Genomic DNA, 132,885 nt, shown 5'->3' with positions numbered 1-132,885 from the left:
TAAACCCAACTAAATCTGAAGCACTTGAGATAAACCACTTCAAGGAGAGTGACCACTCCTACCAAAAACACTTCCCCTTTGTGTGGGGGAAAAAAGAACTGAATTATCTGGGGGTCAAAATCACTACATCAACCGAAACGCTATACCAAGCGAACTTTATAGCACTGTTAAACGAGGTAAAAGCTGAATTGAGTAGAATTCATCTGGGTCAACTATCCTGGGCGGGAAGAATCAACATATATAAAATGGTTATACTGCCGAAAATAACTTATAAAATGCAAATGATACCAATAACACTCCCACATACATACCTCAGAAGGCTACACTTAATGTTTTCAAAATTTATTTGGAGGGGAAAGTCACCTAGATTAAAATTCTCACAATTGATTAATACTAAAGGTAAAGGGGGATGGGGAGCACCAGATATAAGGAAATATTACGAAGCTATCGCTATAGCCAGAGTGACTGAATGGGTCAAAAACATAGAAAAACAATGGGTAGTAATAGAAAATAAAATTAGTGACACTAAACTGGATAAGATTATATGGATTTCGCCTCAACAGAGAAAGTACAGCACTGAAACGCATGCAATCACTAAACACGCACTTAAGATATGGGACACCCTTCACAGAAAGGAACACTGGGAGTATAACTCACCCTTAATGCCACTTAAAGATTTAGAACAGTTTGCACCAGGGAAAGAGGAATGGTTTGGTAAATGGTTACTAGAAGAAAATATACAACTAAAAGACATAATGCATAGGGGTCGAATATGCTCATTCCAAGAGATGCAGGACAAAAGAGATATGTTAGTCATTAACCCCTATGGGGGGGATGGGTAAAAGGGAAGCATTAGCTATCGTTGGGATAATTATGTATCCTCTTTTGTTTTGTAATATACTAAATTGGAGTACCAAGCAAATGTAAAGCCACGATGATGTGACGATAAGATGGGAAAGAAATTTGAATTTTAATATTTGAAAAATCTTTTCCCGGGAGAAACCTTCAAGCTGAAGTGGCAAAAGAAAAAAAAAAAAAAAAAAAAAAAAAAACACTGAACTCCAGGCAGACATCTAAATACACAGATTATTTACCTGTGACAACCCCCTCAGAAATTACATACATGACACACGGGTCAGTCACAGATTATATACATGACACACGGGTCAGTCACAGATTACATACATGACACGCGAGACGGTCAGAGATTACATACATGACACACGACGGTCAGAGATTACATACATGACACACGGGACGGTCAGAGATTACATACATGACACACGACTGTCAGAGATTACATACATGACACACGACTGTCAGAGATTACATACATGACACACGGGACGTCAGAGATTACATACATGGCGGTCATAGATTACATACATGACACACGACGGTCATAGATTACATACATGACACACGGGACGGTCAGAGATTACATACATGACACACGGGACGGTCAGAGATTACATACATGACACACGGGACAGTCACGGATTACATACATGACACACGGGACAGTCAGAGATTACATACATGACACACGGGACGGTCAGAGATTACATACATGACACATGGGACGGTCAGAGATTATATACATGACACACGGGACGGTCAGAGATTACGTACATGACACACGGGACGGTCAGAGATTACGTACATGACACACGGGACAGTCACAGATTACATACATGACACGGGACGGTCACAGATTACATACATGACACACGGGACGGTCAGACACAAAAGATTACGACTTCAAAAAACCCCACTGTGCCTCTTACTAAATACCTCAGACTGTCTACGTTCCAAAAGGGGGGTCATTCAGGGGGTATTTGTACTGTCCTGGCATTTCTGGTCCTCAAGAAATGAGATTGGCCGTCGGTACATCAGGATTGATCCATTCTCAGATAGATATCCCATAGCTTGTGGACTCTCTAACTTTCCTACAGACTAAATAATATACACTGATTTGGGTTATATTCACCAAAGAAATTTAGCAGAATACATTTTGGCCTAAAAATTATGAAGAATTATTATTTATTTGTTCCGTTTCATAACAGAAACAAAGAAAAATGTGTTTTTCAATATTTTCGGTCTTTTTTTGTTTATATAATAAACAAACAAAAAAAAAACCCAGTGGTGATTAAATGCCACCAAAAGCTCTATTTGTATGAAAAAAAAAATTATAAAAATTAAATTTTGAGTACATGACCGCGCAATTGTCATTCAAACCGTGATAGCACTGAAAGCTGAAAATTGGCCTGGGCAGGAAAGGGGTGAAAGTGTCCGGTATTGAAGAGGTTAATGAAAAGAAAAACAGTAAAAATGGATCCCCTGCAGCTGACCGACCCCCCCCCCCCCCCCCCCCCCCAGAAACAATAGACCCCCTCCCCCAGAAACAACAGACCCCCAGCAAGAACAGAATTCCAGAAACAATAGATCCCCCCACCAGCAACAATATACCACCCCTCCAGAAACAATAGACCACCCCCCAGAAACAATAGACCACCCCCCCAGAAACAATAGACCACCCCCCCAGAAACAATAGACCACCCCCCCAGAAACAATAGACCCCCAGCAACAACAGAACTCCAGCAACAATAGAGCCCCCCACCAGCAACAATAGATCTCCCAGGAGCCAGCGTCAGTAGACCCCTCCCTCAACAGTAGATCCCTCCGAGCAACAATAGAGCCCCCCACCAGCAATAAGCCCCCCCCCCACTAGAACCAATAGGTCTCCCAGGAGCCAGCATCAGTAGACCCCTCCCGTAACAGTAGATCCCTCCCAGCAACAATAGAGCCCCCACCAGCAATAAGCCCCCCACCAGAACCAATAGTTCTCCCAGGAGCCAGCGTCAGTAGACCCCTCCCTCATCAGTAGACCCCTCACTCATCAGTAGATCCCCCTCAGCAATAATTGAACCCCCAGCAACATAAGACCCTCCCAGCAACAACAGTTTCCCCCCAACAATAAACCCCCCACCCCCCTCGGGATAATAGATCCCCCAGCAGCCAGCATCAATAGACCCTCCAGCACCCCATGGAATTACATACATTCAGCGCCGGAGGTGCCAGAACTGCGCTTCCCTGTATTAACACTGAATAAAGCCCTGTGCTTCGGGTGGTGTGAAGCCTGCCATCTGGGAAGAGGCGGGGCCCCGATGGCACCATTATTACATTTTATAGACATAGAAAACGATCTTCTCACTCTGCTTCCTCAGCAAACCATAAATGAGGTTTCTGCTGACCGTCCATTCACCAACCCATCTTTAGACACACACATTGTACTACTCCCCGAACCACACCAAGATATGATGCATTGCAATATTTAGCCACCTATTTCACGCATTAACCAGTTCCCGACCGCCCCATACCAGTTTTACTGCTACAGGGCAGCCGCGCTACGCAAGATCACGTACATGTACGCGATCTGTGTTCCCGAGCCGGGGGACGCGTGTGCCCGCCAGCCAGGGGTGCTGTGATTGGCTCCAGCACCGATCAGTCTTCAGGTCCAGGCCAATCATTTTTGCCCTGGACCTGCTGATCGGTTCTGACAAATCACACAACAGCATGTGCCTGCGCTTATAAAACACAGGCACAGGAAATGACAGCCTCTTCTCTCCTGGAGCCCTTTACAGTTCCAGAGGTAGAAGAGATGGCATCAGACAGTGAGTAACAGCAGCACACTGGACGGGTTGCGGCCAGTGGGAGCAGAAAATGTCCTGGCGTCAGTGGGAGTAAACAATGCCCCATCATTGGTATTAGGAGGGAGTAATAGTCCCTCATCTTTAGTATTAGGGGGAGTAAACAATGCCCCATCATTGGTATTAGGAGGGAGTAATAGTGCCCCATCTTTGGCATTAGGGGGAGTAAACAATGCCCCGTCATTAGTATTAGGGGGAGTAATAGTGCCCCATCTTTGGCATTAGAGGGAGTAAACAATGCCCCGTCATTGGTAATAGGGGGAGTAATAGTGCCCCATTTTTGGCATTAGAGGGAGTAAACAATGCCCCATCATTAGTATTAGGGGGAGTAATAGTGCCCCATCATTGGTATTAGGGGGAGTAAACAATGCCCCGTCATTAGTATTAGGGGGAGTAATAGTGCCCCATCTTTGGCATTAGAGGGAGTAAACAATGCCCCGTCATTGGTAATAGGGGGAGTAATAGTGCCCCATCTTTGGCATTAGAGGGAGTAAACAATGCCCCATCATTAGTATTAGGGGGAGTAATAGTGCCCCATCTTTGGCATTAGGGGGAGTAAACAATGCCCCGTCATTAGTATTAGGGGGAGTAATAGTGCCCCATCTTTGGCATTAGAGGGAGTAAACAATGCCCCGTCATTGGTAATAGGGGGAGTAATAGTGCCCCATCTTTGGTATTAGGGGGAGTAAACAATGCCCCATCATTAGTATTAGGGGGAGTAATAGTGCCCCATCATTGGTATTAGGGGGAGTAAACAATGCCCCGTCATTGGTATTAGGGGGATTAATAGTGCCCAGGGCCGATCCTAGGGTCACAGACGCCTGGGTGCAGAAATATTTCTAGCGCCCCCACGTGGGCATGGTCATCTTACCAACTCCTCCCTTTTACAAATGTTACTATGGCAACGACTATGGCAAACACAGAGATGCTCCCCTAAGAAGTCTTCATTACCCTGGGATCCTCCGATGATCTTTTAACAAGAAAATACAGGAAGAGGGTACACTAATGAGACCTGGAGGGGAGTCTCTCTGATGCACACAGAGAGGGCTTCTGTTAGAGTATCTGTTAGAAAGAGCCCCCAGACATAGTACAGGAGATGGTCAGAGACTGGAGATATAATACAGGAGATGGTCAGAGACTGCAGACATAATACAGGAGATGGTCAGAGACTGCAGACATAATACAGGAGATGGTCAGAGACTGCAGACATAGTACAGGAGATGGTCAGAGACTGGAGATATAATACAGGAGATGGTCAGAGACTGCAGACATAGTACAGGAGATGGTCAGAGACTGCAGACATACTACAGGAGATGGTCAGAGACTGCAGACATACTACAGGAGATGGTCAGAGACTGCAGACATACTACAGGAGATGGTCAGAGACTGCAGACATACTACAGGAGATGGTCAGAGACTGCAGACATACTACAGGAGATGGTCAGAGACTGCAGACATGTTACAAGAGATGGTCAGAGACTGCAGACATGATACAAGAGATGGTCAGAGACTGCAGACATGATACAAGAGATGGTCAGAGACTGCAGACATGATACAAGAGATGGTCAGAGACTGCAGACATGATACAAGAGATGGTCAGAGACTGCAGTTTCTATGGACGTTAGTAGATAATGGCCGATCGGCCCTCTCACCTGACCCAGCGATACAGCAACGGTTCCTCTGATCAGAAGTCAGCTCACTCTGAATTGTTCGTGGCGACTCTGCTGGGTAGAGCCCAGATCTGTATTATGGCAATGACTCCATTCCTTTCTCCGCCAGGGATGGCACTAGGCTGTGTGGATTTCCCTCTTGTGGTGCAGGGCAGCGGGGTTCTCTCTCTAATGGTGTTCCCTCAGCACTGTCCTCTCTCTCTGAAGTCCTGGGTGCACTTCCCTGAAAGCTTTCCCGGGCTCCTGGCTCTCTCTCTCTCCCATTCATCTGAGCATGCTGTGTGGGCTGCAGTTTCCGTGTTACAGTGGGGCTGCCAGTCCTCGGGACTACATGTCCCACAATCTTCTTCTTTGCTCCTTTTCTTTTTCTTCCCTGGCCGATATGAAGGCGGGGGAAGAAACATAGTGCGCCACTCACTAGTACAGCAGCTTGCACGAGGCGGAGCGGGAGAGGGGAAATAAGAGCCCGCGGCTGCAGTGGCGTCACTAGAGTTGGTGTCACCCGGTGCGGTAAAACTTGGTGTCACCCCCCCTCTACCAACTATAGTCGCCCCTCAGTACAGACCCCCCTCCACTAAGTATAGACCCCCCTCCGTCAGTGCAGACCCCCCACTAAGTATAAACCCCTCCCTCAGTACAGACCCCCCATCAGTATAGACCCACCCAGGACAAACCACCCCCCCTCCATTAGTACAGACCCCCAGAACAAACCACCCCCCTCCATTAGTACAGACCCCCAGGACAAACCACCCCCCCTCCATTAGTACAGACCCCCCAGGACAAACCACCCCCCCTCCATTAGTACAGACCCCCCCAGGACAAACCACCCCCCTACATTAGTACAGACCCCCCCAGGACAAACCACCCCCCTACATTAGTACAGACCCCCCCAGACAAACCACCCCCCACATTAGTACAGACCCCCCAAAACAAAACAACCCCCTCCATTAGTACGGACCCCCCCAGGACAAACCACCCCCCCTCCATTAGTACAGACCCCTAGAACAAACCACCCTCCATTAGTACAGACCCCCGGACAAATCACCCCCCCCTACATTAGTACAGACCCCCGGACAAATCACCCCCCCTACATTAGTACAGACCCCCAGAACAAACCACCCCCCTCCAATAGTACAGACCCCCCAGGACAAACCACCCCCCTCCATTAGTACAGACCCCCAGGACAAACCACACCCCCATTAGTACAGACCCCCAGAACAAACCACCCCCCTCCATTAGTACAGACCCCCAGGACAAACCACCCCCCCTCCATTAGTACAGACCCCCCCAGGACAAACCACCCCCCTACATTAGTACAGACCCCCCCAGACAAACCACCCCCCCTACATTAGTACAGACCCCCCCAGAACAAACCACCCCCCTCCATTAGTACAGACCCCCCCAGAACAAACCACCCCCCTCCATTAGTACAGACCCCCCCCAGGACAAACCACCCCCCTTCATTAGTACAGACCCAGCAGAACAAACCACCCCCTCCATTAGTACAACCCCCCAGGACAAACCCCCCTCCATTAGTACAGACCTCCCCAGGACAAACCACCCCCCTCCATTAGTACAGACCCCCGGACAAATCACCCCCCCTACATTAGTACAGACCCCCCAGACAAAACCACCCCCCTCTATTAGTACAGACCTCCCCAGGACAAACCACCCCCCTCCATTAGTACAGACCTCCCCAGGACAAACCACCCCCCTCCATTAGTACAGACCCCCAGGACAAACCACCTCCGTCCATTAGTACAGAACCCCCGAGGACAAACCACCCCCCCTCCATTAGTACAGACCCCCCCAGGACAAACCACCCCCCCTACATTAGTACAGACCCCCCCAGAACAAACCACCCCCCTGCATTAGTACAGACCCCCCCAGAACAAACCACCCCCCTCCATTAGTACAGACCCCCTTAGGACAAACCACCCCCCCCTCCATTAGTACAGACCCCCAGAACAAACCACCCCCTCCATTAGTACAGACCCCCCGGACAAATCACCCCCCCTACATTAGTACAGACCCCCCAGAACAAACCACCCCCTCCATTAGTACAGACCCCCCAATACAAACCACCCCCTCCATTAGTACAGACACCCCCCAGGACAAACCACCCCCCCTCCATTAGTACAGACCCCCCAGGACAAACCACCCCCCTCCATTAGTACAGACCCCCCAGGACAAACCACCCCCCCTCCATTAGTACAGACCCCCCCAGGACAAACCACCCCCCTGCATTAGTACAGACCTCCCCAGAAAAAACCACCCCCCTACATTAGTACAGACCCCCCCAGAACAAACCACCCCCCTATATTAGTACAGACCCCCCTGGACAAACCACCCCCCCTACATTAGTACAGACCCCCCAGGACAAACCAACCCCCCTCCATTAGTACAGACCCCCCAGAACAAACCACCCCCCCTACATTAGTACAGACTCCCAGGACAAACCAACCCCCTACATTAGTACAGACCCCCCCAGGACAAACCACCCCCCTACATTAGTACAGACCCCCCCAGGACAAACCACCCCCCTACATTAGTACAGACCCCCCCAGACAAACCACCCCCCACATTAGTACAGACCCCCCAGAACAAACCACCCCCCTCCATTAGTACGGACCCCCCCAGGACAAACCACCCCCCCTCCATTAGTACAGACCCCTAGAACAAACCACCACCCTCCATTAGTACAGACCCCCGGACAAATCACCCCCCCTACATTAGTACAGACCCCCGGACAAATCACCCCCCCTACATTAGTACAGACCCCCCAGAACAAACCACCCCCCTCCAATAGTACAGACCCCCCAGGACAAACCACCCCCCTACATTAGTACAGACCCCCAGGACAAACCACCCCCCCATTAGTACAGACCCCCAGAACAAACCACCCCCCTCCATTAGTACAGACCCCCAGGACAAACCACCCCCCCTCCATTAGTACAGACCCCCCCAGGACAAACCACCCCCCTACATTAGTACAGACCCCCCCAGACAAACCACCCCCCCTACATTAGTACAGACCCCCCCGGACAAATCCCCCCCTACATTAGTACAGACCCCCCCAGAACAAACCACCCCCCTCCATTAGTACGGACCCCCCCAGGACAAACCACCCCCCTTCATTAGTACAGACCCAGCAGAACAAACCACCCCCTTCATTAGTACAACCCCCCAGGACAAACCCCTCCTCCATTAGTACAGACCCCCCCAGAACAAACCACCCCCCTATATTAGTACAGACCCCCCTGGACAAACCACCCCCCCTACATTAGTACAGACCCCCCAGGACAAACCAACCCCCCTCCATTAGTACAGACCCCCCAGAACAAACCACCCCCCCTACATTAGTACAGACTCCCAGGACAAACCAACCCCCTCCATTAGTATAGACCCCCCAGGACAAACCACCCCCTCCATTAGTACAGACCCCCAGGACAAACCACCCCCCCTACATTAGTACAGACCCCCCAGAACAAACCACCCTCCTACATTAGACAGACTCCCCAGAACAAACCACCCCCCCTACATTAGTACAGATCCCCAGGACAAACCACCCCCCCTACATTAGTACAGACCCCCCAGAACAAACCACCCCCCTACATTAGTACAGACTCCCCAGAACAAACCACCCCCCCTACATTAGTACAGATCCCCAGGACAAACCAACCCCCTCCATTAGTATAGACCCTCCAGGACAAACCAACCCTCTCCATTAGTACAGACCCCCCAGGACAAACCACCCCCTCCATTAGTATATACCCCCCCAGGACAACCCCCCCCCTACATTAGTATAGACCCCCCAGAACAAACCCCCTCCATTAGTACAGACCCCCCAGGACAAACCAACCCCCCTACATTAGTACAGACCCCCCAGAACAAGCCACCCCCCTACATTAGTACAGACCCCCCAGAACAAGCCACCCCCCTCCATTAGTACAGACCCCCAGGACAAACCACCCCCTCCATTAGTACAGACCCCCCAGGACAACCCCCCCCCCCTCCATTAGTACAGACCCCCCAGGACAAACCAACCCCCCTACATTAGTACAGACCCCCCCAGAACAAACCACCCCCCTACATTAGTGCAGACCCCCCCAGAACAAACCCCCCCCCCCCTTACATTAGTACAGACCCCCCCGGACAAACAACCCTCCCTACATTAGTACAGACCCCCCCCCCAGGACAAACCCCTCCATTAGTATAGACCCCCTCAGGACAAACCCCCCTCCATTAGTATAGACCCCAACAAACCACCCCCACCCCTCCATTAAGCTATTAAAAAAACACCCTGGCGGCAGCTGGAGAGGAGAGGACAGTGTGCAGCCGCCCGGGTGAAGAACAGAGCGTGTCAGGCTTGGGCAGCAGGCGGGAGTTACACACAGGAGGTAGAGAACTGGAACACGTCGGGCATGGACCGCCCCCCCCCCAGTGACGTCACTGCGCGGCTGGTCTCTCTGCACACAGAGACACAGCCGCTCCGATCTCCAGCTGTTACCGCTCTCCTCCTCTGACAGGAGGAGAGAGGGAGGATGGACTTGGGCAAGAAACACAGCGGCGGTGACCGGCGGAGAGAGACGTCTATGGACAAGGAGAGGAGGAGGGAGGGGGCACTCTGGCGCTTCAGCGCCCCCACCTCTAATGGCGCCCGGGTGCACTGCACCCCGCTCAGGATCGGCCCTGTCTGTGCTAAATTTAGGTATCTCCAAGTCAATATAAACGGTCTCACTGCTAGCTTATCTTCCTGCTTTAGTTAGAATAATGCAACTATCTTACATCTAAAGTAAGCCGTTTTACTGCTATGCTTATTCTTTGCGTGATTAAAAGGTATTGTAACAATATTAAGAACTAATAGAAACCAATTCAAGGCTATGCTGACATTGTGCTCTATTTCGTGTTATGCAGCAATTATCAAACCAACTCATCTCATTGCTATTCCGACATTCTGTCCTAATTAGGGTATTGCAACCATCTCTTCAACAATATAAACGTGAGCACTGCTTTTCTAACACTCAGCTATATTTTGTGTATTGCAACTTTATCTTGACCAATATATACTGGCTTATTGCTGACTTATTGCTATATTTATGATAATGCAAACCTCTCAAATGTAAACCGTCAGAGCTGTGCTATGCCGAAACTCTGCAATAATTAGGGAATGAAACTATGTTACATCATCAGCTTCCAGGTTTTATTGCCAAACCTTAATTAAACAAGCGGAGGTTGGAAGGTGATTGGCTACCATACACAGCTGCACCAGATTCTGTGTGCACCAGTTTTAGTAAATCTACCCCAAGGTCTTATTCGCCTCTACAACACTCCCCCTGTGAGCATCTCAGTATCAATCCTCCATCTCCTGGTTCCAATTCAGATGTTCAGAATGTCCCCTTATGCTCGTTCCCCATCCATTAGCACATATTTTATTCTCTTTAAAAACAGGGATTATACAAATTTACAAGCAGAACATAAAGACAGACGTTCAATGATCTCAGCTCCCCGCTGATGCTCAGATAACTATTGTGTGAGATCACGGGCTCGGCTCCTCCCACCCATTTGCGTTATGCCCTCCTATTAGTCAAGGAGCCATCCTCTCACTAGCCCTTATATATATCAGATAATCTCCAAAGTAAAGTTTGCCTAATTAAAGGAGAAGTATGGGAATCAGTCCCACCCCCCCCCCATTATACTTACCTAGGTGAATGTAGCATCTGTCCCCCTGCATCTCTGCACTGAGAACCGAGCCATTGAACACCGCCAATGGCTCAGTTCTCTTGGCTCCCCAAGCAGAGAGCCGCTGACTGTCAAATCAGCAGCTCTCCTGCTCTGCTCCTCCACGCTCACTGGAGCGCTAAGCTGTGGAGGGGCGGGGAGCAGTTTTCTCAGTGGCTCGCTCAGACAGCCATCAGTCCAGACAGCTGGTGGATCCAGACTTTGGGAGTCGGGCTGACGTAGTGCCTGGACTGATCTGTGTGACATCACCAGAAAGCAGCCTTCAGACTGCTCTCTGCTAAAAACGGGTCACAGGAGTGCAAAACAGGTTGCACTCCCGTGACCCATAGGAGAAGCCCAGCCAAAACGAGCTCAGGCTGGACTTCTCCTTTAAGAGATCCAAAAGTGCCGTGTCTTGCAAATGCGTACTCCAACTGGTTTGGCCTTCCTTTCTTCCCTCTAATGTTGCCTATACTCTAAAGCCACCATCGCCCATACCGAAACCTGAATTTGCTTATCTGTCCCCCTCAATACTCCAGAACCGGAAGTCACTCATACTGTTAGTAAAAAAAAAAAAAAAAAAAACATCCCATTGTGCAGACACTCGCAATGCATTTTACCACCATAAAACCTAATCTCTAAAATATAAGCTCACAGAGGGAGTGTTGTATAGGCAAATGAGACTCTGCAATGCCTGCTCACCTCCAGAATCGGACCCCACTACACTTAGAGCAGGCGGTTCACAGGACACATTTGTGAAGATTTTAGCATTGTCACTTGTTCAAGACACAGTGGTGCGATTTCCGAAAAGAATATATACATTAACTGGAGATTTACGAGAGACTATTGAAGACACAAAGTTTATATTATTTTGTGTATGGGTTTATATGTAAAGAATTTTGCTGCACTGTATTGATAATATTATACATGGTCTGTGGTTGATTAGTGGAAACACTTGAGTGCGAGCGGCATTGTGTTGCCTTGGTGCACTTTTTTATTTGTGGGGGAAGTTGGTTTCACATATTTTATATCTCAAAGTCAGGGATTGCCCTGATTGAGGGACATTATTGCTAAAACCTGGTACATACTATCAGTTTTTCCCCCAGTCGTCTTCCAGGTCAGGCCTTGAGATGGTGGCTATTGCGCTAACCGCTCGTTCCCTCGCCGTCTCCTGCGACCCTGAGGCGGCTGATCTTGGTGAGGCTATGGGAGAGGAACTTCCAGAGGGAGCTGTTGGAGGTTTAACCTGACATAAATTTAAGATCCTTAAAAGGTAGAAGCCATCTTATCCCTCACAGATCCAAAAATGTTTGTGTAGATTGCATCTGACTTTTTTAACTAGTCTGTCAATGCACGCTTGGCATAGTGCTTCTGTGTATTCCAAGGGCATCTTGGTCGCACATTTCGCACACCCCTTCCTGGGAGTGGGCTTTGGGCCTTTCGGTGGTTTGACCTGCCAGAAGACAAAAAAAACATAGGGGGACCCAATGGCTGTGAGACAAAATCACACTCCACACCATACTACAGTGCACACCCGGTGACACTAGTAACCCCCTACTGAGCCCCAGCTAGCTAGTGACCACCACCTAGCTGCTCTCCCACTATACGACACAAAGGACACCCCTGGGTGCCTACCTGTGTTCTGCTGGTGCCTTCGCCTCCTGGAGCCTGGGCAGATGGGCTGTCATCTTCCTCTTGCATCCTGTGGCGGCCGTGCTGTCTCCTGCAGCCTTGCCATGTGAAAAACGGCACCAGCTGGCCATCCAACCTCCCTGCGCCTTTAAGAGGTCGGACCAGTTCCCTGGCGCACGTCGATGATGTCATCCCGCCCTGTAAATAACGCCCTGCGTCTTTCGGGTCAAGCTAGCCTCTGGTCGCGGGTAAATGCCTACCCCCAGCTGGATCTTGCCAAGGGGACGCCATATCACCGCCTCTCTCCACGCCTGGGCTCGAAGGAAGGATCTAGAACACCTCCTGCCCGCTGCCAAGGAGGGTTGCCTGTGGCCGGTTAACACGACCTCCTCCACCAACCAACGGTAAGGGTGCACTCACCCCCGCAGCCCAGAGGCTTCCCCTGTCTTCTCCCTGCTGCAGCCTGAGATCCCTGCCCCAGCCCAGCCTTTGAGAGATGGAGCCTTCAGCGTTCCCTCAGGCAACATGTCTCCTCCAGACGGAGGAAACACTAATGCCCCGTACACACGGTCGGACATTGATCGGATATTCCAACAACAAAATCCATGGATTTTTTTCTGACGGATGTTGGCTCAAACTTGTCTTGCATACACACGGTCACACAAAGTTGTCGGAAAATCCGATCGTTCTGAACGCGGTAAAACATGTATGTCGGGACTATAAACGGGGCAATAGCCAATAGCTTTCGTCTCTTAATTTATTCTGAGCATGCGTGGCACTTTGTCCGTCGGATTTGTCTACACACGATTGGAATTTAAAGGATCGGATTTTGTTGTCGGAAAATTTTATAGCAAGCTCTCAAACTTTGTGTTGGAAATTCCGATGGAAAAAGTCTGATGGAGCCCACACACGGTCCGACAACAAGCTCCGATCGCACATATTCCGTCGGAAAGTCCGACCGTGTGTACAGGGCATAAGACTGACCAGGGACCTGAGGGACCGCCTTTTAAAGAAATTAATGGCAATGTGTTTCCTGTGTGTGAGGAGGAGCTCCATCTCAAGGGCTGCCCTGGAAGACTACTGGAAACAGAGTTACCGGTAAGAACTAAATCTGCTTCCCCCCCACTCAGCCCAGAGGAGGCGTTCGCTGTACTATGCAATGTTAGTACACAGATCTCACCGCAGAGCTATTGTGTTCTGACAGGGGTAAAGTCCCCCCCCCCCCCCCACCAGAACACAACAGTCAGCACTCGCAGCCATGTTGGTGCCCTCTCCTATTTTTCAATATTTGTGTGTGGTTTTCAATCATGCCCGTTCCGCTAGCTTCTGTCGAACATTCTGGTGTACGCACGGGCCAAATGCCGGACAGTTTCTGTTGAACCGACCGATGTTTGGTCCGTGTGTACCAGGCTTAAGGGTCAGATTACTCTGGATGACTAATAGAGGTAATTTCAGGCATGGAAATTTTCTTGCACTGTTCGCTTTGCAACATTTTAGGCCATGTTTGGTTCACTTTAGGTATGAGCTGTTGATGACAAGTCTATGAAGTGTCTACTGTCTACACAACTGTTGCTCAAGGACTTAAAAAAAAAAAACCTTGACATTTGATTTTCTGTACTTTCTATATGTAAAAGTGACGTTCTTAGATTCAGTGTTGCACAACTTCTGACAATGTAACCCAAGGATTTCAAAAGCCTGAAAGCTGACATGAAAAAAAAGTGATGAGCTGGACAATGGGTGACTGCTGAACCCACAGATGTGAGATTAACCTTCTTGTTTGCCAGATCGTTCAAATGTCATCTGTAGCCATTTAGCATTTCATTTTAGACTTAAAGAAGTCCATGAAAGAGGAGACAATGGCAGATTTGATAAAAAGAGAAGTAAAACTTTATTTGTAGTGTATAAAAGTTAACAGTTTAAAGCAACGTGACTAAAGAACAACAAATAGCAGCTGGTAGAAGGGAGTCCTTAACATCTCAACTATAAATAAAAAAAACTGTTGCTACTAACCTTTTAAAAGTTCAGAATTACATTGAGCTAGAAATACTGATTGAAATGAGCAAATATGCATTAAAAAGCAGTAAGAGTATGCCCCTCTGTAGAACTTAACCTCCCAGAATGCTGCAGCAACCATTGGTTGACAAGGCATGCTGGGAGTTTTACTTCCTCAAGGGTTGAAGAGCCAACTGCTCAAATCATACTTATGTTATTTTGCAGTGTTCTCTAGCAACAATGTAACTTTTAAAAGGTGTTTGAGTCATCAATGGGGTTGACATACATTGCTTTCAGTTGTTAGATTGTGTATCTATGACATTATTACCACAAGGGAGGTCCCACATAGTACCTTAAAGGAATAAGAGAAGACAAAACCTAGATAAAAACATCTAAATAAACGAAGATAGCAAAACTAAAAACTGATAACTTAATAGCTTACATACATAAATACACAAAAGCATCTCTACTGAAAGCAAAAATAAAAGGGATCATACTTATAATGAATTTATAGGAAATGTATATGCAGCACTGACATTAGGTTCACACCTACGCGGCCATGGTTTGCGCGGGCACGAGAGCTCAGTCCTTTGAATGGGCTGCCGTGCCATTCGACATACGGGAAAGAAGTCCCTGCGCTATTTTTCAAATCGCAGCCCGCGTGGGAACTGAGGTTCTCAGTACAGGTGCCATTTCCAGTGTGGGCGGCGTGCCATTCAGATTAGTGGCACCCACCCATGGATCCCACATCTCTCTGTGGGGGCAGTTGCAGCTAATGGTATTTGTGTGGGTCCAGAAGTGGCACCACCGGCACAGATGTGAACCTAGCATTAGAGCGCAGCTGAGGATTCCTGTGCCCCTGAATCCAGAATGGGGAATCTGAAATTTTTTGCACAATTTGTAGTTACAAACAACTCTCTACGAACCTCTGACCACACGGGCTGGATGCATCAACATTTTGTAAGAACTGGAGTCGTGCCCCCCAGCCAATCAGGTTCAGATTTTAATCTGATGGCTGAAGAGGAGAAACTCCAGTTCGCAGTAAGACCACAATGATACATCCTGTCTGGAAGGTCAGGCTCTCTCGGGAAAGGTGATGTCAAATCCAGAGAAGCTGTTTTTAGTTTTACCTCCCAGGAAGCAGCTTGGGCATATAGAGTTCAAGTTTCACTTTTGAACAGAGTGCAAGAATTTCCAAATCCCCATCCAGAGAAGGATGCAGAGCTCCCAAGTGTTTTTCCTTCGTACACAACACAGCGGGTTTCCAAGACTTATCTACTTTAAAAAAAATGCTTACAGAACCTATAGGTGATGATGCAAAATTTAGTCAGGCTGTGCAAAGAGCAGCAACCAATAACCACCAAATCTGTCACATTAAAAGGGACCCCGTCAGAACAGTCGTTACCTGTCACAGCTAAAAATATCATCCCCCAGTGGTGTGAGCAGGTACTGCTCCATCATCCCAAGTGGTGCTAGCCATCCAGAGCAAGATGAAGTTCAGCTCTAGAACCATCAGCGTCTCACATTTTTGAAATGTCCAGATGGGAGCCCCAGCTGTAACAGGTAACCATGAAAAGTTCCCTTTAGAAAATAAATTTCCAACAGATTGCTATTGGTGTCTGCATCCTGTGCATGCTCACAGCTTTTAGAATGACACACGCATAGTAAAAAGGAAACAAATGCCTAAAGATCACACATATGACACTAGATCACAAACTATAAATAAAATAAATCTTAAAATATTTTTGAAAGGACATGAATGCCGATCGTTAGATCAACTGTATGCAGGTTGGTGACATCACATTTGAAGTGGACAGCATGAAGAGGGGAGCGAGAAAGGACTGTGGATGACAGCGGGAAAAAAAAAAAAATCCAGGAACTGACCAATCATGTTTCAAGATTCAAAACACAGTGTTTGGTATGGGCGCCTGCAGTTCATACACAACCCGTTATCAAAACTTAAAAAAAAAAAAAAAGGACAATTTCACATTGGATGTGTAGCTGCTAACAGCTCAGTAGCTGTAATAGAATGTAGTGAAAGACATTAAGAAGAAGGTGGATGTGTCTTAAGAGGAGGCCTTTGGGTTTGTGCTCAACTAGTAAAGTGCATCAGTCACGTGAAAAAGACACTTTCAAGTTCCCAAAAGTATCGGTTTGTCTTGCTTGTAGTGAACCAAAACAGCCACTGGATGGCAGTCTCTCACTCTAGAGCTGACGCACCCCAGCAAAGCTGCAGCAAGGGACAAAACTGACACCTACTAGGTGACTCTGGGGACTTTTTCAATGACAGATATCTGAATAGAAGAAACATACTTTTAGAACAAAATAATGAATTTATAACTTTCAAAACGGACGTGTCCATACATCTTCATTAAAATATTTCCTCTGTATAAAAAACAAAAAATCTCTTATAAAACCATATTTTACTCTTCGTTGGAAAGACATTAAACAGTATTTATAAAGGAAGTGGGCATTTTTTTTTTTTTTTATTCCTGTTGAATGGCTGAAGGGCAGTTTCCATGAGGCTGTGACATCATCGCCAATCAACAGTACATAAAGATGCTCATCTGTGTATTAAAAAAGGTGGAGGATACGGTTACAAAGAAGGTGAAAAAAATAGTGATGGTCTGTAGAGTGCAGGTGTGGGGGGAAGTGTAAGAACATTACGGGATAGTTTCTGGGTTATATCTACATGGCATTAAAAAGGAGGCAGCGATAGATTAAAAGGCAGCTCCCCTTTACTAAAGGGGAAATTCACTTTATAAAAAACACATGCCAGGCTCCCTAGACAGGATGGGGGCCAAGGATGCCAGAAGAGTTCCCCAGTGTAATTGGGGTACACTGGGCTTCCCATAGGGCCTGGCAACGGATAGCTTATTTGAAGGCTAGCTTCCTATTGGGAAATGTCCAAAGTTCTAAGATAAGCGGATTCAGGAAAGGCTCTTGCGCTTCTCGGTGTTGGCATATCTGGGCAGCAAGGAGGTGCGGGAGAGCTGGCTGCGTCTGGCATTGGTGGCGAGCCGCTGTTGAGCCAGGAAGGATTGGGCGCCACTGGGTACCTGAGTCCTGTCATCTGTGACTTTCTGCTGGAGTGCCATGCCCTGGGAAAAAAAAAAAAAAAGAGAGAAGCTTCCATTAAAGTGTACCTGTACTGACCTGCAAGGTTCATAATCTAAAACTTGACTAAAACAGTAGACGCCTCTAGAGTGCTACAAAGCCCCATAACCTGTTTGGTTAGGCAAATACCATCTTCAGCAAGGGAGTCATCAAATTGGCTCACCTTCTCCTGAGCCTTAAAGTAACTGTTAAAGATTCATTTAAAAAACACACCTCCTCTGTGCAAGGGTTTTGCACAGAGCGGCCCCGATCTTCCTCTTCTGGGGTCCCCCAGCGGCACTCCTGGCACCTCCTCCGCATTGAGTGCCCCCGCGGAGAGCCGCATTCCATGGGGGCACTTATGCGGGCGCAGAGTCCTGCTGCTGCGTCCATTGACACAGACAGCAGGACTCGGCCCTGCCCCCATACAATGCATTAAGGTGAAAAACCTTGAGACCTTACAACTCTTTAAGGCTGTATTCACACCTGAGTGTAGCGTCTTTGAACATTTTTCCAGCGTTATTTTGCACGTTTCTATACAGCATTTTTGAGCTTCGACATTTTTTTTAAAAGCCAAAAGAGAAAATTACCTGTTGCATCATTTGTTGCTAGGTATTCCAGCTTTTTTAGCTTTTCCATTAGCTTTTATTTCTTTTTTAATTATTATTATTTATTAATTATTTTTTTGTCAGGGTAAGGGGGTTAGAGTTGAGGTTAGATTATGGATAGGATTAGGGTTATTTATTTTTGTTAGGGTGTTACTACTACTACATAAATAAGAGTCGGTTCACACTGAGGCAGCACGACTTGCAGCGCGACTGCCTCAGATGACTTGAACACGACTGCAGCGGTGACTTGCAAAACGACTTCTATATAGAAGTCTATGCAAGTCGCCTCAAGTCGCCCCCAAAGTAGTACAGGAACCTTTTTCTAAGTCGGAGCGACGCAAGCGGTTCCATTGTACAGAACGGGACGCTACTTGTCAGGCGGCTAAGTCGCCTGACAAGTCGTCCCAGTGTGAACCGGCTCTTAATGTAAAATAAATACACAAATAAATAAAAATTAATAAATAAAATTCAATAAATGAATACTAAGTAATAGCATTAATTAAAAAAAATAAATTATAAAATAACAAACACCTTAACGCAAAATAAATAGCTTTTTTTGTTTGGGTGTTTATTATTAAATGTAATATTTTTTTAAGGTTAGGGGTTAATTTTTTATGTATTATTACATATTAATTTATTTTGCTTATTTATGATGATTTTTAGTTATTTGTGTATTTATTTTACATTTATTTGTTCATATATTACTATTCTTTTTTACATTTTTTCATTTGAGCAGAACATCACACAAAAAAAAGAAAAAACGCGCAAATAGCGTGTTTCCATTAATTTCCATGGGAATAAAAAACGCACTAAAAAACACTCAAATCTGCCAGATTTAAGCTACAAAAAGGAGCTCCAGAATTTCTTCGAGCTTCAGGTGACTTGTAGTGAACCATCTCCATAGAGAAAAACGCTGAGGGGTTTATGGGGCCTCATACTGCCCCCCCCCCCCCATAATAGCATGCAACCTCACGGGCACAGGAGGCAGGTCTATGGATTAAGATGATGTATACAAAGCACAGCTCCTCTAGACTGCAAGAGCTCTCTAGAGCAAGAGTGGGACTTGTGTAGTAAGAGGCAGAATACGTTTACTTTTACTGCTTTAACCGTCTTATCAGTTCATCAGTGGCACAATTGTACAAACTATAGGAGGTTGCTACTAAGCCTGAGAAGGCCAGAGCTCCCCACCTGTAAATGGAGTTTGGGGGCCTCTACATACTTTTGCTGGAAATGAGAGGCTTTCAGTGTGTACACACAATGACAACACCGCACACTTTATTCACAAAATGAGACTTTCACCCACCATATTATACCAGGCACTTATTATAAGTTTTTCTTCTTGGTCTCGCTGGGATTTTGTCTTCTCAAAGTCATTCTGCAAGGTGAGAGGGGGGTTGGGGTGGGGCAACAAAACAAAAACAAGCATAATCTTAAAATTGCTTAAAAAAAAAAAAGAAAAAAAAAAAAAGGACTAAAAAGGAACAAAAGAGAGAAAACAAAGATCACAGGAAACGTAAAGAAAACAGGAGAGGGCGCCAACATCAAATGTAGAGATTTTATTAAGTGTAAATAAAGTAAAACGGGTTAATATGGACTCCCTGCATGAGGAGAAATAATTGCATGTCATCAGAGGTCAAGACTTCTATGGAGCCATAAGGTAGTGCAGAGTTCGGTATTAAGAGGCCATCGTAATGGGCTGCTCCAGTGCTTTTGTACCAGGTGCTGACCGGAGCCGTCAACCCGAGAGATAACTACTTCTCTGCAGGAGCAGCCCATTACGATGGCCTCGTAATACCAATTTTGCACTACTACTATGGCTCCACAGAAGGCTTGACTCTGATGACATGCAATTATTATTTTTTCCTCACGCAAAGAGTACATTTTAACCTTTTTTACTGTTTTATTTCACTAAATCCTCTACACTTGATGGCGCCCTCTCCATTTTTAAATTTTTTTTTTTACATGTGTGCAATAGGTTACTCAAGACCTTTCCAGAGAAGGTGCAACCATCTGACCCCTTTTCTTTTAAGTGACATTATGGTTAGAATTATCAACATAGCGCCATAGTTGTTTTCCATCACTCACAGCAAAGGCAATCGTTTTTGGCACTCTAAGTTACTGGCATGATGTACTGTATATGCATCCTTATGTGAGAGAACAAACTACTCACTTGGGTGGACTCTGGAAGGGTTTGAGGTCCGAAGTGAAATATCCTTACCATGAACTACCCGATCTTAAAGTTGAACTCGAGCATTTCAACCCTGCCTCCCCCCACCCCCAAAAAACAGTCCCATCAATCCTTTTTATTAAAAACAAAATCCTATTAGATACTTTTTTCATACAGTCTTTTAGCTGGTCCAGTGAAGTCAAGGCAGCTTCTTTATGCACAGTCCTAGAGAGTCTGGCCTATGTGAGGAAACCACCCCTGGAGGGGGGGGGGGGGGGGGGGGCATGTTAAATGACAGACTGGGCTCAAAAGGAAATGGGTAGAATGATGTGACTGTCATTCTGCCTGAAGAGGACCTTTAACAAAAGGTGGTCTCTAGCACCATCCCTCGCAGAAAAGCCTCTCTGCTGCTGGTCCTTTTTCAAGTTAAACAATGGCCAGCATTACCCTCTTAGGGTCAACCTGATCCTGCGGTACAATACAGCAGTGGCACTGGCATCATCATGCAAGTGCTTGGTTTAAAAATTTAAAGCGTAACCCCACTTTTGTTGAGAAGAGGGAAAAAAAAAAAAAAAAAAAAATTCCCCTCTGGGTGATCTATGTATATTGCAAGGATTTTAACAAACTCTGTTGCAGATTCCTACCTTTTGTTATTCTGAGGAAATCACTGTTTGTTCCTCTGTGCTGAGTGGGTCTACTGGGGGAGGTTTCATAATCAACCATCTGTGCAGCTGCAAAGCACTAATGAGGAAAGCTGCTGGGCCTGCATCCCATTAGACGTGTTCCTATTGGGGAGTATCTCACCAAAAATTAAATTTTTGTTGCAGGGGATGCCTGAAATCTCGCTTGCAACTTAGGCAGACTTCTGGGAAAATTGGTGAGCCAATCACACAAGCAGGAAATTATGTTTTTGGGGAGTGGTCAGTACACATTCTGTATACAGAACAACTCCAGGTAGCCATATTGCATTGCATTTTGAGAAAATTACAGAGCTCCACATTGAAAAGGAAAGGTAATTTTTATTAACGTTCAATTACAATATGACTTGTGTTGCAATTGTATACGCTATATAATTTTTTTTTATTTGCTATTTTTTTCCCCCACAAAAGTGAAGTTACCCTTTAACACCGAAGACCGCACTTGTCGCCAAAGGTAGAAGACAAAAAGACAACCTTAGGAGGTTACATGGCCAGCTAATGTCAATAAGAGGGATATGCTTAAACTTTACCATTTTCTGCCCATGTACAAGGACTCCCCTCATGCTCACCTCTAAATGCCGGATACGCGTCTGCTTCTCTTGCAGCTGGTTCTTTAAGGCCTGGATTTCAGGAGGGGTGTAATTCTGCGGTCTGGGCTCCAAAGTCTTAATAACCTGCACATACAATAGATATCAGTAATGGTACTGCAGCCTGTAAATGTATACCATTACAGGTTAATTGGACCATGCAATACTCTTGCTATATTGTGGAATAATTAATAAGTAAAGAACCAATTAGCTAGGAGTAAAATTAAATGGAAATAGTTAAAAGTGTATTCTATTTTAGTTTCTTCCATGTGTGAAAAAACCCAAGCTGAAATGCAACTTTTAACTCTTCCTCCTGCTGTGTCCTGAGAGCCACACAGGTCCTGCCAGGTCAACTTTCTAGCATGATAGCGTCATGTGAAGAGGTTTTTGCTTTAACCACTTCAGCCCCAGAAGGATTTGTCCCCTTAATGACCAGGCCATTTTTTGCGATACTGCACTGCGTCGCTTTAACTGACAATTGCGCAGTCATGCGATGCTGTACCCAAACAAAATTTATGTCCTTTTTTCCCCACTAACAGCAGTGCGACATCTAAAACGCTAACATGTTTTGGCCGGAGCCTTCCTCATGAGGAAGGCTCTGGCTGAAACATGTTAGCGTTTTAGATGTCGCACTGCTGTTAGTGCTCAATAAAGATTTAAGAAGCAATCGAATTGCCGGCATTTTTTGCTATTTTGAGGTTTATGGGACACAACAAGCCTGAGCACCATTATTCAGCTCATCATTCTACAATCATGCGGTAGAGCTTGGGTGAGTTTTTGTCTACATAACCTCATCTATAGGATTAAAAACAGGAGCGAGTGAGAATTTTAATATTGTTAAATAACAAAGGTATGGTATAGGGCCATGGCTTAGCTCAAATATTATGCAACACATTTATATGAAGTCAGCCAAGGTTTTAAATGTTTAGCCGGGTTTATTGCAACTTTGGCAAGCAGAAGCTTTATCTCATATTCAAAGCCTGGATTGGACACATGGCCCTTTTATATACACGAGTCTGCAAGTGTCTAAAAGAGGACCTGTTGTCCATAGCCACCATAATTTCATGTCTCTAGTGCAGCGAGGGAAAATAAAATAGCAGAATCTAATTGGTTAAACTTTAAAAGTTCACCTTTTAAAACAAAGATAAATAAATGCACTTTTTTTTGTAGGTATAAAATTTGCATTTATTATAGTTTTTTTTACTGGAGCCTGAAGAGCATTGCATCCGCGATCAGTAGATCATGGATGCAATGTCAGGTTTCTGCACAGTCCTCCTCTAGCTTTGTGCCCAAATCTTCGTACGGGTTTGCAGAAGACGACTGAATGAACTACAAGCACTTTTAGTTTTTTCATTCATATGAATCTGTTATTGAATGATGCAGCTGTGTGGGCGGAGCCGCACACAGCTGTGTGGTTTTCAAAAAAGGACAGTGGGTGCGAAGAGAGAATCCCCCACCCGCTGTCACAAAGTGGGGAGCGCTGGTGGTGGGCACACAGGAGCATGTTACACTCTAAATATGGGTGTAACATGCTCCTAAAGGTGATCTTATCCTTTAAGTAAATAAAACAGTACTTGAGAAGGTCTGTGAGCAGTCACAGATTTACTCACCGTACGGGCTTTTTCCACATATCTCTTGTACCTCTCCTCCATGGCGCGCATATCTTCTTCCTTCTGCCGCAGGATCTGCTGTAACTCGTCCACTTTCTTGGACACTGAAGAAACACAGCCAGGATTACAAGTCACACTAATTACACCCTGAAAATGGTTACTGAGTGATAAACTGAATTAAAGAGGAACCTCAGGCAGACAGCCAAATTCCCCATCGGCATGGAGTTTGCATGTCCTCCTTGTGCTTGCATAGGTTTCTGCCAGGTACTCTAGTTTCCTCCTATACTTCAAGTACATGCTCTATGGTTAATTTGTGAATAACACACCTCTGCTAGTCACAATGACCAATCTGCTAATTCCTGGTTTACTAAAAATCTTTCCTGGGTCACTTCTCTGCTTAAAAGGACAAAGGTGACAATGCTGATTAATTTACACACAGTATGATTAGGCAAGAGATGGATAAGGGATAAGAAGACTCATAGCTGCACCAGGAAATGCATGTCACCTGTCTGGCTGTGTGTTGTCCAAGAGGCGGGTTAATTCACAAGACCAGAATGAAATGTGATGCCCACTTACTGTTCAGGTCAGCTTTGGGTTCCAGGGTCTCTATGTACTCTCTCTTCTTCTGAAGCTCAGAGTGCGCATCATGCAGCTTGTCCCTGAGAAATAAAAAATAAATAAATAATAATAAAAAAAGTTTGCTCACTAAGAGCTGTGTTTTAAATTCTTGCACCTCTTTACTTTGCCAGTAAGTACAGAAGCTGCCTATTAGAGATAGAGATAGGAGATGGATAGAAATACACAAATATTCTCCTAACAGGTACACCATCTTGTCTCTCGCACAGTACAGAGAAGGTGAAGCCAGGCTGCCAATCAGAAGCCACAAGTAAGGCGACTCCACCTCCTAGGTTGAGACTGCCTATGCTGCACATTTTACAGAAAGGAGGAAGAGTTTATAACGCCATTAGGGGTTGCATGGGCTTTCTGATCAGGTGACCACTGCGATTGTAGGCGACAGCGTGGTCATAGAGTTGGGGGGCACATGACTGAGTACACTATCAGCACAACACAATGAACCCGGCTAAATGCAGATGTGGCCTCACAGAACAAGGCATGCCAAATATAACACTCCATGTCTGAATGTGACGTGTTCGGGGGTCCTAGAGTTTTCAGCATATTAGCTAGTACAGGGGCAGTAAGGACTGCATGAAACTGGTCCAGCAGCTTCAAATAACGGGCTCTAAAACACATTCTCAATACAACCCCAGGACATCAACCATTTGTCCAGATTCCCTATCAAACCCTGATGAAGGGCACCTCAATAGAAACCCTTAAAACGTGTTGTCTTTTTTTAAAAAGTGGAAGTAAACTCTAATGCCGCGTACAGATGATCGGACATTCTGACAACAAAACCGTGGATTTTTTTCCGACGGATGTTGGCTCAAACTTGTCTTGCATACACATGGTCACACAAATGTTGTTGGAAATTCCGAATATCAAGAACGCGGTGACGTACAACACGTACGACGAGCCGAGAAAAATGAAGTTCGATAGCCACTGCAGCACTTCTGCTTGATTCCGAGCATGTGTGGAATTTTGTGCGTCGGAATTGTGTACACACAATCGGAATTTCCGACAACAGGTTTTGTTGTCGGAAAATTTGAGAACCAGCTCTCAAACATTTGTTGTTGGAAATTCTGACAGCAAATGTCCGATGGAGCATACACACTGTCAGATTTTCCGACAACAAGTTCACATCCAACATTTGTTGTCGGAAATTCTGACCGTGTGTACGCGGCATAACCGTTTTCAGGCAAGGAAGCGGCCATCTTTGCCTCTGTTCAATCTTCAACTGCCACGATGCTGCACATGTGATCAGTTAGGATACCAGCCATTGAATGGTTTGACAGTTTGCTTGAGAGCACAACCAATGTGATAGTTACATTCCCGGAACGTGCAACTGTTAAATTGATGGGTTTACTTCCGCTTTAACCAAAAAAAAAAAAAAAAAAAAAATATGACGCATAAAGAATCACGTCTGGGCTGTCATTTCCAGTTTGGCACTCTCTCCTATTTTATGCAAGATGGTTATCCTGAAAGTCCTGCCAAAGCTCCTCATTCAGTCACCTCAGTATAAATTTACCTAGCTAGACTGGAACAATTATGTATGCGGCTTGGAGACCAGTGCTCCACCCACTCTCCACAAGAAGTATGGAACTGACCCTCGCATGAGCAGTACTGACAAGAGAGGTTTACACTTACAGATGTTCCTCCAGTTTCCTTTTCAGGTGTGAAGACTGGAAAAGAAAAAGCACATGTCAGAGTTACATATGCGATTTACACATTAGAATCACACAAGCGGTACTTACATCTTCAGCGCGACTGCCCTGTTCCCGCAGCTGTCTCTGGAGATCCTCCACCTGAGTCCGCAGCTCTTGGATCTGCTGTTGATTCAGTCTGAAAGAAGATCAAAGTTAGAATAAATGAAACCTGCAGGAGAACCTGGAAGATAAACATCGCCAACATGGCTTACATCCCAATAATTCCAGGTACCTGGCTGACTTTGGCTTCAATCATTTCTGAGTCACGGACCCGAAATATGCACGAATAGGAAGTCAGAAATCCACATGTTTAAGCACTGGCATGGCAGTGAAGCAGGACGGTCGGATAACTAATCCTTTCCAAAAAAGGGATCAGCTATAGCACATTGACATAATTCCTCACAATATATATATATATATATATATATATATATATATATATATATATATATATATATATATATATATATATATATATATATATATATATATATATATATATATATATATTTATTTTTGTAATAAAAGTGGACTTAAGATCAGATATACTACATACCGAAAATAAACCATATGCTGAAAACTGATGACATTATCTCAGCTTAGGCAGTCACTATGTGGATCTGAACAGAAGCTTTCTGATGACAAAAGGCACAGCTTTTAGAAAAGGTATACTACCCACTGTATTTTGTGACACATCAGAATTTATTCATGCAGACTTGCAAAGTCTGGACTAACAGCACCACTTTAAATACATCTGTGTCATAATGCTTAGATGTAGTGCCCTCCTAGTTCGGTTGTTAGGCAAATTTAGTGTTTTGTGCTTCTGCTGTAATCACAGAAGCAGTAATTGTTTGGCGTAGTCTGTTCAGGGTTTCAGTCTAGGAGTTTGATTGCTTCCACCTGCCTTCAGAAGAAGCTTCTGGATTTTAGGGTGGGACAATTCAAATCCCCTGCCTGAATATTTAATAGGGCCAAACTAATCCCTGAGGAGGTGCACCCAGATGGTTTCTGAGCTACTGTTAAGCAGGCTGGAACCCTGGGATAATTGTCTTTACTCAATCTGTGCTCAAGGAAAGGGGCATTGCTTGTCTTTGGAACCCTTCTTCTTGAACTGGAAGCTAGGCTGCTTTGTTGGAGGTCTCATCTCTGGACTGACCATTACTAGGATCTGCGAGTAGAGCCAACCCACTGTGTTGCAGAATCTGGTGGTCCCTGAGCTGTAAGAAGCTAGAGCATTTCAGTCTATTTCAGCAATTCTCCTGGTTTTCAGCTAGCAGAAGATACGGTATTGAATGAGAAAAGTCCTCTGCCATTTAAGTATCAAGTGATTTGGAGTATTTCATTCCCACATTGCCACCCAAAAATTACCAGTTGGTTACTTAGTAATAAACTTCAAAAAGACACCCCCTAGACTGTTTATTGAGCCCAAGTGGATGAGATACTGCCTTGAGTGCCTGCCTGCACTGATTAGAGAAAAAAACCTGTGCACACCTACCAGCGGCTCCTACGGGGTTAGCTCTAAAAGTATTCATAACATTTTTGACATTTGTTTCTTTCCCTTACCGGTTCTCACTCTCCTGACGGTTACGGCCCCGGTTTGATTCCTCCAGCAGATTCTGCAGCTCAGTGAGGCGCTCCTGGTACGAGGCCTCTTGAATACACAGCATCTTATTCTCCTGCTGCAGCCGAATCACTGTCTCCCTGGAAGATATACAGGTTTTAGTAGAATACATGACATAGAGGGCTGTATATACCATATGGAATGCAAGGTCCAATGCCTGGGGCTGCAGGATTAAAGCTGACCTGTCCCCACTAAAAATTTTACCCTCTCTAGCTAAATTTTCCAATACATTTAAAAAAAAATAAACGCATATCTGAATCCGTGGTCATGTGACATGTTGGGTACCACGTCTCTTCTCTTCTGGGCTGCAGAGTGGGTGGGTGCATCCTCAGGATGCCACACTGCTGCCTTGAGATATGGGCACTTTCCATTGGTTGTCCTTCGGTGAGGTCCTCACAGGTTCTGAAGACCCCAGCGGTGGTGTGATAGCAATAAGTAGCAGGCTCGCACTGCAGCGGTAAATCATCAGTTTTCACTCTCGGGAATGGCACCGTCAAGGGGCATGTGAGCGTATTCAGGTGAGTGACAAAGGGCTTTAGAATTTTTGATGCACAGAGCATCAAAACGTTTAAACGAATTTACGCTTTAGGTTTTCATCTTCTGTCTACTTTTAGACATTTGTAGAGCTTTACCACATTTACTAACCTTAGGAGCAAATGCCCTTGCGGTGCACAACTGCACTTGCAAAGTACATAGTCTATTTGCCATTATTAAATCAATCCCTCAGTGTTACAAATAAACATGGCTGCTTCTACTCTTCCCCATCAGAGAACAACACAGACAGACATTACTGGACAGACTTACTTTACTTCTGCAGGCAGGATCTCTGCTGCCAAATTCTCCATAGGAGGAGATGGACCAGAAAGAAGAACATCTGCAATAGAGCAAGAAGAAAGATTATACACCGATCGGCCACAGCTGAAAAGGAACCACCCATACAGCATATACACTTACACTATATTGTCAAAAGTATTGGGACACCTGCTTTTACACGCACATGAACTTTAATGTCATCCCAGTCTTCGTACATAGGGTTCAATATTGAGTTGGCCCACCTTTTGCAGCTATACCAGCTTCAACTCTTCTGGGAAGGCTGTCCACAGGGTTTAGGGAGTGTGTATATGGCAGTGATGGCGAACCTTGGCACCCCAGATGTTTTGGAACTACATTTCCCATGATGCTCAAACATCTGCAAAGTGCACGAGCATCATGGGAAATGTAGTTCCAAAACATCTGGGGTGCCAAGGTTTACCATCACTGGTCTATGGGAATATTTGACCATTCTTCCAGAAACGCATTTGTAAGGTTGGGCACTGATGTTGGACAAGAAAGCCTGGCTCACAGTCTCCGCTCTAATTCATCCCAAAGGTGTTCTATCGGGTTGAGGTCAGGACTCTGTGCAGGATAATGAAGTTCCTCCTCCCCAAACTCGCTCATCCATGTCTTTATGGACCTTGCTTTGTGTACTGGGGATTATGGTGTGGGGTTGTTTTTCAGGAGTTGGCCCCTTAGTTCCAGTGAAGGGAACTCTTAAGGCATCAGCATAACAAGACATTTTGGACAATTTCATGCTCCCAACTTTGTGGGAACCGTTTGGGGATGGCCCCTTCCTGTTCCAACATAACTGCACACCAGTGCACAAAACAAGGTCCATAAAGACATGGATGAGCGAGTTTGGGGTGGAGGAACTTGACTGGCCTGCATACTTTTGACAACAGTGTATCTGAGATTTGGTTAAAGCAGGTAAAGTGGTATTCACATAGAAGGACCCGTATTATTGGGCAAACAGCGTACTTTCAAGTGCATTACGTCTGAATTTGAGATCAGTTACAAATGTGCTTTTTAGATTTAGAAAACATTAACAGGTGTGTTTAAACTGAAGTTGCCTATACAGGGCAAAGCAACAGGTTCACTTTAATGCTGCCCTCCAGACAAATTTACTTCTTTTATACTATATACCTTCCTTTTACTCCCCCACTGCTCTGTTCAGCCAGAGGCACAACAGGAAGGTGCTGTAGCACAGGTTTGCTTTAAGCCTTCGAATTAGAACAGACCTTAAATTATGAAGGTAAGGAGTTCTAATTTCAATGGCTGTATCCTTGCTCTAAGTCAGTGACCCAATAAATGGTGAACAATGCTGACAGTCAACATGACAGCCATAAAATTTTCAGACTGAGGTCAGCAGTGGCGGTGTTGATATTTTTCTCATACGTTCATTTTAACTCTAAGGAATGAAGAAAATCTGCTAAAATAAATTTGTCTCAGCCCCCTGCTGGCCACTTACCTCCCTGTACAAGACACGTCTGCTGGAGGTGGGAACAGCGCAGCTCTTCATTGGTTTCCCGGAGAGAGTCTCGCTCCATAAGCAGCCGCTAGATAAGTACAGGTTAATGCAAGATATAAAAAGGACTCCAAATACTATAAAAATGGCAAAGACCCAGCTAAGGATAAGTCCAATAGCCCTGCTACAACATACATGCTAGATCAAACCCCCCCCCCAAAAAAAGAAAAAAGCAAAAAGCCTGAATCATGACAAGGATAAAAGTGGCAATACTACCCATTTGTTGTGTAAGAACTACTAAAAAAGTAACTGGGTGCTGTGGTTCTTTCCCACAAGCCACAACATCACTACTGTGTCTGATAATTATGCTGTGAATTTTGGGAGATAGGACGGCACCCAGCGGGGAACACGTCATCCGACACACTTGGTAGAGTCAGTCAGCAGCTGTGCTCATATCATTGTAGGACAACAAAGAATGGGATTCACCACTTGCCAGAAAGTATTCGACATGTTCATTTAGCCCCGGTTCACATTGCTGCGACTTGTCATGTGACTTAGAGAGTACAAAGTAGCGTGACAAGTCGCGCCCGATTAACAGCAATGGAACCGTTTCTAATCGGTGCGACTCAAGTCATTCCAACTTAGAGAAAGGTTTCTGCACTACTTTGTGGCAACTTCAACATGACTTGCATTGACTTCTGGTAAAGAAATCGTATGCAAGCCGGGATGGAGTCACACAGGGATGTCGGATTTGAAGCTGCGGCAGTGTGAACAAGGGCTTACAGGAGACTGTTGGTTGCATTTGGTGATTTTAGCAACAGGGAACTACATGTGTGATGCTCAAATGATTGAACATTAGTGAGTAGCTGTCATTGTACAGTGGTACCCAAGCTCACCTCTTTCTCCTTCTGTAGAGCTTCATACTTCTCCTTAAGAGTCTGGAACTCAAACTGCCATTTCTCAGCACGTAGAGATTCTGACGAGTGCTTCTTGTGCAGTTCCTGGATCTGTAGTGTTTGAAAATGAAACTATAACAGCAGAATGGGGTAAACAAGTAAACAGTTGCAAGCAGTAAGATGTATAAGTGAACCTGTTTGCCATTTTAAACTTTTTACTTTAAAAGCAGAACTTTACCCAGAACAACTTGATAAAACAATGTTCTTTAGCAAGGAACATACATTCCACATTAAAAATGCTACCAAAATGAATGTGTGCTGTCAATTCCTTCCAGCTTTACTCCCGTTTCTTCTTGCTGGAGGCTGCCATTTTGCTGAAGTCCAGAGCCCCTGAACAACAGTTAATCATCAAGCAGAGCCTAGACCCATCAATTTAACAGTTTAAAAAAATCAGATACATTCCTGGAATGCCAGTATTGCTAACTGTCACATTTGCTTGTGTCCTCAACCAAACCATCAAATGGCTGGTATCATAACTGATCACATGTTCTGCACCATGGCAGTTGTAGATCAAACAGAAGCAGATTCCTTGGCTGTAAAGAATAGGAGAGTTTAATTCTGCTTTAAGGCTGTCAGCAGATCAGCCTCTACAAATTCAGCAGTGCCTAAAAATGGAGAGCAACTGAGCAAAAGGGGGCCAGCTTGAAGTAATCTAGCAGGACTTAATTTTCTGACTAAAGTTCTACTTTATGTCCTTAAAGACCCACTATTTGCCTATTACAGTCTATTATACAGAAATCCCTCCGCTGTGTGCCTCTGTGGTTTAGTCCAGCACGGAGGTGCCTGCTCAATGCACATACATGCAATGCCTGCCACAGGACAATCAGACACCACTTGTATCTTTGGACTGCTCCGCTCATACTTTACTGTTGACTTTCCTAAATATTTTGTGTGTTTATTCTCATTAGAAGGACATCAGGGTTCAGCTGCATCCTTCTTCCTCTTTTCAATAATGCTGGTATTCATCCACTTACCTGTCTGGAGAGTCCCTCCACCTGACTGCGAGATGCGTGTGCCTTGTGAAGCTCATCCTCCAGCTGACAGGTGCGCTGCATGTAAACTGTGTTCCTCTCCTCCAAGAGCTTCACCTGGCGGCGCAGGTCACCCAGGTCCTCCAGTTTCTTCTTGTACGACTCAACCAAAGACTCCAACTTCCCCACCCGATCAGAGGAGTGCCTGAGAGACAACAGAAGATAGGAGAAAAATGTAAAATACCTAGCTGGCCTTTCTATGTAAATGCTGCTTTTCACCATAAAGTCAAGCTGTCCAATCAATTCAACGCAAAAAGTGTGATTTCTTTACTTAACAGTAAAACCCATTTCTTACAGTACATTACAGATCACGGTATTCATTAACCCTGGGTTTTAACCTGCTGCCTTCAGGTGATTGAAAACTGCAAAAATAAAAGCTGCAGATACATCTCCCATATAATCCTCCCCAGTCCCAAGCTAGCTTCAGTTTTGTAGCAAGCATTAGGGGGATAATAAAATAACAGGAGTTTGGGGGACCTGTGGCCTATATTGTACATCAAGAAACAGATTTTACTGGCAAGTCAAAAATCCCATTTGATTAACTGTACAATACAGGAAACAGTATTTATTACCCCAGGATGTCCAAAGCATGCCAACTGAAGGGGTAGCCAACACAATGCCAACAGGCCTATGTAACACTAGGACAAGAAGAGCAGAAACGGCTCATGGAGTAACTAAAAGCCTTCTCTCCTGAATAGGCATCAGAGTTGGATTGACAAGAAGGAGCAACAGCTGAGGGTAAAAAATAAGCAATGCACCCCACATCCATAAAACAAAGGAAATCTCCAAAGGAAGTATAGGAGCAGGACAGAGAAACAGCAGAACAAAGTCCCGGTTAAGGTAAAGAAAACCAACACTTTAGAAAGAAAAAAAATAAAATAAAAAAAAAGAGGCTGCTGCACCATGTGATTCTGGCATTTAGAGCCCTGTGCAGTCACGAAGGCAAGACATACATCCCTGAATAAACAGGGCCCAAATCGCTGGAATCACGCAGTACAAAGTTCAGACCCATCAGGCACGCTAAAATGTTTGGTGGGATACATGGCTTCTGGATGCCCCAGTGTTCAACGAGTTTGAAAGACCAGCAGTGGTAGCTCAACCTAGGCCACTGCGCAAACAAGATACCATTGAGACAGAACCATTCAGGTTATCTCAGAGACCCGCTGTAGCGTAACAAGGGATGACGGTTGTGCGAGAACAAGCACCGCAAACCGTTTAAAGTGCCACTAACCAGTGCTCTATTTGGCCCCAGCTCTAGAAAGAGCTGGTAACCAAGACTCATTGAAACCAATTAGAGTGACCAGTATGGGTGCTGTATTTAGATATCAAATCCCGCCAACATCCCTAAAAATTAATAGCCACAACTAGTTAGACCCCAATGGCACTTTGTAGGCAGAATAGGAGCTAATACACTAAAGTAAATGAAGTAAAATTAACAGACTTTGACATAGAACAATTAAAAAAAAAAAAAAAAAAAAAAAAGAAGACGACCAAAACGTCATAATGGTTACATATATTAAAAACAATACATAGGATGCTATACAATACTTGAGGGAACACCTTATGACTCTTGATCCTGGAGCACCAGACCGGCCTGTATTGTAGTGTATGGCCCGATCCTTATGGGTGTTCACAGAATATTCAAATTCAAACGTGTTTCGGAGATATATTTATTCCTTCTTCAGGGAAAGGGGAAGGTGCATGAATATTGCTACATCACAAGAAAGCATGCATTAGCGACATCCACCGGGGTGTGTCCTATCCCCCCCTTCCAACGGCCTGTGGAACATGGGGGAAATAAAGACAGCACAATAGACCAGCAGGGACCGTGTATACCAACTGCCTACACCTCTAATCTTATGATGGCAAGTGCCGCCGATTCATATGGTGGACCCCTCCTACCTACACCTCTGCAACCTGACCCAATCAGCAATTATACATATATACCTACCAGTGGTTGGACTTCCTTACTTTTATACACAGTCCCTGCTGGTGCTGGTGTACTGTGCATCCAATTCCTTTCCCCCCATGTGCCAAAGGCCGTTTGTGTGCGTGGGTGGGGTGGGGGGTGGGTGGGGGGGTAGGACACATCCCGGTAGATCTCGTTAATGCATGCTCTCTTTTGTATAATATTTATGTACCCTCCTCTTAGGAAAGATAGGAAAAAAGTGCTTTATGCACTAAAAATTATGTTTCACTTTCTTGCAGCCTCCTGGGATACCAACATCATTCATCCTTGGAGGCCTTGGGATATTCTACTACACATGTGCTGCTTCAATGAGGAGCCAGCTGTATTTTTCTTATTATTTGGAGCTAGCCCGTGATGCAAGAATTCAGAAGCGACAGCTGGCCTCCTGATGACATCACAGAAGAACATGTGGCCCAGGACTGGGTGTGCCACACCAGAGGTTCAAATCCCTACAGAACACAGCTGGAACATAGTGCATGTATGTATTCTGCCGTAGGATACCTCGACTATGCAAGTGTTGGATTGGATGGCGGGTAGGTGTGGGGTTTCTGGTGGAGCAGTAGGATTGTTTAGTGATGCCACAGTGCGTTTCCTTTTTTATCCAAGTTATTTAAAGTGGGCATGTTTTTGTTTTGTCAGGTTTCTCACAGGATGCAATTCTTATTTTTATTGAGCTATGCTGATGTGGGTCTGATCTCTGATTGATTTTGCTGGCTTGTTACCTTGGAATGTGAAATTATTACCATCATATTTGTACGGACATTCAAAGCTAATCGGTGAGTATTTAGTCTTGCTGAACAATGGTACCATCTCGTGTAATCTCAACTTCAGCTTTGGAAATATATAAAACTATATTGGGTTGTTCTTTTTCTTTTATTTATTTAATTCTGTTGAAGTATGTACAATCATGTTGGTTTCCAAAACCCTTTGGCTTTTGCTGAATCTCCATATACAGATTGCAGTTTGAGGAGGTAATTGGATTGCTCCCTTATCATAATTGGTAGCAATGATATACAGACTAACTATGTATTTAATTATAGGTTTCATTGCTTCTTAAACCATTTAAAGGTGTCTTAGGTAGGCGTATGTAGCATATATTGGTATTTGGTTTCAGTGACATAACCAAGTGATGTTATCTGGTATAATGAGTCAATGGGACAAATGCCAATTTGGATGACCAGAGACATAGGTATTGTAATTGGTTGTTTTTCTTAATATAGGTATCCAGCGTCTCATTTTGGCCTCTTTGTGCTCAGGTGCCCACCCAGGGATCTCCTATGTACTGTAGCTGCTCTGGCATTAAGGTGTGCCCTTTATTGGGATCTTGCAGGTGATATGTGGTAACCCTTAAAAGCGGAGTTCCACCCAAAAGTGGAACTTCCGCTCATTTGTCTCTCCCCCCCCCCCTCCAGTAGGAGAGAGGATCGGAGCCTAATGCATGCGCAGTAGGATTCCCGGCGTGAAGTCATAAGGCTACAATGCCAGGTTCCCTTACCCGCAATGGTGGCTGCAGCACCCGACCGCTGATGGAAACATCAGCTGCGGTGCCGACATCGCTGGACTCCAGGACAGGTAAGTGTCCTATTATTAAAAGCCAGCAGCTGCTGGCTTTTAATTTTTGCAGCACTGGGCGGACCTCAGCTTTAAGTATTTATGTTTGTGTTTAATTATAATATACATTTGTTTGTTATAGACAACTGCTATTATCTTCTATGCATCCTGATGAAGCCAATTTAAGTGAAACGTGTTGACCCATGGAAATTTATATACATTTGGATTGGGCATATTTAGCCATAAATAATGATTATACACACACACACACACACACACACACACACACACACACACGTGTATGAATTTTAAACAAATTTTGTAAAAAAAAAAAAATATATATATATATATTTTTTTATAAACATTGCATACTCCTTGTCTCAGCCATGCCCTTTTTTCTCCCTTTTGTGTATGTTTTCTGTGGATTACCTAGTAAAAAAAGGTGTGGGGAGGGGAATGTAGTTTCTCTTTAAGAATAATTTTTTGAGACTTCAAATCCCGATTCTCAATCCCATTTCCAAAATACCTGCTCACCTGAGCACATCCATCTCATCCCGCAGCGATTGGGCCTCGTGTGCTAGCCCTGTGAGATCCTGGTTACGCTGCTGTAGATCCTGCACCTCCCGATCCAACTCCTGACACCGCTGCCTGTAGTCATCCCGTGCACTCTCCAGCCTAAAAAGACAAATATCTCTCTTAAAAACAAAAAACAAAAACACAATCACATTTTGAATGTCCTTTAACCCTTGGAGACTTAGCAAGGCAAGGCATGACTTTCACAAATAAGATCTGTGATTTGCCTCGGTTATGACATCTGTATCTTTGGATCTACCAAGCTATTTTCACTTTTTATGCATTTTTTACAGCCTGAAGTCATTCAGGTCTGTGGTACATTAAATTATAAAAAAAAAAAAAAAAAAAGACCTTTTATTAACAAAAAATAAATAAAATCTGTAAATAATGATGGCTTACTTACCATGTCTCCTAAAACTATCCCTGTATATTCTGTCCTATGAAGCTGCCATATCTGGATATTCCAGCTACAACAGGAAGAGAACAGCTTGTTCTGGAGTCCTCCTACCTCTAAGGATTCACCAGATTCAGAGATCTGTGCTGGGGCTTCTCCCTGCGTGGCTGGGAGGCGATTTTCAGACCAGCAGATCAAGATCTCAATGGTTGTTTTATGGTTTTGCACGGTACCAAGCTCGTGACACAGACACAACCATATATTCTATTTTTTACCTGCACACATTTCAAAGCTGGGTAGGCAATGCAGATTACAATGCTGTAATGTGGTACTTTTTATGCATGGTTTCTACCTTATCAAAAGGTTGGGCTTGTGCCGAAGGATTTATGATGTTCAAAGTCCAGTAATTCCCAACCGCCAATCAGAAGTAGCCTACACAAAAGGGTGAACGATTCTGCTTATTGTGTTATGGGTCATATGGCATATTCTCTGTGTTTGTGCATTATTCTCAAGAGCCTTCAATTATATCCTACATTGCAGCAACACGCCATCTGATAAAGCAGTAAACTTGGCCTCCTGTGTGACCGGTATACAGAGAGAACACGGGACTGTAAGATCAACCAGGACTGATTAATATAGCATCAGAATGCTCTGTAAGACCGCTGCAAGGTATATTTACAGTAGATAAATGAAAATTATGGATGGAACACTTATCCAAGAAATACTTGGGGCGATTCAGTATGCCATTTCCAACACATTAGTGGTGGTGTTGATGCTGTTGGAGGTTGTAAAACAAACTGACAAAGACCGCGCGATGCTTATTAGACATGTGCATCAAAAGTAGTTCATAGTGGTGACAATTTTATTGTCTGTTGGATGCTGCAATAATACCGCTATATTGGATATAAGAAAAGCAGAGTACAGCAAGATCTCTTCCATGTTAGTGATACCTGTGTGGACTTGTTATTCTGCGGTTGTACAGTAATAAATTAGGGCCCATTCACATCCACAGTGCGTATTACAGCTCAGCCGTTGGTGTGTGCTCTGAAGGAGCTGTGCATTGTAATGACGCATCACACCGTCTGTGTTTTTCTTTTTTTGTAACTTTATTGAAGTCACAAAAATTACATTTCATTCAGCCCTATGCACCAAAACATGCGGCATGTAAAGTATGTACTCCACTGTTGAATTCAGAGGAGTCAAGGCATATTAATTTGTCTATGCCTTGGTACTGCGTTACATTAAAGTGGTATTAAACCCAAAACCAAAAATTTAACACATTTCAGATATCCAATCATTAGATGTGAAAACATCCCGTGTACATTAAACCTAACAGAACAGAGGAGATGGCTGCAATTGTTCTTTACCTTTACAACCACTTTAAGCTTGTGAAAAACAGACTCCTGGCTGGATTACTAGATAAAAATAGAAGAAAAAAAAAAAAAAAGCCTTAAAGTGTTACTAAACCCAGGACCCTGCATTCATTATATCTGGTCTCCCACAGTACACAGAACATGGAAATGCTAAAGTTTTAGTAAATATAAACTGCTAAATACCTTTTCTCATCAGCAGTATATAGTAGTCTTGTGCCTTTCATCTGTGTCTGGTTAAAGCCTGTAGGAGGAGTTTCCTCTGACCTTTCCATTAGGCTGCATGACCCCCCCCTGACCCTCTGTCTGGACAGTGCTGATTGGATCTGTGCTGCCCCCCCCCCAAAATACAAAAAACACCCTCTAGCAATACACACCAAACAGCATGTGCAGGGTGCCTCCAAGGCTCTGTACCATCAGGAGATGGATTGGGGACTGTGGAAGAAGAGTAGGATCATAGAAGACATGATCAAACAGCCTTTTTACACAATACGCAGTATTAACCCCTTAGGTTCCACAGTGGATATAACAAGCATGCTTTACTGCATATACAGGCTGATTTTTCTGTTGTGGGTTTAGTAACACTTTAAAAAGGAAACAAATGCAGCCATAACATCTAAGAATTGATAAGCTGCAATATAATAAATATTTGCTTTTAGGTTTCATAGTGCTTTAACCACCTGGCATCCGCGCTATAGCCGAATGACGGCTACAGCGCGGACCTACATTCCCGGGAGGACGTCATATGACGTCCTCCCCTGTGCACGCTCCCTGCGCGCGCCCTGCAGGGCGCGCGCCGGGCGCGTTGTGATCACCAAGTCACTGAGACTCGGCTGATCACCGATCTGTGTAAGGGGCCGGTCCCGGCCCCTTACCATGTGATCAGCTGTCAGCCAATGACAGCTGATCACATGATGTAAACAAAAGATCGGTAATCGTTTTTTTTTTTAACTCACGCTGACAGCGCGAGTAGAAAAAAAAGCCGATCACCGGATCGGATGTGAGGGACATCGGTCCCCAAGTGGAAGAGGCACATCTGCCTCATCAGTGCCCAATAAAAGTGCCACCTAATAGTGCCCACAGTGCCACCTAACAGTGCCCACAGTGCCACCTAACAGTGCCCACAAGTGCCACCTAACAGTGCCCACAAGTACCACCTATCAATGCCCACCTGTAGTGCCAATCAGTGCCACCTGCCAGTGCTGCCCATCACTGCCACCCATCAGTGCCCATCACTGCCACCCATCAGTGCCCATCACTGCCGCCTCATCAGCGTACATCAATGAAGGAGAAAAATTACCCGTTTAAAATTTTTTAAAACAAAATATAAAAAAAATAAACTTTTTTTTAAAAAAAAAATTATTTTTTTACATTTTTTTAATAAAAAGTAAAAACCGCAGAGGTGATCAAATACCACCAAAAGAAAGCTCTATTTGTGGTGAAAAAAATGATAAAAATTTCATTTGGGTACAGTGTTGTATGACCACGCAATTGTCATTCAAAGTGCGTCAGCGCCGAAAGCTGAAAATTGGTCTGGATAGGAGGGGGGTTTAAGTGCCCAGTAAGCAAGTGGTTAAACATATAAAAAAGTTATTTTTTTTCCCCAAGTGTTATTTATATATGTTTTGAGAAAGACTTGACAAAAAGAAATAATACACACATACCCAATTATATACAGTAAGAGCCTTTCACACTGGGGTGGGGGGCGGCGCCGGCGGTAAAACGCCGCTATTAATGGCGTTTTACCGTCGGTATGCGGCCGCTAGCGGGGCGGTTTTACCCCCCGATAGCTGCCGAGAAAGGGTTAAATACCACCGCAAAGCGCCTCTGCAGAGGCGCTTTGCCGGCGGTATAGCCGCGCCGTCCCATTGATTTCAATGGGCAGGAGCGGTAAAGGAGCGGTATACACTCCGTTCCTTCACCGCTCCGAAGATGCTGCTGGCAGGACTTTTTTTACCGTCCTACCAGCGCATCGCTCCAGTGTGAAAGCCCTCGGGGCTTTCACACTGGAATGAAAGCAGCGGCACTTTCGGGTCGGTTTGCAGGCGCTATTATTAGCGCAATAGTGCCTGCAAACCGCCCCAGTGTGAAAGGGCTTTTAAACCTTGGGTTGAGAGTGTTTTGCAAGACAAGCAAAATGTTTTAATACACTTTGCATTGATATACAAGCAATGTCTTGATATAAGTGTAGCGTAACAACTGGAGTATAAAAAAAAAAGAAGAGAGGAGTCTCTAAGTGTAGCAATATGGTTATATTTAATGAAGGTACAACATTTAGCAACTTATTGCTACACTTAGAGGTGCCTCTCTTCTCTTTTATACCCTGCAAAAAAAATGCTTTAATATACAAGTGCTTTAGATTACAAGCATGTTTCTGGTACGAATTATGCTCACAAACCAAGGTTTTAGTGTATAGGCTATATGCACTTGTATAACATTCTATGCTTCTCTGAGGTTTTTCTTTACTCCACATCTGAAAGTCTGCCACTTTGCAGGTGTGTTGTATGTGACAGTTCTGTTAGTCGGGTCAGATTCAAAATAAGTCATTCTAACACGTAGATTCTGTCGCACAGTCCAGCATTTGCCATGCTAGCAAGACACAGCCGTTTACAGAGCATCCACGACACGTTACAGTTATGTGATGTGCAATTGAACATTCTAATGACAGGCTCTCATCTAGATCTCCGATACCTGTAGTTCTCCTCCTGTAACTGTTCAATCTGACTCTGCAGCAGAAGCATCTTCTTGTTGAACACCTGGGGAGACTCCATTCCTTCCTCCTCCTGATGTTCCCGGAGGACTCTGTTTTCAGACATCAGGCTCCGCTTCTCTTCCATCAGCACCGAGACCTTACAGAGGGAAAGGAAGGGGACAAGGGAGGAGAGAGAGAGGCACCGGGACCCCATAGTGTGAGAAACAGGAATGAAGAGGAAAGGAATAATAAAAAGAGGACCTGTCATCCTGAAGCTGACACAATGTGGTAAAAGGAAAGTTAAAGGAAACCCTTTGAGAGAAATGTAAAAAAAAAAAAAAAAAAAAAAAAAAGTGTCATTGCTGACTCTTTCTGGAAAGACTAGTTGCCTGGCAGACACGATAAGCTTCTGACTTGAGTCAATAGCCCAGAATATGTAAGCAAATAAAGGACTTCTGACTTTACTTTGCCTTTTCTAGCAAGTATACCTGTTCTGAGTTAGACAGACAGTACTGAAGATAAAGGCTCAGCATAGCAGCCAGACAACTAGCATTTTCAGGAAGAGATCAGTAATAGCAATCCCTAGGTTTCTCCTGGCAACCCTATACTGAGAGAAATATGATGGCTGCTAACCCCGGGGCCACATGTAAACTCAAAACTCCTTATCCCCATATTTGTTTCATGTAACTGAAAGGTTATTAAACCACTTGATACACTATATTGCCAAAAGTATTGGGACGCCTGCCTTTACACATGAACTTTAATAGCATCCCAGTCTTAGTCTGTAGGGTTCAATATTGAGTTGGCCCACCCTTTGCAGCTACAACAGCTTCAACTCTTCTGGGAAGGCTCTTCACAAGGTTTAGGAGTGTGTCTATGGGAAATGCTTGACCATTCTTCCAGAAGTGCATTTGTGAGGTCAGGCACGGACGTTGGACGAGAAGGCCTGGCTCGCAGTCTCTGCTCTAATTTATCTCAAAGGTGTTCTAATCAGGTTGAGGTGCAAGCAAGTCAAGTTCCGTCAGCCCAAACTTGCTCATCCATGTCTTTATGGACCTTGTTTTGTGCACTGGTGAGCAGTCATGTTGGAACAAGAAGGGGCCATCCCCAAACTGTTCCCACAAAGTTGGGAGCATGAAATTGTCCAAAATGTCTTGGTATGCTGACGCCTTAAGAGTTCCCTTCACTAGAACTAATTGGTCAAGCCCAACCCCTGAAAAACAACCCCACACCATAATCCCCCCTCCACCAAATGATTTAGACCAGTGCACAAAGCAAGGTCCATAAAGACATGGATGAGCAAGTTTGGGTGAAGGAACTTGACTGGCCTTCACAGAGTCCTGACCTCAACCCGATAGAACACCTTTGGGATGAATTAGAGCGCAGAATGTGAGCCAGGCCTTTTTATCCAACATCAGTGCCTGACCTCAAACGCGTTTCTAGAAGAATAGTCAAACATTCCCATAGACACACTCCTAAAACGTGTGGACAGCCTTCCCAGAAGAGTTGAAGCTGTTATAGCTGTAAAAGGTGGGCCAACTCAATATTGAACCCTACAGACTAAAGCGCCATACACACTATTAGATTTTCTGCAGATTTTTGTCTTCAGATTTACCAAAACCATATAATATATGAGGTCAAACCTTAAGAGTTTCAATTTGTATGCAATCAGGCAGGCAAGGGCACTACATGGTTTTGGTAAATCTGCAGAAAATTGAATAGTGTGTACGGGGCTTTAGACTATGATGCCATTAAAGTTCATCTGCGTGTAAAGGCAGGCGTCCCAATACTTTTGGCAATATAGTGTAAGCATGATGGCAAGGAAACTATCATATTCAAAAGAGTGCGACAACGAATCCTCCATACTTTGGGTTTTTTTTTTTTTTTCACCTTCCACTGGATCAACTGTGGGTATAGGATTGGGTATATGGGATATGATATTTATTTTATTTATTTATTTTTTATGGTTGAACTAGATGGACTTGTGTCTTTTTGCAACCTGATTAACTATGTAACTATACTTTGTTCAACACAGGCATTCTCCAATGAAATAGGTCAAGAGAAACATGAAAGCCAACATTGCTGAGCCCAACCTCTGAAAATGCTAGTTTTCTGGCAGACTTTCAGACAGAAGTCAGCAACCATAGATCTCTCACAGGTTTAGTTTACGGGGAATATCTATCTATCTATCGATCTTCAATGGATAACAAACGCCTGGAAAGAAAGCACAAACCTGTATAAATTGCAGTAGAATTTATGGGGCCTGCTGAAGGTCAAGTCAAAGAGTAGGCCATTCTAATTATGTCGCTTCCTCTGTAAGTTCAAAGAGGGCCTGTCAGGACAACTACCACACCCATGTTCCCATTCAGCATAAGAGGTTTCCCTTACCATCCCAGAAGTGAGGTTACTCTGCAGACAAAGCACAGCTCTTTGGCATCACAAACCGTAACACGTCTATGCCAGAATAAGCATGGACTTTCTTTCCTTTATATTTACCAAAGCCATATAAAATAGAAGGACAAACCTAAACACTTTCAATTTGTATGCAATCAGGCAGGCCATTGCACTACATAGTTGAAGTTAAATATAAAAGGTAATTGAATAAGAAAACGTATAATGTATGGCCTGTGTAAGGAAGAAAGCCAATGACAACCTCCAGCATTGCATGACAGGATTCACTGTGTCAGTTAACAGTTGTCTTGACCGGTTACCTTTAGGGCAGCCATTCTGAAAAGGGGACCATACATCCTAAGGTTCCTCCTAAGGTGGAGGCAGATGTAGCTTCAACCGGCTGGTGCCTACATAGTTCTGGGGCCAACTTTGCTTGGCACAGCCAGTGAGATGACAACAATAACCAAGCATTGTTAATTATCCGAAAGGATGACATCCTTCCTCCCACTGACCGCCAACCCAAGGGGCCCCGTGCCGCCCCACTGACCGCCAACCCAAGGGGCCCCGTGCCGCCCCACTGACCGCCAACCCAAGGGGCCCCGTGCCGCCCCACTGACCGCCAACCCAAGGGGCCCCGTGCCGCCCCACTGACCGCCAACCCAAGGGGCCCCGTGCCGCCCCACTGACCGCCAACCCAAGGGGCCCCGTGCCGCCCCACTGACCGCCAACCCAAGGGGCCCCGTGCCGCCCCACTGACCGCCAACCCAAGGGGCCCCGTGCCGCCCCACTGACCGCCAACCCAAGGGGCCCCGTGCCGCCCCACTGACCGCCAACCCAAGGGGCCCCGTGCTGCCTCACTGACCGCCAACCCAAGGGGCCCCGTGCCGCCCCACTGACCGCCAACCCAAGGGGCCCCGTGCTGCCCCACTGACCGCCAACCCAAGGGGCCCCGTGCTGCCCCACTGACCGCCAACCCAAGGGGCCCATGCTGCCCCACTGACCAGCAAAGTAGAAGGTGCATTCTTCTGACTGACCGGCAATGTAAGCTGCATTTTAAAGTGGTTCTAAAAGGCAGAAGGTTTTTTTTTTTTTTTTTTTATCTTAAAAGAGAAGTATGGGGTTGGGGTTTTTTCCCAGAATCATACTTACCTAGGTGGATGCAGCATCTGTCCCCCGGCGCCTCTACACTGAGAGCCAAGCGATCGAACACCAGCGATCGCTCAGTTCTGACAGCTCCGTGAGCAGAGAGCTGCAGATTGTCAGTCCAGCTCAGGCTCTCAGTGGCTTGCTGGGAGGCTGAGCTGGGTGTCGGTCCAGGGACCTGGCTGATCCAAACCTCCATTGTCGTGATGACGCGGACCCTGGACCAACTTCTGTGACAGCAGCAGAGAGCCAACTCCAGCCCACTCTCTGCTGAAAACGTGCCACAGGAGTGAAAAAGGGGTTGCACTCCACTGATCCACAGGAGAAGTACAGCCAAACAAGCTTTGTCTATACTTCTCCTTTAATGCATTCCATGCATTAAGATATAAAAACCTTCTGTGTTCTGCAGCCCTCCTCATACTTACCTGAGCCCATCTCGATCCAGCGAAGTTGCACTCTCCCTCCTCATTGGCTAATACGGCAGCTGGCACCCCTGGCTCCCGTTGCTGTCAAAGTCAGTGAGCCAATGAAGAGAGAGGGGGCAGGGTGGGTCCCGGCCGCGGCTTTGTGTCTGAATGGACACACAGAGCAGCGGTCGGCTCAGGTGCCCCCATAGCAAGCTGCTTGCTGTGGGGGCACTCGGCAAAAGGGAGAAGCCAGGAGGGACCCGAGGAGAATCTGAGCTGCTCTGTGCAAAACCACTGCACAGAGCAGGTAAGTATACGGTTGGTTTTTTTTTTTTTTTTTTTTTTAAATGAGACTTTAGTATCACTTTAAGTATGTGAATATTACTGGAAATTATTTTATCATTCAGTATAGGGGGTGATAAAAAATAACTCTTGGTTGTCACATACTCTAGGCCTTTTATTTTATTTACTATAAGATCTTGCTAATGTACTGGGATTAGTAGATATACATTTTAGCAAGGGTTTCTCGAGTCATCCTGTACATTTTAAAGGTTCTTCTGAAGTTAAAAAAATAAAAATAAAATAAAATAAAAGGGTTGATAAAGGCTGCTTTAGAAACATCGCCAGGTTTACGATTTCATTAAAAAAAAAAAAAAAAAAAAAAAAAGAATACCCCAGGCTATAGTTGACCCCAAGGATGAGCTTGGTTTTGGCATAACTTGGGTCCCAATTGATCCTGGAAGGAAGTGGTCATCCTCCCCTACTCAACTACAGCTAGGGCACTCCCCACTCTGCAGCTGCATGTACACAAAGGGGCGAGGATGCCTGTGACATCACTGAGCTAATATGGCCATCCACTATACTATCCAATTACACAGTCTCTGTACAATCTCCTTTAGATTTACCAAAACCATATAATAGGAAGATGCACCTAATCTAACAATTCAAACTGTATTTACTTTGGCAGGCCCTTGCACTACATAGTTGATGGTAGATCTAGAAGGAGATTGCATAGTGTATGGTAAGCTTAAGTCTTGACCAATCTTTTACACTTGGCTTAAGTGAGAAAATAAAAACTGGGGGAGAAAAGTAACCATGATGCAGTAGGGTATACAAGTAGTACCATGCACAGAGGTAGGGTTGGGACAGGTACGTATACATGCAGCAGAGTGTAACCTTTCCAACAGGGAGCCATCATCACTTCTCTGTTGGACTGCAGGTTTGGTACAGTTCTATTCATAGATCTTCTGGCAATCTCCCCAATGACACAGCTTTAGCTTTGACTCCTCTAACGTACTGAAAAATTATGAGTTTCTATGATGTCTGTAATAACTTAGGTGACTATCGAGCTGTATTGTCAGCACCTGGTGGTACATATAAAATAGCTGCTATTCACTAACCATCTTGTTTGCAAATATACGTATAGTATTAGAACAGACATCAGTTTTAAGACAACATGGTTCACGTGACCAGTTACGCACAAATATAGGCATACAAGCATACACAGTTCAAGCAGGTTTCAGTGTCATGGCTGCCCCCTACTTGTCAGCAGGGTACAGTGCTGGGTTAGATTAGCAGGCATTGCATAACCAGTGCAGACATGCAAAAAGTTATGGTTAGAGGTAGCAGATACAAAGCAGGTATTAAACTCACCCACATTTCCAGATGTCACACCAAACTCAGCTTAAAACCTTTTTAGAGGGTAAAATCACTTAATGAAGAGGGAGATCTTAGAAACCCAACCCACCACCCATGACCACAGGTCACGCAACACACTGGCTGATATCAGTTATATAATTTAGGGGTACAAAACCACCAATATTCCAGTCTGTTTCAAAAACTCTTATTCAGCAGTGATGAATGAATGATCCCATGATTATGAAGGTCTCGGTGATGTCACTGGTCTCTAGTGAATGGATAGGCTGTGGTCTCATGAATATGAAGGTCTCAGTGATGTCACTGGTCTCTAGTGAATGGATAGGCTGTGTTCTCATGAATATGAAGGTCTCAGTGATGTCACTGGTGAATATGAAGGTCTCAGTGATGTCACTGGTGAATATGAAGGTCTCAGTGATGTCACTGGTGAATATGAAGGTTTCACTGATGTCACCGGGCTCTAGTGAATGGATAGGCTGTGTTGCCATGAATATGAAGGTCTCAGTGATGTCACTGGTCTCTAATGAATGGATAGAATATGTTCTCATTAATATGAAGGTCTCAGTGATGTCACTGGTGAATATGAAGGTCTCAGTGATGTCACTGGTGAATATGAAGGTCTCAGTGATGTCACTGGTGAATATGAAGGTCTCAGTGATGTCACTGGTGAATATGAAGGTCTCAGTGATGTCACTGGTGAATATGAAGGTCTCAGTGATGTCACTGGTGAATATGAAGGTCTCAGTGATGTCACTGGTGAATATGAAGGTCTCAGTGATATCACTGGTCTCTAGTGAATGGATAGGCTGTATTCTCATGAGCATGAAGGTTTCAGGGATGTCACCGATATCTAGTGTAGGATTGTTCTCATTTTGAAGCCTAAAAGGACATGAATCGATTTTGTCCATTACTGATTATGCTTGCATACAGGAGGGCAAAATGTGTGTACTAAAGTGTACTGAACCTGTGTGTACATCACACATTAAAGGCACATGCAGGAAAAGTTCATTTTTCTCTTGCATGAGTTGATGTTTGAAATAAACAGGTTCACTTCATACTTTAGAACGTTAGACCAAGGTGACTTCTAGCTGTAAGTTTAAAAGATCAACAGAACGACAACTGTGCTCTTGGTTAAGCCCTTAAGGGTATAATATTATTGTATATATGGCCTAGGCACCAAACATTAAGCTCAGAAAGCTGCTTTAGAGAATATTGGCTTGATTAACCCCAATTATATAACAAGATATCATATAAACGCATAGGCGGCGCTCTTCACTTATCAGCCACGTGTGAGTGCACTCTTCTGATTGAAGATAATTTTATTAGTAAATCAAAAACACAATGGGAGAAAACTGGTTCAATTGCAAATAACTCTGGTTAGAACACAAGCATTCCATTGGCTGCTGGTTTGGACACCATTTTGGCCTCTGAATCCAGTTTTTAAATACGTTTCATTTCAATGCTTGAATTTGAGCCCCAAAGATGCAGCAAAACAATTAACTAGTAGTATAGAAATACACACATCTGTATAAACATGTCAGGATATTAACTAGAACTTGAGTCACATTGCTGAACAAAACTTGATTTTCTGTGCAGCCAGTCTTGCTTGCTCTTGCTACACCTCTGCCACACAGTACAGACAGAAAGAGGATACCAGGATCTCTAACTGCAGGTCTGCAGCTGCTTGTGTCACCTACACCTGCTCACTGAACAGTACACGGTTATAGTGATAATGTACCATCCAACAAGCAAGCAGCTGACACCCACAAGTGACAAACCATCAGTCATGCATTGTGGTAAAAACTTCCCATCCACTCAGCTTGGCATCACAAGACTGACTGAGCAGAATTATAAATCTTTTGGCAAACAAAATTGTTCCAATATCTGCATTTCAGCTGTGTAATCAGCTGTTGCATGGAGTCGTTTTAATACACTACATTATGAAGCAGTATTTGATTCCTCTTCTTCACAGGCAGACTCCAGCAAACACTGATTATTAGATTGTGGAAGATTGTTGTATCCCCACCACTGACCCCTATATCCTGGCCTGCCAAGCAGATATTACATGCACCCATGTGGTATTACTGTGTGCTCCACACCAAGAAACAGTGTTATAGTTAAATCAGCAGTGACTGGATATGAGACCAGGGACTAACCACTGTAGGCAGATTTTTATATGGAAATATAAAATAAATGCTTAGGAGTAAAACACAAAGGTCTTACTATGAAAGTTCACCCATAGCCATTTCTGGGAAGTGCTCTATATTGCCTTCCTAAAATTGGACCTCCAGGCAAAAAGCTAAAAAGTCATATGTGGCCTCCTTTACTTGCCAAAGCAATAATCAATCTTGTGATTCACAGCCCTGGGTTATTCTGCACAGCCAGCCAGGGGATACTACTATTTTCTGGCTGAGCTTTTCTGCTTCCCTTGACACTTCCAAGAGTCCTCATAGCACCAGACTGATGAAGGTGTAATCTCTCTGCTGTCCTACATAAAGGTCATAGGCCAAACACTTCAGAAAAAGGTGGATTTGTATATATAAGTGTCATTTATTTTTCACATTGATCCCTGCATCTGCATACTACAATGACTTGTGTATACTGGGGTAACCCTGTGAAGGAAAACTGCTGCTTGGGGGGCTTCTAAACCAGCAATTGCAAAAAAAAGAAAAAAAAAAAAAAAAAACCACCACCACTGCATACACCAGTGCTGCAGCATAAGGCAAACCACCATCAGAAATACAGGTCGTGTATTACTAGTAATACAAAGTACATGCATACCTGCTGCTCCAAGTCATGACAGCGCTGCAGGATGTCACTTTTCTCATCTGTGTCCTCACTGATGTAGTAATATTTACGTGACTGGAAGACAGAATGCCAACAAGCAATAGAAGAGTTGGAGGAGGGAGGGAAGAGAAAGAGAAAAAAAAAAAAAAAAAAACCACAACAACCACCTCTTCTGATTCTTGAAATTTCAATAAAAATATTGAAAACAGGAAACCCTTTAGGTCTGTTTTAGGATCTCTTTAGTAACATTGTTCTAGGGCTAATGAAATCAATCAAGCTTTTCTGCACTTTAGAAATATGCTCACTAGAGGGCACCGACCAGCTAGAAACAATGACAGACTTGAAAGTTGAACCAATTCATTTCAGCAGGCAGCCCTACATGCAAAGATTTCCCTGACCCTTTTACTAAAATCACGCTGAACCACATGGTGCAGCAGCATGTGTTTTGGGGCCCAGATTTGTTTGAGGGCGAAATTAAAAATTAGAGGCATCACTGCTTGCCTGCTAAAGTGCAGTACGTCGCTGTGTGTTGGGAAAAAGTGAGATTTTGCGGGCATTTCTGACACACGCAACGTGTGAACCTAGGCTTACTCTTCTTGTGCAGCACCACGGGAAAAAACTAGAATTCCCATTGTGCTTGTTACATATCCTGCCAATCTATTCCGGCAGGTGTAAAATGAGCATGACAGACCAGTAGTCTCCTGGACAGGAAACCATGGTATTATGTCATGATGGGCAGGACAGACAGGTCTGTCAATCAAATTCAGCTACATTAGTGGGCAGGACATACTGGGAGTCTGAGATCCTGGGTCCTGACATTGCAGCCAGCGATGATGCAATTACTTCATCTCTGTGAATATAGAGCTACAGTGGAGAGGTTACAAAACTGGTGGCCTGGGGCAGGAGTTGGCATAGTGCAGAGCTGCACGATTCTGGGAAAGATGAAAATCGCGATTTTTTTGCTTAGAATAAAGATCATAATTCTCTCATGATTCTCTTGGCATAACATCATCTTTCACACAATACAAAAAAATTGGGCTAACTTTACTGTTTAGTTTTTTTTTTTTTTTTTTAAAGTGATTTTTTTCCCCAAAAAAATTGCATTTAAAAAAAGATCGCTGCGCAAATACAGTGCGACATAAAATATTGCATCCACCACCATTTTATTCTCTAGGGTCTCTGCTAAAATTATATATATAAAATTATATATGTTCAAAGTAATTTTCTAGCAAAAAATAAAGATTTTAACTTGAAACCAACAAGTCTCAGAAAAAGGTCTAGTCTTTGAGTGGTTAAACTTCCCTCATTTGAAGACATTACAATGATTATAGTTAGCTCAGCAAACTTGGCAGACTGCCCGTTTTTTTTTGTTTGTTTTTTTTGTCAGCGGTCGGCTTGACCAGAGAACTGCATTGAATCGGGAAAATGCTTTAAGATTGTGAAGGGGAAAGAATCGCGATCTCAATTCTTAACGATTAATCGTGCAGCTCTTGCATAGTGGCCACCAATATTACACCCAGGAAAACAAAGGATTCAGAACCCTTTTTATGCAGGATTTATGGAGAGATTGCTAAATGGCTGCTGCACTGTATGCATTAAGAAGTAAATGATTGAAGGTAGGAAACTACTTTCGTAAAATTGCTACAAAATGTGTGCCCAGTGTTCAACCTTAAAACCAACACAATGACATCAACAAAACAAAACCAAAAAAAACAAAAAAACAAACACTGGATGGTGCCAAAGAATCAATATTTAAAGCTGAACTCCACTTTACATTCAGTTCATTTGGGCCAGCTGTGTCCCTCACTAACATTTGAGGCCGCTGGATGTGCTGTATAAACTGTAGGTAGCTGAGACTACAGTACGGTGTTCCAGGTTCAAGCCGAGACCTTCCTGTCTCATACCCAGGAACACGAGAGTATTATCTGACCAGCGCTCAGCCATTCAGAGAAAGCAATGCATTCTACCAATGAATACAAAGCTTCCACTGATTGGCTTAGTCAGAGGTGGTGACATCAGCCCGCCTCTCTTGTATTTATTGCTAGAATACATCGCTTTCTCTGAATGGCTGAGTGCCGATCAGATAAACTCTCTTGTGTCCTGGGTATGATAAAGGAAGTCTCGGCTTGCATCCGGAACACAGTGCTGTATACTTTATATACCCTCAGCTAAATACAGTTTATACCTCACATCCAGCAGCCTCGCGTTAGCGAGGGACAGTTCATTTGGGCCAGCTTGGCTCAAACAAATTATGTAAAGTGTATCAAAAGCTGGGAGTTCAGCTTTAAAGGGGTTGTAAAGGTATACATTTTTTCACCTTAATGCATTCTATGCATTAAGGTGAAAAAACTTTTGATAATACCGCCGCCCCCAGCCCCCCATTTTACTTACCTGACACCTCGAAACTCGGCCGCTCGTTCCCGACCTCCATTCAGCCGATCAGCCTGGTCGCAGATTGGCTATAGTCGATGGATTGAAAGCAGCGCAGCCATTGGCTCGCGCTGCTGTCAATCACATCCAATGACACGGCACGCTGGGGGCAGGGCCGAGTGATACAGCGAGCGGCTATAGCCACCGGCTGTATCACGGAGCGCGCCCACAATAACTAACCACCATGCGAGGGAGCTCGCATTAAGGTGGTTAGTTATTGTGGGGAGGAGCTGAGACAGCCGCCGAGGGACCCCAGAAGAGCAGGTTCGGGGCCACTCTGTGCAGATCGAGCTGCACAGTGAAGGTAAGTATAACATGTTTGTTATTTTTAAAGAAAAAAAAAATTACCTTTACAACCCCTTTAAGAGCAATTCCATCAAGTCATAATAACCTCAGGAATTGAACTTGTATTATTGCAGGTCTTAGGTCATATGGCCCGGGTGGCAGACTGTACAGGCAGATCTTGGCTTTTCTTCAGGCCAAAACACTTCACTCACCTGACTGTCATAGTTCACGTATGTGTCGGCTGTCACGGCATCAGGAGGTTCCTTACTCAGGAGCTGCAAGAAGTGAATTCACACAATCAAAACACATTGACAGTATTACAAGCTGCATTTGAATCACCACTATGGTTTGAAATATATTGGAATTCTTATAGCTGTGTGGTCATTACTTCTGACTGTATTCAGAATATTAATTCCTTTTTTTTGCCATATCTTTTTATGGTAGTGGCCTTTTAAAGTGCAATTCCACCCAAACCTGGTAGGTTGGTTTGTGGTAGATGTCAATGAGTTAATCAATCTGACATTTCCTTTTACATCACAGAGACTGTTGGTCAAATGCCTGTTCTGAGTTTCTGGGTCTGCACACCTGCTGTGCCAATTATTAGGGACTCCCACCACCCTTGTTGGATTTTTTTATTTCATATTATGGAGAATGTTCCACAAAGAGCTATAACACGCAAAGCTACAGGAAGCGTAAACCCCCGAGGTGGACAGGAACAGAGCTGGAAATGGAAGCAGGGAGAGCTCTTTGTTGGGAGTATCCAAGACATAAGAAGCCAGGTGCCGACTCGATACAGTGGGGAAAATAATTATTTGATCCCCTGCAGATTTTATAAGTTTGCCCACTTACAAAGAAATGAAGGGTCTATCATTTTTATCATAGGTGTATTTTAAATGATAGAGACAGAATATCAACCAAAAAAACAGAAAAAAAAAAAAACATATGATACAAATTTTATAAATGGAGTTATAGTTCAGGGAGTAAAATAAGCATTTGATCCCCAAACAAAACATGACTTAGTACTTACTTGGGTGGAGAAACCCTTGTTGGCAAGCACAGAGGTAAGATGTTTCTTGTAGTTGGTGACCAGGTTTGCACACATCTCAGGAGGGATTGCGATCCATTCTTCTTTACAGATCTTCTCTAAATCCTTAAAGGTTTCTTTGCCATCTCTTGGCATCTCAAAGTTTCGGCTCCCTCCATAAATTTTCTATGGGCTTAAGGTCTGGAGACTGGCTAGGCGACTCCATAACCTTAATGTGCGTCTTCTTGAGACACTCATTTGTTGCCTTGGCGGTATGTTTTGGGTCACTGTCATGCTGGAAGACCCATCCACCACCCATCTTCAGTGTTCTGGCTGAGGGAAGAGGGTTCTCATTCAAGAGAATGGCCCCGTCCACTGGTCCCTCAATGTGGCAAAGTCTCCAGACCTTACTCCTATAGAAAATTTATGGAGGAAGCTGAAACTTCGAGTTGCCAAGCGACAGCCAAGATACTTAAGGATTTAGAAAAGATCTGTAAAAGAAGAGTGGACCAAAATCCCTCCTGAGATGTGTGCAAACCTGGTCACCAACTACAAGAAACGCCTTACCTCTGTGCTTGCCAACAAAGGTTTCTCCACAAAGTACTAAGTCATGTTTTGCTTGAGGATCAAATACTTATTTTACTCAGTGAACTGCAACTCAATTTGTATCATGTGTTTTTTCTGGATTTTTGGATGATATTCTGTCTCTATCATTTAAAATACACCTATGATAGAAATTATAGACCCTTCATTTCTTTGTAAGTGGGCAAACTTACAAAAACTGCAGGGGATCAAATAATTATTTCCCCCACTGTATGTAACCAAATATCACTTTTGGGTGGACTGACCCTTTAAAGCATAATCAGATCACTTTGCTTAGTGAATGAGATGAAGCAGTGTTCACTTTAATAAAACAAAAACCTTACATTCTTCAATTTTAATTTAAGTTTAATAAAGCGGTTGTATACCCATTTTTTAAACTTTTACCTACAGGTAAGCCTATAATAAGGTTTACCTGTAGGTAAAAAAAAAAAAAAAAAAAAAAAAAAAAAATCTCCTAAACCTGTACGGTTTAGGAGATATTCCCCCCGCAATGAGCCGCTGACTGCAGCGGCGCATGCGCACAAGGGGATTCTCGGCTGAAAGCCCGGCAGCCGCCGAACTTTGCCGGAAGAAAAGTCTCCCGCGCGCATGTGCGGGAGTGATGACGCTGTGCGTGGCCGGAGCCGCGATACCCGGAAGGCACGCCGAGGGGAAATGTCAGCTCCCTCGGCGTGGACCGGGTGAGATGCCGGCGCCTCGTTCTAAGGTAGGTATCTCATAATGAGCTAGTATGCGGTGCATACTAGCTCATTATGCCTTTTCCCTTACAGGTGTAGGGAAAAAAAAAAAAAAGTCAGCAGGTTTACTACCGCTTTAAATGAAAACAGGTTTTATTACACATCTTGTTGTATGCACAATGATGTCATCACTGGATCCCTGCGCTGTGCTATGCAATATAGAAAGATCATGGCTGGTGGGAGGAGCTGGCGGGGTGCAGAGGCGCTTCCGGTCACGTCACTTCCGGATCCCAGTTTCCAGTTTTCTCCTATGCATGAGTGGAACGCACGCAAGCTTTGGATGAGAGCTTAGCGGCAAGTGGCTTCCAAAATGATCTTTGCAGGCTATCCTCAGTGCCAGGCTTAGGCACCCACAAATGTAAGCAAAAATCCCTGAGACAAAACGCATCGGGAGACTCCACTACCGCCACGATTTTATACAAAGCGCTTTTTTATTGCACAAAATGTAAGTGTTTTACTTTTTATCAATAAATGTTTTCTACTTACGGAGTTATGCTATGTGGCCCCTTTTTTTTTTTTTACGGGCCATTTTCTTGAGACGGGTAACCACTTATAAGGAGAAGATTCTCTTAAAGCCTCGATGTCTCTGGAGTTCCAGCACCATAGACTTTAAAGGTCCTTCTTCCATTGCTGGTTGGCAATATAAGCTCGTCTGACTCATAGAACATACGTTCTTTTGAGTCCAACCCTTTTGGTAAGCCTGTATTTCATTTGGGTGGTGGTCCCATCACATTGGTTTTTCACATTGGCTACTGACGTGGTGAACAGGACCGTCTTATTCAAGTATGAACTATGAATAATCATCATACATAAGTGACACTTGAAGATCACCAGAGACTTTATTTCACTTCAAAACAAATTTATCACATTTGTATATGTAATAATATTTTTTTGTCTATATGGTTATTTGGCACAATAGCGCTACACTTTTATATACTTGTTACTTTGAGCAAAATATTCTGTTTGTTGTGTTAGCTGCTGAATCACTGAGCAAGCGCAGGGTTAATTTTTTGTTTTTTGTTTGCACAGTAGAGGGAAGGACCCTGTACAACTGTACATGACTGCATGTAAGGCTAAAGTTCATCTTTAAACATGATTAGGTAGTCAAAATGAACACTGCTTTACCTTATTTACCATTGCAAGTAAACATTTACTTCCCCAAGTGAACGGCCTCTAATCCTTTTGTTAGTTAATCAGCCCCAAATATGAATCATTATCACAACAGGAACAAAAAAACAGTTCTTTCACTTACTTCCTGGATGGATTCCATGACGGCCTGCTGGACAGATTCCCCCAAAGTCATGATTTGCTGGATGTGCTCTGGATCAACACAAAAAACCCATCATCACTATACAAATACATATCCAAAATGGAGGCAATTCTAGTATTAAAAATGGGAGGGATGCAATACAAAATTCCTACACGTGCTATAAGCTCCCGTGTACATGACAGTACATCACATATCAGTTTAGCATGAATTTGGTCTACCATTAAAGTGTATGTAAACCCCAAATTTTTTTTCAGTATGTCTGGCATCAAGTCTTACTGCCTTCCCCATGCAAGTAGTAGCAGAGCTGTCAGCCTGCCAGGCAAGCCCCTTCAGTTGGTCATTGGGCTCCCCATCTTATAGACCACGGAGGAAGCCCAGCTGAAAAAGCACAGATGGCAGAATGACAACGTTGTTGCCAGTTGTGTGGCAGTGACTTACTGTTGTCAGCTTGCAACAGGAAGTGCTATTACTGGCAGGATCTCCAGGTAAGAAAATTTGCAACGGATTCTGAAAAAACAATTGGCAGCATATCTTACTGTATACAGTTTCTTATCCAAAACATACTGAAAAATAGATTCCCCTCTTGACCACTGAGGGGCGCAGGGAATCTTAAACCTTTGGGTTATCCTGCCACCTACAAGATAGGATACGGCTTTGAAGAAGTGTAAACCCCGCTGCTGCTCCTGCTACAAGAGCCACATACAATTTTGGTCCCTGATCTGTTTGCCCACCATCAGTTGCATAGTGTCACTTGAAAATATCTGGCAGTCTGCAATGGCGATTGCCGTATAACTAGAGCATGAACATAAGTCAAACATGGTGTGATGTATTTATCAAGGTACATGTGTTTTATACAGTAATGGGAAGAGGACACTCTGGAAAACAGGACTGAGCAGAGATAACAGTCCGCAGAGATGGTGGTGTGGATCAGGCAAACAGTAAGCTAGGATGGCACTTGAGCAGCACTCTAAGGAGGAAAGCAAAAAACTCTGGCAAATAAAAAACACAAAACAGAAGGCGCTTCTAAGTGCAGTAACACAAAGCTAACTTATTGCCCAAAGGATAAAAACACACTTACTAAAAGTAGAAGAGGGAAAAAGGCACATCATTTCCATGATGAAAAAGGGAGGTGTGAGGCCCAACAATAGGCAGTCCTGAGGGTGGTCCGGTGTGCAGCCAGTTGTAATGAATCCCAGCCGACCAGCAGAGGGGAGCCGCAAGAAGAAGGAACCAGGAAGAACAGTCGCGTTTCCAGGGACCAGCGTGGAACGAAGGACCAGGAAGCGGCCAGGGCCAGCGTGGACCACAGATGTCCGGAAATTATGAAAAAGGGGCAGGACGCAATTCAGAGCATGCAATTGGCTCCTTCTTAATGCCAATTGGCGGCCATTCTTCACGGTAGCTTCTTCTTGCGGCTTCCCTCTGCTGGTTGGCTGGGATTCATTACAACTGGCTTCACACCAGACCACCATCAGGACTGCCTATTGTTGGACCTTACACCTCCTTTTCCATCATGGAAATGAGCCTTTCCCTTTTCTACTTCTAGCAAGTGTGTTTTTATCCTTGCGATTGAAAATAAATAATGATAGAAAAAATATGGGAAGTTGAGGCAACCTTGGACTTTCGTGGTACAGTATAGACTTACATTGCTGAAACAGCTTTTTAGAAAAATATTAAATTAAAAAATACCCACATGGGCAGACATATAACATACAGCCAGTGCAGAGTATCCCATGACAGGAAACAACCTTAGGTAAACAAATTCCTCTGATGTAAACTGGAAAAGGAGCGATGTATCCACCCACAACGGGGAAATCACATGTTCGTCTTTAACCAGTTGTAAACTCTACATGTTTCGCGTTGACCCGCTTCTTCAGGAGTATAATTTAGAGAAAATCTTTTTCGAAGAGAAAACATACACATAAAGAATCTTCATATAATAAACAATGATAATATGGTAATACTGTAGGATTTGGAGCAGACCAACAGGTAACTGCCACAATAATGGGATGCTCCACAGCCAAAAATATCATACATGATAAATACATGAATTAATCCCCAACTACCTTTAAAGCCACCAGGAGGAAAATCCCATAGTCAAGAATACTCACCAGCAAGGCAAGCACCAACACACCAGGCATCTCAAGGCCAAAAATGGCAGTCTCCCAGGAGAGTGTGGGAGCCAGATGATGGTAAAAACGGAAGAAGCAGCTGTTTTATTAGAAGAGAAAATGGTATAAAGCAAAAACACCCTCATAGGTGTTTCAAATAGGGTCTGTAACAGGGGTAGGGAATTTATCCCATTCCCCTGGACACAACTCACAAGACAAATAAATATACAAATAATATATGGCAATACATACCCACAACGATCTTCATATAGTTGTGCATGGCAAAAGCAGGGCTGAGCAAGAAATATAATCCTCAAATAAAGGGCTCAGGGCTCATAATGGACTGTTTATCAAAATGTATTTGGAAGGCTCCATAGAATTTTTAGGGAAATACAAAAATACAGTAACTTACCAGTTATCATATACACACACACACACACACACACGAGAAAAAATAAATGAGCCTCCACATGGCCAAGAATACACTCACCTAACTCAAAGGGTTAATCACTTCAGATATCAACCCACTTAGACCACAGAACATGAAGTTCTAGGAACAGGAGTTCAGCCGAGGATCAAACAGCATGATGGTGAGCCAAGATACAGGTGATACCATGCCTACAGATTAAATACAGCCACACAAGTAACCAGCTGGAAATCCCTGGAAAGGCAGAGCACATAAACCTTAATCAACAGGAGACCTTATCGCCATTGACCCTATAAGATCACACAGTAAGTCCGTAAGTTATATGGATAGAGCACTCACCAAAACACCAACTCCAGAGATAATCCCCGTCGCCGTGGGCACCGCCACTCACAAGCAATTGGAAACAAGTTCCCATTAAATACATCTGGCTCCTGTCCAGTTGGTGACCTCAAAGCTGCACTGAGGCGCAGACAGATGACATCACCGGACCGTGCATGTGCAGTACCGCAGAACGGCACATCCCAGAAATAATATATATATATATATATATATATATATATATATATATATATATATATATATATATATATATATATATATATATATATATATATATATATATATATATATATATATATATATATATATATATAAATAAATAAATATATATGGACCAGAAACAACCATTGGGATAGGAAATCACACACACTCGCCCAGGAAAAAAAATAGACACCTAGAGGCTGTACAAACCAGCAAGAGAGATAAAAGACCATGCCAGTAAACCAAAAAGCAGAGAGGGGGGAAAATGAATGAAAAAGAAAACCATAAAAACACCCGATATATAATATATGGATTTAAACACATGTACATATAATATCAATCAATAACATAGTGCCAATATAACATCAAAAGAATAAAAATACATAGTCCAAGCTTGCAACCCCACAGATACGAGAACAAAAAGGTCAAATAGCACCTCAATAGCCATAAGGACAGTATCTCTGTCTGAGGGGGATGGGGGGGGGGCCAAAAGATTGGGCCATACTGTTCGCAGGGGATCAACAACAGTACATGTTAGATGACCTATAAAAAAATGGTTTGTAAAAGTTAACTTCATTAATCGCGGGGGGTTAGGGCTGATAATTTTTCGATCCAGAGGGTTTTGGATCTCAAAATTAAAATTATCCCAATCGCCTCCTCCTGGGATTAGGAGAAATTGCCTCCAACACAAGAAAAAAAAAAAAAAAGAAAAAAGAAAACTGAGGTATTGGCGAATTTTTGATGAAGATCTATGTGCCTGGTAACGAGAGCAATAATTTTACAGTTACAATACACATGGTCCCTAATCATATGGCCAAATTCACGTATGGGTTTTGCCTATGTAAAATTTGCATGTCATCAAGTAGATTACAGCATGAGTAGAACAATTAGCATATTGTCGTGATTGATGCCATTGACCATAAAAGGCAGGTAGATACCCCTTCCTTCCATTACCCAAGAGCAGCAACTGCAATTTCTACAACGATACGTCCCCCTAGAGGTGCAGGAGAAAGAATCAGGCCTATTTTGATAGGGTATCACGTAAGGAGATGGCCCGCCTAAACACCAATTCGGGAATTGGACGTATATACTATAGATAGTATGTGATCTTCAGCTAATAGGTGCCAATGACGAGAGATTGATGAATGTAAAGATTGTTCATGGGCTGATAAATGATAAATTTGACTGTATTGGCTGTGGCCTTAGGAGCACTCTTATAGAGAAGTTCCAATCTGGATCTTAAATCTTATTAAAGGCTTTTTTCAACAAGGATTTGGAATAAACCCTAGCTAGTAACCTGTTTTGTAATAACCCAGATTGATGGAAAAATGCCTCATCCGAGGAACAATTTTTTCGGAGGCGCAAACATAAGGTACGCTACTAATTAATGGGGCAGGGTGCGAACTGGAGGCATGCAATATAGTGTTGCCAGAACTTGGCTTGCGATATAAAAATCGGTCACTATATAGCCATCCTCAATGGCAAGATCAAGAAAGGACACCTGATGTGTGCTGAAGGTATGTGTGAATCTGAGGTTGAATTCATTGATATTGAGAGCCTCCAGAAAGCATAGGCGCTCATCCCTAGATCCTGTCCAAATAATCAGCAGATCATCAATATAACAAAAACAGTATAGCACCTTAGTTAGCCAAAGATCATAGTTTTCATCAGCAAAAATTCATCTTTCCCAACCTCCGGGATATAAGTTTGCATATGATGGGGCACAATAGGTGCCTATTGTCACTCCTTGCATTTGCAAGTAAACCTGATCCATGAAAAGTGAAATGTTTTCTGGTTAGTATAAATTTAAGTAAGTCCAGAACAAAACGGCTATGGTGCCAGGTGGTATTGTCCTGCTCCAAAAGAAAGGACTCTATCACCGGGATAACCCAGCTTGTGCAGAATACTAGAGTACAGAGCCTCTATATCCATAAGTGTGGTCATTCCTCCTAATCCCAGAGGAGGCGATTGAGATACGAAACCCTCTGGATCGAAAGATTATCAGCCCTAAGCCCCCCAGAGATTAATAAAATTAACTCTTACAAAGGTCATCTAACATGTACCATTGATCCCCTGGGAACAGTATGGCCCAATCTTTTGGTCCCCCCCCCAGACAGAGATACTGTCCTTATGGCCATTGAGGTGCTGTTTGACCCTTTTTGTTCTTGTATCTTCGGGGTTGCGAGCTTGGACTTCGTATTTTTATTCTACTGATGTTATATTGGCACTGTTACTGATTGATATTATACGTACATATACACATTCTTTTTCATTAATTTTCCCCCGATTTTTGGTTTACTAGGGATGGGCTTTTAGCTCCCTTGCTGGTTTGTCCGGCCTCTGGGTGTCTATTTTTTTCCCCGAGCGAGTATGTGATTTCCTATCCTGATGGCTGTTTCTGGTCCATCCACTAGATGGAGGCGATATGTGCCATCCCATGTTTTTTTCTGGGATGTGCCGTTCTGCGCATGCGCAGTCCGAGATCTTGTCTAGTGACGACATCTGTCTGCGCCTCAGTGCAGCGTTGAGGTCACCAACTGAACAGAAGCCAGATGTATTTGATGAGAACTTGTTTCCCATTGCTTGTGAGCGGCGGTGCCCACAGCGGTGGGGATTATCTCTGGAGTTGGCGTTTTGGTGAGTGCTCCATCTATATAACTTACAGACTTACTGTGTGATCTTATAGGGTCAATGGCGATAAGGTCTCCTCTTGATTAAGGTTTCTTATTCCGTTTTTACCATCATCTGGAAACTGCCATTTTTGGCTTTGAGATGCCTGGTGTGTTGGCGAATATTCTTACCTATGGGATATTCCTCCCGATGGGTTTAAAGGTAGTTGGGGACTAATGTATTTATCACATATGGTATTTTTGACTGTGGCTGTGGAGCATCCCACTATGGTGGCAGTTACCTGGTGGTCTGCTCCACATCCTACAGTGTTACCATATTATCATTTTTATATGAAGATTCTTTATGTGTATGTTTTCTTTTCAAAAAAGATTCTCTCTGAATTATACTCCTGAAGAAGAGGGTCACCGCGAAACCTGTAGCGTTTATCCAGTCATAAACACGAACATACGATTCCCCGTTGTGGGTGGATACATCGCTCCTTTTCCAGTTTACACCAGAGGAATTTGTTTACCCAAGGTTGTTTCCTGTCATGGGATACTCTGAACTGGCTGTATGTTATGTCTGCCCATGTGGGTATTTTTTTAATTAATGATGTTCAATAAATTTGTATTTTTTATAAAAAGCTGTTTCAGCATTTTGTAAGTACCATGAAAGTCCAAGGTTGCCTCAATTTCCCCATTTTTTTCTATGGCATTTATAGGATGAAGGTACTTTATCTTTCTTGTTTACTTCAGTAGCACAAAATCATTTTTTGTTTTTGTCCTTGGGCAATAAGCTTTGTGTTACTGCACTTAGAAGCGCCTTCTGTTTATTTAGTTACATGTGTTTTATGGCTATTTAATGCTCAGAGTATTTGTTGGGTAACTTTCACAATAAATGTAAACACATGGCGGCTATTCCACAACCAGAGAGATGCGAGAAGGCAAAATCTTCACTCACCTTCCTTCTTGTCACAGCTGATGGCACATCCCAGGACAAGCTGCACCATCTTCCTGAGCTCTGCTGTGTTGGAGAACTCACCGATCAAGGCAACATCCGGAATACGATCCTCTGAAACAGGGTGTCCTAGCACCTGAGAAGACAGGGCAGCACATAGGTAACAACTAAAAAAAGTATCCTCCCCTTTATCAGTCTATAACATGATGTCTGAATGTGGCCTGTGCCCCACCAAAACACTGGTCTTAGGATAAACTTTCCTCTCTGGTACTTTTTGTAAAAAAAAACCCTTCAACCTAAACATTCTTTGTGTCCCTCTTGGGGACTACTCCCTTCATGCTTTGAAACTGGGACAGGAAGTAAAGTGAATTCCTTCAATGGTGACACAATAAGTAACCATGTTTTTGTTGCCATGTCCCTGTTTAGTACATTTCTTTAGTTTCTGTTGTGTCACTGAGATAAAGAGAGCAAATAAAAACTTTTTTTTTTTTTTTTTTTTTAAATCACCCTCAATCAGATGACAGTAAGGGGCATGGGACTTTTTCTGGTATATGGGCTGTACAGTGGGTGACGAGGAAGTGCAGGCAAGGTAGACAAAAACAGGAAAACTTTGCAGAATAAAAAAAAAAACAGATAACATCTGATAGGGGAACCCCACCAGTACAAAGACTCTATTGTCTACAAGGAACAAGATCCTGGCATAAACAAAAAAAAAAAACCAAACAGTGAAAACAGTGGATAGAGATATCATGGAGAGGGAAAGTTTTGGTTGGCGGGAGGGATTCTTAAAAAAAAAAAAAAAAAATTGTTTTTCAGGATTCATGGAAAAGCAACCTAAAATCCTCAGGAATTTACCATGGGGTTGATTTACTAAAGGAAATACACAATTTGTTTTGCAAGTGAAGTTACTCTGCACAGGAATTTTCCCCAGAGCTTAGTGAATGCAGTCAAGTTTCACTTTGCAAAAAAAAAAAAATACCCAATCACGTGCAAAGAGAAAAAAAAAAATTTTTAAAAATCCTGACACACGTATGTTTTGCTTGAACATGATAGGATGATGAAAGTCAGCAGAGCGTGACCTTATTCATAAAGCTCAGGGGATAATTGACTTGCAAGGTGAACAGACTATTTGCCTTCTGTAAAATGAAAGTGGTTGTTAACCCACTTCTACTAAATGCTCCCATCCTCTCTGTACCATTATAAGAAGTTTCCCTGTGCCTGTGTTCTGTAGACACAGGCACGGCGGGAGCGGAGCTCATACAGGTACAGTCGTGCAGATTTTTTACAGAACACAGGCACAGGGAAAACTTCTTATAATGCAACAGAGAGAATGGAAGCATTTAGTAGCAGATTTGATATCAGCAGGAGGGGGGGGGGGGGGCACTGGTACAGGCAGGGAGGGTAGGACGAGGACACAGGAGACACAGACGAGATACAGACACAGGAGAGCTGCAGAGAGCCGGGCTGCGGCTGATGGAATCACACAAACGGACCACGATGTCAGGGCTCAGCAGCCATGATTATCGCGGTCCGTTTGCAGAGGGGAGGGTATAGCCAGGCAGGATCAGCCAAATGACACAGCACAAGCACTGTGCTTTATAACATGCTTTAAGGGAACAGGATCTGTTCATTTTATTTTTTAAAGGGTTAACAAACGCTTTAATCCCTATGTTTACAAGAAACATACAATGAACACTGACACAAAGGTCATTTATTTATCTTCTGTGTATTGGACGGAAGGGCTGCTCTTTGTAGCTTATACCAACTAACCAGATTCTCTTAATGCAGAAGGAACGAATAAAAGAAATTAAGGAAGAGGTATAGTAATAGGATGATAAGCAGGGATTGTGTTTAGTAGAATGCTGCCCCTGGCTCAGTGGGACTGGTCACACTTGCAATGGCTGAGACCCACTGGTGATCATCTCACACGCTGATAAGGGTCTGTTGGTTTAACTACTTCAATACAGGGCACTTATACACCTTCCTGCCCAGACCAATTTTCAGCTTTCAGTGCTCTCGCAGTTTGAATGACAATTGCGCAGTCATGCTACACTGTACCCAAACTAAATTTTTATCATTTTGTTTCTACAAATAGAGATTTCTTTTGGTGGTACTTGATCACCTCTGCGGTTTTTATTTTTTGCTAAACAAAAAAAAAAAAAAAAAAGACCGAAAATTTTGAAAAAAATAAAACAGTTTTGCTGTTGTTTCTGTTATAAAATTTTGTAAATAAGTAAGTTTTCTCTTTTACTGATGGGCACTGATAAGGCGGCACTGACAGGCACTGATGAGGTGGCACCAATGAGCGGGCACTGGTAGGCGGCACTGATATGCAGCATTGATGGGTACCGATAGGCGACACTGATGGGCTGCAAAGATGGGTTCTTATGGGTGGCACTGATGGGCGGCACTGATATGAGGCACTGATGGGCATCCCCGGTGGCACTGGCAGTGGTATGCATTGTGAGTGGGCACCGATTGGCAGCTGCCTGGGCACAGATTAGCATTTCCCTGAGGGTCTGGGGTGGGGGGGCATACCTGGTGGTCCAGGGCGGCATGATTGTGGTCCTGGGCGGGATCCGAGGGGGGGCTGTGCTGGTAAACAATCAGCACAGACCCCCCCTGTCAGTAGAGCAGCCGTTTGGCTCTCCTCTACTCGCGTCTGTCAGATGCGTGTGAGGAAAAGTCGATCACCGGCTCTTCCCATTTACATCGTGATCAGCCATGACAGGACACGGCTGATCACGTGGTAAAGTCTCCGTCAGAGACTCTTTACCTAGATCGGAGTTGCAGTGTGTCAGACTGACACACCGCAACAACGATCGCCGCGATGCGCGCCCCCGGGGGCACGCAGCAGCTTACTATCCTGAGGACGTCATATGCCGCCCAGTCAGGATATTGAAACCACTTTGCCGCCGTCATTCTGCTATATGGCAGGCGGCAAGCGGTTAAAAATAAAAAAAAAAATTAAAAAAAAAACCCTGGCCTATCTAGCATCATATTGTTGCCAAATGAATATGTCTTCTAAACCCTTGCAAAATTTGGTAAACTGAACACCAAAACAACTTTCTTACCAAAAATTTGCACCAAGATGGTCAAACACATGCCAGTCGGATTGTAAAATCTTTGGAAAACATGGAATGTGAGGACCTACCTATACAATCATATCAATTAATATCCAACCAGGCAGGCCTGTAGATCTAAGGGAGATTGAAAATCTTTTTCTGGGACATACTCTAAATGAGAGGAAGGTTTAGGGTCTAAACTGGGTAATGCCAGGACATATCCTTTAAAAAGGAAGCATGGCCCTGATATAAATATTTTATTAGCATTCTGCATAAAGAATGGGGTATACTCCAAAAGCGAAGGAAGTTTGGGGTTAAATTGGATAATGCCTGAACTTACCTTTTAAAAAAGTAGAACTATAGGCAAAACTTTTTTTTTTTAATTTTAGATAAAGGGGTGGAAACCCGGTCAGATTTTTTTTTTCCCCCGCCATCTGTGTTCCATTGCAGAGATTTCCCTTCACTTCCTGTCCCATAGCCAAAGAGGAAACGAGAGGAAATCCCTGCAAATTAAGGGAATTCCATGGGGACCCTATTGGAAGATTTCCCCTCTATTACTTTTCTGGGGACAACACAAAATTTGGGGATTTTTTTACTTTCACTTTCAATGATAATGGTAAACAAGACAAATAGAGAGGGAGAATCTCCCTAATGGGGGTACAGACAGAAATAAAAAAACTGACTCGTTCTAATCCCTCTCTACTCTATCCAAAACGAAACCAAAAAAATAAGGTTTTGTCTTTACTTATACTTAAAGCGGAGTTCCACCCAAAAAGGGAACTTCTGCTTTAAAATCACTCCTAGCCCCCTTACATGCCATATTTGGCATGTAATTTTTTTGGGGGGGAGGGGAGCAGGTACCTAGTTTTGACAGGTACACAGCTCCCACTTCTGCAACGGCTCCTCTTCTTCTCCCTGCAATCTTCATTGCCTGGCCACTGAGAAGGCGCAGCGCGACGTGCGCACCCGGCTGGGAAGCAGCAGGCTTTCCCAGCCGGGTGCCCACACTTGCAATGCTGGCGCCGCAGAGAGGAGCGAGGCTTTGGGCGGCCACATCGCTGGACCGTGGGACAGGCGAGTGTCTGTTTATTAAAAGTCAGCATCTACACTTTTTGTAGCTGCTGACTTTTAACAAACTTAAAAACGAGTGGAACTCCACTTTAAGGGAGTAATGATCTAATATAATTTTGAATCATTCAGCATAAAGAAAATAAAAAATATTTAGAATAAAAAGTACTCACATCCTGGTAATACTCCAGAACACTCTGTAGGACTTTCTTTAAGTTGTTTACCTGGAAGAAGATAACGAGATAAGAGAACCCAGTGAAGATTGCTATAATATGCTCAATATTTGAAGTCTCACCAAAACCAGAAATCGGAAGAGGACGTTTTATAAAACCAGGAAATTTGACTTTAAAATGAACATATAGACATGCCTTGCTCAACTTTTCTAACATGGAGGAACCCTGGAAATAACTTTCTGGTCCCAGGGAACCCCTGCTAATACTTAGATCTACAGATCCATTGGTGTATTGGTTGGAGGGAAAAAAAAGCTCCTTAAACCGGGTTTACAGGGCAGTTTCAAAATTAAAAAATAAAATAACTTAAAAGAAAAAAAAAACCCCGGCTGACATTCAGTCCGTGTGTATGTCAGATGTGCATGCTGGAAAAGCAGCAGCCAACAGACTTCTGATCAGTGCTCTCAGCCAATGGCAGAGAGCGCTGATTGGAGTGATCTGGTCGGAGGTGGGTGTTGAGGTACCCCCGTTAGAACAAAGCAGCTCACCGGGGAAGATCGCTGCATTAATATTCTGATCATTAGTACAGCTTCTGACAGTTTTTTTTTTTTTTTTCATGCAATCTGGTGTGTACCAGACTTAACACTGGTGGTAATTGATAAGAAAGAATCCCTACTTACAGGTAGCTAAAAAGATAATGGTCGTCTGGGGTTACTTATCTGAGAGGCAGAAATTGTTCATTGCTCAAGGAACCCCAAAGTTCCATTAAAACCTGGTTGAGAAAGGCTGCCATTTACCCAAATCTCAACAAGCACTAAGAAAAAAAAAAAAAAAAAAACACGCCCTTGCTGACCTAACTACAGGCACTGTGGAGCAATTCATTCTCAAAGCTCACAGCAGAAGCACCAGTCATTATTTTGGCCAACTCCGTTCACCCTGCCACTGGTCCACTTTAAAGCAAATCCTTCTATTGCCCAGGCTAGGCAAAGTAGCAGATTGACGCGACTGACCCGGAACTTTTACACCTGAAAATTCCAGTTTCCACGTTCAAAAAGCTGCACTGTAGATTTACTTACAATGATACTTCCCTGTAACCAAGCTCCATCATCTCCCATATTAATTTTAGTGGCCCATCTTCACCCAGGGTCAGGATAAAATTACGTCCCTAGGTTAATGCTTTTCAATACGAAAAGGAACACTGGTAGCTTTAAAGCAGAGCTCCACAAAAAAGTGGAAGCTCACACCCTCCCTGCCACATTTGGCTCTTTTTGGGGGTGGGGATACCTGCTTTTGAGAGGTACCCACTCCCACTTCCGGGTAAGATCGCTCATCTATGACATATCCGGCCCCTCCTCCTCGCCACTGCCTTCATACTGACAAAACGGCAATCTGCCTTGTTTACATAGGCAGGCTACAGTTCTGCCTGTGTAACGAATGATCGCTGAGTGCTGGCAGACATCAAGTCTTCTGGACCTGCTGATCGGCTCCCACTGTCCACAAACATAGCAGGAGCAAGCCTCTGGCGGCACGCATTCATGCCCGATCAAGTGTGTGTATAATTATTATATATATATATATATATATATATATATATATATATATATATATATATATATATATATATATATACACACATACACACACACACACACACACACACACACAATCCTGCGCAGCCACCCTGTAGCAATAAATCTGCAGTCTCCAGGAGGGTGTGTAAAAGCCCCCCCTGCCAATCACCTTAGATTTTATGTCAGTGGCAGTAAAAGGGTTAAATTAGTCCTCTGAAGAACTATTTTGGCTGGAGCAGGACTAAATGCAGAACTGAAGCAGATTAAATGTTCTCTCATTTCTCCTGTCCAATTTCATCAACATGCTAATAACATTTTCAAATAAAACTTTTTTGTTTTCGTTGCAGAACTTATTTTAGACTCAGTGATGCCATTACTGGGTCTCTGAGCTGCTCTATGTAATGCAGCTAGATCATGGCTGGTGGGAGGGGCCAGCAGTGTGCTGTACATAGCTTCCTAAAAAGCATAACAGCGCCTTGCCTCAAACTCTGCAAGAGTCCTCAGCCCTAATACAAGCAATGGCCTTGCCTCTAAGAGAGGGTTCTGCAAACATTAAAATGCGCTGATGGATGGATGTTGGTTGGCTGGACTTCTATGGATCACAGGAGTGCAATTCGTTTTTGCACTCCTGTGACCCATTTTCAGCAGATAGTGGGCTGAAATCCGCTCTCTGCTGACGTTACTGATTTCAGTCCAGGCATCGCGTCATCCCGTCCACCGAGTCTGGATCTGACAGGTGGACACCCATCTCAGTGAGCCGCTAAGAGCCTGAGACGGCTGCTCCACCCCCTCTACAGAGCTCAGCGCTCCAATGGGCGAGGGGGGAGAAGAGCAAAGAGCCGCTTACTGACAGTCTCTAGCTCTCTGCTAACGGAGCTCTGAAAGCCGAGTGATCGGCAGTGTTCGATCGCTCAGTTCTCAGTGCAGAGGCGCCGGGCGACAGATGCATCATAAGACTGATGCTGCATCCACCTAGGCAAGCATAATTGAGGGAAAAAAAAAATCCTTTACTTCTCTTTTAACTGAAGAAGCTGACTTTAGAAGCTGATTGGCTACCGTGCACAGCAGCACCAGATTTTGCATTCTCCAGTTTTAGTAAATCTCCCCCAGTGTGTCTAGGTCAGCCTTTTCTTTAAAACTATAGAACACATTATCAACCCACTGTAACAACGAGCACAGCAGAGAAGAGGGGTTATACAAAGCCCACCAATTCCATAAACATTAAAATCACCTATTATTTTATCATTATTCACCTTCATCCTCCAATTATCTCCTGTGTCTGGCTTTATTCGCATCATCCAGGTCTCATTAAACCAGGTGGGATCTCTGTAGGAAAAAAAAAAAAAAAAAAAAATATACAGTTCAGTAAAATGTGAAAAAAATAAAATAAATAAAAAAAACACACACACAAGGAAGACAGTGGAGACTTCACAGATCTGCACACAGCTTAACAAACTTAAAGTGGTCCTAGCAACGGATAGATTTTTTTTCCTGCTCAATAACGTGCCAGTGTAGCACTCACTCTGAATTCTCATCAAGATCACAGCACTTCCCCTGACAATGCCTTCGTTGTTTTTTTCTTTCTAAGAAAGACGGAGCCATCTTTGTTAAAGCATCATCCAGGGTCTGATCCACTTCCCGGTCTGAGATGCCCACCCGGACATGAAAACTGCAAATCTTGGTGCAGTTCTTGGCTGTGTTCACAAATGTCTGGCGCAGATCAGCCCCTGATGCATCTTGTCACCTTGTAACCTGCTACAAATATACAAATGTTGCAGTCTGTTGCAGTCTGATCAACAAGGAACAGGTGCCCTATACACACTATTAGATTTTCTGCAGATTTTTGTCTTCAGATTTACCAAAACCATATAATATGAGGTCAAACCTTAAGAGTTTAAAAATTTGTATGCAATCAGGCAGGCCCTTGCACTATATGGTTTTGGTAAATCTGAAGACACAAATCTGCAGAAAATCTACCGGTAATAGCGTGTATGGGGCCTTAGGAAAGGTTTCTTCCTGCCTGCAGACTGATGGTAACATCTAAACCTAGGAAAAAAAAAATCAATGGAGCACAAGGATAGCTTTTAAAGCGGAGTTCTACCCTAAAGTGGAACGTCCGCTCATCGGATTCCTCCCCCCCCTCCGGTGCCTCAATTGGCACCTTTCAGGGGGGAGGGGGGGGGTGCAGATACCTGTATAATACAGGTATCTGCACCCACTTCCGGGAATAGCTAGCCGCAGCTAGACGCAAATGCCCGCCCACCCCGTTGTGTTCTGGGAAATACCCAGTTCCCACAACACAACGGGGACCAGTGTAGACGCGCATTCGCAGTAGGGAACCGGGCAGTGGAGCCGCAACGCTTCACTTCACTTCCTGATTCCCTGACCGAGGATGGCGGTGGGAACAGCCGAGAGACGAGCGATCGATCAGCTTCGGCTGCCGACACTGCTGGACCCTGGGACAGGTAAGTGTCCATTTATTAAAAGTCAGCAGCTGCAGTATTTGTAGCTGCTGGCTTTTGATATTTTTTGTTTAAGTGGACCTCCTCTTTAATGATAAAATGAGGAGCTTTTCTCATTATACTGTATATTGTGAAATCAGATCTTTTTTTATGCAAACTTGTAACCATACTGAAAGATCAACTTTCAATGAATGCAAAACACCAACTTAAGCAGGGAGGGAGAGAAACTCTGTTCTCGGGCACGGTGATGAATTGAGATCAGGCTCCGTTAACTATTAACTAACTACCTTAATGCAGAGAATGCATTCAAGTAAAAATCTTTAACTGCTCAATTAACCTGCCCCAGTGATGGTCACTATTAATCTGCTGATGCTTACAGTGATGTCCCGTGAGCTGGAAATTGTCTGTGCAGGGTGGGACTGAGTGCAATTGCCAGAGATATAAGAAGATCATATTCCATTTTGATTATGGTTACATGTAAACCACAAGAATCTACTCACATGACATGCAGAACCTGAGCAATAGCTACACCGCCTGTCAGGTCCTCATACGATGAGCAGGGACCCGACACTTGAAAAGTTTGCATCTAGAAAATCAAAGAAAACACCCACATGTAAAATATGGTTATAATTCACGATCAGTACAAATATTTCCATTGTTACCAGCAGCATATATGATGTCACTAGAAAATGCTAACCAATGAGAATCACAACTGAAACTTCTTTTTCCGGTAAGGTGTCCCAGAAGAATAACAAAAAAACAACAACGAGAGAGAGCGAGCGCGAGAGCGAGCGCGAGAGAGAGAGAGAGCGCGCGAGAGAGAGAGAGAGAGAGAGAGAGAGAGAGAGGCGCGCTCTCTCTCTCTCGCGGAGAGAGAGCGCGCGCGAGAGAGAGAGAGAGAGAGAGAGAGAGAGAGAGAGAGAGAGAGAGAGAGAGAGAGAGAGAGAGAGGCGCGCTCTCTCTCTCGCGCGCTCTCTCTCTCGCGGAGAGAGAGAGAGAGAGAGCGCGCGAGAGAGAGAGAGGGAGAGAGCGCGCGAGAGAGGGAGAGAGCGCGCGAGAGAGGGAGAGAGCGCGCGAGAGAGGGAGAGAGCGCGCGAGAGAGGGAGAGAGCGCGCGAGAGAGGGAGAGAGCGCGAGAGAGAGGGAGAGAGCGCGCGAGAGAGAGGGAGAGAGAGCGCGAGAGAGAGGGAGAGAGAGCGCGAGAGAGAGGGAGAGAGAGAGCGCGAGAGAGAGCGCGAGAGAGAGCGCGAGAGAGAGGGAGAGCGCGAGCGAGAGAGAGAGAGCGCGAGCGAGAGAGGGAGAGCGCGAGCGAGAGAGAGAGAGAGCGCGAGCGCGCGAGAGAGAGCGCGCGAGAGAGAGCGCGCGAGCGAGCGCGAGAGAGAGAGCGCGCGAGCGAGAGAGAGCGCGCGAGAGAGAGAGCGCGCGAGCGAGAGAGAGCGCGCGAGAGAGAGCGCGAGAGAGAGCGCGAGAGCGCGCGAGCGAGGGAGAGCGCGCGAGCGAGAGAGGGAGAGCGCGCGAGCGAGAGAGGGAGAGCGCGCGAGCGAGAGAGGGAGAGCACGCGAGCGAGAGAGGGAGAGCACGCGAGCGAGAGAGGGAGAGCACGCGAGCGACAGAGGGAGAGCGCGCGAGCGACAGAGGGAGAGCGCGCGAGCGACAGAGGGAGAGCGCGCGAGCGACAGAGGGAGAGCGCGCGAGCGACAGAGGGAGAGCGCGCGAGCGACAGAGGGAGAGAGCGCGCGAGAGAGAGCGAGAGAGAGCGCGAGAGAGAGCGAGAGAGAGCGAGCGAGCGAGAGCGAGAGAGAGCGAGCGAGCGAGCGCGAGAGCGAGAGAGCCTCCACCCCTTCACAGGAAACTCTGCGCGACAACACCCCTTTAACCACTGGGCACTTAAACCCCCTTAATAACCAGACCAATTTTCAGCTTTCGGTGCTTTCACACTTTGAATGACAATTACTCAGTCATGCAACACTGTACCCAAATGAAATTTTTGTCCTTTTTTTCACACAAATAGAACTTTCTTTTGGTGGTATTTAATCACCGCTAGGTTCTTTATTTTTTGCGCTATAAAAGAAAAAAGACCGAAAATTCTGTTAAAAAAATGCATTTTTCTTTGTTTCTGTTATAAAATTTTGCAAATTTGTAATTTTTTCTTCATATATTTTGGTCTTTGTGAAAGTTATAGAGTCCAAAAGCTATGGTGCCAATCTCTGAAAATTGATCACACCTGAAGTACTGACGGCCTATCTCATTTCTTGAGACCCTAACATGCCAGAAAAGTACAAATACCCCCCAAATGACCCCTTTTTGGAAAGAAGACATTCCAAGGTATTTAGAAAGATGCATGATGAGTTTTTTGAAGTTGTCATTTTTTCCCACAATTCTTTGCAAAATCAAGATTTTTTTTTTCTTTCACAAAATTGTCATATTAGCAGGTTATTTCTCACACACCACATATGCATACCACAAATTATACCCCAAAACACATTCTGCTATTACTCCCGAGTACGGCAATACCACATGTGTGAGACTTTTACACAGCGTGGCCACATACAGAGGCCCAACATGCAGGGAGCACCTTCAGGCGTTCTGGAGCACCCAGGCCAATTCTGACATTTCTCTCCTACATGTAAAAATCATAATTTATTTGCTAGAAAATTACATAAAACCCCAAAACATTATATATATTTTTTTAGCAAAGACCCTAGAGAATACAATGGCGGTCGTTGCAACTTTTTATCTCGCACGGTATTTGCGCAGCAATTTTTCGAACACGTTTTTTTTTTTTTTTAAAAAAACAGTTTTGTGCTTTCAAAAAAAACAAAACAGTAAAGTTAGCCCAATGTTTTTACATAATGTGAATAATGAAGTTATGCCGAGTAAATAGATCCCTAACATGTCACCCTTCAAAATTGCACACGCTCGTGGAACGGCGCCAAACTTCACTACTTAAAATCCCCATAGGAGACGCTTTAAAATTTTTTACTGGTTACATGTTGTGAGTTACAGAGGAGGTCTAGGGCCAAAATGATTGCTCTTGCTCTACCGATCGCAGCGATACCTCTCACATGTGTGGTTTGAACACCATTTTCATATGTGGGCGCAACTTACGTATGCGTTCGCTTCTGCAAGCAAGCACACGGGGAAATTTTTTTTTTTTTTTATTATTGTTCATTTTACTTTATTTTAGTTTGAGGCTTTTTTCCAAAAAATACATTTTTTGATCACTTTTATTTCTATTACAAGGAATGTAAACATCCCCTGTAATAGGAATATGACATGACAGGTCCTCTTTACAGTGAGATATGGGGTCAATAAGACCCCACATCTCACCTCTAGGCTGGGAAGCCTGAAATTAAAAAAAAAAAAAAAAGATCCTAGCTTCGATCGTAGCGGTGAGTGGGGGGGCGTCCCCTCTCGCCTCCCGTAAGAATGATCAAGCAGTGGAACAGCCGCTATGATCATTCCTATGGTGTAGGGAATCGCTGGCTGAAAAAGCTGATATCTGAATGATGCCTGTAGCTGCACCCATCATTCAGATATCCCCGCACAAAGTCAAGAACGTCGTATGACGGCCGGCGGGCGGGAAGTGGTTAAAACACATTTTTTTTTAACACAAAGTTGTCCATTTATACAATATTTCTAACACATAGCATGTACATACCAAAAATGACACCCCAAAATAAATTCTCCTACTCCTGAGTACGGCGATACCACATGTGTGAGACTTCGACAGCCTGGCCACATACAGAGGTCAAGTACAGCCGAGTATGGCTGAGTATAGCCGAGTATGGCTGAGCATGGCAAAGTATGGCAAAGTATGGCAAAGTATGGCAAAGTATGGCAAAGTATGGCAAAGTATGGCAAAGTATGGCTGGGTATTGCAGAGTATTGCGGGGCATTGCGGGGCATTGCGGGGCATTGCAGAGTATTGCAGAGTATTGCAGAGTATTGCACAGGGTCATTGCAGAGTATTGCACAGGGTCATTGCAGAGTATTGCACAGGGTCATTGCAGAGTATTGCACAGGGTCATTGCAGAGTATTGCACAGGGTCATTGCAGCGCATGGGGGGGGGGGGATGGATGTGACTGTACATGTCACTGAGCTGCGCTGTGGGCACTACACATCCAGCCCGCAGCGCGGCTCCCATCCGATCTCTCCCCCTCTGTACCGATCGGTACAGAGAGGGGAGGGAGGAACCGGCGTCATGACATGACGCCGGTTTGTTTATATGTGATCGCTCCGTCATTTGATGGAGCGATCACATGGTAAACGCCCGCGATTAGCTGGCGTTTACCGTGATGCGCCGGGTCCTCTGGACCGGGCGGTCACGCATGTTCCCGTGTGAGCGCCCCAGGGGGCGCGCGGGAGCAGTTTTCTGGAATCACGACATATGACGTGATCCCAGAGTTATCCAGCCGCCCTGCAGCCGTCATTTGGCTATGGGGCGGTTGGCAAGTGGTTAAAATTCAGCTGCTTCCACCATGCCATCATTTGTTACCGAGAATTCCTCCGACATGCTGGAAGATATAAGCAGACAATTACCGAGCCTGGCGATTATAAATTATACATAATAACCTAGGGAGGGAAGTAGGCTGCTGTCCTGAAAGGCTCGTAGAAATAGACTTACCGGTAAGTCTAACTAAGGTTTACTCCCTTTGCCTTTTAGGACAGCACCTTGGAGATAAGCGAGAGCTTACTTCAGGGTGGGACCACTGCTTGTAAAACCTTCCTACAAAAGGACTGGTCTGAGGCTGACAGTAGATCCAACCTGTAGTGCCTTATGAAGGTCGAGAAACTGGACCAAGTGGCAGCCTTGCATATCTGCTCTGGTGATGCCCTGACCCTCTCTGCCCACAAAGCCACCACTGCCTATGTACAGTGAGGCAATATTCCCTCTGGAGGTTCTAAACCTAAAAGGACAGGTATGCTTCAACGGCTTGTTTAAGCCACCTTCCTAGGGTACTTTTATCCCCTTTGACTTTAAGATTCTTTGTTACTTCCAAGTACTTTAAGAGGCACCTAACGTCTAAAGTATGGAAGGCTTCTTCTCCTGGCCCCGAAGGCATGGGGCAGAAAGTAGAGAGTATGAGCTCCTGTGTGTGGTGAAAAACCGAAGACACCTTAGGTAGGAATGCTGGATCGGTCCGCAGCACTATCCTGTCCGGAAGACACCTCATAAAGGTCTCCTTGATTGAGAATGCCTGTAATTCGCTGATTCTACGTGTAGATATCATTGCCAAGCATTGTCTTTAGGGTCAGGAATCTTAAAGATGTCTCTAACGGCTCGAACGGCGACTTAGTGAGTCTCTGAAATATTAAAGATAAATTAAAGATAAATCCAACTTGGGAAAACTAATAAGAGGCCTAGGCCTAATTTTTGCCATAGCCTTAAAAAAAATAAATAAATAAATAATAGAGATAGATATATATATATATATATCTGACTATCAAGGGTTCCCTTGACAGGGCCTTTGCCAGAAAAATTGATAATGCAGCTACTTGTGCCGAGAGTACTTGCTGCTAAATCTGTTTCCATTCCTTCCTGGAGAAATTCTAAAACTGAAATAGTGCAACGAAATTAAAGTTCTTGCAGGAACACCAAGAATTGTAACACTTCCAGACTTTGAAATAAATAGACCTGGTGACCTTCTTCCTACTTGCTAGAAGGGTGTTGATAAGTTTTTCCGATAGTCCCTTTTTCCTTAGAATTTCTTCCTCAGAAACCAGGTAGTTAGATTGAGGTATGCTGGATCTGGATGAAGAATCTGACCTTGACCCAGAAGGTCCTCCCTGACTGGTAATCTCCAGGGAGGTTTTGCTGAGAGATTCATTAGGGTTGAGAACCAGGGTCTCTTTGGCCAGAAGGGAGCAATTAGGATCAGATCTGGACTCTGCTCTGAACTTTGCTAAGAATCTTGGTATTAACTGAAACTGGGGGAAAGCATAAGACAGGGGGAAGTCCTATTTGTGAGCTAACGCGTCCACTCAGAGTGCTTGATCCTGTCTCTGGAGAAAGAAAGACGATGTTTTTGCATTTATTTGGTTTGCAAAGAGGTCTACCTGAGGAAGGCCCCAACTTTCGGTGATTGTCTCGAATAACTCTTGGTTTAATGACCATTCCGCTTCCCTTACTTCCCCCCTGCTGAGAAGGTCTGCTAGGGTGTTTTCCGTGCCTTTCAGATGGACTGCGAGGCCAAATTGTCCTCTGCTCAGCTCAGGATTTGATGAGCTAATTCCATCAGGGTCTTGCTCCTTGTGCACCCCTGCTTTGTTAGGTATAATACCGCAGTCATGTTGTCCGATAACACTGGACGTGCTGTTCCCTTAGAGCCTGCTGGAAGAAAAGAAGGCTTAGATGGATATCCTTCAACTCCCTCCAATTTGAGGACCTTCTTGCCTCTGGCTTGGACCATACGCCCTGTGTTGTCTGTTCCTTGAGGTGAGCTCCCCACCCCCATGCGCTCGCACCTGTCGCTAATCTCCGAGTTACCGGAAAAGTCCAGGGGAGTCCTTTTGAGGTGTTCCTCTGGTCTCTCCACCACCAAAGTGATCTTTTTGCCTTTGTTCCCATTTTGAACTTCTTTTCCAGAGGCTCCTGGTGTGTCCAATTCAGTAGAATGTCTGACTGCAGATGTTGAGCATGAAGCCTGGCCCACTGCACTGAAGGGATTGCTGCTGTCAACAGGCCTAGAACTGACATGGCTTCCCTTACTGAAACCTCTGTGTTGGTTTTAAGTGTTCTCAGAGCCATCTGCATTTTTCCCCCCATCTTCTCTTAAGGGAGGAAGATTCTTTGTTCTATTGAATATAATTTCTTATCCAAGGAACCTTACTCGTTGAGACGGTATCAGATTTGATTTCTGAAGGTTCAGAAACCAACCTAAGCTGTTTAGATGTCCCTGGGTTATTTGCAGATTGACCATTACCTGATCTTTTGAGTCTGCCAACAGTAGTAGGTCGTCCAGATAAGGCACGATGGACATACCCTTCAGTCTCAGGGACTCCAAAGCATCTGCCATCACTTTCCTGAATACTCTGGGAGAGGAGGAAAGGCCGAACGGCAGCATCCTGAACTAAAGTTGGCAAATCTCCCCACTTCCCCAAATTGACTGCTAGTCGCAGGAATTTCTGCGATGAAGCTACAATTGGTATATGGAGATAAGCATCCCTTAGGTCGATGGATGCCATGTAACAGCTGGGGGGGACTTTTTGTACTTTATAGATTGATTCTCAACCTGAAGATTCTGAACCAGACGAAATTTCCCTGATGGTTTCTTGACCAAAAAAAAAAAAAAAAAAAAAATGTGGAAGTAAAGACCCCTCCCTTCCTGGTACTTCGGGACTTGAGAAATAACCTTCTGCATCCGTTCTCTCAGGCGAGACGTCATAGCCAGGGCTTTCTCCTGATCCCTCGAAAGGTTTGTAATGTAAAATCGGCTTGGGGATGTCTGTGAAAATTCTAGCTGATAGCCTTGACTGATTAGATTCAGAACAAACGAGCTTTTTCCCAACCTGGCAGGAAGGCCTGTAGCTTCCTGCCTACTGGTAGATGGTCGTCATTGCTTTTTGGAGCTTTGCTCAGGGGGTCTAAAGATCACCCCTCCTCTGCCTCTCCCCCTTTGAGGGTTCCAGTGTCTTTTCTGGTTCGGATCTTTTTCTTTATGGGCTTGCTGAAAAGGACGAAAATTCTTCCTTTGCTGCACCACTTTCTTTTTCTGCGGAAAAGCTTTCTTCTTATCCACCGTCCTAACGAGGACAGTCTCTAATTCTGGCCCAAATATCAGATCTCTTGTAAAGGGAACTCCGTACAACTTCACTCTTGATGCCGAGTCTCCTGACCAGATTTTAGGCCAGAGAGCCCTCCTGGCTGAATTAATAAGGACTGAAGATCTGGCCGAAATCCCGATGGGATTCTGCCGAGGCATCTGCCATGTACTTGACCACTCTTAAAAAAGGTAGGGAAGGACTCTAGCAAATCTTTCCTAGAAGTGCCTGCTACCACATGGCCTTTAAAGTTGTTCCAACCAGCATTCCATGTTTCTGGCCACTACTGTAGAGGCCATTGCCGGCTTTAAGTTAGACAAGGACGAATCCTAAGCTTTCCTTAAAAGAGAGTCGGCCCTTTTGTCCATGGCGTCATTAAGCACAATCATATCCTCAAATGCAAGATCAGCCCGTCCGTCTTGACATCAGGGAAAAGGCGGCATCAATTTTTTTTTTATTTCAAATTAACGCCTCGTCCTCCTCAAAAGGAAACTTTCTTTTAAAGGGCCCTAGGAAAAAAAAAAAAAACTGTCCTTTTTCTGGATCCTTCCATTCCTTTCTAATTGTGTCAGCCAATACTTTATGAACCGGGAAGACTGTGTCTGGCCTCCTCTAGCCCCTGGTACATTTTGTCATGCAACGATAGTTGGGCTTTTTCCTCTTGGATTTCCAGGGTGGTATAGACTGCTTTCACTAAGTCGTCCACCTCTTCAAGCATCAGTTTATATCTGGACACTCTCATTTCCTCCTCCCCCTCATCCTCCTCTGAGTCGATTGTTGAGGGGGGGGGGGGGGGGGAATACTCTCTCTTCATCTGACTCACTTTCAATCGATCTAGAAGTGGTAGGAAGAAGATTGGACTGGGAGCTCTGTTCTTGGCTGGAACTTTGGCCCTGCTTCTTCATGAGGGAACGTACTGTCCCTAGTCTCTGCCAATTCTTTTCTCACCTAGGAAAAGAGCTCCTTACACTCCTGTGCGGACTCCTCCCTTACCGATCCCGCAATACAAGATCTGCAAAGCAGTTTGGCCCATGAGTCCCTTAGTGGGTTCTTGCATGAAGGGCATTTTCTTCCCATAGTTCTCCGTTTTAGTAGTGGCTTTCTATAAAAGACAGAAAAAACCCACAGACCCCCCCCATTAAGGCAAGATCTACACCAAAGCAGGGAACAAAGAGAAAGGGTGCCCAAAGCAACCACAAAAAGTGCCCCAGAGTCTCCCATCCATGCTGAACCGCTAGTAGGATGTAGCCCTATAGCAGACAGCTGCAGGAAGTCACATATCACAAATAAACCCAGTGAAAGAGGCACCTTTCCTACCTGGGCTTGGCCGGGATTCTAGGCGCCTTCCGGGGTCCCCACTCTGGAAAGGCGGAAGGAAACCCCGGCCAGACGACCCTCCCCTTCCTCCTGCATTCTAGCAGCAGGAACCACTCACTGCTACACCCCACCAGAAGTTCCCACCCCCCTCACCCCCACCAATGGAACTGATGCACATGCCATCCAGGACTCGGAGCCAACATGCCAAGACCTGGCATGCACACCCAAACTGAGCACACCCGTGACCCCCGAGCGCAAGGCGTAGACAAAATACGACAGACCCTTAATCCTGTGAGCCGGCGAAGGAAGCGAGCACCGGAGCAACCCCCCTCTTGTGCAGGGAGGGAGCTGGTCTGGTCTGATGATTCAAACTAAAAAGGTACTGGCAAAACCCTCTCCTTAGAGAGAGCGCAGCCCCTCTGGTTCCCCAGCAGTGCTTCCACCATGGCGGAGGAAACACAAACTGATGGCATGGTGGAAGCAGCTGAATTTAAAGGGGCGTTGTCACGCAGTGTTTCCTGTGAAGAGGTGGAGCCATGCTCTCTCCAAGGAGCTGTCCTGAAAGGCGAAGGGAGAAAAAGCTTCTCATCAGGCAGCTGACCAATAAACACTTGCCATTCTGAACACTATGATGGTTGCTCACTCCGAAGCTGTGCATTGAGTTGTATGGACTACTACACTGGCAGTATGCAGTATAATGGCCGCTTCGTGCAGCAGGGTGGCCAGCATGTTTACAGTTAGTTCACTGAAAAGGTGAACTTGCCCTTTAAACGCTTTTTTGTTTTACCTTAAAGTGGAACTTTAGTCAGAAAATTAAGTCCTGCTAGATCACTTCAGGCTGGCCCCTTTTGCAGGTATAGCTATATAAAACAATAAAAAGTAGTGTCTATACTGTTTAAAATCAAGTCGTACACAGTCTCATCCTGCTCTGCACATTCTCAGTTGCTCCCCATTTTTAGGCACTGCTGAATTTGTAGAGGCCAATCTGCAAAAGCCTTAAAGTGGAATTAAACCCTCCTATCCTTTACAACCAAGGAAGCTGCTTCAGTTTGATCTGCAACTGGCATGGTGCTGCACATGTGATCGGTTATGACACCAGCCATTTGATGGTTTGACAGTTTGGTTAAACTGAACGTAAACCCTCCTATTGTTTTCAGCCAAGGAAGCTGTCATCTTGGCCTCTGTTTAATCTTCAACTGCCATGATGCTGCACATGTGATCAGTTATGACACCAGCCATTGGATGGTTTGACAGTTTGGTTGAGAGCACAACCAATGTGACAGTTGTCATTTCCAGCATTCCAGGAATGTAACTGTTTTTTTTTTAAAACCGTTAAATCGATGGGTTTAGTTCTGCTTTGAGGACACACACACACAAAATGTGAGTTAGACCCCTTTCACGCTGAGGCACTTTACAGGTGTTTTAGTGATAAAAATAGCACCTCTCCTCTCACTCCAGCGGTGTGCTGGCAGGACTCTCAAAAAAGCCCTGCAAGCAGCCTCTATGAGGCGCTTTAGAAGCGGTGTATACACCACTCCTAAAGCTCCCCTGCCCATTGAAATCAATGGGCAGTGCTGGCAAAGGGCCACTGCAGCAGCACTTTTAACCCTTTTTCGGCTATTAGCGGGTGTTAAAAGCGCCCCACTAGCAGCCGAAAAGCGTTGCAAAAATGACTGTAAAGTGCCGCTAAAAATAGGGCACTTTCACACTGGGGCGGGCGTCTTTAGCCGCGCTTTACTGTCTACTAGCAGCATGCTTTTAATGGCTGAAAAAGGGTTAAAAGCTTTGGCGGCACTGCCTATTGATTTCAATGGGCAGGGGCGCTTTAGGAGTTGTGTATACACTGCTCCTACAGCACCTCAAAGATGCTGCTTGCAGGACTTTTTTTGAGCGTCCTGCCAGCACTGGAGCGAGAGGAGAGGTGCTTTACAGCCACCTGTAAAGCGCCTCAGTGTGAAAGTAGCCATAGCAATTCCAGCATCCCATGGCAGCGTAATTATTGCTCGCAGTCCCCTAGGACACGTGACATGCCTCAGGAGCTTTCTGGAATGGTCCTGTAGTCCCCTAGGACACGTGACATGCCTCAGGAGCTTTCTGGAATGGTCCTGTAGTCCCCTAGGACACGTGACATGCCTCAGGAGCTTTCTGGAATGGTCCTGTAGTCCCCTAGGACACGTGACATGCCTCAGGAGCTTTCTGGAATGGTCCTGCAGTCCCCCAGGACATGTGACATGTCTCAGGAGCTTTCTGGAATGGTCCCGCAGTCCCCCAGGACATGCCTCAGGAGCTTTCAGAGTGGTCCTGCAGTCCCCCAGGACATGTGACATGTCTCAGGAGCTTTCTGGAATGGTCCCGCAGCCCCCCAGGACACATGACATGCCTTAGGAGCTTTCGGAGTGGTCCCGCAGTTCCCTAGGACACGTGACATGCCTCAGGAGCTTTTAGAGTGGTCCCGCAGTCCCCCAGGACACGTGACATGCCTCAAGAGCTTTCGGAGTGGTCCCGCAGTCCCCCAGGACACGTGACATGCCTCAGGAGCTTTCGGAGTGGTCCCGCAGTCCCCCAGGACACGTGACATGCCTCAGGAGGTTGCAGAGGGGGAATATATAAGCTCTCAAAATAGTACCAACTCCCAGAAAACAAAAAGTATACATTAATGGCAGGGAGGTGGGGGCTAGCTAGGAGGAAGAGGAGAGCAACCTCTCTTTCGGAGGTGACGTTCTGCTTTAAATGCCATCAAGCTATTTCTTACTGTCACTTTCTCACTGAGATTTCCCTTCACTTCCTGTCCTGGAGATGCCACAGGAAACAAGTGGAAATCTTTCCAAAAGTAAATAAAAATTTGCTTCTAAGGCGTTCAGCCTGTGTGCATCCAATCCCCGTGTTTCAGTGCGCCCAGGGAGCCATAGGCACAACCTGTCAAAGTCTATGGCAGGATGGATTATGCTGCAGCTGGACGGGGCAGAAGGTTGTACTGAGCGGTGCTTGTATTTGGGGGGGACCCTGTGCATTCAGAAGAACTGCATTCTGGGTGGACGTCCCTGATGGCATAGGGTGCTAAACGCAACACGCTGGGTGCTGCACCTGTGCCTCTCAGGAGCACTAATAACAATAGGTTTGGATGCACATGGGTTGTCATTTATTACCAGGCACCCTGAAGGTTTATTGCAGTAAATGTCAGATCCTCTGCAATATAAATATGCCCTAGAATTGAATCTACTTGTGTGTATGCATGGTGACATATGGTGCAGTGCCAGTATGGGGCACTGCAGGTGTAGCATGGGGCACTGCAGGCGTAGCATAGAGCACCCCCTCCTCAGGGTAATAGAGAGTCCTGGGGGGATAATAAGCAATTATTTGGGGTATCAGGTAAGAAGAAGGTCACACTGCACACCCTCCCCCAACAGTGCCCATTCCCACCATGTACCCATGTCAGCAGGGGGTCACTCTGCTCCTCTCTCCTCCTGACGCTCATTTCCGCTCTCTGGCCGGCTCTTCACCCTTCACGTACACCGGGGGGATCACTCTAGGCCACGCCAAGCCAAATTCAAACCACTTCTGTCCTCCACCGGCCACCGTACCAGCCACGGCTGACTTCCACCGCGCGTCACCTGTCTACACCCGCCCTCTTCTGCTCATCCTCCAATCAGCGTACGGCTTTCACCAGTGGCCACGGGCAACGCTTCCTGAAAAGGGGCCTTCGCTCTCTCACTGTAGAGGATTAGGGGCTGTCTTGGGCGATGCCTGATTGGGAAAAAAAAAAATATGTTGTCTATGGTTATTAAAAAGTATGTGACGTGTCAGACACGCCTAGAGAGTACAGTGCATTCCTGACACATTACTTAATTGTTGCCAGAGGTTGCAGACATCCCTTAGGATCATGGAAGAAATTCTGGGAATAATATGGATTGGTGGATGTTGTGTCCACAAAGGGGAGATTTCTCTTCACTTCCTGCATAACTCCCAACTGTCCCTGATTTCGAGGGACTGTCCCTGATTTGGAGCAATGTCCCTCGTTCCTCCTCACTTGTCCCTCATTTTGGTCTGATCCATAGAGTTGTATATAAAATGCACTTTTTTATCTATCACAAAGTGTTTCCTAGTGCTAAACCTTTCATCCAAATTCTAAATTGATGCATTTGTAAATTTTAAAAGTCAATATAAAGGAATAGTAGTAGTAAATAAAAAAAAAAAAAAAAAAAAAAAGCTCTTGTGGATTTAATTAACCTTTTGTTTTTTTGTTTTGTTTAATTCTCCTTTAAGAGGGTGTGGCAGGGGGTGTGTCCTATGCCGACATACGTTTGCTAGTAGGTGTCCCTCATTCCCATCTCAAAATGTTGGGAGGTATGCTTCCTTTTTTGTCTTTCACCCATCAATTTAGGTGGGCAGTGGGGAGTTCGCCTTTCTATTATGTTTGACATCATTCAGATAGGTAGGAAGTGAAGAGATTTCATATTGCTTACTGTTTAGTCTGAGACCCCTCAGATATATAAGTGGTGAGGTTTCTTCTCACTTACATTTTTTTTCTGTCACCCATCAGGTAATAAGTGGGGAGATTTCTTCCCTCTCCCAGTTCTGTCACCCGTAAAGTAAGTAGGAATTGAAGAAATTTCTCTTTGCTTCCTGTTTCGTCCGACACCTGCCAAATACATAAGAAAAAACGGAAACTATAAAAAAAAAAAAAACGGAACAAATACTTACCTTAAAACCTGTCAGATAGGAAGTGGTAAGATTTCCTCTCGCTTTCTGTTCTGTCACCAATCTAATAGGAAGTAAGTGAAGAGATTTTCCATTCACTTCCTGCTTGTCTAACACCCATCAAATATGTAGGAAATGGGAAGAACACTTTGCAAATAGATGGGAAGTGGGGAGACTTCCCTTCACATCCTGTTTTGTCTAACACCTGTCAAATAGGTACGAAGCAGGACATTTTCCTTTGTTTCCTGTTTTGTCTGACACCTGTCAAATAGCTAGGAAGCAGGACAATTTCCTTTGCTTCCTGTTTTGTCTGACACCTGTCAAATAGGTAGAAAGCAGGACATTTTCCTTTGCTTCCTGTTTTTTTCTGACACCTGTCAAATAGGTAGGAAGATGGGAGCTTTCCTCTAGCTTTATGTTTTATCTGACACCTGTCAAAAAGATAGAAAGTCCTCACTTCCTGTTTTGTCTGACACGTTAGAAAGTGGGGAAATTTCCCTTTACTTTCGCTTCTGTCTGACAGCTGTCAAAGTGGTAAAAAGTGGGGAGATCCCCCCCCCTTACTTGCAGTTTTGGCTGACACCTTTTAAGTAGGTAGAAAGTGGGGAGACTTCCCTTCACATCGTGTTCTGTGTGACATCTGTCAGATAGGTAGTGAGGTGAGATGATTTTCCCTCACTTCCTCTTTGGTCTGACACCTGACAAATATGAAGCTGGGAGGTAAGAAGCAGAGTTTTTCCTTAGCTCCCTGTCTTTTCTGACACCTGTCAAATTGTCTGACACCTGTCAAAAAGACAGGAAGTAAGGTAGATTAATCCTGTTTTGTCTGACATTTGTAAAATCATTAGAAAGTGGGAACATTTCCCTTTACTTTTTTTCTGTTTGAGAGCTGTCAGAGTGGTTGAAAGTGCTGAGACCTACTCCTCTCTGCTTTGCCTGACACCTGTCAAATAGGTAGGATGTGATTTGACTTCCCTTCACTTCCTGTTTTGTCTGACACCCGTCAAATAGGTAGGAAGGAAGAAAAACTGAAAAGTGTATCAAATACTTACCGTAATTTTCCTTTCCTGACGCCAATTCATGCCAGCATACATATGATATAGCTCAGCCCCTATATCCACCCACAGGATCTGTTTAAGTCTATAAAAGTCTGACTGAGAGCAACCTCCCCTACTCTCAGTAAAAAAATAAAAGTTAAAAAAAGGGAGAGCAATCCTATGCTTCCATGGATTGGCGTCAGGATAGGGAAATTATGGTAAGTATTTGATACAATTTTCCATTTTACCTTACGCCAACATAGCAGCATACATATGATAAATAATGAGCTAAACAGGGAGGGCTAAAATGTATAATCAAACTTTATTACAATGGAACAGAAGCCTGGACCGTCATTCCGTTGAAATCCATTGATGTATGAGCCCCTGGACCTTCCCTGTAGCGCCTGAGGCAGGTGAACTGCACCAACCAGCCTGCTGCTTTGCAGATGTCTCCATAGGCAATTGCCCGAATTTAAAGATGTAAAAATGGGCCTAGCTGAATGGGCCTGTATCACTTCTGGAGGCTCTTGTTTGGTTACACTGTAAGTTTTCTGGATGACATTGACTCTCCAAAATGACAAGGTTTTGCTGTAGGTTCCTCCTCCGAATTTGCCTGATGGAAACACAAACAGGCTTACGAAGGACTTTAACTAGGAAATTACTTGAAGGTAGGCATTTTAGACACCTGGTACATCCAGTGCAAGTTAGGTACTGTCTTTGCCAAGAAGGATGGAACTGCCACTTTGTCTGTAAAATGAAAACAGAAGCCACCTTGGGAACAAAGGTGATCGAGGGGCATAGGCTCCAACTTGTCCGGAAGGTCAAGTGCTAGCTCCAAGTGCTTGCAGATCCAATACTCTGCCCCTTAAAATGATAGCCTGAAGTTATCGAGGGACACTGCCTCTTAAGTGATGACCCACTGAGGACTGCTTTCTGTTGCAAACAGAGTCCTGGCAAGGAAATCCAGGACCAGAATAAAAACCTACTGGGGAACGTTATTCCTCCTCAGGGCAAAGCCTCAGGACCGACCTCGTGAAACATTCCCCTGGCAGTTCACATACCCATTTTCTCTAGTGAAAGCTGAAATGGCTGGAATTTGAGCTCTTACGGAACTAGTCTGAGCCCCAAATCCAGATCCATGTGAAGAAATGATAGCAACTCTGCAACCTCCGGGTTGCGAGGATCAAAATTCTTCTCAGGCAGCGAAGGCTGTGAACCTGTGAAGGCTGTGAACCTAATGTAAATAACATTAGTTGACGCTCTTTCTGGAACCTTGCCAGGATTGGATCACTTTCAGAAGATGGCCCAAGTCCTACAATCCTTCCCCCTCACCGTCCGGTCCCTTGTGGGACTTGGTCCTGACTAGGTTCCATTACTAGGGTAAACCCAAGGCCTGCGGGCCAAATGGCATGCTTGCTATCACAGTGAGACCCTCAGACAACGGGCTCCCCTGGAACTTCATGACTAAAGCCAGTAGAGAAAAGCTGCTAGGTGACTATTCCTTGTGTGAGTGAGATCTCTCACCTACACTGTCGGCAGGTAGGGACTTATCGCAACATCACGGTCTTGCGGGTGTAGATCTTGAGAACAAAAGGAGAATGGGGGAGGTTGCTCTCAGTCAGACTTTTATAAATTTAAACAGTTCCTGTGAGTGGATATAGGGGCAGAGCTATATCATATGTATGCTGCCGTGTTGGCGTCAGGGAATTTCACCTCATCACTTTTGTCTGACACCTGTCAAAATGGCAGGAAGGAAGGAGATTTCCCATTGTTTCCTGTTTTTAGGTAGGAAGTGGGGAGTTTTCCTTTCACTTCCTGTTTTGTCTGACATCTGTCAGGTGAAACCACAGCAGCCAGTGGGGAGAGAGCAAAGGTTGACATAACTGGTGGCCTTTTCAAAGGCTGGCTTCTTTTAAATGTATTTTATTTTTTAGCAACACAATTGCTTTAACTCCGGATTTCTGTCATATGATATTGTTATGCACTCTCAAGAGACAGCATGCATTGTCAGCCTTACATCAGACCAGACTTCAGGTGACCTATTATTAAGGAATTGGGGTCAGACAGACTAAATTAAAAAATACGTAAGGGTGAAATTAAAAACCCCCTCATCCTGAAATGCCCCCCCTTTCCCCTGCCATGCACAGCTCAGTGTGTATTTTTGGCACACATTGGCGCATACTTCAGGGTGATAACATTTTCTGTAAACCTGTCTAGGTGGCCAAAGACCCAGCACCCGAAAGAAGTCAAGGAGAAGAAGTTGGCGTCGGCAAGGGAACATTAGAACATACAAAATGGCACCACAAAATACAAAGCTCAGGGTTCATGCATTGTACTCACAAGGTAATCCCTATTAGGGAGATGAAAGTGTATCTCATAAAAACAGGTGAGGAAAAACAGTTGCCATCATTTCCATCAAGAACCCGCCCCACCAGTGGAGGATGGGAAGAGGTTGGATCTTCAGTCAAACCAGATATGCACTGACTGAGACCACCTAACACCGGCACGGAAAGGAAATTCAAATCTTATTTTAACCTCTTAGCACCGGTGTTCTGCCGAGAAAGTTCCGCTCGGCGTATAAGTTCCCTCCTCTACTGCGCCTGCGCAGTAGGTATCGGCGGAAATAGCCGAAGCAGAACAGCTGAAAATCAGCTGTACACGGCGCCTGTAAGAGGGCCCCTCGCGGGCTCGCTTCGCTCGCCACGCTTCGGGCACGGCCTCGCTGCACTCGGCACTTTTAGATTCCCCCCTCTAGGTCCACTTGGATGGTGGGGAAGGAACCTGGACCCAGAGCGCAGGCGCCGTGTACAGCTGATTGAAGCATTTGAGCTTCGGCTATCTCCGGCGGCTGAGAGTAGTATGTACTGCGCAGGCGCTGCGCCTGCGCAGTACAGGGGGGAACTTATCCGCCGAGGGAACATTCTCGGCAAGACACCGGCACCTCCCAGTCCTTTAAGAGGTTTATGATGCTGGGAGGTGGGGGGGAGCTTAAGATCACGTGACCGCCATGATTGGCTTTCACATGGTGCTAAAACTCCCAACTGCAATGAGTGATCAGGAGCTTTCAGTCAGTCGACGGAAACTGTGCTGGAAGCGCGCTAAGGACCAGGTGCAGAGAGGCCACATATTTGCGTACAACCCATGCCAAGGGGTTAAAAGTGAAAAAAAAAATTGTAAAATGATCATAAAATGGAAGTTTTTGAAGACACACACCTCTAATGTATTATCAATTATACAGAGTATCCAAAAAAGTATCCGAATGACGATAGATATTTTAGGTGTATCAAGGATATCTATAATATAAAATGGATAGACATATAGGCAGTATACTGGGAGTTTATCACTGCCAACACTAAGTAAGCGAATGCACTCCAAAGCTTAGCTCATCTTTCTGTGCATACATTAATGTCTCCACTCGAAACTGCTGGCTTTCTCACAAAGACAGGGGAAGTCCCCTATTCTTGTGAGCAAGCCAGCAGTGGTGAAACGAATCAAGGTTGGTTTCCTCCTTGCAATGTATGCAGTCTTTTTTTTTTTTTTAATTTAAACACAGAAAGAAGAGCTAAGCTTTGGAGTACTTATATTTTTTACCTCATCTAACTTTGCTAGATGTCTGTTTACTAAGCGCTAATGACAGAATAACAGAAACATGTCATGTGATGTGTGATGTCATCATTCTCACATATCCCCTGCGTCATTCTATATCACTCTCTGTCTAAACTGTGGAAAAGTCTCTTTCCTAGAAGACGGCCAGCAAGGACCCCTACTTATGCTATAACATTCCTAAATTAAGGTCTCATGCACATGGGGATTTGGAGGCTCAAAAGTGCTTAAGTGTAAAATTCCTGCCGCTTTTCCAGGTCCAGGGAGCTGCAGGTGGTCTGTACAGCCAACCATGTAAGTAATTGGCTCCTTTGCGTTGGCGTCTACCTGCACGTGTGCAAATAGCATATTTCACAGACGGTGGAATATGCTATGCATGTGTAAATGCCAACGTACAGGCAGGGCCGGACTGGCCTACCGGGATAGTGGGAAATTTCCCGGTAGGCCACCTGCCCTGGGGCCGCTTTGCAGGGCCGATCCTGGGCAGATGCACAGGGTGCACCCACCCAGGCACCATGAGCTGAGGCAGAGGGGGGCACCCAGGGCTGGCCCTACCATGGGTCCTGCCGATGGGTCCATTGGGCTGCTTCTGAGGGGTAGACAGCACACTGGTCCAGTGCCAGGACATGTGACGTCCATCATAAGAACCGGGTAAGTGGGAGATCCTCCCTCTGTGTAATCCGGCGGCTCTCCTCTCACCCCATGCACTGGTAAGGCTGCGCTGATGGACACTGGTGAGGCTGAGCCGATGGGCACTGATCAGGCTGCATTGGATAGGCACGGGTGAGGCTGCATTGATGGGCACTGATCAGGCTGCACCGATCAGGCTGCACTGATGGACACTGGTGACACTGCATTGATCGGCATGTCAGGACTGGGCTCAGCCCTTCCTTCTCTGAGCTGGCCGCTGAGCTGTTGGCTAATTGCCAGCTCCTATCTCTCCACAGTGACTTGTTGATGATATCCTGCTCGTCAGTCCTGCCTACTTAAGCCGTCCAGTCAAGATGATCTCTGCCTTCACCTTGGTCACATCTCTAGAGATGCTTTCCTGTTTTCCTGTTAAAGACTTGCTTGGCTGACATTCCTTCTGGCTGCAGATCCTGCTTGCTGTTCTACTACACTGTTCTCTGGCTCCCTGACGTTTTGGCTTGTCTGACTATCCGTTCTGGTTCCTGAACTCTGGCTATGTTTTGACTACGTTTATTATTATTATACAGGATTTATATAGCGCCGACAGTTTACGCAGTGCTTTACAACATTAGGGCAGACAGTACAATTACAATACAATTTTATACAGGAGGAATCAGAGAGCCCTGCTCGTTAGAGCTTATTCTCTACTCTGTTTACCTTTTTTTATTATTATTAAACAAGTGTGATTTACTCGCCTTGAGTATTACCTCTATAAGAGGTATGTCTGGTTCCGCTCCACTTCCCCAGTGATTTGGAGGTGATACAGTCCAATGCAGAGGGTTTCTCAACCAGGTTGAGATATACTTTGAGATGCAGCCCCAGGTGTTTCCCACAGATTACATTTCCTGTTTTTTACGGACTGTATGCCTATTCCTATGTACCCTGTACTGCCTTATGTTTCACTCAATAAACTTCTACTTTGTTGATTAAAAAAAAATATGCATATCTCAAATGTATTTCATGTCTCCTTATTAAAACCTTTGGTCTGCAATCGCTTTACCACCTCGTCCTCACCCTGTACAGGTTGAGAACCATGAGGAGTATGAAGTATAGTCCATTGTTGATTCCCGTAGGTTCCGTGGGCGCATACAGTACCTGGTGCATTGGAAAGGGTACGGTCCGGAGGAACGCTCTTGGGTCTCATCCTCGGACGTACATGCCCCTGTCCTCCTCTGTGATTTCCATAGATGTTTTCCCCTCAAGCCTGGTGGTCCTCCGAGGGGGAGGGGTTATTGCGGAGGGGGCACTGTCAGGGCTGGGCTCAGCCCTTCCTTCTCTGAGCTGGCCGCTCAGCTGTCGGCTAATTGCCAGCTCCCATCTCCCCACAGTGACTCACCTGATATCCTGCTCGTCAGTCCTGCCTACTTAACCCATCCAGTCCAGATGATCTCTGCTTTTGCCTTGGTCACATCTCTAGATCTCTAGAGACGCTCTCCTGTGGTCCTGTTAAAGACTTGATTGGCTGACATTCCTTCTGGCTCCAGATCCTGCTTGCTGTTCTACTACATTGTTTTCTGGCTCCCTGACGTTTTGGATTGTCTGACTATCCATTCCGGTTCCTGAACTCTGGCTATGTTTTGACTATGTTTACTCTGTTTACCTTTTTTTATTATTATTAAACAAGTGTGATTTAACTGTGCTTCTGTCTCTGATTCATGATTTCTGACAGGGCACTGATCAGGCTGCATTGATGGGCACTGATCACGCTGCACTGATGGGCACTGATGAGGCTGAGCTGATGGGCACTGGTGAGGCTGCATTGATGGGCACTGGTGATGCTGAGCTGATGGACACTGGTGAGGCTGCATTGATGGACACTGGTGAGGCTGCATTGATGGACACTGGTGAGGCTGCATTCATGGGCACTGGTGAGGCTGCATTCATGGGCACTAATCAGGATGCATCGATGGACACTGGTGAGGCTGCATTCATGGGCACTGATCAGGCTGCACTAATGGGCACTGGTGGGGCTGCATTGATGGGCACTGATGAGGTTGAGCTGATGGGCACTGGTGGGGCTGAATTGGTGGGCACTGATCAGGCTGCATTGAAGGACACCGGTGAGGCTGCATTGATAGGCACTGATCAGTCTGCATTGATGGACACTAATGAGGCTGCATTGATGGGCACTGATCAGTCTGCATTGATGGACACTGGTGAGGCTGCACTGATGGGCACTGATCAGGCTGCATTTATGGGCACTGGTGAGGCTGCATTGATTGGCACTGATCAGGCTGCATCGATGGGTACTGGTGACGCTGCATTGATGGGCACAGATCAGGCTGCATTGATGGGCACTGATGAGGCTGCACTGATGAGGCTTAGCTGATGGGCACTGATGAGGCTGAGCTGATGGGCACTGGTGAGGCTGCATTGATGGGCACTGATCAGGCTGCATTGATGGACACTGGTGAGGCTGCATTGATGGGCACTGATCAGGCTGCATAGATGGACACTGGTGAGGTTGCATTGTTGGGCACTGTGAGTATAATACACTCTTCAAATGTGCTTTAAAATGCATGGTTTTCAAGAAAATAATGATGTTATGATGTTGGGGGCTGGTATAATAATGCTATGGGGCTGGTATGAAATTATTTCCAGGGCTGGTTTTTAATCCCAGTCCGGCCCTGCGCACAGGAGAATCAGCGTTCACACGAGTATGGCCATGTACATTCATTTGCTTGCATCACCAGCTGTACGTGCCTCCTGAAGTCAGGCATTTTATGCCTGAGCACTTTTGAGCCTCTAATACATAACAGATATACATTATATTACCAAAAGTATTGGGACGCCTGCCTTTACACACACATGAACTTTAATGGCAACCCAGTCTTAGTCCGCAGAGTTCAATATTGCGTTGGCCCATCCTTTGCAGCTATAACAGCTTCAACTCTTCTGGGAAGACTGTCCACAATGTTTAGAAGTGTGTCTATGGGAATGTTTGACCATTCTTCCAGAAGCGCATTTATGAGGTCAGCATTTATGTTGGAGAGAAGGCCTGGCTCACAGTCTCCGCTCTAATTCATCCCAAAGGTGTTCTATCGGGGTTAGGTCAGGACTCTGTGCAGGCCAGTCAAGTTCTTTCACCCCAAACTCGCTCATCAATGTCTTTATGGACCTTGTGGACAGCCTTCCCAGAAGATTTGAAGCTGTTATAGCTGCAAAGGGTGGGCAAACTCAATATTGAACCCTACGGACTAATGCCGCGTACACACGTTCGGACATTCCGACAACAAAATCCATGTTTTTTTCCGACGGATGTTGACTCAAATTTGTCTTGAATACACACGGTCACACAAATGATGTCAGAAATTCCGATCGTCAAGAACGCGGTGACTTACAACACGTACGACGAGCCGAGAAAAGTGAAGTTCAATAGCCAGTGCAGCTCTTCTGCTTGATTTCGAGCATGCGTGGAATTTTGTGCGTCGGAATTGTGTACACACAATTGGAATTTCCGATAACGGATTTTGTTGTCGGAAGATTTGAGATCCAGATCTCGAATTTTGAGCCTACACACGGTCGGAATTTCCAACAACAAGACCCCATCAAACATTTGTTGGAAATTCTGACCGTGTGTACGCAGCATTAGACTGGGATGCCATTAAAGTTCATGTAATAGCAGGTATCCTGATACTTTTGACAGTATAGTGTATATAAAAAAAAAATCAATCATATAACCTGTGTGTGGTAAGTTCAAATGACCCGTGAGATAACCCCATTGAATTGAAAACTCCATCATCCATCATAATACAGCAAATAATATGCAGTGAAAATCCTGTATGTGTTTTGGTGAAAGGACACATATACGTAACTGTCCCAACTCCCATGACATTAGTATGCCATGAGTCCGGCAGTCACTATGTACCAATACACACTATACATCTCGTTCACATGTCACCTTAGAGGAAATGGCTGATCTTTCGAGTTTTATTACACTGCAGATATTATTGTCTGAAGGTTATGGGGGGTTTGGGGTGAGTGGTTGACAAAGTTTTCCTGAAACCTTCCAGCAGTTTTATGACCTTGGATCGCCAAAAACAAATATTGAGAGGGACCGTTTGGATGGACTAATGCCCCGTACACACGGTCGGACATTGATCGGACATTCCGACAACAAAATCCTAAGATTTTTTCCGACGGATGTTGGCTCAAACTTGTCTTGCATACACACGGTCACACAAAGTTGTCGTAAAATCCGATCGTTCTAAACGCGGTGACGTAATACACGTACATCGGGACTTTAAACGGGGCAGCGGCCAATAGCTTTCATCTCTTTATTTATTCTGAGCATGCGTGGCACTTTGCCCGTCGGATTTGTGTACACACGATCGGAATTTCCGACAACGGATTTTGTTGTCGGAAAAATTTATCTCCTGCTCTCCAACTTTGTGTGTCGGAAAATCCGATGGAAAATGTGTGATGGAGCCCACACACGGTCGGAATTTCCGACAACACGCTCCGATCGGACATTTCCCATCGGAAAATCCGACCGTGTGTACGGGGCATAAGAGGGGGCCAGACATGAGAACAGGGACTTCAGTACAGGACTGCAATGCAGGGTCAGTGCAAGAATTTTTGTCTACATAGGAGAAGGAGCATTTTGGTGTCCCCCACCCACTGTTCTCCTGCCACCCACCTGTTATGTGATGGTGCTCAATGTAAAGGATATACAGGGCCTTGAAAAATAATTCATACCCCATTGAAATTTTCCACATTTTGTCATGTTACAACCAAAAACGTAAATGTATTTTATTGGGATTTTATGTGATAGACCAACACAAAGTGGCACATAATTGTGAAGTGGAAGGAAAATGATAAATGGTTTTCAACAATTTTTACAAATAAATATGTTATATGCTTTGATCTAAACATTTCCATAGTAGCTCTGGCTGTATGTTTAGTGTTGTTGTCCTGCTGGAAGGTGAACCTCCGCCCCAGTCTCAAGTCTTTTGCAGACTCTAATGCGTACACACGATCGGGATTTTGGTCAGAAAAGGATATGATGGCTTTTCTGATGGGATTCTGCTCAAGCGTGCCTTGCATACACACAGTCACACAAAAGTTTGCTAAACTTTCGACCGTCAAGAACGCGGTAAAGTACAACACTACGATGATCCGAGAAAATGAAGTTCAATGCTTCCGAGCATGCGTCGAATTGTTTCCGAGCATGCGTAGGAATTTTGCGCGTCGGAATTGCTACAGATGATCGCATTTTTGGAAAGGAACTTTTTCCGACCGAAAAATTGAGAACATGCTCTCAATCTTTTGCTGGCTGGAATTCAGCCAGCAAAAGTCCGATGGAGCATACACACGGTCACATTTTCCGACCATAAGCTCTCATCGGTCTTTTGCTGGCCGAATTTCCGACCGTGTGTACGCAGCATAACAGGTTTTCTTCTAAGATTGCCCTGTATTTGGCTCCATCCATCTTCACATCAACTCTGACCAGCTTCCCTGTCCCTGCTGAAGAAAAGCATCCCCACAACATGATGCTGCCACCACCATGTTTCACGGTGGGGATGGTGTGTTCAGGGTGATGTGTAGGGTTCGTTTTCTGCCACACGTAGCGTTTTGCTTTTAGGACAAAAAGTTAAATTTTGGTCTCATCTGATCAGAGCACCTTCTTCCACATGTTTGCTGTGTCCCCCACATTGCTTCTCACAAACTGCAAATGGGACTTCTTATGGCTTTCTTTCAAGAATGGCTTTCTTCTTGCCGCTCTTCCATAAAGGGCAAATTTGTGGAGTGCACGACTAATGCCGCGTACACACGGTCGGACTTTTCGTCTACAAAAGTCCAACGGACGCTGACGGACTAAAGCTGGCTGGTAATCCGATCGTGTGTGGGCTTCTCCGGACTTTCAACGGACTTTTTCAGCCTCAAATCCGACGGACTTTAGATTTGAAACATGCTTCAAATCTTTCCGACGGACTCGAGTCCGGTCGAAAAATCCGCTCATCTGTATGCTAGTCCGACGGACAAAAACCCACGCTAGGGCAGCTATTGGCTACTGGCTATCAACTTCCTTATTTTAGTCCGGTGTACGTCATAACGTAAGAATTCGACGGACTTTTGTGTGATCGTGTGTAGGCAAGTCTGTTCGTTAGAAAGTCCGCCGCAAGTCCGTCGAAAGTCCGTCGAAAGTCTGTCGGACAGGCTGTCGGACTTTTGTAGCTGAAAAGTCCGACCGTGTGTACGCCCCATAATAGTTGTCCTGTGGACAGATTCTCCCACCTGAGATGTGGATCTCTGCAGTTCCTCCAGAGTTACCATGGACCTCTTGGCTGCTTCTCTGATTAATAGTTATAAACAAGGCCAAGGATAAATCCAAGGAAAAAACCAAGCTTAACTTACCAACCAGCCTGCAGACAACCAAGTAAACCTGTCTAACAGTATGCGTTAAAAGCAGGGGTTTAGTCTGCACACATTTGCAAATGCATGCATAAGCCACAGAGCCTCGTCAAGGCACCCTGGTATCTGTGGTAACTAACACTAACTTAAAGTGTCCCCACAGTGAAGGCACATGCTCTATGCTGGGTAACAAACAGGAAAAGGGACTTGAGGCCAATAGGCCATGTGATTTTTAAGGTGTGTAAACAAGTTGAAATTTACATCACAATAATAAAAAAATATATATTTTATTTATAAATCTTTAAAAGGACATGAAACAATTTAATATTAACAAATACAAAAATTCTCATGAGGATGTGATACAGAGGTTAATACCACTTTCTCAACATGTTTCGCTTGCTAGAGCTTCCTCAGGAGATACAATGTGGCATCTGATCAACTACAAATGAAAAATCCACAATAAATACTAATATCCAATCTATGTTGTGTTTATTTGACATACATCAATTAATTGTGCAAACAGTATCATACGGTATATACAGTTACAGGACATAGATGTGAGAACGCAAGTATTTCAAAAATAACATAAATCTATATTGAAAAAAATATGTGTAATACACAGTATACCCATGGGGAAAAAAAAAAAGAAAGGGGGAGAACCCTACCCGCGTTACTAGTGAAGTCATAAAGACTAATGGGTCTACAGATTGAATTATAAATCTGGAGTTCTGCAATATGCACAATGCCTTCCAGCCTTGGCTCCACAGCAGGGTATGAGGATGTGGTACAGAGGTTAACTTGGTGCTAGGAACCCCAAATTTGGTGTGCTAACACAGTTGGACTAACACTATAACATATCCAAATTTGGGGTTCCTAGCACCAAGTGGCCCCAAGATACGGGGCCCCAAATTCGGGTCACAAAATGTCAAGCACTTCTGCAGCAGAGAATTACATTTTCCGACCTGATTTTGGGGCCACTTGGTGCTAGGATACTCAAATTTGGATATGTTATAGTGTTAGTCCAGCTGTGTTAGCACAAGTGGCCCCGAGATATGGGGCCCCAAAGTCGGGTCCCAAAATGTCCTTTTCTGCAGCAGAGAATGACATTTTGTGACCCAACTTTAGGTCCCCATATCTCGGAGCCACATGGTGCTAGGAACTAGAATTTGGATATGTTATAGTGCTAGTTCCACTGTGTTAGCACACCAAATTTGGGGTTCCTAGCACCAAGTGGCCCCCGAGATATGGGGCCCCAAACTCGGGTTGTAAAATGTTCCTTTAAAAATACTTATAAACGCAAATGCGGCTAAGCGCGGTACCAGCGTTTAGCCGCATTTAGACGCGTTTGGCGTCTGAAACGTGGAAAGCTTTTGCGTCTGAACCTATTTTTTTGCTTCTGGAAAAACGAGGTTAAACGCAACTGCCTAAAAACGCCAAAAAACGAGACTGTGTACATGGACACATAGGATAACATTGAATGGGTTCAGGGGCAGTTGAAAAAAGTGTCCAACTGCCTCTGAATGCGAGTTTAACAGCGCCTTGTGTGCATGAGGCCTAACTGTGATAGCCAGCTATAGATGGGGGCAAGTGGCGTACCCTTTTTGTATCACTTCTCTGATTAATGTTCTCCTTGCCCTGTCAGTTTAGGTGGGCGGCCATGTGTTGGTAGGTTTGCAGTTGTGTCATACTCTTTCCATTTTCGGATGATGGATTGAACAGTGCTCGGTAAGATGTTCAAAGCTTGGGATATTTTTTTTCCAAATCCTTAGTAGGAGTCCCGGGGCTCTTACTAACATAGGACGTGTGTGCCCAGGTTAAAAGCCCATCTCCTGGATGCTGTATATATGTGTTACCATGTTGTAAAGGGGTTAAAAATCAGAATCCCCAGCAAGAGTGCCTCAGCCTTCAACAGTGTCCTGCAGTGTCCCCAACCTCTGACTTTTCCTCTCCAGCCCCCTCTAAGAATTTCATCCCCTACAGGGCCACCAAGTCTGTTACAGGGCCACCGAGTCCCCCTAACCCCCTCCAGAAACGCCATCATCCCCACAGTGACATCTAGCCCCATACAGAGTGCAATACATGTTTTGTATTCCCATACTTTTATTGTATGAGTATAAACTTTTTTTTACTGTAAGGAAATGGAAGGTTTTGGAAGAATTTGCCAGGCCCTGGACCCCTGCTTTAACGACTTGCCGAACAACCACCACCATTTTACTGCGGCAGGTCGGCACATTTCCGTGAACCGTCCTAGCTGTAGGTCGGCCTTTTAAGCGGGGATAGCAGCACTGCAGGGGTGCCGATGTGTGTGGCCGGCGGTCGCGGGCACGAGAGCCAGAACAGGGACGTGTGTGTGTGTAAACACACAAATCCCTGTTCTGTGAGGAGAGGAGAGACAGATTGTGTGTTCCAACTAGCTAGGAACAACGATCTGTCATCTCCTCTATTCAGTTCCATCCCCCTACAGTTAGAACACACACATATAGGGAACACAGTTAACCCCTTGATCGCCCCCTAGTGTTAACCCCTTCCCTGCCAGTGTCATCAGTAATCAGTGCATTTTTATAGCACTGATCCCTGTATAATTGTCATTGGTCCCAAAAATGTGTCAAAAGTGTTCGATCTGTCCGCCATAATGTCGCAGTCAAGATAAAAATCGCTGATCACCGCCATTAGTAGTAAAAAATAAATAAATGAATAAAAATGCCATGAATCTTTCCCATATTTTGCAGACGCTATAACTTTTGTGCAAACCAATCAATATACGCTTATTGCGATTTCTATTACCAAAAATATGTAGAAGAATACATATCGGCCTAAACTGAGGAAAAAATTTGGTTTTTAAAAAAAAAAAAAAAAAATTGGGGATATTTATTATAGCAAAAAAGTACAAAATATTGTGTTTTTTTTTCAAAATTGTTTGTCTTTTTTTTGTTTATAGCGCAAAAAAATAACAACCGCAGAGATGATCAAATACCACCAAAAGAAAGCTCCATTTGTGGGAAAAAAAGGATGTCGATTTTGTCTGGGTACAGTGTCGCAAGACCGCGCAATTGTCAGTTAAAGCAACGCAGTGCCGTATCACAAAAAATGGCCTGGTCATTGAGCAGCCAAATCTACTGGGGCTGAAGTGGTTAAAGTCTGTGTGTTGCATCCACTATCAACTGACTCCCTTGAGCCAGAGAATACTGTATGTAAGGCCAATTAATGTTGTGTGCTATGGAAGATTTCATGTTACAAGGGCAGTCCCCATTTTCCTAACCGATGCGGAATAATACTGTGACCTGTGAGTGGAGCTTCTAATCTGTTTGACTTGCTTGAAGTCTGCTTTAGGGTGGCGGATTCCCCTAAATACTCGCAATCACGAAAATCCCATAATTGTGGTTGAGAGGCAGGGATAAACACAGTTCATTCTTTCATCAGATGCCATCATTGGCTTTATTTAACCCAGTTCAAAGAGCAATAACAAGCCATACTAAAGCAGGACTAAAAACACAGGTGGCTCATAGGAAAAAAATTAGGAGTGTATTTATAAAAAAAATAAATAAAAATACCCACAAAGCTATTGGTCTTATAAATTTGCTTGTACTTTTGTTCTGGCAACCACAGAAGCTGATTGGTTGCCATGTACAGTTGCTCCAGTCTTGACTTTCCATGATATACAGATGACCACTAGATGGAGCTTTTACAACTGGCTGTATAAAACAGTCCCATCAAAAAATGACTTTCAGATAAAAGTTACAATAATACATTAAATGTTGTACTTGGGGAAAAAAAAAGTTTTTAAATGAAAAAATAAAATAAAAATAAATGATGAATTGGAATTTTTTTTTTGCTGCACCCAACTTGTTAACATTTTATTTGGTTGCCCATTAAGGAAGAAAAAACTGAAACCTTTGACCTTGTGAAGGATTGGGGAAATAATCAGTTGCGCAGAAAATGACACAGCTCCCTTGAAACATGTGACTGGAAAGAAAAAAACAACTATACTGAATTCTGAGGGCGGTTTCATATCCCCAGGTTTATATTTTATGTATTAACGTTTGCTGACCAGGCACAGTTTAAGGTGTCCCTATTTACTAAACTCTGAGCAAACAGTTTATTACAAATAATAAACGTATATGGGATATGACCGATCTGCAAAAAAAAAGGATTTGTAATTTTGTCCAGCCCCTTTTCATGATCTATACACCACTGCCAGACAGCATAGCCAGGACGGCGACACATTCTCTGTTAAGGTGGCCATACAGGGCTAGGCAAAAATTTGCCAGCTGGGCAGTAGGCACAAGCGTGGGATTTGCAGCAATACATTACCTTGACAGTTGGTGAGCAGATGATATGTCACTTCTTCACCGATTGATTTAACCCTGTAAATGCCGCACCACCGCACTGCAATGCAAGGATGCAAATCCTGTGCTTGCAGATGACTAAAACAAGAGAGAAACAGTACAGGGGTGCTTGTTCCCCCAAACCCCCCCCCCCCGATGAACCCAGTGGTACTCCAGTTAAGAAAGGCTACTGTATACATATATCTATAGATATATAGATCTATATATCTATAGATATATAGATCTATATATCTATAGATCTATATATCTATAGATATATCTATAGTATATCTATAGATATATCTATATCTATAGTATATCTATAGATATATCTATATCTATAGTATATCGATAGATAGATAGATAGATAGATAGATAGATAGATAGATAGATAGATAGATAGATAGATAGATAGATAGATAGATAGATAGATAGATAGACTGTATACATGCTGTACTTCATATGCAATCTGTGTGATGTAGGAGCGCTGAACCTTATGTGTAGAGCTGCACGATTCTGACCAAAAAGAGAATCACGTTTTTTTTTTGCTTAGAATAAAAAGTTCACGATTCTCGCGGCGTAAAATCTTTCACATTATACAAGAAAAATTGGGCTAACTTTACTGGTTAGTTTTTTTTTTTAATTCATGAAAGTGTAATTTTGTCACAAAAAATTGCATTTGAATAGACTGCTGCGCAAATACAGTGTGACATAAAATATTGCAACAACCACCATTTTATTCTCTAGGGTCTCTACTAAAATATATATATATATATAATGTTGGGGGGTTCTAAGTAATTTTCTAGCAAAAAAAATGATTTTAACTTGAAAATACCAAATGTCAGAAAAAGGTTTAGTGTTTAAGTGGTTAAACTTCCCTCATTTACGAAGTCTATTCCTTTGATCTAAAGGACAAATCGTTACAATGTTTATACTTAAGTTCCACTGCTAAAGAAAGTTGTGATTCTTGGCAGACTGCCCGTTTTTTTTTTTTTTTTTTCTGCCTTTCTTTTGACACTGTCAGCTTCAGCAGAGCAGAGAGAATTCTCTGCATAGAAAGAATCGGGAAATACTTTGTCAAGATCGGGGAAAAAAATCACGATAACGATTCTTAACGATTAATCGTGCAGCTCTACTTATGTGGATGCATTTTATTGGGATGGGTGGTTTGTGGTCCTAGAGGCTGCTCACCAGCAACTGTGGAGTCTTGCTGGACCCCCAGAGGAGTTTGTTCACGTTTTGAAAGGATGGGGGTGCCACACCAGCTTGTACAGCCTTTTTAAAAGATTTTTTTTTGTGATATCCAATGCATTTCCGGGGCTTTTTCAGCCCTGATGAAGGGGGAGTGCTGAGCCCCCAAAACACGTTGGCTGTTACACAATAATCCTTTCAAAACGTCAACACGGTGTACTTCATAGTCATGCTTAAAGTTTTGCTCTACTTTCAGTGCCTTGAAAAAGTATTCATACCCCTTTAAAATTTCCACATTTTGTCATGTTACAACCAAAAACATAAATGTATTTTATTGGGATTTTATGTGATGGACCAATAATTGTGAAGTGGAGGGAAAATGATAAATGGTTTTCAAAATGTTTTGCAAATAAATATGTGAAAAGTGTGGGGTACATTTGTATTCAGCCCCCCTGAGTCAATACTTTGTAGAACCACCTTTCACTACAATTACAGCTGCAAGTCTTTTTGGGGATGTCTCTACCAGCTTTGCACATCTAGAGAGTGACATTTTTGCTCATTCTTCTGTGAAAAATAGCTCAAGTTCTGTCAGATTGGATGGAGAGCGTCTGTGAACAGCAATTTTAAAGTCTAGCCACAGATTCTCGATTGGATTTAGGTCTGGACTTTGACTGGGCCATTCTAACACATAAATATGCTTTGATCTAAACCATTCCATTGTAGCTCTGGCTGTATGTTTAGGGTCTTTGTCTTGTTGGAAGGTGAACCTCCGCCCCAGTCTCAAGTCTATTGTAGACTCTAAACAGGTTTTCTTCTAAGATTGCCCTGTATTTGGCTCCATCCATCAAATCTGACCAGCTTCCCTGTCTCTGCTGAAGAAAAGCATACCCACAACATGATGCTGCCACCACCATGTTTCACAGTGGGGATGATGTGTTCAGGGTGATGTGCAGTGTTAGTTTTCCGCCACACAAAGCGTTTTGCTTTTAGGCCATAAAGTTAAATTTTGGTCTCATCGGACCAGAGAACCTTCTTCCACATGTTTGCTGTGTCCACCACATGGCTTCTCACAAACTGCAAACTGGACTTCTTGTGGCTTTCTTTCAACAATGACTTTCTTCTTGCCACTCTTCCATAAAGGCCAGATTTGTGGAGCGCACGACTAATAGTTGTCCTGTGGACAGATTCTCCCACCAGAGCTGTGGATCTCCACAGCTCCTCCAGAGCTACCATGGGCCTCTTGGCTGCTTCTCTGATTAAAGTGGTTGTAAAGCCACTATAATATGATGCTACAATCCCCTCTGTTAAAAAAGGACATGTGCCCCACTGCATGTGTTTTATTAAGAATATGCCAATTTCTACCTGATTTCAGGTAGAAATTGCTCATGTGACTCCTTGCCACTCTCCTCTCCTGGGCTGACAGCTCCAGCAGGCAGGGCCAAGAACTCCCACTGATGTCAGCTGGGAGGAGGGGAGAGGGGAGGAGAAGAGGAGAGCCGCCAGCAGTCACGTGAGCACCAGGAGGCGCTCTGAAATCAGGTAGAAATCTGCATATGTTTTATAAAACACATGCAGTGGGGCACATGTCCTTATTGAACACAGGGGATTGTATCCTCATAGTATAGTTTTATTTGCAGCAGGAGGGGAGGGGGCGGGCACTGTCATGAGCAGGCAGGCGGGGGGGGGGGGGGAAGAGGAGGACAAAGGAAAGTTGCGGATAACAGAGGCATGTGAATTGACCACGGTGTTAGGGCTCAGCAGCCGTGGTCAGTTTACAGGGGGGAGGGCAGAACCAGGCAGGATCAGCCAAGTATTTCAGGTGATACAAGGGGCCAAATTACACAGCACAAGTACTGTGCTGTATAACATGTTTTAAGGGAACAGGATCCATTTCTTGGGGGGGGTAACAAACACTTTAATGCTCTCCATGCCCACTCTGTCAGTTTAGGTGGACGGCCATGTCTTGGTAGGTTTGCAGTTGTGCAATACTCTTTCCATTTTCGGATGATGGATTGAACAGTGCTCTGTGAGATGTTCAAAGCTTGAAATATTCTTTTATAACCTAACCCTGCTTTAAACTTCTCCACAACTTTATCTCTGACCTGTCTGGTGTGTTCCTTGGCCTTCATGATGCTGTTGGTTCACTAAGGTTCTCTAACCAACCTCTGAGGGCTTCACAGAACAGCTGTATTTATACTGAGATTAAATTACACACAGGTGGACTCTATTTACTAATTAGGTGACCTCTGAAGGCAATTGGTTCCACTAGATTTTAGTTAGGGGTATCAGAGTAAAGGGGGCTGAATACAAATGCACACCACACTTTTCACATATTTATTTGTAAAAGAAATTTGAAAACCATTTATCATTTTCCTTCCAGTTCACAATTATGTGCCACTTTGTGTTGGTCTATCACATAAAATCCCAGTAAAATACATTTACATTTTTGGTTGTAACATGACAAAATGTGGAAAATTTCAAGGGGTATAAATACTTTTTCAGGGCACTATATTTATAACCTTATACTTCCTCTTGTACTGAAAGCTACTAAGGAAAATTGAAGAACTCTGTTTAAAAAAAAAAAAAAAAGACCTCTTGAGATTCAAGGGAAAACCCCAGCGATCTGGTAAAACCCAGCAAGGGCAATGGGTTTATGTGATGGGGCTGTATTTATCTGAAACAACTCCCAATTTCTTTTGCTGGGGTAGCTGGCAAGCACCCAACAAGCAGAGGGATGGGGTCGGCACAACCTCTTACCTGAAATGCAATGTCATTCCAGCACACTACTGAAAGCTGGAAAATACCTTTAACAGCTGATCAGGATCCACAAACACAGCCCAGCCCATAATGACTGTTTACTGTACGGCGTTGTTATTGTGACAGCTATAAAATGTTATTGGCTGGAAATGAATTTGTATGAGGAAGTTCAGGAATGTTTATTCCCGGCTAACTGGAATGACCTCATGCCATTTATTTGTTATTGTCGGATCAGCCCAGTGCCGTCCTCTGCTTGTGTTCCAAGTAAGGACTGGATATTAAATTGTAAGCTCTTTGGGCGAGCCCGAACAGCACAGGTATAAACCCATTGTGGCCTCTGTGCAATAAGGCAAAGGCCAGTGACGTATAGCAATTCAGCAATCAGCCAACACACCACACATATGCATAGCTCCCAACTGTCCCTGATTTCGAGGGACTGTCCTCGATTTGCAGCAATGTCCCTCTGTCCCTCATTCCTCCTCATTTGTCCCTCATTTTGGTCTGATCTTTATAGTTGTATATAAAGTGCACTTTTTATCTTTCAAAAAGTGTTTTCTAGCGCTAAACTTTTCATCTGATTTCTAAATTGCTGCATTTGTAAATTCCAAAAGCCAATATAAAGGAATAGTAGTGGTAAAAAAAAGCACTTGTGGGTTTAACAATATTGTTTTTTTATACAATTCTTCTTTAAGAGGGGGTGTGTCCTATGCCTGCATACTTTTGCTGATAGGTGTCCCTCATTCCTATCTGAAAAAGTTGGGAGGTATGCATATGCATCCATGGATGGCTGGGGTTTCTGTGCTGGGAGCGTGCTCATGGCCAAGGTCCTGGTGATACTGTGTCCCGGGCCGTGTCCAGGGATCACAGTGTCACTCTTGTTTGAGTTACTGCTCCAATGTGCAGTAACTCAATAAAAGGTTTCATTGAGATGATTGGAGGCCATGAGTGGGTGGTAGTTAAAGGCAGGGTTTAGACTGGCCACTTTGGTAAGTGGGTGGGATCTGGGCAGACTATGGGTGGGGTTAACCAAGTTCTGAAATGTTGGTAAGTATGATGTGCCTATCATGGAAGTAGCACCCCTTTTGGGCTCATGCCCACTGCATCTCAAAAAATCGGCTCCTGCAGTCTTTTGGGTTCTCATTTTTTACTAAATAAAAAAATAAAAAAACAGAACAAATCAGGGCAAATATATATGCTAATAGATGAAAGCAGCTGAACACCAGGGTCAATAAATCAAATCCCTAAGAGTAATGGTATAGCAGGTGGTGCAGCGCTGGAAAGGTAAAAAAATCAAAATAATAGTCCATAAACTTCAAGATCCCATAAGTGTTGTGACATCATGCTGAAAAACTTTGTGGGTATAAAGTGATCCCTCCACCAGCATATGAAGTGGCCTCTCACCTCAGCAACCGGACCCTTTCGTTATAGAGGGTCAGATAGGCTATCCCTTGCGGGTCAAATGAAGCAGATTTGCAGAGGATCCGACTTGGTCAGCAGCGGTACAGGATACACAATATGCAGAGTCAATCCCCAAACGTGTATACCATGGAAATATAAAGGGGGTAGACCATAGTGCTCTCCGTATAAAAGTTATTTTATTAAGACAAAAACAAAGATAAAAAACTTACAAACAAGGCACTCATCCAGTGCCAGATGTATGAGCATGGGTAGGTAAGAACTACGAGATGGTCGCGGGTAAAGTCACGACACTCTCCCTTCCTTCCGAACGCGTTGCGTCCCAGTGGGAGGGGACTTCGTCAGCAGATCCGGAAGAGGCGTGATCACCCACGCTATATACACAAAGGTCGCCATAGCAACCCGGCGCTGCGTGAAGCAAGGTAATACGGACAAAAGGGGATAACTGTGCAGGGACGCAATCCCGGAAGTGTCCCCATTGAATGCAAAAACAACAAACGGAGATCAAACCCCGCAGGTGGATGTATGCTAGCAGCCCGCATATAATAAAAAATATTAAACTGATAAATAAACATGCTCAAAAACATCAAAAATTTAAATATGGTAGATGAATATATAAATAAAAATTTTTTATTTAAAATTAAATAAAATTAAATACGTCATCCGTGACCATCTCATGCTCCGACCAAAAATTAAAAATTAACGATCAGTGATGAAGCAATTAATGTTGAATTCAACATTTAGTCCCTCAGGACAGAGAACTCGAGTTTCGTGTATCCAATAAGATTCTCTTTTGCTTAGCTGTCGTATAAAATTGCCCCCTCTCCAGTGTTTTGTAACCCTCTCAATACCCCAAAACTTTAAACTTTTGGGGTTCTGCTGGTGAAACAATTTAAAATGCTTAGACACATGTGGGTCTTAAGACCCTTCTTAATGTTGTTAACATATTCTGCTAATCGGACATGTAAGGGTCTCGAGGTGCGTCCAATATATTGGAGCCCACAATTGCACTCCAACATATAGATAACTCCCACTGTGTCACAGGTGATTAGTTACTTAATGTCATATTCTCTGTTGGTAGCAGATGCCAAAAACTTTTTTAGTTTTTTGCTGTTTACTTTAGAATGCCTGCATGGAACACATTGTCCGCAGGCATAAAACCCACCCAAAAACGAAAACAATCTGTCAGTGGCAGGCTTGGGAGGATTGAGAACGCCAGGGGCAAGACGATCTCTAGGGGAGGGTGCCTTTTTGTAAATGAACTGGGGGCGTTCAGGTAGAACCGGTGTTCTGCCGAGAAAGTTCCACTCGGCGGATAAGGACCCCCCTCTACTGCGCAGGTGCTGCGCCTGCGCAGTAGGATCCGGCGGAAATAGCCGAAGGGGAATAGGTCCAAATCAGCTGTAGACGGCGCCTGTAAGAGGGCTGCGCTCGGCTCTTTTAGATTCCCCCTCTAGGTCCACTTGGATGGTAGGGAAGGAAACTGGACCCAGAGCACAGGCGCCGTGTACAGCTGATTGTGGATTTTGAGCTTCGGCTATCTCCGGCGGCTGTTAGTAGTTCATACTGCACAGGCGCTGCGCCTGCGCAGTACAGGGGGGGAACTTATCTGCCGAGGGAACTTATTCGGCAAGACACCGGACCTAAAACTTTGTCTTGTTTTAAAATGCACCAATTTTTTTGAATAATTTTCTCGAATTTACGGTATTGCACATTGTAATCTAAAATCATTTTAAAGTTATGATTATCGGCATTGGGCTTCTTATTATGATCAGAGACCAATGATCGTCTGTCCATGGTTTTGACGTTCATGATCTCTTCTTCCAGAGTCGATCATAACCCTTTTGTTCAAACCGAGATAATGAAACCTGAGATTGAGAGGTGAAATCATCCTCACTTGTACAATTCCAACGTAATCTTATAAACTGTCCCCTGGGGATGTTACACAGCCAAGAACGGTGGTGACAACTCCCCAGGGGAATGTATGAATTACGATCGGTAGGTTTGAAAAAATGAGTCAATCTAAAACGATCAGTATCAACACTAATAATCAAGTCGAGATAAACGACTTTCTCAACATCGATGGTCCATGTCAAACTAATGTTTTTATCGTTATTATTCAAGGATTCAATGAAAGCATCAAGCTTGTATCTTTCACCATTCCAAATCATTATAAGATCGTCTATGAACCTACGGTAACATAGGACTCCTTATTTTGCAGAACTCCCATTATTTATTTTTTACCTAAAATTCATAAGGACACCATTCGTCCTCCCGGGAGACCCATTGTGAATGGGATCGCTTCTGTATCTGCTAGGTTGGGACAATACATTGATTTTTTTCTTCAGCCGCTAGTCATGAAATGTCCGGCCTTTTTAAAGGACACCAAGCACATCATACAAATCCTCGAATCTCTAGAGTGTTCACCTTCCACAATATTGGTTACTGCGGACGTGAGTTCGCTCCATACCATCATAGGTCATAAGGACGCTATGTCCTCGGTGGAATGGGCCCTCTCCTCCTCCTCCCTTTCTGGCAAACACTAGGAATTTCTTCTTAATTGTTTAGATTTTTGTTTAACAAGAAATTATTTCTGGTATGATAAAGAATTTTATCTGCAAACCAGGGGAGTTGCAATGGGGGCTCGTTTTGCTCCAACATATTTATGTCACACTGGGAGGAAGAGGCAGTTTTCTTGCATCGTCCCCCTGAACTCCTATGTTACCGTAGGTTCATAGACGATCTTATAATGATTTGGAATGGTGAAAGATACAAGCTTGATGCTTTCATTGAATCCTTGAATAATAACGATAAAAACATTAGTTTGACATGGACCATCGATGCTGAGAAAGTCGTTTATCTCGACTTGATTAGTGTTGATACTGATCGTTTTTGACTCATTTTTTCAAACCTACCGATCGTAATTCATACATTCCCCTGGGGAGTTGTCACCACCTTTTTGGCTGTGTAACATCCCCAGGGGACAGTTTATAAGATTACGTCGGAATTGTACAAGTGAGGATGATTTCACCTCTCAATCTCAGGTTTCATTATCACGGTTTGAACAAAAGGGTTATGGTCGACTCACTCTGGAAGAAGAGATCATGAACGTCAAAACCATGGACAGACGATCATTGGTCTCTGATCATAATAAGAAGCCCAATGCTGATAATCATGACTTTAAAATTATTTTAGATTACAATGTGCAATACCGTAAATTCGAGAAAATTATTTTAAAAAATTGGCGCATTTTAAAACAAGACAAAGTTTTAGGCCCAGTTCTACCTGAACGCCCCCAGTTCATTTACAAAAAGGCACCCTCCCTTAGAGATCGTCTTGCCCCTGGCGTTCCCAATCCTCCCAAGCCTGCCACTGACAGATTGTTTTCGTTTTTGGGTGGGTTTTATGCCTGCGGACGATGTGTTCCATGCAGGCATTCTAAAGTAAACATCAAAAAACAAAAAAAGTTTTTGGCATCTGCTACCAACAGAGAATATGACATTAAGTAACTAATCACCTGTGACACAGTGGGAGTTGTCTATATGTTGGAGTGCGATTGTGGGCTCCAATATATTGGACGCACCTCGAGACCCTTACATGTCCGATTAGCAGAACATGTTAACAACATTAAAAAGGGTCTTAAGACCCACATGTGTCTAAGCATTTTAAATTGTTTCACCAGCAGAACCCCAAAAGTTTAAAGTTTTGGGGTATTGAGAGGGTTACAAAACACTGGAGAGGGGGCAATTTTATACGACAGCTAAGCAAAAGAGAATCTTATTGGATACACGAAACTCGAGTTCTCTGTCCTGAGGGACTAAATGCTGAAATCGACATTAATTGCTTTATCACTGATCGTTCATTTTTAGTTTTTGGTCGGAGCATGAGATGGTCGCAGATGACGTATTTAATTTTATTTCATTTTAATTTTGAATAAAGTTTTTTTATTTACATATTCATCTACCATATTTAGATTTTTGATGTTTTTGAGCATGTTTATTTATAAGTTTAATATTTTTTATTAGCATACATCCACCTGCGGGGTTTGATCTCCGTTTGTTGTTTTTTGCAGTCAATGGGGACACTTCCGGGATTGCGTCCCTGCACAGTTATCCCCTTTTGTCTGTATTACGTTGCTTCACACAGCGCCGGGTTGCTATGGCGACCTTTACATATACAGTCATAGCAGCGCGGGTGATCGCGCCCCTTCCGGATCCGCTGACGAAGTCCCCGCCCACTGGGACGCAACGCGTTCGGAAGGAAGGGAGTGTCGTGACGTCACCCGCGAGCGTCTCGTAGTTCTTATCTACCCATGCTCATACATCTGGCACTGGATGAGTGCCTTGTTTGTAAGTTTTTTATCTTTGTTTTTATCTTAATAAAATAACTTTCATACGGAGAGCACTATGGTCTACCCACTTTATATTTTCATGGTATACACGTTTGGGGATTGACTCATTTTTTACTGCCTGGAATCTCCCCTCCATGTTAGCCAATGTGTCCATGCACACTATGGCTTTTTCAGGAATTTACAGGCATTTGCGCCTACAGGCAGAAACCGCTCCCCTGCCAAACTCGTGTTTTTGAAAGGAGCTTTCAAGCAGAAAAGATGCCTAATGCCGTGTACACACGGGCGGACTTTTCGGCATCAAAAGTCCGACGGTCTTTCCAACGGACTTTCGACTGACTTTTGGCGGACTTCTGACGGACTTTTGAACGAACGGACTTGCCTACACACGATCACACCAAAGTCCGACGGATTTGTACGTGATGACGTACACCGGACTAAAATAAGGAAGTTGATAGCCAGTAGCCAATAGTTGCCCTAGTGTCGGTTTTTGTCCGTTGGACTAGCATACAGACGAGCGGATTTCTCGATAGGAACTGGGTCCGGCGGAGTTCCGGCGGAAAGATTTGAAACGTGTTCCAAATCGTTCCGTCGGATCAGTATGGTCGAAAAGTCCGCCCGTGTGTACACGGCATTAGTGCCCAAAAACACGCGAATAAGCACAAAATAGCGTGAAAAAAGCGCACAGAAGTTCAAAAAAGCTTGAAAATGCACAACATAAAAGATAAAATGCTTATGATCAAAAAAGCTCAAAGAAGCTTGAAGAAGCTCAATAAATACGTGCAAAAGGGCACAAAAAGCACAAGCTTCTTCAAGCTTTTAGGCAGAGAAATAAAAACTCAAATGCCTGTAAACGCTGCTTTTTTTTTTTGAGCTGCAGTGTGCATTAGCCCTTTGAGTCAGGTATTGGCTGCCTTCACCACTGGAAGTAACAGCTGGAAGTACTGGAAGTAATAGCCACCATGACATCTATATCTAAAAGCCAAGCTACTGTTGTCACCAGCCTTCTTTAACTGCTTCCCGACGCTCCCCTGGGCGAGCCGTCGTAGCTGTACGTCGGGCGCTTTAAGACCACTAGGAGGTGCGCACCCGCGGCACGACGACTGAGCCGATGCGGGTGCCAGGCACCCGCTATCGCTCCAAACAGAGACAGAACGGAGGTCTGTCAATGTAAATAGACAGATCTCTGTTATTTCAGGGGTGAGGAGACTGATCAGTTGTTCCTAATGTTTAGGAACAACAATCGGTCCCCTCCCCCAGACAGTCCGATCCCCCCACAGTTAGAAACACTCGCTAGGACACACATTTAACCCCTTGATCGCCCCCTATTGTTAACCCCTTCCCTGCCAATGACATTTATACAGTAATCAGTGGCTATTTTTTAGCTCTGATCCATAGGTGTGCGCAGGCTATTGCATTAGGGTGTGCACCCCAAAGCTCCAACACACATGCGCGTGTGTTTACAAATATATGGACCCAGCATTGATCTTCCTGCCAGCACAGTGAAAGAGAAGTGTGTAAGCACTTCTCTTATGGTGGAACCGGTAAGAGGAAGATCTTTCCCATCTCCCTGCTGGCATACAGACACATGCACACAGGGTGATTAGGGTGTGACCAGGCACACCCAGCACACCCTATGCGCACGCCTCGCTGTATAAATGTCAATGGTCCCAGAAAAGTGTTAAAAGTGCCCGATCTGTCCGCCGCAATGTCGCAGTCCCGTTAAAAATCGCAGATCACCGCCCGTAATTTTGTAGACAGTATACCGTTTGCGCAAACCAATCAATATATGCTTATTGCAATTTTTTTTTACCAAAAATATGTAGAAGAATACATATCGGCCTAAACTGAGGAAGAAATCTGTTTTTTTTTTTTTTTAATTTGGGGGATATTTATTATAGCAAAAAGTAAAAAAATATTGTTTTTTTTTTTTAAATTGTCGCTCTTTTTTGTTTATAGAGCCAAAAATAAAAATCACAGAGGTGATAAAATACCACCAAAAGAAAGCTCTTTTTGTGGGGAAAAAAGGACATCAATTTTGTTTTTTTACAACGTCGCACGATTGCGCAATTGTCAGTTAAAGCGACACAGTGCCGTATCACAAAAAATGGCCTGGTCATTAAGTGGCCAAGTCTTCCGGGGCTGAAGTGGTTAAATGAATCCACTAGAGGCTGCAGGGCACAGATATATTGTATGATGCATCTTTTATTGGAATATATATATAGAACACGCAGGATGATGTCACACATTGATCATTTTTTCAACTGAGCTCTAAGCTTGTTATGTCCGGAGTCCAGGGAAAACCCAACGCAGGATCCAACCCTGCCCCACCCCAAAACACACTAGAAATGTAGTGGTTGTTTAAATCAGATGTTAATACTAATGCATTGTATATCATGAACAACTGCTATTCCTTTTCCCTAAAATACTGGTTTTGCCTATTTGTCATCCTTTTTTTTACATGGGTGTAGGGAGTTGCAGTCTATTTTCTCCACTATAGGTGGAGAAAATAAACATTTTGAGATGGGAATGAGGGACACCTATTAAAAAACATATGTAGGCATAGGACACGCCCCATGCCACACCCCCTTAAAGGAGAATTAACCAAAAAAAAAGTTAATTAAATCCACAAGTGCTTTATTTTCACCACTACTATTCCTTTATATTGGCTTTTAAAATGTACAAATGCACCAATTTAGGAATTAGATGAAAGGTTTAGCACTGGCAAACATTTTTTGAAAGATAAAAATTGAATTTTATATACAACTATATGGATCAGACCAAAATGAGGGACAAATGAGGAGGAATAAGGGACAGAGGGACATTGCTCCAAATCAGGGACAGTCCCTCGAAATCAGGGACAGTTGGGAGCTATGGGGGGGGGGGGAGCACAGACAGCAATAAAATTGACAGATGTTCTAATCCTTCTTCCCTCTATCCAAAACTCAAAAAAGTTTTGCCTTTATTATAGGGCTGGCGGCAGTGAGTGGGCATCTGAGTGTGGGGGCGTGCACATCTGGAAAGTTGGCAGAGGAAATGCAGACTGTGGGCGGGGTTAACAGCGTTTCTGGATCCATAACCATGTTGTTCGTAAGCATGCTTCTCTAATGAATATATTGAAGTGTATGTGAGATTTTGGGTTTGTGTTTAGACATACTGTGCTAATTTAAAAATTAGGAGAGAGATCGGGGTAGACATCAAATCAAACAGCACTTTTCATTTTTATAAATAACGTTTAACCTGTTCCCGCTGGCCTACACATATATGTGACGGCTGAGTGGGTGGGCTTTAACACCAAGTCCCCGCACATATGTGCCCACGGGGGACAGCTTTTCTGTGCTCACAGCCCACTCACTGCATGCTACCTGCACAATGACTACGCTGTCATGGACAGTTTCCAATCAATGAGAATTTCCGAACATATGACCACAATGATAGCCAATCACATGATCAGAAAGTCCGCTTCTGGCTCCTGAAATTCAGATCCTGTAAGGGTGCAATCACACCAGCTGCTGCATTGCAATGCAGTTGCTGGTGTGCATTGTGGTGAAGGCAGTGCGGAGGTGCCCATCCTGGTGCATCACACTGTTCACTTTTTTTTTTCAAAATGAACTTAATTAAAATGTTACACAGTGACATTTCATGAAGTTCTATCAACCGGGATACAGTGACTGTGCTGCGCTGGAAAAAAAAGTATTGTATGTAGTACTTGTTTTCAGTGCACGCTGCCCACACACCGCAATGCAGTGGTGTGAACTGGCCACACCGGAGAAAAGGCATTTTGCCTTGCCTTGCAGTGGGGGTGTGGCGGGACTGCGCTAGAAGGGGTTAAAATCCTTGTCTTTTTTTTTTTTTTTTGCTGTTGCAACATTAGAGAGGTTGCCCTTCACTTCCTTTCACAGAGATACTACAACAGGAAGACAGATGAAATCTCTCCAAAGTAAGAGGAAAACCCTTCAGTTCTTCAGTTCACACAGTTCTCATCTGAACAAATGTCCCCAGAACCAGAGTTTAAGAGAAGAGGTGGTCACCTTAGGCACTTCAGCAGGAGGAAGGTGCATGAAGAGCAGAATCTACAACCTATAGGCACATAGAGGGCAGAACCTGCAAACTATAAGCACATAAAGGGCATAACTTGCAACCTATAGGCGCATAAAGGGCAGAATCTGCAACCTATAAGTGCATAAAGGGCAGAACCTACAAACTATAAGTGCATACAGGGCAGAACCTGCAACCCTTTAAGCACATAAAGGGCAGAACCTGCAACCTATCGGCGCATAAAGGGCAGAACCTGCAACCTATAAGGAAAAAAAGGGCATAACCTGCAACCTATAGACACATAAAGGGCATAACCTGCAACCTATTGGCACATAAAGGGCAGAACCTACAACCTATTGGCGCATAAAGGGCAGAACCTGCAACCTATTGGCGCATAAAGGGCAGAACCTGCAACCTATCGGCCCATAAACGGCAGAACCTGCAACCCTTTAAGCACATAAAGGGCAGAACCTGCAACCTATCGGTGCATAAAGAGCAGAACCTGCAAGCTATAGGCGCATAAAGGGCAGAACCTGCAACCTATAAGTGCATAAAGGGCAACCTATGGAACATAGAACCTAGAATTAACTTAGAAGTAGCTCATTAATGGGGGGGGGGGGGGGGGGGTAACACATTTTGGCCTTTTCACCTTTGGTGCTAAAAGACCTTGTCCTGGCAGTGGGTGTCCCCATTGGAAAATTTCCCTCTATTCCTGTTCCCATGACACCTGTAAAATTTTGGATTTCTTTCCGCCTTCTGTGACAATGGTCACCAAGACAGAGAGAGCAATAAAAAGAACTGGCAGAGGTTGTAATCTCTTCATACTCCAACAAAACAAAAACATTTTTGGCTCGATATATACACTTTAACCCATAGGCGCCAATGACTGCATCTTCATTGTCCAATCTTAAGCCAGATCTGCCACTTGGAGACATTGGCACCATTAGGAGTCAGGACAATCTGACTAACAGATGCAGCACTAACAGCAATACGAGAATCAGAAATTCATGACGTAGGTGATATTGAGAGCTGGCCGATGTTCCTTACCGCTGTACCATTAAACCCAATGCAGCAGTATATTTCTTTTGTATCTTATTTTAACTGGGTCAACAGCATCATTCTATGAGCTGCGGTGGTTGTCCCTGGAGGTTTGAGTCACAGAATGAAGATTCATTTTTATGACTTGTACCAGAAATCTGTTCTTCTAAGGTCCCTCAGTAAAGCTCAACTCCAGACAAAGGACTGATATTGAAGTAATGTAGCGATGGTTCACAACAAACCTGGTGAACAGGCTGCCCAGCCGGGTGCCCTCACAGTTTCCAACAACATAGACAGAGCGGATACCAGCCGGACTGACAGCGTCTGTTGAGAGGGGCAGAATGCGGCCTGGCCGTGTCATGCCCAATCAGGAAGATGTCTAGGAGAGCAGCGACGCTACTCTTTCCCTCCTCGTCAGGAACCTTTCCCTATCACTACTGCTGTCCCTAAAAGGCAGGGTACCTTTCCCTGAACTACCCACTCGCATAAAGTGCACCAAACTCGGGGGCCAGGGTCTTAAATAGACTCTGCCACACCTAAGATGGCTGCCAGAGTCACATGAACGGCCAGGAACCAATCGAGTCGCTGCCCCAGTAACCCGGGAAACCATAGAGGAACCATGTTCCTCATGACTTCCACTCCCTCTGCACTGCCGCTGCAGTTAAGCGCATACCTTTAAACCGTCCCAGATTCGCCGGGACCGTCCCAAGATTTCAAGTAAATCCTGGTGGTCCGCAAAACAAGGCTGAAACAAGTTCCGGCACTTGACTTCGTCTATCAGTGTGCGCCGTGCAATGCCTAGTTGTCACTGCCTGAGCCTCTGGAGAACAGACAGCCTCAGGTGAGTGAACACTCCCCTCTCTCTCTTCCTTCCTTCCATGTACCATAGTGATCCTTCCCACCTTCCATGTACCATGGTGATCTTTCCTACCTTCCTTGTGCCATAGTGATCCTTCCTTCCTTCCAAGTGCCATAGTGATCCTTCCTGTCTTCCTTGTGCCATAGTGATCCTTCCTTCCTGCCTTCCATGTGCCATAATGATCCTTCCTGCCTTCCATGTGCCTTAGTGATCCTTCCTGCCTTCCATGTGCCATAGTGATTCTTCCTGCTATCCATGTGCCATAGTGATCCATCCTGCCTTCCATGTACCATAGTGATCCTTCTTGCCTTCCATGTACCTTAGTGATCCTTCCTGCCTTCCATGTGTCTTAGTGATCCATCCTGCCTTCCATGTACCATAGTGATCCTTCCTGCCTTCCATGTACCTTAGTGATCCTTCCTGCCTTCCATGTGTCTTAGTGATGCTTCCTGCCTTCCATGTCCCATGGTGATCCTTCCTGCCTTCCATGTGCCATAGTGATCCTTCCTGCTATCCATTTGCCACAGTGATCCTTCCTGCTTTCCATGTACCATAGCGATCCTTCCTAACTTCCATGTGCCATAGTGATCCTTCCTGCTTTCCATGTGCCATAGTGATCCTTTGTTCCTGCCTTCCATATACCATAGTGATCCATCTTTCTTTTCTTCCATATACCATAGTGATCCTTCCCTCTCTCCAATCTCTCTTCCATATAACAGTGATCCTTCCCTCTCTCCAATCTCTCTCCTTAAGGATAGCGCACCACAGGTCACAATCTCCCTGAAATGTCCCTTATTCTCAAGTTCAAAAGTTGTGAGGTATGTAAGCGACACCTGCAGTGTAGACAGCAGACGGCACCTACCTACAAGCTGATTTTTTTTCTCTACCTGCTGTAGTTATAGTGACACTAAATTATATCCTCATTCTTCAAAAATAATCCATACACATCCACTAATTAATGGCCCTGTAATCTATTTTTCATGAATTTGTTTTGTACTGTGTTTCTCTGCTTCCTTGTAACATCTTCCATGGGATTCTGAACCTCTCCTTTTCCCCCTCACTTCTGTTTGTTTATAATGAGCACTGCACAGTGCGGTAATGTACACTACCCTATGCACACTACACATCCTATAGTCCATAATCCATCTATGGAATGAGCAAGAGAGGGTGGCTACGTTCCTACATACAGTGGGACCACGGTGAATGAACGCTGTCACCCTTCAACAAGAAGTCAGATCACAGCCGCAAAAAAATTAGAAATTTTGAGATTTGGAGAAGGCTGAGAGCAATAGAAGGGACTTTTTCTGTGTTAAAAATATATACTTAAAGTGGAGCTCGACCCAAAAGGGGAAGTTCCGCTCTAAGCACTCCTCCATCCCTTCACCGCCACATTTGGCATGTCATTTTTTCTTGGGGGTGGAGCGGGTACCTAGCTTTGACAAGTACCCGCTCCCACCCACCAAGTTATCCTCTCCCCCATTCAAGAGGCGTGATGTGATGCTTTCCGCTAACAGTAAAAATGATTGCTCCTGTAGGGTGAACCATTCAGGTGGATAGGGAAGCGCTGCAAATGCCCCACAACCACGTACAGCATAGTGGTGCGGCAATTACAGGGTTAAAAGAGGCAGTGAGGAAGCATCAAATTTGATCCTTACAGCCTGTCAAACGCCTCTGAAAAACATTCCAAATGCGGATCGTGTTTCAGAGCAGTGGCAGTTTAGACACAAGTGGTCACGGGTCCCTCCCCCAACCACGACTGGACAGTGAAAGGAGAAGCAGCAGACTGATGGGCTCATCTCTCTGTCACTTTGCTCCCTCCTCCTATCAGCGTGTACCTTGCTGGCACATGAGCATTGCACAACTGATTGGCTTCTTGTGCTGCTTCTCTCTCTCCCAGCCTGAGCTCTGCTGTGCAGGGAATTGCAGTACTCACGCTACTTGCATGTTATAAAAAACATCAAAGAATGTATTTTAGAATACAGAGCTGCAGTCATTTATATCTTTTATATTTGTCCAGAATTCAGCTTCAGGGCCGGTTCACACTTGTCCGACATGTGCTCCGACTTCGAGAGCACAAGTCGCATGACATGTCAAAATCAAAGGTTCCCTATGAGAGCCATCCTAACTGGTCCGACTTGTGTCGGTCCAACTTTGAAAAAGGTTCCTGCACTACTTTGGTCGGACTAGGGCCCATTGATTTGAATGTAAGTCTCATCCAAGTCGGATCATCATCTTAACTAATCCGACTTGTGCCATGTGACTTGTGCTCTGAGGATCTTGAAGGGGAACCCTACGCCAAAATTTAAAAAAAACGGGCCAAGGGTATGGATTTTGAGGGAAAGCCTTACCCCAAATAGAAAAAAAAACGGCATATGGTCACCCCCCAAATCCATATCAGATCCTTTTCTGAGGTCAGGAAAGGGGGTGGGGGAACAAGCGAGCGGACATTCGTGACATCACTCGGAGACCTCGCCCCCTTGTGACATCATCGGAAGGAGAAGACTGGAGGAAGAAGACATTGGTGGCGAAACCAGAGAAAGAAGACATGTTAGAATTACGACATTCTTCATTTTTAATAAAGGACTTGTCAAAAACTGTCTCTTGTTTTTTGTAACACTACACTGTTTTTTTTTTTGGTGAATGGGTAGGAATACAATATACACAATACCCATTCACATAGGGGGGGGCGTGGTCTGGGGGCCCCCTTGTTAATCCCCCTGCCCGCAGACCCCCACAGAAACCGACCAGGGTTGTTGGGAAGAGGCCCTTGTCCCCATCAACATGGGGACAAGGTGCTTTGGGGTGGAGAGGGCGCAGATCCTCCCCTGCCCCAAAGCAGTCACCCCTCCATGTTGAGGACATGTAGCTTGGTATGGTCCAGGAGGGGAGCGCTTGCTCATCCCTTTCCTGACTCCCCAGGATGCATGCTCAGATAAGGATCTGGTATGGATTTTGGGGGGGGCCCAACACCATTTTTTTTTTTTAGAGTTTGGTGTGGGGTCCCCCCTTCAAGATCCATATCAGACTCGAAGAGCCTGGTATTTATCTGGGGGGCCCCCACGCCCTTTTTTCTTTTTTTTTATGAATTTGGCATGAAGTTTCCTCCATACGAGAAGCATAGGAATTGTTTTGATTGGTCAAAGGACAAGTCACAATCACCTCACAGTCGGATCAAAGTTGGATCCCGTTCATTGAAGTTGCAGAGAAATCGGCCCTGAAGTCGCAGGGCAAAGTCGGATTGGACATCGTCCTCAATGTGAACTTGGGCAGGATAAGGCAACAGGCGCACTTAGTTGACTGCCCCTGAATTGCTCGGTTCGTCTACCAGAGCACAGGGCACCCTGTACTTAACTACCACCAGTTCACTACACCGTGTGGTTTGAGCCTGGTTGTACATGCCATGTGCAACAAACATGTCTCCTATTACTTGGGAATAGCAGAGCCGGTATTATAGAACAGGCCTAGCAAAAGAAGAACCTACCGAAGGCCATTTCCACCAAGAACGGATATTCCAGATTTCTGTGGTTGATGGTGAGCTGAATCATGCTGACATCTTACAGCCCTTGTGGACTCCAGTGCTGAGACAATGCTCATACTTTCACCCAATTGCTAATGCCATTGCAACACCTAAAAATGGTGTCACTGTCCCCGATGGTTTAGCCATAATGTAGAATGACCACCTATCTTAGTAAGCCAGCCGTGACAAAATGGCACCCTACACAATGGGTGACACCTAATTGGTATATTATGGGCAGACACTTATTTTATTGTAGAATACACATTTTATTTAAGGGTAAGAACTGTGGTTGGCTGATACTGCACAGTCTTTTTACAAACTCATTGCGGTTATCACCCTCAGCTTCCTGTTCTGTTCCTCCTGGGGACCTGGCAGCAGGCAGATAACCATCAGAGGTTTTTTTTTATGAAAAACGAAACCATATTAGCGGAAGTACTTACAATACACATGAAATATATAGATTGCTTGAATTCTTATTGCACTGCAGTCTGCAGTCCAGCTAGGCAGCATGTCTGCACTTTGCAAGTGTCTTATCACTCCTGTAATATCTTATTACAGTAACCCAGCTCCTGAGTGTCTTATTACCCCTGTAATATCTTATTACAGTAACCCAGCTCCTGAGTGTCTTATTACCCCTGTAATATCTTATTACAGTAACCCAGCTCCTGAGTGTCTTATTACCCCTGTAATATCTTATTACAGTAACCCAGCTCCTGAGTGTCTTATTACCCCTGTAATATCTTATTACAGTCACCCAGCTCATGAGTGTATTATTACCTCTGTAATATCTTATTACAGTAACCCAGCTCCCGAGTGTCTTATCACCCCTGTAATATCTTATTACAGTAACCCAGCTCCCGAGTGTCTTATTACCCCTGTAATATCTTATTACAGTAACCCAGCTCCTGAGTGTATTATTACCCCTGTAATATCTTATTACAGTAACCCAGCTCCTGAGTGTCTTATCACCCCTGTAATATCTTATTACAATAACCCAGCTCCTGAGTGTCTTATCACCCCTGTAATATCTTATTACAGTCACCCAGCTCCTGAGTGTCTTATCACCCCTGTAATATCTTATTACAGTAACCCAGCTCCTGAGTGTCTTATTACCCCTGTAATATCTGATTACAGTCACCCAGCTCCTGAGTGTCTTATTACCCCTGTAATATTTTATTACAATAACCCAACTCCTGAGTGTCTTATTACTCCTGTAATATCTTATTACAGTCACCCAGCTCCTGAGTGTCTTATTACCCCTGTAATATCTGATTACAGTAACCCAGCTCCTGAGTGTCTTATTACCCCTGTAATATCTTATTACAGTCACCCAGCTCCTGAGTGTCTTATTACCCCTGTAATATCTTAATTACAGTAACCCAGCTCCCGAGTGTCTTATTACCCCTGTAATATCTGATTACAGTAACCCAGCTCCTGAGTGTCTTATTACCCCTGTAATATCTTATTACAGTCAGCCAGCTCCTGAGTGTCTTATTACCCCTGTAATATTTTATTACAGTCACCCAGCTCCTGAGTGTCTTATTACTCCTGTAATATCTTATTACAGTCACCCAGCTCCTGAGTGTCTTATTATCAGCTCCTGAGTGTCTTATTACCCCTGTAATATCTTAATTACAGTAACCCAGCTCCTGAGTGTCTTATTACCCCTGTAATATCTGATTACAGTAACCCAGCTCCTGAGTGTCTTATTACCCCTGTAATATCTTATTACAGTAACCCAGCTCCTGAGTGTCTTATTACTCCTGTAATATCTTATTACAGTAACCCAGCTCCTTCTTATTCCCCCTGTAATATCTTATTACAGTCACCCAGCTCCTGAGTGTCTTATTACCCCTGTAATATCTTATTACAGTAACCCGGGTCCTGAGTGTCTTATTACCCCTGTAATATCTTATTACAGTCACCCATTTCCCGAGTGTCTTATTACCCCTGTAATATGTTATTACAGTAACCCGGGTCCTGAGTGTCTTATTACCTCTGTAATATCTTATTACAGTAACCCAACTCCCGACTATTTCTACCTCTACAACATCTTATTAGATTCCAGCTCAGAGTTCCCTCTGAATATAGTATTTTCTTGAAGTATCATAGTTTCGGACAGCATTTCTGGCACACGTCACCTGATTTGCTTGGTACTTGTCAAACAGGACATATAATTAAACTGTCACCTCCCGAGGACACTTAATGACAGGTAATTATACATTTAGACGCGCCTATAATTATTGTGACGTGCGAGCTCACCCTCTTGTTAATCCGTTTGAGGATAGAGTAATTAGGAGAAGCGAGGGTGGGGGAGGGGAGCTCCATGTCAGGGATCTGTACTGTAGCGCGGTACAGCGCCTGATGCGTGTTGCTTCCTCGGCTCTTCTCCTCCCCGGCTGACTGCTGCACTCTGGGTTTTGGGTCAGCTCCAGCTCTCAGTCTGGATTCTGGGAAATACAGACACCTGGCATGTAGCTACCCCCCAGAGATAGAGACGTCAACTTTTCCCAGTGACCCCTCCTCCGGAGCTGCATTGCTCATTTAACGCTTCCCTCTCTCCTGCAGTTCATGGCCTCTGAGGTCATTTTTTTAAAAGGAAATCTGTATGGAGAGAAACACAGAGGATGTAACGTTTACTTCTGCTTGAACCTTGGGCACAAAAAAACTTGTATATAAATATATTCCCCAATAGTCACAAAGGATATATATCCACTTTTTTGTGCTTCAAATGCCTTTGCAAGCCCAGATATTACCTTGTAAAAGTAACAGTGACATCACATCTCCCACATCTCTGTGCAGAGTAGAGATGTGGGAGGGGCCTAATATGCACCACAAACTACAGGCCGCCTGCAGAAAACGACAGGAGGGGGCGGAGACAAGACCAGTCATCCTGCACTAGGAGAGAGAGAGCAGCAGTGACCGTCTTTATTGAGGTTTAACCACTTCCCGTCCGCACTACAGGAGCATAGCTCCCAACTGTCCCTGATTTCGAGGGACTGTCCCTGATTTGGAGTAATGTCCCTCTGTCCCTCATTCCTCCTTATTTGTCCCTCATTTTGGTCTGATCTATATAGATGTATATAAAATGCACTTTTTATCTATCAAAAAGATAGATAGATAGATAGATTTCCCAGAGCTAAATCTTTCATCTAATTTCTAAATTGCTGCATTTGTAAATTCCAAATGCCAATATAAAGGAATAGTAGTGGTAAAAAAACAACACTTGTGGGTTTAACCAATCTTGTTTTTTTGTACAATTCTCCTTTAAGGGGGCCTGGCAAGGGGTGTGTCCTATGCCTGCATACTTTTGCTGATAGGTGTCCCTCACTCCCATCTCAAAACGTTGGGAGGTATGCAGCAGTTTGATTGCTACAGGGCGGCACCTGTACGCCGGATCACGTATATATACGTGATCGGGCTCTTCTGATTAGGGGGCACGCATGTATGCCGCCCGCCGGCTCGCCCCAGCTGTGATCACACACAACAGGAGCCCAGCGACAGGTACCACAGACTTGCCGATGATCGAGCAGAGAGGCAGAACAGCGATCTGCCTATGTAAACAAGGCAGATCGCCGTTCTGACAGGAGGGGGGGCATGGATCCTATGTTCCTGCAAAGCAAGGACTAGGATCCATGCCTTCTCCCAGTAAAAGCACCCCCTACAGTTTGGAAAACACTGGCTAGGCACACAGTTAATCCTTTGATCGCCCCTAATGTTAACCCCTTCCGAGCCATTGTCATTAGTACAGTGACAGTGCATATTTTTAGCACTGATCACATAGTTACATACAGTCAGGTCCATAAATATTGGGACATTGACACAATTCTAATCTTTTTGGATCTATACACCACCACAATGGATTTGAAATGAAACGAACAAGATGTGCTTTAACTGCAGACTTTCAGCTTTAATTTGAGGGTATTTACATCCAAATCAGGTGAACGGTGTAGGAATTACAACAGTTTGTATATGTGCCTCCCACTTTTTAAGGGACCAAAAGTAATGGGACAGATTAACAATCATCCATCAAACTTTCACTTTTTAATACTTGGTTGCAAATCCTTTGCAGTCAATTACAGCCTGAAGTCTGGAACGCATAGACATCACCAGACGCTGGGTTTCATCCCTGGTGATGCTCTGCCAGGCCTCTACTGCAACTGTCTTCAGTTCCTGCTTGTTCTTGGGGCATTTTCCCTTCAGTTTTGTCTTCAGCAAGTGAAATGCATGCTCAATCGGATTCAGGTCAGGCAATTGACTTGGCCATTGCATAACATTCCACTTCTTTCCCTTAAAAAACTCTTTGGTTGCTTCCGCAGTATGCTTCAGGTCATTGTCCATCTGCACTGTGAAGTGCCGTCCAATGAGTTCTGAAGCATTTTGCAGAATATGAGCAGATAATATGTCCCGAAACACTTCAGAATTCATCCTGCTGCTTTTGTCAGCAGTGACATAATCAATAAATACAAGAGAACCAGTTCCATTGGCAGCCATACATGCCCACGCCATGACACTACCACCACCACGCTTCACTGATGAAGTGGTATGCTTTGGATCATGAGCAGTTCCTTTCCTTCTCCATACTCTTCTCTTCCCATCACTCTGGTACAAGTTGATCTTGGTCTCATCAATCCATAGGATGTTGTTCCAGAATTGTGAAGGCTTTTTTAGATGTTGTTTGGCAAACTCTAATCTGGCCTTCCTGTTTTTGAGGCTCACCAATGGTTTACATCTTGTGGTGAACCCTCTGTATTCACTCTGGTGAAGTCTTCTCTTGATCGTTGACTTTGACACACATACACCTACCTCCTGAAGAGTGTTCTTGATCTGGCCAACAGTTGTGAAGGGTTTTTTTCTTCACCAGGGAAAGAATTCTTCAGTCATCCACCACAGTTGTTTTCCGTGGTCTTCCGGGTCTTTTGGTGTTGCTGAGCTCACTGGTGCATTCTTTCTTTTTAAGGATGTTCCAAACAGTTGATTTGGCCACACCTAATGTTTTTGCTATCTCTCTGATGGGTTTGTTTTGTTTTTTCAGCCTAATGATGGCTTACTTCACTGATAGTGACAGCTCTTTGGATCTCATATTGAGAGTTGACAGCAACAGATTCCAAATGCAAAAAGCACACTTGAAATGAACTGTGGACCTTTTATCTGCTCCTTGTAAATGGGATAATGAGGGAATAACACACACCTGGCCATGGAACAGCTGAGCAGCCAATTGTCCCATTACTTTTGGTCCCTTAAAAAGGTGGGAGACACATATACCTGATTTGGATGTAAATACCCTCAAATTAAAGCTGAAAGTCTGCAGTTAAAGCACATCTTGTTCGTTTCATTTCAAATCCATTGTGATGGTTAGGGATGAGCCGAACACCCCCCGGTTCGGTTCGCACCAGAACCTGCGAACGGACCGAAAATTCGCACGAACGTTAGAACCCCATTGACGTCTATGGGACTCAAATGTTCGAAATCAAAAGTGCTCATTTTAAAGGCTAATTTGCATGGTATTGTCCTAAAAAGGGTTTGGGGACCCGGGTCCTACCCCAGGGGACATGTATCAATGCAAAAAAAACTTTTAAAAACGGCCGTTTTTCAGAAGCAGTGATTTTAATGATGCTTAAAGTAAAAAAAAAAAAAAGTGAAATATTCCTTTAACTATCGTACCTGGGGGGTGTCTATAGTATGCCTGTGAAGTGGCGCGTGTTTCCCGTGTTTAGAACAGTCCCTGCACCAAATGTCATTTTTAAAGGAAAAAATCTCATTTAAAACTGCTTGCGGGTTTAATGTAATGTCCGGTCCTGGCAATATGGATGAAAATCAGTGAGGCAAACGGCATGGGTACCCCCCAGTCCATTACCAGGCCCTTTGGGTCTTAAACCCCGCACCCAAATTAAAATAAGGAAAAGTGTGGGGCCACCAGGCCCTATATACTCTGAACAGCAGTATACAGGCGGTGCAAACAAGACAGGGACTGTAGGTTTGTTGTTAAGTAGAATCTGTTTGTAATTTTGAACTGGTACATTTTTAACGTGTTTAGCTCCAGCCAAAAAATCTTTTTTAAGCTTTTTGGAAAACATAGGGAAGGGTTATCACCCCTGTGACATTTGTTTTGCTGTCTTTCCTCCTCTTCAGAAGATTTCACCTCACTTTTTGTCCCAATGACAAATGTTTTTTGAAAATTTGGGTTTTTTTGTGGAACAAGGATTGGAAAGCATCAGTGGAAATGAGAAATGTTTTTCCCATATTAACTCTTACAGGAGAGAATTTCCCTTCCTAGGGGTAGATTTCATCTCACTTCCTGTTGTCTCCTTCCGTTTGCAAGTAGGAGTCGTTTGTAAGTTAGATGTTTGAAAGTAGGGGCCTGCCCTATATAATCAGCAGAAATTTGGGCCTTAGGTGTTGTTGTGGCCACAACACTGTAAGCCCTCACAGGGCCCTGCTGTGAAATATTAGATCAAGAATTGTAATTACATGCCCCTGTTGAACAGGGGCAACAAAATTGGGCCTTTGGTGGTGGTGGTGGTGGTGCTGGTGCCACAACACTGTAAGTCCCCACTCACTCTTGGTGGGTGCAGAAATGGGCCCTGCTGTGAAATATTAGATCAAGAATTGTAATTACATGCCCCTGTCTAACAGGGGCTGAAAAATTAGGCCTTAGGCACTGGTGCTGGTGCCACAACACTGCAACCCCTCACAGACACTCTAGTTGGAACGCAGGAACGAGCCCTGCTGCAAAGTATTGCATCAAAAATTGTAATTACACGCCCCTGTTAAACAGGGGCAGAAAAATTGGGCCTTAGGCATTGGTGCTGGTGCCACAACACTGCAACCCCTCACAGATACTCTAGTTGGAATGCAGGAACAAGCCCTGCTGCAAAGTATTGCATCAAAAATTGTAATTACACGCCCCTGTTAAACAGGGGCAGAAAAATTGGGCCTTAGGCACTGGTGCTGGTGCCACAACACTGCAACCCCTCACAGATACTCTAGTTGGAATGCTGAAATGAGCCCTGCTGCAAAGTATTGCATCAAAAATTGTAATTACACGCCCATGTTAAACAAGGGCTGAAAAATTGGGCATTAGGCACTGGTGCTGGTGCCACAACACTGCAACCCCTCACAGATACTCTAGTTGGAATGCTGAAATGAGCCCTGCTGCAAAGTATTGCATCAAAAATTGTAATTACACGCCCCTGTTAAACAAGGGCTGAAAAATTGGGCCTTAGGCACTGGTGCTGGTGCCACAACACTGCAACCCCTCACAGATACTCTAGTTGTAACGCAGAAACGAGCCCTGCTGCAAAGTATTGCATCAAAAATTGTAATTACACGCCCCTGTTAAACAGGGGCTGAAAAATTGTGCCTTAGGCACTCGTGGTGGCGCCCAGAACCAAAAATGTTCTTACAAGCTATCAGCGTGATGATTGAGGAGGAAGAGGATAATTTCTCAGGGATAGTCACTCAGCATCAGTATAGACAGTCTTTGAAGGGATCTGAGATTTCAAAAAAAATTATTCGGTTACATCAGCATCAGGTGCTTGGTAGCTGGTGGTGATCCAAGACTGATTCATTTTTATGAAGGTCAGTCGATCGACCGAGTTGGTGGACAGACGCACCCTGTGATCGGTTACAAAGCCTCCAGCAGCACTGAATGTGCGTTCCGAAAGAACGCTGGATGCAGGACAGGCCAGTAGCTCAATTGCATACTGTGCAAGCTCTGGCCAGTGATCCATCCTCAAGACCCAGTAATCCAGAGGATTTTCGGTGGGAAAGGTGTCCAAGTCAGATCTTGCCCCTAGGTATTCCTGCACCATGTAAAACAGATGCTGGCGATGGTTGCTGGAACCGATCATACCTTGGGGCTGCGGACCAAAAAATTGTCTGAACGCATCGGTCAGACGGCCACCTTCTCCACCGCTCCTTCTTTGACTGCCCGAAGCCTCAGCAACACGTTGTCCAGAAACAGGAGTTTGTAACCTCCCAGTCTCTGGGAACGCGTTGCACAGACCTTTCTGCAAGGCCTCCCGAAGATGTTTCATCCTCTGCTCCCTCTGCGATGGCAAGATAAGGTCTGCAACCTTACCCTTGTAATGTGGATCAAGGAGGGTTGCCAGCCAGTATTGGTCCTTCTCCTTGATACCACGAATACGAGGATCCTTACACAGGCTTTGCAGGATCAGGGAGGCCATGCAGCGTAGGTTTGCTGAGGCATTCGGTCCGGAGTCCTCTGGGTCACTAAGGACGACATGGTCTGCAGCCACCTCCTCCCAGCCACGTACAAGTCCATGTGTTTCTTGGGACTGATCCCTTAAAGACTGCTGCTGATGCTGAGTGCCAGGCTCCACCTCCATATTGACACAATCTTCCTCCTCCTCCTCCTTGTCCTCTTCCTGTGTGATCGGCGGGTACGCAGGAACACTGTCTGGATAAAGGGGGCCTTGAGAGCTAAGGAAGTCCTCCTCTTCCTGCCTCTGTTCTGCCTCAAGTGCCCTGTCCATTATTCCACGCAGTGTGTGCTCCAACAGGTGGACAAGGGGGACAGTGTCACTGATGCATGCACTGTCACTGCTCACCATCCTCGTGGCCTCCTCAAATGGTGACAGGACAGTGCATGCATCCCTGATCATGGCCCACTGGCGTGGGGCAAAAAAAACAAGCTCCCCTGACCCTGTCCTGGTGCCATAGTCGCACAGGTACTCATTGATGGCCCTCTGCTGCGTGTGCAGCCGCTGCAGCATGGCCAACGTTGAGTTCCACCTGGTGGGCATGTCACAGATTAGGCGGTTCTTGGGCAGGTTAAACTCCTTTTGGAGGTCCGTCAGCCGAGCACTGGCATTATATGACCGGCGGAAATGCACACAGACTTTCCTGGCCTGCCTCAGGACATCCTGTAAGCCCGGGTACCTGCCCAAGAACCGCTGCACCACCAAGTTAAGGACGTGAGCCAAACAGGGCACATGGGTCATTTGTCCCTGTCGGAGGGCAGAGAGGAGGTTGGTGCCATTGTCGCAAACCACCATTCCTGCCTTAAGTTGGCGTGGCGTCAACCACCTCTGAACCTGCCCCTGCAGAGCTGACAGAACCTCTGCCCCAGTGTGACTCCTGTCCCCCAAGCACACCAGCTCAAGCACCGCATGGCATCTTTTGGCCTGCGTACTTGTGTAGCCCCTTGAACGGCTACGGAGCACCGCTGGTTCCGAGGACAAAGCACAGGAAGAGGCCATGGAGGAAGAAGAAGAGGAGGGGGTGGAGGAGAGAGGTGTGTCACAATCATTAGCATTTTGGAGGCGTGGTGGCGGAACAACCTTCAACACTACTGCACCTTGTCCTGCATCCTTCCCAGCTGCCAGCAGAGTCACCCAATGCGCCGTGAAACTTAGGTAACGTCCCTGTCCATGCCTGCTGGGCCATGAGTCAGCGGTAATATGCACCTTACTGCTGACCGCCCTGTCCAGCGAGGCATGGACATCGCCTTCCGTGAGAAAAAGTGGTGTTTGGGTACCTGCCACTGAGGAACCGCACATTCCACAAACTCACGGAAGGGGGCAGAGTCTACCAACTGAAAAGGCAGCAGTTGAAGAGCTAGCAATTTTGCCAAGCTAGCATTCAACCGCTGCGCATGTGGATGGCTGGGAGCAAACTTCTTTCGGCGGTGCAGCAGCTGGGGCAGGGAAATTTGCCTGGTACAATCTGACGTCGGTGTACCAAAAGCAGATTGCCCACAGGTACTTGGCTGTGACACACCTAATTCTACACCTTCATTCCTCTCAGTGCAGGTCTCAGAGAGGACTGAAGGTATAGTGGGGTTGGAGATCTCAGCTGATGAGGAGCAAGGAGAGGTCCTCTTTGTTCTTTGGTGTGGGTCTTTTAGATACGCTTGCCAGCGAACTGCATGGCAGGTCAACATATGTCTGGTCAAGCATGTGATACCCAAGCGGGAGATGTTTTGGCCACGCGAGATACGCTTGAGACATATGTTGCAAATAGCAGCGGTGCGATCTGATGCACTCGTCTCAAAAAAGGCCCACACCAAAGAACTTTTTGAATAACGCGCAGAGACTGCAGCTCCCTGCACATGTGGAGCTTTGGGGTGTGCTGCAGTCAATGTGCTGCCCTTAGGCTGGCCCCTGGAGGGCATCCTGCCTCGTTGGTGATGTGCTGCCTCCTCCTCCTCCTCTTCCTCTCTCCTATCAGGCACCCACGTTGAGTCAGTGACCTCATAATCCCCTCCCTCCTCATCACTGGAGCAAACCTGGCAGTATGCTGCAGCAGGGGGAGCATGACTGCCAGATTGCTGTCCTTCTTGGGCACCCCCTCTGTCCATGCTCATGTTACTGCCTTCATCGAGCTCAGTATCATCATCAGAGCCTTCCAAATGCTGGGCATCCTCCTGGAGCATGTACCCAACACTGTGGTCAAACAGTTCGAGGGACTCCTCAGGAGGACATGGTGGGGCTAGGGAAGGAGTCACTGATGACATTGAGCCGAGGGAAGAGGCCGCTGCTTTGCCAGACAAAGTACCCTGGGCATGGGTGAGAGAGGAGGATGAGGACGGCTTGGTCATCCACTCGACCAAGTCTTCCGCATGTTGCGGCTCAACACGGCCAGCTGCCGAAAAAAAGGCCAAGCGTGTCCCACGGCCACGTGCTGATGAGGATGCACCGTCTCCACGACCAGCACTAGACACAGAGCCTGCTTGCCCTCTCTTATTGGCTTGTGACTGTCTGCCTCTCCTTCTTGGCCTTCCAGACATACTAATGGCCTGTAGCTGCACTAAGCTGGGATATATATATATATATATATATATATATATATATATGTACTGATACTGCAGCTAGCAAAATCAACTTCCTGCCTGTAGTATGAGAACACCACCAACCTTCTACAGGTAGCTTTAGCTGAACACTGTGCAGAGCTCGCAAAAAACTAACTTGTAGCTTTTTTAGCTGCCTGCGGTAGTGATAGGATCAGGAAAACACCACCAACCTTCTACAGGTAGCTTTAGGTGAACACTCTGCAGAGCTCGCAAAAAAATATTTTGTAGGTTTAGCTGAACACTGTGAGGTGGACGCACCACACTAACTTGTAGTTTTAGCTGAACACTGTGAGCAGGACGCACAGCACTAACTTGTAGTTTTAGCTGAACACTGTGAGCAGGACGCACTGCACTAACTTGTAGCTTTAGATGAACACTGTGCAGAGGTCTCACTACACCAACTTGTAGGTTTAGCTGAACACTGTGAGCAGGACGCACAGCACTAACTTGTATTTTTAGCTGAACACTGTGAGCAGGACGCACAGCACTAACTTGTAGTTTTAGCTGAACACTGTGAGCAGGACGCACTGCACTAACTTGTAGCTTTAGATGAACACTGTGCAGAGGTCTCACTACACCAACTTGTAGGTTTAGCTGAACACTGTGAGCAGGACGCACTGCACTAACTTGTAGCTTTAGATGAACACTGTGCAGAGGTCTCACTACACCAACTTGTAGGTTTAGCTGAACACTGTGAGCAGGACGCACAGCACCAACTTGTAGGTTTAGCTGAAAACTGTGAGCAGGACGCACAGCACTAACTTGTAGTTTTAGCGGAACACTGTGAGCAGGACGCACTGCACTAACTTGTAGCTTTAGATGAACACTGTGCAGAGGTCTCACTACACCAACTTGTAGGTTTAGCTGAACACTGTGAGCAGGACGCACTGCACTAACTTGTAGCTTTAGATGAACACTGTGCAGAGGTCTCACTACACCAACTTGTAGGCTTAGCTGAACACTGTGAGCAGGACGCACAGCACCAACTTGTAGGTTTAGCTGAAAACTGTGAGCAGGACGCACAGCACTAACTTGTAGTTTTAGCGGAACACTGTGAGCAGGACGCACTGCACTAACTTGTAGCTTTAGATGAACACTGTGCAGAGGTCTCACTACACCAACTTGTAGGTTTAGCTGAACACTGTGAGCAGGACGCACCCCACTAACTTGTAGGTTTAGCTGAACACTGTGAGCAGGACGCACCCCACTAACTTGTAGGTTTAGCTGAACACTGTGAGCAGGACGCACCCCACTAACTTGTAGTTTTAGCTGAACACTCTGAGCAGTACGCACCGCACTAACTTGTAGGTTTAGCTGAACACTGTGAGGTGGACGCACCCCACTAACTTGTAGGTTTAGCTGAACACTGTCAGCAGGACGCACTGCACTAACTGTAAATAGTCTAGCTGCCTGACTGTGGTACTAATAGGATCAAAAGAACACCAGCAATTTTCTTCAGGTAGCTGTAAATACTGTAACAAGACAAGCCTGCCTGTCAGTAGGAAGATAACAGGAACGGATCTAGCTAAACTGAATACAGTGTATATATATATATATATGCAACACCTGGGATGCATATATATACACAATACACTGTAAGTGCAGCTAAACTGACTGACTGTTCTGCCTAATCTATCTAACTCAAATCAAATGACACTGTCTCTCTGTCTATCTCTTTCAACGCCGGAACACACACTACACAGGGCCGCCGTGCAGGCGGCCTTATATAGTGTGGGGCGTGTACTAAATCCCCTGAGCCATAATTGGAAAAAGCCTCCTTGGCTTTGGCCAATTACGGCTCTCTGTTCAGACGGCGCTGTGATTGGCCAAGCATGCGGGTCATAGTGCATGCTTGGCCAATCATCAGCCAGCAATGCACTGCGATGCCGCAGTGAATTATGGGCCGTGACGCGCCACATGAATTTGGCGCGAACGGCCCATATCGTTCGCAATTCGGCGAACGATCGAACAGACGATGTTCGAGTCGAACATGGGTTTGACTCGAACACGAAGCTCATCCCTAGTGGTGGTGTATAGAGCCAAAAAGATTAGAGTTGTGTCGATGTCCCAATATTTATGGACCTGACTGTAAAGTTACATAGTAGGTGAGGTCGAAAAAAGGCACAAGTTCATCAAACCCAACTGTAAAGGAAATTTGTAAGTTCTGTATATAATTGTATTCTATTTTGTATGTATTGCACACTGCCCTCACTGTGCAACAGCACTAATAATGTTTTCAGTAAATGTTTACATTCTTTTGAATCCTGATTAGAATAAGCCTGCCTATGTATCTCCCCTTGTTACCATAAACGTACAATTGTAATATTAATGTGATACCTACGTAATCATGTGCATAAAAACCTTCAATTGCGTCATAATAAAGCAGAACAGTAATTTGGAAAGATGCTGAGCGTATCTTTTGTGTCTGTTCCCTACTGCAGTAGTTATTATTAATTTGGAACCACTAATCAATATGAGGATAGGAGTTGCCTATCATCAATTCAACCGAGTCACAACCTATGTGTGTGATTATATGTCAGTATTACATTGTATATCCCTGTATGTTGTGGTCGTTCAGGTGCTTATCTAATAGTTTCTTGAAACTATCGATGCCCCCCGCTGAGACCACCAACTGTGGAAGGGAATTCACTGTATTAGTGTCACTGGTCCTTAAAAAGTGTCAGTTAGTGTCAGAATGCCGCCACAATATTGCAGTCCTGCTATAAGTCGCTGTTTGCCGCCATTACTAGTAAATAAATAAATAAATACAAATATCCTATAGTTTGTAGCCGCTATAACTTTTGCACAAACCAATCAATATTCCCTTATTGGGATTTTTTTTACCAAATATATGTAGCAGAATACATATTGGTCTAAATTGATGAAGAAATTCGTTTTTTTTTTTTACATTTTTTTATTGGATATGTTTTATAGCAGAAAATAACAAAGGTTTTGTTTTTTTTTCAAAATTGTCTTTTTTTTAATTTATAGCAGAAAAATAAAAAACGCAAAGGTGATCAAATACCACCAAAAGAAATCTCTATTTGTGAGTTAAAATACAGCAGTGCCGTATAGCAAAAAAATGGCCTGGTCATGAAGGGGGGTAAATCTCCTGGAGGTCCAGTGGTGTTTAAAGAAGTATGGTCTGGTGTT

The 132,885-nt window shown here is 44.6% G+C and overlaps 1 protein-coding gene across 2 annotated transcripts; it reads right to left on the bottom strand.

Annotated features, from left to right (window-relative positions):
* Positions 1-14,597: 14,597 nt before the first annotated feature.
* On the bottom strand, positions 14,598-82,721 carry HOOK2 (hook microtubule tethering protein 2). 2 transcript variants are annotated; one of them, XM_073622715.1, is made up of 22 exons: positions 82,473-82,719; positions 70,465-70,550; positions 68,756-68,828; positions 65,935-65,985; positions 61,632-61,764; positions 54,966-55,033; positions 51,562-51,624; positions 48,629-48,709; positions 40,250-40,407; positions 35,756-35,896; positions 31,645-31,846; positions 30,611-30,721; positions 29,718-29,805; positions 28,238-28,307; positions 27,376-27,513; positions 25,861-25,948; positions 25,754-25,788; positions 24,068-24,150; positions 23,492-23,595; positions 21,864-21,968; positions 19,733-19,804; positions 14,598-17,826 (listed from the first exon to the last, which is right to left on the bottom strand). In XM_073622715.1, exons 1-22 carry the CDS (start codon positions 82,518-82,520, stop codon positions 17,656-17,658), a joined length of 2,169 nt encoding a protein of 722 aa, XP_073478816.1. In that variant the 5' UTR covers positions 82,521-82,719; the 3' UTR covers positions 14,598-17,655. The 2 variants fall into 2 exon arrangements, with proteins under 2 accessions (XP_073478816.1, XP_073478817.1); XM_073622716.1 differs by lacking the exon at positions 19,733-19,804 and having other exon boundaries at positions 82,473-82,721.
* Between the last annotated feature and the right edge of the window lie 50,164 nt (positions 82,722-132,885).

The sequence above is a fragment of the Aquarana catesbeiana genome, linkage group LG03 (genome assembly GCF_042186555.1).
Source record: "Aquarana catesbeiana isolate 2022-GZ linkage group LG03, ASM4218655v1, whole genome shotgun sequence".
In the NCBI taxonomy this organism is placed as follows: Eukaryota; Metazoa; Chordata; class Amphibia; order Anura; family Ranidae; genus Aquarana; species Aquarana catesbeiana.
The sequence above is the reverse complement of the archived record's forward strand: the minus strand, read 5'-3'. Positions and strand labels throughout refer to the sequence as shown.

What these genes read in the sequence shown, in the direction of transcription:
- HOOK2 (XM_073622715.1), bottom strand. Translation starts at nt 82,520, where the DNA reads ATGAGCGTCAGGAGGAGAGAGGAGCAGAGTGACCCCCTGCTGACATGG. An exon ending in GTGACCCCCTGCTGACATGG is followed by an intron (nt 70,551 to 82,472) that starts GTACATGGTGGG and finishes TTGATTTTCTAG; the next exon opens with ATGCAAACTTTTCAAGTGTC. An exon ending in ACCCAAAGCTGACCTGAACA is followed by an intron (nt 23,596 to 24,067) that starts GTAAGTGGGCAT and finishes GTGTTTCTTCAG; the next exon opens with TGTCCAAGAAAGTGGACGAG.